Raw genomic sequence first — 106756 nt, forward strand, 5'->3', positions numbered from 1 at the left:
CATTGCACTGGAGTGATGAGAGAGTGACTTGGCACTGAGACTCGGCTTTGTGTGTGTGTGTGTGTGTGTGTGTGTGATATTCACACCTGTATATGTAGGTGCCCACACCCTCACAGGTGTGCAGACCACAGGAGACTATCATTCCCAATGTATTCCCCTGACACGTGGTCTCTTGCTGAAGCCAGAGCTCAGCTGATAGTCAGCAAACCCCAGCAAGCCCCTGCCTCCACCCCTCAGAGGGCTGGTGCTGTGGGTGCATATGACCAAGCCCAGCTTTTTACTTGTGTGTCAGGGATTCTAACTCAGGCAAGAGCCCTCAACCTCTGAGCTGTCTCCCTGGCCACATCATGATGCTGTGTCTTCAAAAAAGTATGTCTCTGTCTCCCTGGTACAGAAAGGCACAGTCATCCCCCCAAATGTGCAGTTAATTTCCCAGGGGGTGAGATGATCTCCAAGTCTCCATTACGTCTCAGCCACCATTCTCCACGGCCCACAAAGCTGGATCTGACATTGGGCCACAGGGACGCTCAATACAGTGGCGCCTTCCTGCTTAATGTACACTCTGAGGTCCTGTCCTATCCCTGTCCGCCCACACTAGCCCTTCTGTTATTTGTGCGTGGTAAGGGTGATCCCCGCCGATGGGAAGAAACCCACACAAATAAGCCGACTTCTGGCTCTTGACTTAGCCTTAAAGTACTGTGGATAAAATCTAACCAGATAGGAACTGCCAAGACCTGGGAGCAGAGGGCAGAGGGTTATGTAGCACAAATGATGAGAAAGTTCTGGAAGGTGGGCATTGGTGCTGGAGGCATGACTATACTTAGCAATGGTTAAAACGCTCAGAATGGCAGAGGTGGTCAAGCTCATGCTCTGTTTAACCACAATCTTAAAAATAAAGTCTATTCAATAGGAAAGCGTCGCCAGGGCATGAATAATATATGTTGAAGAGAAGCGGTCTGATGCCCAGGCCTTTTCTGAAACAGGACCAACAGGGCACAGCTGGAGGGGCTCGTGAGGACCCGCCCCTTGCTGATGCCTGATGGAGTTATCAGTTTGGAGGGGAGGGGCTTGTGAAGCCCCGCCCCTTCCTGGGGTTGATAGACAGCTGGTCTCCAGGAGAAGGATAGCCATTTCTTCAGTGGTGTAGCCACAGCTCAGTGGCCCACACTCCTGTAAACAGCTTCTCATTTCAACCCTGATGGAATTCAGTGTTCCATCAAAAACCAGACCTGAAAGTAGAAGGCAGACCAGGTGGGAAGAGGAGGGGATAGCAGGAGTGGGCGGGGCAAGGAGGATGCTGGAGGATACAATCAAAATGCATCATACACGTAGGGAAATGTCATAACAAAACTCATTGTTCGGTATAAGTAATAGCCCTAATAAGAACATGTAAAAATAAACAGGAACCTGAAGCCAAGGGAACAGACAGACAGACCGACAGACAGGAGAAAATGAGCTACAGTATGAGGTGGTAAAGAGATGGAACCCTGTCCCCACAAGTCCACCCACAACCCAAAGAGGGCACCATGAGAAAAGATGTTCCTCTGGGCTGGGTGAGGATGCAGCCCAGTGGGTAGCGCTCTCCCCAAGATGCAGGAGACCCCTGTTTCAACCCCCAGCATACGATAAACCAGGTGTGGTGACACAGGCCTGTCATCCCAGAAGTTCAAGGTCATCCCCAGCTACATAGTGAGTTCACAGCCAGTGTGAGACTCACGAGACCCTGTCCCCAAAACAAACGATAACAAAATAGATAAAAGAAAGTTAAGTTCCCTTCCACGGGAACAATTTCCTGCCTAGAACTGTGACCCTGGTCAAAAGCTCTCACCTGGGAGGTTATGGCTGAGGAAGGGATGGGAGGTCATGACCCTGGGCTTGGAGTCCTAGCCCACAGCTGGGAGGTCATGACCCAAGGCTGGGAGGTCATGGCCCTGGAGCATCACCGGGCTGCTGTTGTTTTCCTGAACGGTCGTGTCACCAAAGTACCTTCTGAATATTTGTGTGCACACCCACAGACTGGGGCAGCCCTCAGCCTGGGTCGCGGAGCCTGGTCCCTGCAGTGGAAAGTGCTGAGAGCACAAGATGGAGTTCATCCCTAAATGGAACAGCCGTATTAGCCCCACCACCGAGGCTCAGTGAACACCACAGAAGAGGAAGCGGGAAGAACGTCAGAGCAGCGGGGTGGGGAAGAGTCACTGAGACGCTGTCTTCGGGACATGGCATGCCGATGACACACAGGGACAGCAGCGGTGGGCACCTGCGTAAGACCAAGCCAGCCACAGTCCCAGCACAGACTCAGGGTTCTCCAGGCCTCACCCCTCGCCGAGTCGTTCTTTGCTGAGGGTGTGGCCACCTGTAGTTCTACACTCCAGTGGATGGCCACACGGCCCTGCCCATACGGGCAGCAGTAACTGGACTTGGTGGTGGATTGTTTGTTTGTTTGTTTGTTTGTTTGTTTGTTTTGAGACATGAAGTTAAGAGGGGAAAATGTGGAGTGAAGTATGGATGAGCTGGAGGGGAGATGTGGCAGGGTAGCCATGGTCATATCTCATTGTATGCATATATGAAATCCTCAAGAATAAAGAAACATTTTTAAGGCTGGGCAGTAGTGGTGCATGCCTTTAATCCCAGCACTCAGGAGGAAGAGGCCGGGGGATCTCTGTGAGTTTGAGGCCAGCCTGGGCTACAGAGAAAATTCCAGGGCAGCCATGAGTACTCTGTCCCGAAAGAAAAGAAAGAAAGAAGACATTTTTGAAGATTGTTTTATGGGTGTGGGTGCTTTGCCAGTCTGCCTGTGCACGGTGTGTGTTGTACCTGCAGAGGCCAGCAGAGGGCATCAGAGCCCACGAACTGAAGTTACAGGTGGTTGTGAAATGCCGTGTGGGTGTGGGGGGTTAAACCCTGGTCCTTTGCAAGAGCAGCCAGTGCTCTTAAGCGATGACCCAGCTCTCCAGCCCTAGAATAAAGAACTTTTTTGTTGTTTTGAGACAGTGTTTCTCTGTGTAGCTCTGGCTGTTCGGGATCTCGCTCTGCAGTGCTGGGATTAAAGGCATGCACCACCACTGCCCAGCTAAGACCTTTTTAATTTTTTGGAGGAGCTTTGCCATCCCTCATCCTCCCTGCACCAAGAGAAAGCACCAGGGCTGCAGCCCTCCCGCCCACGGCGCCCTCCCGCCCACGGCGCCCTCCCGCCTGGCAGCTTGCTGACAGCATTCCAGACAAGTGAGAGACCCTACCTCAAAGAGACAATGGATGACGCATGAGAAACAACATTCGAGGCTGTCCCCTGGCCTCCACACAGCCATGCACACACCTGCAAGAACAGATACACTCATGTGTGCCCTGGCACACATACGAACGCACACATACGCACACGTGTGCACACACAGACAAAAAGAAAAGGAGGTAGAGTTCATATGGCACCCCCAACTCTATTCTGAAGACACTGTGAAACCTCCCAGAGAAACCTTATAACCCCAAATCCTTATCTTGGAGTCTGACTGCAGATGAGACAGTCTAGGACAGCAAAACCGTGACGGTGACACTGTGGACTTGCCAGGCTCTGGCGTTCTCTGGTCATGCCTGTGAGAGATTGTCTACATTAGGTAAACTGATGTGGAAAGACCCACCCTGAATATGGATGACCCCATCCCAAGGGTTGGGGTGCTAGACTGAGCACCAGCACTCATCTCTCCACTTCCTGGCTGTGAATGCCCTGTGACCTGGCACCTCACACGCTGGCCACCATGCCTTCCTTGCCGTGAAGGACTGTGCCCGGCAACCATGAACCACAACAAACCTCCCTGCCCTAAGCTGCTTTGGCCAGAGTGTTTTATCCCACCAACCAGAAGAGTACGTGCCACGCAAATGTGACACTCTGGAGAGTGGGACAGTGTCCTAGTGAGCTTTGCTGTCCACTGACCACGGCTACTCTCAGGGAGTCTAAACTGAAGGGCTAACCAGATCAGACTGACCCATGGCTGTGTCTGAGAGAGGTCATCTTGATTGGTGGTGTCTGCTACGGGCGGCACCACGCCTCGACAGGAGGTCCCGGGATGTAAGAAAGGCAGCTGAGCCATAAGAGCATCCTCCACGGCCTCTGCTTCAGTTCCTACCTCAACTCCTGCCCTGACTTCACCAGTGATGGACTGTGACCTGGAAGTGTGGCCAAACGCAGACCCTCCCCTCCCCAAGTAGCTTTTGGTCAGGTTGTTTGCCCCAGCAACGAACATCAGGCTTGGACACAGGTCGTGATTAATAACCACACCAGGGCAACAGGAAAACGACCCTGGGTAAACCCGAGTGCAGTTGTTCTATGCGGCAGGCAAAGAAAACTCAGGTCTGGCTTGTGCCAAGGGCTCCAGTGCTACCAATGATGTCTCTGCAGGAAGCAGGGTGACAGAAGAAAGCCAGTTGTCTCCCTGGCACACCTGGGCCAAGGTTTGTAGGATTCAAGCTGGATTTCTGGAGAGTATATATCGAGATTGCTTCCCTTGTTCAGTGTAATGTGGAAGGAGGGAACTCAAATCATTAACTTCTACTACAAGAAAAGCAAATGATGGTGGAAGCCTGTCATTTAGGCCATTCAAAAAGTTGAGGCAGGAGGATGACCAGTTGAAGGCCAGCCTGGGCTAGAATGAGCTCAAGGCCAGTCTGGGCTATAGAGTAAGACCCTGATTTTAAAGTAACTGGAGTTGTGGCACAGCAGTGGAAGCCCTGCCTGGAATCCCCCAAGTGAAGGGCTGGGGGCGTGGTCAGGGTAGAGCCCCACCTAGAATCCCCCAGTGAGGTGCTGGGGGCGTGGTCAGGGTGGAGCCCCACCTAGAATCCCCCAGTGAGGTGCTGGGGGCGTGGTCAGGGTGGAGCCCCGCCTAGAACCCCCTAGTGAGGGGCTGGGGGCGTGGTCAGGGTGGAGCCCCGCCTAGAATCCCCAGTGAGGGGCTGGGGGCGTGGTCAGGGTGGAGCCCCGCCTAGAATCCCCCAGTGAGGGGCTGGGGGCGTGGTCAGGGTGGAACTCCACCTATAATACCCCAGTGAGGGGCTCAGCAGTAGTGTGTCTGCCCACAATACTACCCACCCTCCATAAGGTCCATCTTAAGCACAAAGGACAGAAAAGAAGAGAGGGTGAAGTGTAGACTTGATCTCTAATCCCGGCCCTATAAGCACAGCACCTTCTCCTGCTAGGTAGGAATTCCAGGTCTCCTTCAACCTGCACCATAAAAGGCAGAGAAAGGTGACCTCGTTGTGAGAGGGCAGTGCTGAATGAACTTTTGTCAGTGTGCACCGTTCCTGTGGCTCCCCTTACAGACGGTCTGGAGCACGCCAATTCCTGCTCTCCTCATTTTATTAGAAGCAGTTGCCTCAAGCCCCATCTTCCTTGGGGGACTCGAGACAATCAATGTGTTATAAATTAACCATCTGGGCTTCATCCTGGGAACCCTGCCACACGGCTACCGGCTGTCTGCTCTCCATCCAGACGCTCTGCCATCGAGGACCGCTCAAGGCCCCTCAACCTTGCTGGCGTCCTGGGCTCAGCAGGCATCTGCCTCTCTCTCCTCTCTCTGTCCTGCAGGGCACCAGGCTCAGCAGTATTCAGAATAGTCTTCCTCCACGTAGTTGGAAGGGAACCAGCCAATCTGGAGACAGAAGAAAACTCCATGAGAAAAATCTGTCATCTTCGCCCCTCATCACAGCAGGCTGGACCCCTCCTGCCGTGGGGCCTTCCCACCTGTTGTTACTCCACTGTGCATGCCCAAGGATGGCCCTCTGCTCATGTGTCACCTTGTCAGTAAAGTCTTCTAGTCACCCTGCTTAACAAAGTAAGCCACACCCACTCCACACACATCTAGCCTTGCCCTGATCGTCCTCCACAGAGCTCATTGTCGTCGTGATATAATAATGAATGATTATGTATTCTGCTGATTGACAGGATTAACTGCTAAGCCAACTCCCCTCCCCCATCACAACATGAGGTTGACAAGGCCAGAGAGTTTTGTCTCCTACTCAGCAGACTCCCAAGAGCCTAGAACAGGTCCCAGTGCTCAGTAAACACTTTATTAACATTTCTTGGAATGTTGAGTAGACAGATGGATAGATGGGTGGGTGGGTGAATGATAGATGGATGGATAAATGAGTGGATGGATGGATGGATGGATAAATGAGTAGATGAGTGCATGGATAGATGGATGGTCATAGATACATTAGTGGATGGGATGGATGGGTAATGGATGGATGGGTGGGTGGATGCATGGATGGATGGATGGATAGATGGATGAACTGGTGGATAAGTGGATGGGTGGGTGAATGGCTAGTGCATAAATACATGAGTGGATGGGATAGATGGGTGGGTAGGTGGGTGGGTGGGTGGATGATGAGTGAATGGGTAGGGTGATAGATGAACAAATATATAGGTGATTGATAGATAAATGGGCATAAGGATGGTGGGTAGATGATAGCTTGATGAATACATGGGTGGAAGGACGGGTGGGTAGAGAGACAGACACATAAACAGAGAATGGTTGTACAGAGATGGGTGACTTGCACATGAATGCTTGGATGAACCCTGTCTGCCCCAGACCTGCTTAAACAGTCTAAGTGACTCTCTCAACCCCCAGCTGTGCACCATTACTCACTGAATGTGACAACAAATGTGTTTATCATCTCAGCATTTCTCTAAGTCATGGGAGCTTTGTGACATGTTTCCCCCAATAGAACAGAAGTTCTAACCAGTGTCCTTATCTTCACTCAAAAAATACTGAGAAAACTTTCGAGCAAGGAGGAATGCTAGATGCTCAAATTCATCAGAGGATGACATGGAGAAAGCCTCCATCCATACAGTACAAAGTAGGAACTTAGCCAAAGCAAGCTGGCCTGAAGCACCTTCAGGAGCATCTTTCTCCTTCTAACTAGAACCAGAGTGGGCAAAGACCACTGTGGTCACCCCAAGTCTGCCTCTCCGTGCATTCAGTAGTTACGGAGCACCTACTATGTGCCAAGTCATGTGACACAGCAGTGAGCGAGACAGATTCCTCCTCTGCATCTCCCACATTTGTCGATCACCCTCTCACTCCAGGGCCTTTGCATACACTGGGGAATTTGTCTGATGAATGGATGAACTGATGGATGGGTGGGTTCTATGGAATGAGTGAACTGGTGGGTGGGTGGGTTCTGATGAATGAATGAACTGATGGATGAGTGGGTTCTGTGGAATGGATGAACTGATGGATGAGTGGATTCTGATAAATGAATGAACTGATGGATGAGTGGGTTCTGATAAATGGGTGAACTGGTGGATGGGTGGGTTCTGAGGAATGGGTGAACTGATAGATGAGTGGGTTCTGAGGAATGGGTGAACTGATGGATGGGTGGGTCCTGATAAATGGGTGAACTGATGGATGGGTGGGTTCTGAGGAATGGATGAACTGATGGATGGGTGGGTTCGGGAGACTGAACTCGGTCTTCAGGTTTATAATGCAAGCACTGTACCAGCTTAGAACCTTTCCAGCCCACTGGCAGCCATTTTATCCCTTTAACCTTTTTATTGCTTACCCTCCTAGCCTCTCATCACCCTAACCTCTGGAAGGGTGGGTGAGGAGCTCCCCTGCTTGGGGTCCTCTTTCCCATCACCATCCTGACCACGCCCTGGTGTGACTGCCTTGTTAGAGGTCACATGATCTCACTGTTTCACAAAGATAGTCATTGGACAATGTTCCCTTTGCACTCAGAAAAATCTCTAGCTCATAGTATGTTCTCAATAAATAGATGTGGGTGGGAAAATGTGTTAAATCTGTGTCCTTTTGCCCCTCAGACTAAGGGTGACCTGCATGGGAACCACACTCCATCCCACCACAGCCAAGCCACGCCCCACACATCCACCCAGTTAGCCCTCCCCCTCCTGCCTCACCCGGCCATAGATCTCCCCACGCCACCAGCCCTGCTGTCCCTTCTTGTTGAGGATCTTGATGATGTCACCCTCCTTAAGGGACAGTTCCGATCGGTCCCGGGCACAGAAGTCATAGCGGGCTTTCGCGGTGCCAAAATACTTGGTGCTTCCAGCTGTGAAGAGAAAAATGAGATGCCTAAGCGTCTGAGATAAATATCAGCCATCATCTGGGGACAGTGTAGAGAGGGACACGCTCTCGGGACGGTACCACCTAGCTGAAGGGTCTCTTTGACGGTTAGCTTCAATCGTCAACTTGACCCAACCTAGAATAACCTGGGGAGAGAGTCTCAGAGAGAGAGATGTCTTCATTGTGTTGGCCTGTGGACATGTCTGTGGGAGTTGTCTTAGTGAAGTGAATTGATGTGGGAGATCCAGCCCACCATGAGTGGCACCATTCCCTAGGCAGCGGGGTGGGGGTGGGGGTCTTGGGCTGACTAAGAGTGGACAAAGAGAGCAAGCACACATTCATCTCTCTCTGCTCCTGACTGCTGATGGGATGTGGCCAGCTGCCTCAGGCCCCTGCCTCTGCGACTCCCCCACAGGGATGGACAGTAACCTGGAACTGTGGACTAAAGTAAGTCCTTTCTCCCATGTATTGCTTTCCATCATGACATTTATCACAGCAATAGACATGAAACCAGAGCATCCACTGGGTGACCTCTAGGCTGAAGGGACACAACTCTACTCCCAACACTGTCCTCTCAGGCCAAATTTAGAAAATTTAAATATTTTAAGTAAGGTTTCATGATGTAGTCCAATGTGGTTCCAACTCACTATGTAGCCCACACTGAGCCCAAATTTGTCACCATCCTGCCTCAGCCTCCTGAGTGCTGGGATTATAAGGATGCACATCACACCTGGTGAGATCAGGTTTTCAATCATTTTAATGGTGTTTCATATATAGTCAATTTCTGTACACCTGTACGTCCTTAACCTTCATATTAAACTCAGATACACAGAGAGGGTAGACTATATTTTTAAAAGTCATTAAGGGTGGCTGGAGAGGTGGTTCAGGACTTCAGTTCCCAGCACCCACATGGAGGCTCCAAATCACCTGTAACTCCAGTTCCTGGAAATCTAACACTCTCCTCCAGATTCTGTGGACACTGCACTCAAGTGCACAGAGCAATACACAGACACACATGTATACACATGATTAAAAATTAAAAATAGGGGCTGGAGAGTTGGTTCAGCTATTAAGAACACTTGCTGCTCTTCCAGAGGACCTGAGTTCAGTTCCCAGCACCCACATTGGGCAGCTGTAACTCCAGCTCCAGGGGATGTAGCACCCTTTTCTGGCCTCTACAGACGCCGCACTTGGGGTAGTTTGAATGTAACTGGCCTCCATAAGCTCATAGGGAGTGGCACTATTAGGAGATGTGGCCTTGTTGGAGGAAGTGTGTCACTGTAGGGGAGGGTTTTAAGGTCTCATATATGCCCAAGCAATGTCCAGTGCCTCAGTCCACTTCCTGTTGCCTTCTGATCAAGATGTGGCCAGCACCGTATCTGTCTGCATGCCACCATACTCCCTGACATGATGATAATGGACTGAACCTCTGAAACTGTAAGCGGGTCACCCCAATTAATTGTTTTCCTTGATAGTTGTCATGGTCATGGCGTCTCTTCACAGCAATAGAAACCCTAACTAAGACAGAAGTTGGCACCATGGCCAGAGGTACTGTTGTGATTGTTAGCATTTAGGCACCTGTACTGGCCTGCCCTTAGGGTCCTGACAGGATAGATCCTCAGCTGCAGCCACTAAGAGCACCCCTGTGCACATTTGCTACGTTTCCTTATGAAAGGCAGGCCTTGCCCACCTCCCGTCTCCTTTCTCTTTTCCTTCCTCATCCCCAGGGAACAGTCCCTGCCCCCTTCTCTGCCCCTTCTCTCTCCCCTCCCCTCAATAAACCTCCTATGTGGACGCTGTTATATGGCGTGACTCCTTCCCACCATTTTAAAAGTACAACGGTGATAGGCTGGACCATGGTTTTGTTTGGAGGAGTTTGGACTTGGGGAGTTTGAAGGCAAGTGGAATGCTTTAAGCACTGCTTAACATGCCCTACTAGTAGAAGCATGGAAGATAGTGGTGCTAAGAGTGATTTGAACTGTGAGGGGCATACTCAGCAATTTTCAGAGGAGAAGAATTTTAGCATGTTGCCTAGAGATCATTCTTGTGATATTTTGGTGAAGAATGTGGCTGCTTTTTGCCCTTGTCCAAAGAGTCCACCTGGGGTCAAAGTGAAGAGTTTTGGATTAATTGTGTTAGCAGAAGAAATCTTAAAACAGCCAGCTATAGGGCTGGAGAGATGGCTCAAAGGTTAAGAACACTGGTTGTTTTTCCAGAGGTCCTGAGTTCAATTCCCAGCAACCACATGGTGGTTCACAGCCATCTATAATGAGATCTGGCACCCTCTTCTGACCCGCAGGCATACATGTAGGCAGAACACTGTATACATAATAAAATAAATCTTTTTTTAAAAAAAAACAGCCAGTTATAGATTCTGTCACGTGGTTATTAGTGGTAACTCTAATGAGGATCTATAATGAAAAATAGCAGGCTGAGCAAATAAAAACACAAAGAAAAGGGGCTTGAGAAAAGGGGCACCAGGAAGTGGAATGGAGCTAAGTCCTGTGTTCAATAAGATAAATCAATGAAGAAATTGATTAAAGGGAATGGTGATCCCAGAGCAAGATCCCACCCAGATAAGTTTCCAACTTGTGAAAAGGAATTAAAGAAAAGCTTAGAGCTGGGTGTGGTGGTGCACGCCTTTAATTCCAGCACTCAGAAGGCAGAGGCAGGTGGATCTCTAAGTTTGAGGCCAGCCTGGTCTACAGAGCAAGTTCCAAGACAGCCAAGCTTAGGTAATAAAAGACAGAAAGCTGGTGAAGATGTAGTTGAACAAGGGGGCCATGTTCCAGCCCTGCTGGGGGATGTCTTTCCATACGCTGTAAACATATGTTGTTCCCATTGGTTAATAAATAAGCTGCTTTGGACTATGGCAAGGCAGCTTAGAGACAGGTGGGAAATCGAAGGAGAGAAACAGGAAAGAGAAAGGAGGAGTCTGGAGAGAGAAGCCACCACCACCAGGAGAAGCAAGATGTGAAAGTACCGGTAAGCCACGAAGCCACGTGGCAGCTTACAGATAAATAGAAATGGGTGAAGTTATAAGAGCTGGCTAGCAAGAAGCCTGCCACAGGCCATGCAGTTTGTAAATAATATAAGCCTCTATGTGTTTACTTGGGTCCAAGCAGCTGCAGGACCACGGCTGGGCAGGACCGGAGAAAACTTATGGCTACACAGCCCCAGTAAGCAACAGAACTTGGCAGCTTCTGTCACATGATTCTAGCTTCGGAGTTAAGGATAGAAGAAATGGGTTACGGAATTTGCCTCTATGCCTAAAGAAAGCTAAGGCCAGGCATGTGTTAAGGATGTCCCTGAATGGAGGCCTAGTAGAGAGGCCTGTGTGTGAAGCTGCAAAGTTGAAGCCCGGATTGCCTTGGAGAACCCAAGATACTGGCGATGCCAGAGTCGTGGGATGGCTGCCCAGGAGAGCTGCTAACAGGGAGTGGAACCAGCCCAAGAGAAAGAAGTGTGTTGCAGTCAACAAAGCTGAATGGAGCTGGAGATCTGAAGAGTGCTTTGACATCAGTCATGGAGGCGCAATGTTTGGAGTTTGCCCAGCTGGTTTTCGGTCTTGCTTTGATCCAGTATTTCCTCACTATGTTCCCTTTCCTGTGTTTTGAAATGCTAACATATATCCTGTGCCATTATATGTTTAAGTTTATGATCTGGTTTTTTTTTAAGTTTTATTTTACAGGGAATTACAATTAAGAGAGTGTATGAATCTCAGAAGAGACTTTGAACTTTTGACTTTTCAACATCGTTGAGACTGTGATAGACTATGGGGACTTTTGAAGTTGGACTAAATGCATTTTGCATTATGATATTGTTACAAGCTTATGGGAACCAGAGAGTGGAATGTGGCAGTTTGAATGTAATTGGCCCCCATAAGCTCACAGGGAGTGGCACTATTAGGAGATGTGGTCTTGTTGGAGGAAGTACGTCACTGTAGGGGGTGGGCTTTGAGGTCTCATACATGCCCAAGCCATGCCCAGTGCCTCAGTCTACTTCCTGCTGCCTTCTGATCAAGATGTGGCCAGCACCATGTCTGCCTGCATGTCGCCATGTTCTTCTCCATGATGATAATGGACTTAAACTATAAGCAACCCACCTCAGTTAAATGTTTTCCGTATCAGAGTTGCTGTGGCCATGGTGTTTCTTCACAGAAACCCTAACTAAGGCAGCGCTCGAGTCACACACACACACACACACACACACACACACACACACACACACACAATCAATCAATCAATCTTTAACAAATAAAAGGAGAAATCTCCAATATCACACAATGGCACATAAATAAGCATTTAAAAATTAGTTACAAAAACCAAAAGTAGGGGCAGGCAGGCCCTGGAACCCCTGGCTCTCCCTCCACGGAGAGAAGGTGCTGTGCAGTCCCCCAGCCTGGGGTGTCCCCCTACCTGGCGGCTTGCTAATGGCTCTCCGCTCAGGCTCCTTGTAAGGGAACTGCAAGGTGGTGTCCAGCGACTTGAAGCAATCTTTGAGAGAATTCTGCTGATAAAACTCCACCAACTCCTGGAAGAATAACCACAGAACAGTTGTTACCCAGCTGGTCAGGCCACGGCAGAGCAAAGCCCAGCCCTGTCTGCACTCCAAACAGCTCCTTGGCGGCTGACTATGACGGGGAACTCCTTCCTCTACTGGAACAGCAAGGACCATCCGTGGAAGGGACCCCGCCATGAGCATTATCGACCATCACCCTGAAAGACCTAGACTCACCCTGAGACAAACCTCTGGGCATGGCTGCACTCAGTTAGATGAGGTGGGAAATGCCACCTGAATGTGAGTGGCACCATCCAAGGCTGCTGTCCCGGGGAGAATAAAAAGATGAAAGCAGGCCGGGCAGTAGTGGTACACGCCTTTAATCCCAGCACTCGGGAGGCAGAGGCAGGCGGATCTCTGTGAGTTCGAGGCCAGCCTGGTCTACAGAGGGAGATCCAGGACAGGCACCAAAACTATGCAGAGAAACCCTGTCTCGAAAAACCAAAAAAAAAAAAAAAAAAAAGAAAGAAAGAAAGAAAAATGAAAGCAAGCTGGGCAGCAAACTCCATCGCTCTCTGCTGCCTGACTACGGATGCCTCATGCTCCTGCCCCACACCTCCCTCCAGGACAGTCCCCAGCCTCCAGCTGTGAGCTGGAAAAACCTGCTTTACCATGTGTTCGGTCACAGCAATGAACAAACTCAACAATAGACTACCACAGGCTGAGGCCAGTTCTCCAAGCAGCCAATTCATTTTACTTCCTGCCGAGGTTACCAAAGAGGCTCACCAAACCCAAGGCCTCCCATAGTGCCCATGCCTTTATAATTAATAATCATGTAAGCACCGGCCAGCATGCACACCACACATGACCAAAGCCTCCGGGAACCCTGAGTGTTGAGGATGTTCACAACTCTCCCATTTTACATTTATTTATTTGTTTGTTGTTTATTTATTTATTTATTTGGGGTAGAGGGTGCTACAGAGCGCATGTGAAGGTCAGAGGTCAACTTTCAGGACCCAGTTCTCACCTTCCACCATGTGTGTTCCAGGGGTCACACTCAGGTTCTCAGCGTTGGTGGTAATCACCTTTACCCGCTGAGCCATCCTGCCCGCCCTCTCTCATTCTATAAATAGAGACACTAAGTTCTCCGCCCAGGTCCCACAGTGGGGACAAGACAATCATGGGTGGCAGCTGAGATCAATAGCTCAGATCTGGCCTCTGTGAAAGACTTTAGATTTGATTTCAACTTCCCAGTTTGTTGGGTTTATGGGTATTTCTCCCACAAATGGCTCACGCTGACGACATAGAATCAGTTGGGCCCAAATTCAAGAGTGTTCCACAAAGTGCCCCATTCAAGAACTTCGAGCTAAAAAATGCCATTATCATGAAAAAAAAAAATTGGGGGTGGGGCAGGTAGGATGGTTTAGTGGGTCACGCTCTGTCCACAGCCCCAGACCCACGTAACGGTGGAAGAACCTGACTCAACACTTGCTAAGTTATGAATTTGTCAGTGTCCTCAGTTTCCTCAAAGATCTACTGATCGTGGGTAAGGCCCACGTGACGTACATACACCAATCAGTTTTAAACGCCTAGAGGAAGATAAAAAGCATTAACAGTACACCAAACACTAGCTAAGCGCTCATATATTCTCAACGAGGCAGGCAGTCGCTCAGGTCATGCGGAGCCAGTTTGGAGACCTGTAACCATCTGGGCTCTGGTAGCCTGTGAAACGGGAAGGCAGAGGGTGGGCCGACTCCAGTCAGCGGGGAGGGGGCGGTGGTGAGTGTGCACACATCTGCGTGTGGGTGTGGGCATGCGTGCGGGGACCAGAGGTTGCCTCCAGGTGTCCCGTCTATCACACTCCACCTTATATTTTGAGTCAGGGTCTCTCACCGAGCCTGGGCCCCCTGGTTGCCTAGTCAGGGAGTCACTTGTCATAGTTCACCAGGGCTGGGGTTCCAGGCCACCACCACCACACCTGGCTTTTCTGTGGGTTCTGGGGATCAGACTGAGGCCCTTGGGCACTTTATCTATGAGCCTTCTCCCCAGCTCAGCCTGTTTGACATTAACAGACACCCCGAGAGTGCCCGGCACTATTATGTCATGACTGTCTTTTCCACACCGTTGGTCCTTAGGGAGATGAGCTCATGGTCAGTGTCTCCCTGGGAAGGGCTTCTCTAAGTACAAAGTGAGGACCCTACGACATGGGTGCAGACATGTGCCGCACAGGCTCTGGGCAGCTTCTGTGGGGGTGGGGGCAGCGGCCCTTACCGGAAGACCCCGGAAAGCCTTCTTCTCCGTGATCCGGTATAGCCCCTCTGATGTCATGATTTTAATATGTTTGACCTCGACGTTATACCTGAAGCGAGGGAGAGAAGAATCAGATGGTTGAGTCCCGAATCTAAGGAGCTCTACCATGCCTCCACCCAGGCTGCAAGCCCCAAGGATGGAAGAATCAAGCTGGACTCCTTCAGGGATGGGGAGCCCAACCCATCCTCCTGGGGTCTCTGCCACTCTGAGCCTCCCATTCTTCATCTTATACAGAAGTTTTCTTTCTCCCTGAGGGAGCTCATCCTGGGTGTCAACCTGACAGGATTTAGTGACCTCTGGGTGCATCTGTGAGGGGATTAACTGACAGGGCAAGTTCCTCCTGGATGTGGATGGGAACATCCCTGGGACTGGAGTTCTAAACTAAGTAAGAAAGGAGAAAGCGAGCCGAACACCCAGCACTCATCTCTGTTTTATGTCAACTTGACACAGAGTCATCTTGGAAGAGGGAACCTCATTGCAAAATGCCTCAGTAAGATCTGACTGTAGGGCATTTTCTTAATTAGTGATTGACAGAGAGGGCCCAGCCCACTGTGGGTGGTGCCATCCCTGGGCTGCTGGTCCTGGGTCCTATAAGAAAGCAGGCTGAGCCAGCCATGGGGAGCAAGCCAGTAAGCAGCAACCTCCATGGCCTCTGCCTCAGCTCCTGCCTCCAGGTTCCTGCTGTGACTTCCCTCAGTGATGGAGTGGAACTGTAAGCTGGATTAACCCTTTCCTCCCCAAACTGCTTTTGGTCATGGTGCTTCATCACAGCCGCAGAAACTCTAAGACATTCCGCCCTCTGAGTGTGGATGTGATGTGACCAGCTGCCCCACGCTCCTGCCACGGCACCTTCCCCATGGTTTTCTCCAGTCGTGAGGTGGACAAACCCTTTCTCCATTCAGTGGCTTCTGTCAGGATTTTGTAAATCCCACTACCTCAGGGATGTGTTGAGAAGCCAGGAAGAGCCTGCAAGAAGACAATAGTGTCCTCGAATAGAGAGGGAAGAGTCCACCGTGCAGCGGAAAGATGGTGGAATAGGAAGGATGGGAAGGAAAGGGCTGCGTTAGCCTGGTGATTCACAGAACAACAAAAATGGAAGGGACGCTGGGCATGGCGGCGGCGCTCGCCTTTGATCCCAGCACTCCGGAAGCAGAGGCGGGTGGACCAAGGGGAAAAACAGGCATTTCTGCCAACAGGAGAAGCTAAGTAACACAAAAAACCCTAGAAATGCTTTTTTTGTTTAATCGTTGAGGGGGTCACTGAGATGGCCGGTAAAGGTGCTTGCCACGAAGGCTGACAGTTTGAGCTCAACCCCCGGGCCCCTCACGTTGGAATGGGAGAACAGACTTTCGCAAGCTGTCCTCCGGCCTTCCCAGTGCACCATGGTACACGCACACACAGGAAACAAACTTTCGTTAAATTGCTGAGCTCTCGCAAAAGTACTGGAAAACCCCAAAGCTAAAAATAAAGGTGGAATCAGGGGCGGAGTGACCAGCGCAAATTAACTCCCTAGCTGCTGCGTTGAGTTTGGCACCCAAGGCGGCTGCGCCTGGCGGTCACGTGCACGCGTGGAGTGGGTCCTGGTACTGCGGCCACTCTTCCCATGCTTCATGGGCCCCTCCACAGACATCTGCACTTCGCATGCTCCAGAGACCTGGAGCTCGGGGATTAGGCCAGGCTGGCCAGCGAGGTCCTGGGATCCTCCTGCCTCTCAGTCCCCAGGGCTGGAGTCACGGGCACAGCCAGACCTGGCTTTAAGTGGCTGCTGAGGATCAAACCGAGGCCCACAAGGTGATCTGAAGGGCACTTTTCAAACCAAGCCATCTCGCCAGCTCCTATCATGGGGTACTTTTCTGAAACTATTGTGCAGATGCAAATCAAAACCACACTGACTCCAGTCATTGCTGCTGTCACCAAGACAAGACACAGCCAAAATTCCAAAGAGAATCGAGGCCTGTGCACAGTCTGCTGGGATCATAAACTCACAATAAAAGCTAAGCTAGAAAAACACCACCCCTCAACTCAAGGAGATAAGATATATGTAGGGGCTGGGGAAGTGACTCAGTCAGTAAGGGCTTGTTGCTCAAGCATGAGGACCCAAGTTCGATTCCCAGCACCCACTTAAGAAGACCAAGGTGGGGTAACACTTGTAACCCCAGTCCTAGGTGGGCAGAGAGAGGTGGGTCCCCAGGCTCACTGGCCAGCCCGCATAGCCTATTCTCAGTGAAAAATGATGCTTCAAAACTCAAGGTGGAGCGGGGCCATGGTGGTGCACGACTTTAATCCCAGCACTCGGGAGGCAGAGGCAGGAGGATCTCTGAGTTTGAGGCCAGCCTGGTCTATACAGAGTGAGTTCCAGGACAGCCAGGGCTACACAGAGAAACCTTGTCTGGGGCAGGGTGGGGTGGGGGGAACAAACTCCAGGTGGGGGCTGCTGGTGGTTCAATGCATAAGGAGCTTTCCACAAAGCCTAACAGCGTGAGTTCAATCCCTGAGACCTACATGGCGGAAGGAGAGAACTGACTCCTGCAAGTTGTCACCAGCCACTTCATGCCTGCTGCAGCCTCCACATGTGGACACATGGGTGAACGCCCACAAACAATAAATAATGCAAGTAAAAGTCACAGTTCAATGGCGGGATGTAAGTTAGTGCAGCGTGGAGACCAGGAGATCTGTCCTGGGGCAGCTAGGTTTTATGTCCCAAGGACAAACGGTCAGCATATCCACGTGATCCCAACAAGCCTGTATTCATTGTAGAACTATCAACGACACCCAGGACACGGAATCAACTAAGGTGTCTGTAGACGAAGAATCTGTGACAGACACACACAGTGGAATATTATCCAGCCATGAAAAGGATAACATCCTGTCATTTACAACGTGGAGGAAGTGGAGGATGTTATGTAGTAGAGTAAGCCAGATACAGGAAGACAAATACCACAGCTTCTAATTCACACATCAAAGCTAAAAGTGTTGGCCGCAAGAGTAGAGGCAAAAATTGCAGAGGGGGGAGAAAGGAAGAGGGAACAAGACAAGGGAGAGAGAGGAGGGAAGGAAGTAAAAATCGGTAGAAGGCAGTAGTTCAACAAAAGGTGCATGTGGACAGTGTACACTTTTAGACAGTAAAAGCCTAGACACGCTCCACAAGCCCAGGTCGGAGGGGCGTGGTCAGAGAGGGAGGAGCCCAGGTCGGAGGAGGCATGGTCAGGGAAGGAGGAGCCCAGGTCAGAGGAGGCGTGGTCAGGGAAGGAGGAGCCCAGGTCAGAGGAGGCGTGGTCAGGGAAGGAGGAGCCCAGGTCAGAGGAGGCGTGGTCAGGGAAGGAGGAGCCCAGCTCATAGGAGGCGTGGTCAGGGAGGAAGGAGCCCAGGTCAGAGGGGGCGTAGTCAGGGAGGGAGGAGCCCAGGTCACAGTGGCCTCAGGGAGAGAGAAGTTACTTAATGCTGATGGCAAATTCCGCTGTATCCTTCACCCTCTGCCGCACCAGGTAGGTCCCATCAGAGCGGTTGGTGAGGATGCCCTCGGCTCCTGCTCGCTCCATGGGGCCAGCATACCTGCAGGGACACACCTGAGTCAGTCATGCCAAGGGGTGCAAGGTTGGGGTGCAGCTAAGGCTTTTGGGGGTCCCTGGAATTTGGCCATTTGCTTTGACAGGCATTTTCCTGAGCTCACACTGGACACTCATCTCTGTGAGCACCAGAGTAGAAACCCAGTGAGGTGTCAGCCTTGTATACTAAGGTTAAGGGGAAGGCTATCAAGAGGACTCAGAGGTAAAGGAGCTTGCTGCCAAGCCTCAGGACTTGAGTTCAATCCAGGGGGTCCTCTGGATGAATCGAGAACCAACTCCCACAAGTTGTCCTCTGACCTACACACACGTGCGTGCACACACACACACAGACACATGCACACACATACACACATATACCATGCAAAGTAAGTGTAAAAAGCCACTTAAGTAAAGGGAAGCCTTAAAATAAATTAATAGTATTTAATGCAATGTTTAAAAACCCAGAAAAATGAAGTCAACTGAAAAAGGAATGAAGCCTATGCGTGGCCACAGTGTGGCCTGCACCAGGCTCCATGTAAGAACCAGACACCAAAGAATGCACAGCGTGGGACTCCACGTGGGGAATGGCCACAGCAGGAGAGTCCAGAGGCAGGGAGGGCATTTGTGGGTGTGGGGCTGGTCAGGAGAATCCCTCCTGTAGGAACGGGACTAGGGGGTGGGAAGAAGGTTCTGGAACTAGAGGCGATGGCTGCAGTCCATTCTGAATGCACCCAAACATACCGAATACGCATGTAAATACAAATACACTGTCATGTGATGCACTTATGTCCTTTGAATTCCTTTATTACTGTTACGTTGCATGTGGAGCTTGGCATCAGTCTTCTCCTCCAGCCGTGACACAAAGGCTTGTTTTGTGCCCTGAACTCAGGTCCCCCAGCTCAGCAGCAGCTCTTGTCCTCTGAGCTGTTTTCACGGGCTGTTTTCACGGGCTTATCTGTCTCCTTATACAATACACGCTAAAGTGTCCATATTTATGTGTGTAACTACATGTCGAGTGTATTATGATGATATATGTAGCATGAATAACACAGTTATGTGTAATGTATAACTACACATCTATAACTACACTTTTATATATTGTGGCATATATAAGGCAACCTATTTCTATATAATCAGCATCCTCACCATCACCTTCAGAATCATCATCATCACCATCACTGTCATCACCACTACTGTCACTATCACTCTCACCACAACTGCCATCACCACTATCACATGAACCACAATCACACCTTCCTCTCCACCATCACCATCCTCATCACCACCATCATCACCAGCAACTCCATCCTCATCACCACCAGCAACACCATCCTCATCACCACCAGCAACACCATCCTCATCACCACCAGCAACACCATCCTCATCACCACCAGCAACTCCATCCTCATCACCACCATCATCACCAGCAACACCATCCTCATCACCACCATCATCACCAGCAACACCATCCTCATCACCACCATCATCACCAGCAACTCCATCCTCATCACTACCAGCAACACCATCCTCATCACCACCATCAACATCACCAGCAACACCATCCTCATCACCACCATCAACATCACCAGCAACACTATCCTCATCACCACCAGCAACATCACCAGCAACACCATCCTCATCACCACCGTCAACATCACCAGCAACACCATCCTCATCACCACCATCAACATCGCCAGCAACACCATCCTCATCACCACCATCAACATCACCAGCAACACCATCCTCATCGCCACCATCAACATCACCAGCAACACCATCCTCATCACCACCATCAACATCACCAGCAACACCATCCTCATCACCACCAGCAACATCACCAGCAACACCATCCTCATCACCACCATCAACATCACCAGCAACACCATCGTCATCACCACTAGCAACATCACCAGCAACACCATCCTCATCGCCACCATCAACATCACCAGCAACACCATCCTCATCACCACCAGCAACACCATCCTCATCACCACCAGCAACATCACCAGCAACACCATCCTCATCACCACCAGCAACACCATCCTCATCACCACCAGCAACATCACCAGCAACACCATCCTCATCACCACCGTCAACATCACCAGCAACACTATCCTCATCACCACCATCAACATCACCAGCAACACCATCCTCATCACCACCAGCAACATCACCAGCAACTCCATCCTCATCACCACCAGCAACATCACCAGCAACACTATACTCATCACCACCATCATCACCAGCAACACTATCCTCATCACCACCATCATCACCAGCAACACCATCCTCATCACCACCAGCAACATCACCAGCAACACCATCCTCATCACCACCGTCAACATCACCAGCAACACCATCCTCATCACCACTAGCAACATCACCAGCAACACCATCCTCATCGCCACCATCAACATCACCAGCAACACCATCCTCATCACCACCATCAACATCACTAACAACTCCATCCTCATCACCACCATCAACATCACCAGCAACTCCATCCTCATCACCACCATCACATCACTATCACCATCACCACCATTATCTCCATCATCAACACAATCACCATCTCCACCATCACCATCACCATCATCACCACCATCATTTCCATCATCCCCAACACTACCCATCACTATCATCAGGATCAACATCACCATGCTCATCACCAGCAACCTCCATTACTGTCACTGTGACTTTAATAATTACCCAGAGTCACCTTCCTTCCCCCCCTCAGTCCCTCCCCAGCAGCTCTTGGCTCAGGGTAAACTCAGAAGTGCTTGGGATCCAAATAATAAATTGCTGATTGTCCTGAAAGCTTCCACATTCAGCCTGAGTTCTCCCTTGACACAACACACACACACCATTTTAAAATAAGAAAATGTGATTGTACTCACCAGAGATGCACGGACAAGTCCTGAGGAGGACCCTGGGAACACAGACAAAAACCCAGACTCAGAGAAGCCTTTGCCTGGAAGACTTCAGGGACACCTGCTCATATCCACTCCACTAGCATCTGCTGCTTGGGTACCATGTTCCAGGCACTGTGCCACTCAAGGGAAAATAACACTAGAACCCAGGTGACCTCCCTTGTGTCTATACATCACATACAACACACATACATTAGCCTCAAGCCAAAGGTGCTGGCCACCTTTCCAGCATGACCCAACCTGGGAAGACAGTCTCAAGGAGAGACTGTGTAGATCAAGCTGTCCATGATGTGCCTGTGGGAGATGTTCTTAATTATGTTAACTGATACAGGAAGCCCAGCCCACTGTAGGTGGATCATTCCCCAGGCAGGGATCCTGAACCATATGAAAGAAGACAAACTGAGCAGAGTATAAGCAAGCGAGTAGGTGACCGTGCACCCAGTCGTTTCTCTCTGATCTCGACTGTCAACGTGATGTGACAGCTGTTTGAAGTTCCTGCCTTGACTTCCCTACAATGATGGGCTGTAACCTGGAATCACAGGCTGAAATCGACCCCTTTCTCTTCCAAGTCACTTTCTGTCAGGCATCTTATCACAGCAACAGAAATAAAACTTGGACACCAGGAATGGTGTTCCCTTCCTTCAATGGTGGACGAAAGTCTACACAATATGACAGATGCATAAAGTGGCAGGTCTACAGAGGACATGGAAGGAGGAGGGAGAAGTCCTGGAGGAAAGAGGGGATGCAGGACTGAGGAGGAGGAGGACAGAGGAGAAAGAGAGGGGGGTGAAAACAGTCAAACAACGTGGCACACATGTCTGACAATGGCTTTATGAATCCCGTGGCTGCATGCAGTGAGTACCCCCACTTAAAACTATATTGAAGGAGGATTTTCTGACTTGCGCAGATCATAGAAATCATGCCTTCCAGCAATGATGGGTACGTGGTGGACACGTGGATAGAGAAAAGGGACAGTGCTTCCTAGGCAAGCTGTCCACCACTCAGCTGTATTTTCAAACCTAAATGATGTATATTTGTTATTGTTTAGAATTTGTCGGGAGTGATGGGGATGGATTCAGGGCCTTGTACATAAAAAGCAAGTACTCTAAACCCTAGTTACATCTCAGCCCTTCACTGGGGGGATTGTAGGCGGGGCTCCACCCTGACCACGCCCCCAGCCCCTCACTATGGAATTCTAGAGGAGGACTCCACCCTTGTGCCATGCCCTAGACCTTGAGATGACCAATCAGTATTACCCAATCAGGAAGGAACAACGGAGTTTGAAACTCATAACATAATTTGACATTTCAAAATTTTAAGTTCACACCGAGGGCATATATATGTGGCATGAAAGTAAAAGAGAACTGTTCTGGAAGAAGATCGGGAACAGCAGGAAGGGGAGGAGGGAAGGGAAGGCAGCTGGGGGTAAATGTGAACAAAAGACAATGTTGTAAACAGAAAATCGTCATTAGGAAGCCCATTGTTTTGATGCTAACTGGGAGTTAATTTAGGGCTAGCAAGACGGTCAGTGAGAAAAGATTCTTGCCCACAGGTCTGACCACCAAGTTCAATCCCCAGGATCTGTATAGCAGAAGAGGAGAACCAGCTCCCACGAGTGTCCTTCAACCTTCACACGTAAGCCATGGGAGCCACACCCACACACATACAAAATAAATGACTGTAACATGCACTATTTTAAAAGTGAATCAAAACTACTGAACTTAAGGCTGTGGCCCCTGGTAGATGAGCCAAGCTCCAGTCAATGGCCTCACACCCATGAGTGTATGGGCAGCACAAATTGAACTCTGGGTTAATTTTAAAATAACAAACAAAAAGAACACAAAGTTGGTAGGGATAGGAGTGGATTTGAGAGGAATTAAGGGCATGAATGGTGGGGGAATATGGTGAAAATATATTGTGTGTATGTACAAAATGCTCTAAGAACTGATTTTAAAAATTGTATTTTTAGAAGAAAAAGAAAAAATAACAATGAACATGGAACCACTGAGAAGAAATGACAGCTCTATCCGCCAGGAGAGTGGCCAGAAGAAGGAGGCCATGATGCCTTCACAGGACTCCGTTTAGTGCTTAGGAAATAAGCCAGGGACTGGCCCACCTTCTGGGCCCCTGCCTGCCCCATACAACACCCCAAGAAAAGTGCAAGTTATTTCACAGAAAAAGCAAGAAGCTTCCACAATCAGCAATCATATGCTGACTCTAAGGTGGCTCAGTGGAGTAGACAAAGCCTCGGTTTGGCAAGGTGTGACCTGCCATGACGGACAGGATGGGTAGGGGCATGACAGATGGATACATAGATGATGCATGAGGGATTCTCAAGGTGACCTCCCTGGTTGGTTTCATCCGCCAGGCCTCTATCTGAACCCTTGACCCTCACAATCCCGAATTGAGGCACTCACGTGGACGTAGGGACGCACTCTGTTACAGGGGAACCATCCGACATCATTAGTAGCAGTATTTCTTCCCTAAAAATGCAGGAGACAAAAGCATGAGCAGAATTTATAGGTATCCATTTGCACATGTGTGTGAGACAGTGAGAGACAGACAGACAGACAGAGAGACTATGCACTCACCTGCATGCATACATCCATTTCTCCTCTCAATGGATACCATGTTTATTCATCTCTCACTCACCATGAGGAATCAGGGACATATTTCAGAGGTAGAGGCCCTGCCTAGAATCCCCCAGTGAGGGGCTGGGGACTTGACCAGGGTGGAGCCCCCACCTAGAATCCCCAGTGAGGGGCCAGGAGTATGGTCAGGGATGGAGCTCCCGCCTGGAATCCCCCACTGAGGGGCTAGGGTATGGCTCAGCAGATAGAGGAGTATGGTCAGGGATGGAGCTCCCGCCTGGAATCCCCCACTGAGGGGCTAGGGTATGGCTCAGCAGATAGAGTTGCTTAGCACCCTTGAAGCCCACAAGATCCACCCCAGCACCACAAAAAAAAAATCAAATCCATAGAATTAAAGATATTGTGGTGGCCTTATGCTCCCAGGGAGGTGGTCATCCCTGGATATCTCCACTCATATACCTATCCCACAGGGACCCACTCCAGAAACTCATGAGACTGTGGCCCCACTCCCTCAGGTTCCCTGCACCCATAACCATGACCTCGTCTACACTTGTACTCCTCTGGAAGCAACTCCAGGGGCTGGGCCCTGACCCCTCCATGTCACCTGTACTTATAACTCCATGCCTTGCCCCTCACTCCTGCAGCCACAGTCCATACCTCCCACCAGTTGTGTTCAGCCTCTGCCTTAGTGAGCTCCACAATGTCCCCAGGGTTGAGCCGCAAAAATACTCCAAAGGCTCCAGGTGGGGGAGGGATCCCATAGTACTCCTGAAACACTTCCATCTTAGGCAGGCCTGGAGGTGGAAGGAGACAGAACAACATGGCTAACAGAACACTCACAGCTGTGTCTAAGATGAGAAAGACTGATAGTACCAAGTGGTGGTGAGAGTGTGGGGAAACTGGAACTCAAGCTGAGCAGCATCTACTGAAGTGTATCTGCCCTGGATCCCAGCAATCCCACTGCAGCTTACACACTAGGCAATGCATACACAGCTGCCTAGAAGTAGAGCCCCCGCCTAAAATCCCCAGTGAGGGGCTGGGGGCGTGGTCAGGGGTGGAGCCCTGCCTAGAATCCCCCAGTGACCGGTGGGAGCGTGGTCAGGGTGGAGCCCCGCCTAAAATCCCCAGTGAGGGGCTGGGGACGTGGCCAGGGTAGAGCCCCGCCTAGAATCCCCAGTGAGGGGCTGGGGGCGTGGTCAGAGTGGAGCCCCGCCTAGAATTCCCCCAGTGAGGGGCTGGGGGCGTGGTCAGGGTGGAGCCCCGCCTAGAATTCCCCAGTGAGGGGCTGGGGGCGTGGTCAGGGTGGAGCCCCGCCTAGAATCCCCAGTGAGGGGCTGGGGGCGTGGTCAGGGTGGAGCCCCGCCTAGAATCCCCCAGTGAGGGGCTGGGGGCGTGGTCAGGGTGGAGCCTCCTCCCCCTCCTGGAGTAGCATCCAGTTGCTCCCCTCATCGCACTCTGCACACTCACCCAGTTCATTCCTTTTCTTTTCCTGGGCCCTTCGATGTAGCTTGTCCTAGAAGGAGAGATAAAGAAAGTAGGCACCTATTTCCAGCCAGGCAACTCCTTAGCTCTTCACTGTCCTTGTCCAGCCAAGGACGGTGATGCCCACTTCTAGGGTCTCCTGGTTCCTCTCTCATGAGCCTCTGTAATTTCCCAAGTACAGAATGAAATTGGATCTTACCTTCTTCATAGTGCCTGAGAAATCTACGGAAGGGAAAAGTGCATAGTTCAGAAAGAAAATCCCCCCACAGAGAAGCAAGCCCACCTCCCTCACATTGGCCGAGAAATACCTTGCCCATGGCGGCCACACGGAGGCACTCTCCCCAGACACTCCTTGTGTGCAGGTGCCCTGCACCTATGACAGCGATATCCCTGGTAGAATGTGCCTCTGGAACACAGGAGAGATAAAGGAGAGTCATGGGGCGTTACTGGTACCCTAACCATCAACACATGTCCTTTGGAAGGAAGCAAAGGCCAAGTGTGGTGATGCATACCTGTCATGCCAGCATTGGAAGGATGAAGCAGATAGTATGTCCAAGTCTAGCCTGGGCTACTAAGGCAGACACTATCCGAAAGAAGGATAAGGGAGAAGAGAAGAGGAAGACAGGTGGAGGAGGAGTAATGGATCACAGTAGGGCTTCCCTTCTCTCAAGCAGGTGACCAGTGAAGGATCTCTCTCTACAGAGGAAAGTCTGAGCAAGCCCAAGGCTCAGGATCTCCCACATACCCACCTGAGTAACATCTGGCAGGCCTTGCAGGAAGTGGTCTCCTCAAAGGAGAACATCTGGAAGTCATGCCCATTAGCTGCGGCATTCTCTGGGTAGATGTTGGAGCTGGAGAGAGAATTTGAAAGCAAAGAACCAATATGTCATCCCATACATGGATGAAGAGCATTCTACAGAATAAAGGTATTGCAGTATCCATGCATGGATGTTTGAATTGCATCCACCTTCAGGCTACTGTGAGTCAGGTGCTGTGAGTATCAAAGAGAGAGGAAGCAGGTGGGCAGGTACCATAAGGCTAGAAGGACGGAGAGTGATAGTTTACAGGGTACAGGGTCTCCTTTGAGGTGATGGCAGGGTTATCAGCTAAGAGGTGACAATTACACATTTCTAATGTGTTAAATGGCATGGAATTGTAGCTATAAGATGTTTGGGGTTTTGTTAGACAACTTTCACCTCAACAGAATGAAGAGCAAGTGGAGGGGGGAGGCAGAGGACGAGAAGGAGATGAAAAGAGAGAAACAGATGGAAATGTGGGAAGGGAGTGTGTACACAGAGGCAGAACTGGAGAGGGGAGAAGAAAAACTAGAGAAAGAATGGAAGGTAGAGGAGAAAGAGATGAGAAGGTCTTCGTTTTTTATTTTTGTCCTTTTGTTTTTAGTTTGTTGTTACTGCTGTTTCAGGTTTTTCATTTTTATCTTTTGGGTTTTTGTTTGTTTTTAGTTTATTGTTGCTGGGGTTTGTTTGGTTTGGTTTGGTTTGGTTTGGTTTGGTTTGGTTTGGTGTGGAGAGTGAAGCAACCAACAGGAGAAGGGGACTCACATGGCCATTTCAAACTGTTCCATCCACTTCTTCTTCAGCTCCCGAGTCTTGAAGAACAGCTCATAGCCCTGGGCGCCTTGATCCTCGATGAGAAGGAACATATGGCTCCACTGTATGTGGAGAAATGGGTCTCAGATTGAACCCCCTGCAGAAGGCAGGACCACATCCCACCTTCCCCTCATCCCTCAGGGTAGCAAACCACTCCTGCTGTTGGATATGTGCATGGATGTGTTCACACAGGGCCGTCTAGACCATCCAAACACACATCCATAAGCCCAAAAGCCACACACAGCCTTCCACACAGCAAGCCATTATTTGTGTGTTTATTCTCTAAGGGGTAGAGGGAAGAGAGGAGGAAGGAGACGGAAGAAAGGAAGAGAGAGCTGATCCAAGAGGGAGATGTCCACTCTGTTGTGGAATATGACTGTGTAAAGGTGCGCTACATTTGTTTATGCTGCATTTGTTTAACAATGTAAGGATGTGTGTTTAAGTATGTAAAGATGTGTTTCATTTGTTTAGCCTTGCCTGCCTAAGGCACCTGATTGGCCTAATAAAGAGCTGAACGGCCAATAGCTAAGCAGAGAAAGTATAGGTGGGGCTGGCAGGGAGAGAGAATGAATAGGAGGAGAAATCTAGACTCAAGAGGAACTAGAGAAGAAGAGAGGAGAGAAAGAGGGAGACGCCCAGGGCCAGAAGCCAGGCAGCCATCACCCAGCCAGACACGGAGACAGCAAAAAAGTACGAAAAGGCAAAAAGCCCCGAGGCAAAAAGTAGATAAAGAGAAACAGGTTAAGTTAAAAAAGCCAGCCAAAAAAAACGAGCTAAGCTGGAGCTGAGCATTCAAGACTAATAATAAGTCTCTGTGTCGTGATTTGGGAGCTGGATGGTGGCGCAAAAGAAAAAGCCTGGTATACAACTCAAACATCATGTCCACACTCTGACCAGTGGAATCTTGTAAACAGCCCACATCCCCTCTCCCTCACCCATCACTGTCTGGGATCCTGTGTTACTTTCTTTGTAGAATCCCTTTCCTTTCCATCCTTAGTTCCTATGATGTAAGTGGGATGGCAGAGGGGAAAATGCCTGGGTTTTTGAATTTTTTATTGTTTTTTGTTTTGTCCCTTGAGGTCTGTGTTTCTAGTTTGTACTTGCTATTGTTTTCCCAGTACAGAAACTGAGCCCAGGGCCTCCCACAATCACTCAACAGCTAAGCTCATCCCAGACTGGCTCTGAAGTCACTCTGTAAACCAGGCAGGCCTTGGACTTGAGGTCCTCCAGCCTCAGACTCCCAAGTAGCTCAGATTACAAGTCTGCACCGCCAAGTCCACCACCATGTCTATGCTAGTACCCTCATGAATGATGCAGACATATAAAGGCTCAGCATTGGGCTGGGGCAATGGCTCAGTCAATGAAGTGCTTGGGGACCTGAGTTCGAACCCCAGAACCTACATTAAAAATATCAGGAGTGGCCAGATGGTGGTGGCACACAGTCTTAGTCCCAGCACTCGGGAGGCAGAGGCAGGCGGATCTCTGTGAGTTTGAGGCCAGCCTGGTCTACAGAGCGAGATCCAGGACAGCCAGGGCTGTTACACAGAGAAACCCTGTCTCAAAAAAAACTGTGTGTGTGTGTATGTGTGTGTGTATGTGTGTGTATATGTGTGTGTGTGTATGTGTGTGTGTATGTGTGTGTGTATGTGTATGTGTGTGTATGTGTGTGTATGTGTGTGTATGTGTATGTGTGTGTATGTGTGTGTGTGTAAGTGTGTGTGTATGTGTGTGTGTATGTGTGTGTATGTGTATGTGTGTATGTGTATGTGTGTATGTGTGTATGTGTGTGTGTGTATGTGTGTGTAAGTGTGTGTGTATGTGTGTGTAAGTGTGTATGTGTGTGTATGTGTGTGTGTGTATGTGTGTGTGTGTGTGTGTGTGTGTATTAAGAGTGATGTCTTATGCTTATAATCCCAGAGCTGGGGAAGCAGAGATGAGCAACTCTCTGGGTCATCCTGATCAGCTGGACAGTCTAGCCGCAGGGGCAAGCCCCAGGTTCAGTGAAGAAAAAACGAAACATAACAAGGTGTTGGCTGGCCCCTGAGGAACGGCCCCTGAGCTAGCCTCTGGACTCCAACTTACACACTAAGTAGAATTTTTAAATGAGAAGATTGAAGTTAGAGTCTCTCTCTCTCACACCCACACACAGGCAGCCCCAAGGCCAAGCTGCCCGAGCACCAGCCCTGCCGACAGAGCCCACCTTCTTGTTGTCTCGCTCCCCGGAGGAGTCATCCCGAACTTGGAAGCTGTGCAGGTTCACCGAAGCCTTGAGGTCATAGGAGTCCCCGCGGCGCTTACAGATGAGCAGCGCTTTGTCCAGCAGGAAGGCATACCTGCAAGCCTCCAGGTCAGGGGCCCGGGTCTGACCCCTCACCCTTCCAACTCCCCGACTACCCCGTCTCCCAGGCCTCTCCCCTCCTGCAAGGTGGATTCGCACCCTGACCTTGACCAACTCAGTCAAGCTCACCCACGTGATCCGAGTTGGCGCAGCCCTGTCGGACTTCACTCAACCACACATCCATCAAGACTCCACGTGACAGTTAAAGTGATTCCAACAACCTTTCCATCTATCAATCAGGCCCCATTCCTCTACTTGACCCAGGCTCCTCTCCAAATTTAGGGACTTCGCCCACACGTCTGTTCGGGAAGCTGGCCCCACCAAGAATCCTTCAGATGTATCTTGGCTCCACTCATCTATCTAGGCATCTAGCCACGCCCCCTGGCCAGACTGCATCCCGGATCCATGTTGACTCTACCTACTTGCCTGTCTAAATACCTGGCCTCATATGGGCATGGTGTCTCCTGCCTTTAATTCCAGCACTCAGGAAGCAAAGGCAGGTACATAGATCTCTGTGAATTCAAGGCCAGCCAGAGCTACCTGGTGAGACCCTCTCTCACAAATAAGAGACTCTGACCTTACAGAGGTTCACCTCAAATCTATGTTGACCTGCCCACCTATCTAGAAATCAGGTGCCACTTACTGCCCAAGCCTCACCCCATACTCAAATTGACTCTGTTCCACCTTCCACCAAAGCACTGGCCCTGCCTACGCCCTCTGCTCCTCCCTTGGTTCAAGTTGGCTCCACCCACCTGTCCGTCTTGGACCGACGTTCCACTGAGGCAATCTTGAGCTCACCGTCAATCTTAGGCCGGCCATAGTTGGCCAGAGACTGGTCCTACACAGTAGGCAGAGTGGAGTTTAACCGTGGATCTCCAGAAGGGGATCAGCACCCTGCCCATGGGTCCACACCCTTGGCCCACTGGACTTCACCCCTCACCAGGTTCTCGATGGACAGCTGGAAGTTCGTGATCTGCCGCAGGGTCTCGTTGTCCCTCTTGACCTCATTCACACACTGTGCCAGGTCCTGTGGGCAGGAAACGGTAGGACAGGCTTCCTTGCCTGCGCCCCTGGCCCAACCCCTTCCGTGGGCAGTAGAGGATCAGCCCCCACCAGGAGGCAGAAAGGCTGCTGCCAGCTTGGGTACCCAACCAGCAACACCCACTCCCTCACCCTCATGGCGTCCAAGGCCAACCGCAGGTTCTCCTTTTCCGTGGCATCCTGCGTGTGTTTCACTAGCTCCTGTTTGGACCAAGGAGTCAGGTGTCACCTGGGCCTGTCCCTAGCCCCCAGAAGAACTTCCAACTGATGCTGACCCACCAGGTCCTCCTAGAGGCTGGGACATGACCCAAAAGCTGATGCACCCAACCCCTCCAGCCAGCTCTTCCCTATCCTCTAGGCACAGCTTAGGATGCTGTAATGATTCATTTTAAAGGTCGTGCTGACAGTCGAGAGTCACCTGAGAAGAGAGTCTCAGTGAGGGACTGTCTAGATGGGGTTGGCCTGTGTGTGAGTCTGTAGGGATTGTCTTAATTGTGTTCATAGAGGTGGGAAGACCTGTCCCTTGTGAGTGGCACCACTGCCGGGGTCTGGTTCCTGGACCTGTACAAGTGTAGAGATTGCTCTAAGCCCAAGTGAGGGACCATTCGTTCAGTTGGCTCTGCACTTGATTGTGGGCGTGGTTAGCCGCTTTGACTTCCTGCCTCGACTTCCCAAGATGGTGGACTATAACCTCGAAAGTGAGCTGACTAAGCGCTTCCTCCCTTATGGTTGCCTTTGTCTGGGCGTTTTCATCTCAACAAGAAAAAGGAGACTAGAGCAGCCCCCAGCCACAGCCAGGGAGCCCCCGCCTTGTGACGGCACCTGGAGGAGGAGGTGGTATTTCAGCACCCGCTGCATGGGCACCATCAGCAAATCCCGCAGGGTGAATCGGCCGTTGTTGGCTCTTTGAGAACATTCCTGGCAGGGCAGAAAACAGGAGCATCATGGGAACCAGATGGACGCAGGAGGGACGGAGGGAGGCAAAGGGAGGGGAGGAGGAGGAGGAGAGGCAGGGGAGGACAGACAGACAACAGTACAGATGGTTCAGTCCGTAAAGTGCTTGCCGCATGAGGAACTGACTTCCATCCCCAGAACCCACAGTTAAAACAAACAAAAACTAAAGATAAAATAAACTGGGCGTGTTGGTGCAGGCAGCTGTGAGCTCGCCGCCAGTCAGCCTAACCAAACGAGCAAGCCTCAGGTCCCAGTGAGAGACCCTGTCTGAAAAACAAGGTGCCAGGGCTGGTGAGTCGGCTCAGCAGGAAAAGAGGCTTGCCAACAAACCTGACCGTCTGAGTCCGGTCCCTGGCACCTCCACAGACACACTGTGGCATGTGCACACAGAGAGAGCACATACACAAATAAGATACAAATGTAAGAGAGGGACTGCAGAGACGGCTCGGTGGTCAAAGGCACCGGCTGCTCTTGCACAGGACCCGGGCTGGATTCTCAGCACCGACATGGAGACCCACAACCATCTGTAACGCCAGTTCCAAGAGATGGGATGCCACCTTCAGCATCCACAGGCACGGCCAGCAAGTGGTGCACATGGACATACATGCAGGCGAAACTCACACCACATAAACAACAAAAAAATTTAAAAAGATAGAATGTGAGAGGGGTATACACCCAGTGTTGACTTTGGGCCACTACATGAACATGTGTGCATATGCACACACACACACACACACACACACACACACACACACACACTTTGAATAGATATATATTTGAGTAGCTTTCTATTCCCATGTCTTTCACCACACAACCCACCCAAAGTACAGCATCTCCCAGCAAGGAAATAAGGAAGGGAGGATGTTGTGGGCTAACAGAGGCTTCCTATGAGTGGGGGAAGGGAAGGCGGGGGGGGGGGGGGGGCCGCGTTGGACTTAGCCGGTGCGGGAGGGAGAGGGACCCATGGGCCACACTGGGATCCAATTCAGATGAAGACGAAGTCTTGGCATCAGGGCTTTCCCAGGATCAGGGTCTTAGGGTAAAGTTGGGGCATCATCCCAAAACCAGGGTTCAGTGTGAGGTGAGACCTGGGTTCAGGGTCAAGGCAGGTCATCGCAAGGTCAAGGCTCTACTGGGGTATGGGCTCAGAGTTGTGGACCATATCTTCCCTGATCTATTTTTCTCTGCATGGCCTCTGGAAGCCTCTCCCCTCAATGACCCCAGCTAGGGGCTGGGGAGACGACTCAGTTGGAAAAATGCTTGCCATGCAATTATAAAGAGTTTGAAAGCCCAGCACCCACATGAACAGCCAGGCATGGTCACATATGTCTAACTCTAGCACTGGGAGGCAGGAGTTGGCAGGGGACAGAGACAGACAGATATGAACTGTCTGACCTGCAAGTCTAGCCAATCAGTGAGCTGTGGGCTCAGTGAGAGACCGTGTCTCAAAATATAAGATGAGGAGCTATAATGGAGGACACCAACCTCTGGCTTCCAAATACACACTGCACATACACACACATACACACATGGTGGTGAACACTTGTAATTCCAGCTCTGGGAAACACAGGTCCCTGGGGCTCCCTGGCCAGGCTGGCCAGGCTAGGTGAGTTCAAGAGCAGTGAGAGACCCTGCCTCAAAATTCAAGGTAGGTGGTGAGACCCAAGGCTGTCCTCTGACATCCACAAGCAGGCACACACACGTGCATGGACAGACAGACACATATGCATGTGCACACTTCATGTACAAAAGATTGTAAATTGCAAAGTGGGCCCAACTCCATCTGTCCCGAGCTCCCCAAGACCCATAAAGCAGAGAGGGGAAATCCCTCCAGGGCGGCACAGCCCCACCTCCAGCTTCATCTGCACATCCTCCCTCGCTGTGGCCACTTGATCCAAGCGCTTGCTGGCCGACTCCACCTGACTGCAGTAACGGCCATAAACAAGGAACCTGTGGGCCAGGGTGGGACACCGTGGAAGGGTGATTATGAGGTCAGAGATATCTAAGCACCCATTCTGGCCTCATTCATCCCAAACGCATAACCCCGAGCCACAGTTTCCTCATCTGTAACACAGGCCTGGCAGCAATACCTCCCGGAGGGTTACTTTAACAGTAAACGGTAGCGTGCAGCTGAGGCTCTTACCAAACTGTTGCATACAGTCTGTGCCCAACGGTTGTTGACTTCACAATTATTGTGCACCAACTGTGTGCCAGCCCCTGTTCTAAGTACCTTATACAATGGTTTAGTCAATCCTTATTGTAACCCTGAACAGGATGAGGAAGCAGAAGCTTCCCAGTGACACACAGCAGAAGTAAAAATTAAACAAGAGCTGGGAAAGCCAGCTAGGGGTGTGGCTCAGGGGTGGAGCCATGCCTAGAATCCCCCAGTGAGGGGCTAAGGGCGTGGTCAGGGTGGAGCCCCGCCTAGAATCCCCCAGTGAGGGTCTGGGGCGTGGTCAGTGTGGAGCCCCGCCTAGAATCCCCCAGTGAGGGGCTAAGGGCGTGGTCAGGGTGGAGCCCCGCCTAGAATCCCCCAGTGAGGGGATGGGGGCGTGGTCAGGGGTAGAGGTTCCACCTGGAATCCCCCAAGTCCTGGATTCACTCAGCCTTCATCCCCCATTCAGTGAAGAACCCTGCCCATTGTTCTCTAATGTCTCTTGTGCTCTGGCATGGCTGTGATCTCCAGGGTCTGGTCAGCCACGTCTCACCTCTCCTTATACTTGATGAAGACCTGGTACAGCATGGTTGCTCCTGGGGCAGCCAGGGCATCCTTCAGCTCCTTCAGGAAGTGGGTGTGCACGGAGAGCAGCTCCTACCCCAAGGGGAAAAGGAAGGAAAGATGGGGCTGGAGCCCGGGCACAGACGCAGCAGCAGGAGAGGAGAGAGCCGCACCCGTGGTCCAGGGCAGGTGAGGCTCAGAGATTATCTCCTTGGAAAGAGGCAAAGAGGTCTGGGGATCCGCCGGCTCACCTCGATGTTGACGAAGATGGTCTCCATGTCTTGAGGCTTGAGGAATCGCTGTAAGGGCTTCATGAAGTGCTGAGGAGAGGGGAGGGAGCGTAAGACGAAGAGGATCCTCCATCCAGCTCGCCCAGAGGGACAGAAAAAAAGGATGAGGCAGGGGACACACAAACAGCAAGAAACAGACACAGAGAGACAGCAACAACACAGACAAACAGCAAGGAAGAGACAGACAGACTGACTGACAGACGGAGAAAGAGATGGAGACAAAAACAGAGATAGTACAGAAAGACACAGGCACCTGCATAGTGATAGGAATAGAGGCGCGCGCACACACACACACACACACACACACACACATACACACACACACATATACACACACACATACACACACACACATATACACACACACATACACACACACACATATACACACACACATACACACACACACATATACACACACACATACACACACACATATACACACACACATACACACACACATATACACACACACATACACACACACACACACACACACGCAAGCACGGGGGGGGGCAGTTCAAGAGCAACAAAACATAGAGATGGGCAGAAACAGAACTAGAGACAGGCAGAGAATTAGAGATTGAGACACACACGAATGGGGGAGGGAAGGGTGAGCAAGAAAAACAGAAGAAAGACAGATAAACAGACAGAAAGAGACAAAAGACATGGAGAGCCAGGCATGACACGTGCCTGTCATTCCAATGCTTCTAGGCCAGCTGGGCTACATAGTGATAAAATGAATAAATGTAATTAAAAAATCAAAAGAAAGGGAATGTCCATACTAAAATTGTCTCCAACTGTTCCAAGGCAGAGTTATCACCAATCGCCCCAAAGCGGACACCATCAAAGTCCACCAGCAGGCGACAGACCAAGTATGGTCCTTCCACACGCTAGAATATTACTCAGCAATGAACAGGCTCTGACACGTGTGGAGGGACCCCACAGACATTGTGCTGGGTGAGGGAACCAGACTCAAAAAGGACCACACAGTGTGGGGCTCTCAACAGGAAATGTCCAGAGCAAGGGAATCCAGAGACAGAAAGTGGACTCCTGGATCCTGGGGGTCGGGGAGAATGGAAAACTGAAAGGTGACAGCTGAGGTGTATAGTTTGTCTGTCTAGAGCAGTAGCATGTTCTATAATTAGACAGTGGCATTGGCTGCCCATCCCTGGATTTAACAACTGACTGAGTGGGTTTTTTTGGTGCATTTATCCATCTCTATTAAGCTGGCTTTTTTAACAATGGAGCCAGGGGTGGTGGCACATGCTTCTCATCCCAACACTCAGGAAGCTGAGGCAGGAGTATTGTGAGTTTCAGGGCAGCCTGGGCTACATAGGAAGACCCCCATGAGGAGGCAGGGAGGAGACAGCCCTGGCAGGACCCGTGGGCGCAACGCACCTGATGGATGGAGCCCAACGTGTCTGTATACTTCTCCTCAGTCTGCTGGATCTCCCGCAGACAGCAGCAGCGTTTGTCGTACTCCGTCATCTTGGGCTGTGAACAGGGACCACAGAGGCCGGCTGGTGAAGCACTCTACAACTCTCCCCACCTCCCCACCTGCCCGGCCCTTTCCAGACCCACACACCGGCGTAGGCACCGTCTCTGAACGCATGAGGTCCTCGTAGATCTCATCCCCCTCTGCCTCCTCATTCTCCACGCAGTCATAAAGGTCCTCATCTTCCTCCGCAGTATCACTGGGGGACAGATTCAAGCCATGTCCCCAAGCCAAGGACCCATCAGATCCATTCAGAATCAAGGCTGAATCCACAATACCCCCAGGCCTTTCAATGTGTCCCCCTCAGAGCCCAGGACAGATATATGTCCCCTCAGGCCCTGGGACAGATCCGTGTCCCTCAGACCCCAGGACAGATCTACATCCCTCAGGCCCTGGAACATATCCAGGTCCCCATAGACTTCAAGAAGATCCAGGCCCCCTCAGACCCCAGGAAGATCCATGTCCCCTCAGACCCCAGGAAGATCCAGGTCCCCTCAGACCCCAGGAAGATCCAGGCCCCCTCAGACCCCAGGAAGATCCAGGTCCCCTCAGACCCCAGGAAGATCCAGGTCCCCTCAGACCCCAGGAAGATCCATGCCCCCTCAGACCCCAGGAAGATCCAGGTCCCCTCAGACCCCAGGAAGATCCAGGTCCCCTCAGACTCCAGGAAGATCCATGTCCCCTCAGACCCCAGGAAGATCCAGGTCCCCTCAGACCCCAGGAAGATCCATGCCCCCTCAGACCCCAGGAAGATCCAGGTCCCCTCAGACCCCAGAAAGATCCAGGTCCCCTCAGACTCCAGGAAGATCCAGGTCCCCTCAGACCCCAGGAAGATCCATGTCCCCTCAGACCCCAGGAAGATTCAGGTCCCCTCAGACTCCAGGAAGATCCAGGTCCCCTCAGACTCCAGGAAGATCCAGGTCTCCTCAGACCCCAGGAAGATCCATGCCCCCTCAGACCCCAGGAAGATCCAGGTCCCCTCAGACTCCAGGAAGATCCATGCCCCCTCAGACCCCAGGAAGATCCATGCCCCCTCAGACCCCAGGAAGATCCAGGTCCCCTCAGACTCCAACCTCCACTGTGTCCCACAAACCCTGAACACATCGGACCCCAATACTCACTCAATCTGGTCTGAAAGGCCACTGTAGATGTCTTCGTCTCCCATGGTGGTGTCGTCTGTTGGGAAGGGCCTGGAGGACAGAAAGGCATAAGCAGGGCAGTGGGACAGGGAGCTGGAGCTTCAAGGAGGCCCCAGACCACAGCCCTGACTGCTACTCACATGATTCCTTTGTTCTGGGCAATGGGCGTCCATGACAGAGCAGACAGGGTGTAGATGACCTGCAGTGAGGGTACAGCTGCTCGAAATCCCTTTCCATCCCACCCCTCGGGCTCCCAGCACGGAGGCTATCCCTTCAGACTTCGGGGAGCACAGTTCAGCATCTCCCCTACATCCCTGCACCACAAGCAAAGCCTCCCCACTCTTGGGTCCACATGAGCACTCAGGCAGGGCAAGGCAATAATTTGTTACATGGGAGTGATTGGGGATCAGAGAAGCAGAACTCAGCCGAGGTCACACAGGAAGCGGTTGGGCAGATCCTTGAACTCGTCCCACATGCCCCAAGCCCATGCTACGGGCAGCATCCTGGAAGGCCAACCTGGCTCCACTACCAGCCCCCCAGTGGGCACACACACACACACATGCACACGCACACACATACGCATCAGGTAGTAATGGGAACAAATTGAGGTCCCACCTCTGGGCACTGGGAATCCAGCTCACCTTTCCAAAGTCCTGTACATCAAAGAGGTCGAAAGCCTCGAAGAGTTCGCTGCGCTTGAGGCCGAACTTCTCACAGCAGGTAGACAGGAAGGTTCGGATGTTCTTAAGACAAAGGAACTATAGGGAAGAGAAATGAGGCTGAGGACACACCACGTGTGTGTGCACACAGACAAACAGACACACACACACAGGCAAACCAGGAAATACAGATGTAAAAATAAATACATGTGTAAGTAAAAATGAAATAGCGCCAGCTGTAGTCCGAAGGTTCTCCACTCCACCTGGCCCCGCGGTCCCACATTCCTGGGGTCCCACCCAGCCCCGCGGTCCCTCAGCCACTTATAAAATAATCATTCAGAGGCTTAATATTAATTACCGATTACATGGCCTATGGCAGGCTTCTTGCTAGCCAGCTCTTATAACTTGACCCATTTTTATTTATCTGTAAGTTGCCACATGGCCGTGGGTTACTGACACTTTCACATCTTGCTTCTCCTGGCGGTGCTGACGTCTCTCCAGACTCTGCCTTTCTCCTTCCTTTCTCTCTCCTTCAATTTCCTGCCTGTCTCTAAGCTGCCTTGCCATTGGCCAATACAGTTTTATTTATCAACCAATCAGAGCAACACATGTTCACAACATACAGAGAGACATCCCCCAGCACTTCCCCTTTTCTGTCTAATCAAAAAGCGAGACACAAGGAAAAGCAGCTACTGAACTCTGCCAAGACAGGGTAAGAGGGTCTTTCAAAATTCCTGCTTCTGAAAATGGTCTGTCAGATACTCTAGGCCTGTAGCCAAATTGTATGCCCCAATGATGCTGAGAAACTTTAGTAACTGTCCAGGCTGCCAGCTGTCTCTGTCTATTCTCCCAAGAATTTTGGAAATTGCTTGCTTGCATTTTCCATTTTCTCAGATATTATTATGTTCCTTCTCAGGTCTTTGATGGAGTTGAAGACTAGATAGTTATAATTATAATTTTCCTTGTTTATGATCAAAGATAAATTAAAAATAAAACCTTAGACTCACAAATATAGGATAGATGATAAAATATTTTCTTTAATTTTGCCAAATACAAATAGACTAGATATTGAAACTGTAATTCTTCCTTGGTAACTGTTTGTTATATGTAATTTTACTATGTTAAAGTTAAAACCTTCCTTTTTGATTAGACAGAAAAGGGGAAGTGCTGTGGGATGTCTTTCCATATGCTGTGAATATATGTTGTTCCCATTGGTTAATAAAGAAGCTGCTCTGGCCTGTGGCAGGGCAGGTTATAGCCAGTCAGAAAATCCAAGGAGAGAGACAGGAAGAAGAAAAGCAAAGGAAAAGAGACACCGGCCTGCCGCCCAAGGAACAAGATGCCAGCAGACCAGTAAACCATGGAACACATGTCAAAACACAGATTAATAGAAATGGGTTAATTTAAGACATAAGAGCTAGCTAGAGGCCTGCCATAGACCATACAGTTTGTAAATAACATTAAGCCTCTCAGTGATTATTTTATAAGCAGCTGTGGGACCACGGGGCCAGGAGGGACTGGAGAAACCTTCTGACTACAGCCAGCAGCATGGCTCAGCAGATGAAGGTACTTGGGGGACAATCCTGAGGATCTGAGCTCGAGCTCCAGAACCCACACAAAGACGGAAGGAGAGAACGAATCCACAGTTGTCCTTTGACCTCCACACGTGTACCGTGGCACATGCATGCACCGTGGCACATGCACACACAGCCACACCCACAATGACAATGATAATAATAAACAAAAACTGTGCCGGTCTTGAATTCACTATGTTGCCCCAGATAACGCTGAACGTATATAATCCTCCTGCCCCCAGGAAATGTTATATTTTTATTACGTATATTTGCGTGTGAGCAAATGCACACATGGAAGTCAGAGGATAACTTGTAGGAGTCGGTTCCTTCCTTCCACCACACCGGTCCAGGGGAGCAGTCATCAGGCTTGGTGGCAAGTGCCCTGATTTTTTTTTAAAGATGTATCTATTTACTATTGTATACACACATTTTTAAGATAAGATAATGTTTGCCCAAATCCTAGAGCAAGCACAGGGTGGTGATGAGACTTATCAGCAGTTGCATCAGGCAGCGAGGGTGGGGATTGACTCAGAAAGGCACAAAGGATGGACATGTTCTTTATCTCGGGAAGGATGTGGGCTGCACAAGAGTTTGCAGTAATGAGAAGTGATTGTGTGGAGAACCCAAAGACTTGAGCGTCTTGTAGGAAAATTGGACTGAGAACTCTCTGCGCTGAGAACAAGAGACTGAGTGCTCAGCCCTACATGAGACGTCGATATTAACCCCATCCCAATCAAGGCTCAGGGAATGCCATGGGATGTGAAAAGACCATGAGAGCCGGGGATGGGGAGGAATGCTGTGAGATGCTGTCTGCTGGAAGTGACACCGTCATCGCTTGGGGACTGATAGCAACTGTGGGTGCCCGCGTGGGATCACGCCAGCCTGACCCCAGCACAGACTGTTAGATGGCCTAGGCCCCACCGCTGCTAAGGAGCTCCTGGCATTCTGTGGAGAGAGGATCATTGTTTACTGACGATATGGTCATTGGTGGGGTTCCGGAGCCCCAGTGGATACCTCACACACATGTATACAATGAAATGTGATTGTGTCCACCCTGTCTATCCCCCAAAATCTCCCTCAACATGGTCCTCTCACAACTTCGCGTCCTTTTTGGTTTTCACAGCCCGCAAAACCCAATCTGTGCTACCCGTGTGTTGCACGGGTGTGAGGCATTCACTGGAACATGGGAAACCCACCGGTGGCCACACTCTCAGCAAAGAATGATTCTTCACCCCTAGAAACTGTGTTACCATCAATAGCTCCACCATCAGAGAAGGTGGCGCCTAGAGCCATCTACCCACCAGTCCATGTTGGCTTCATCTTGTGCAGGTACCCACAGCCATGGTCAGTTCATGAGTGGTATGGCTTCATCATGTCCAGAAGACAAACCATTTCACAGCACCCCTCCCCAGTTCATACATTCTTCCCGCCTCCTCTTCTGAGACGTCCCCTGAGCCTTGGACTGGGGGAGGACTGTTTCAACAATGTCCAAGACTGAGCTACAAAGACAATGCAATTTCTACTAAAGTCAGTTTTTAAGTTATTATAGTTGGCACATGACTCAAAAGATTGTGTGGAAAATCATAGAGTTATCAACACTATGCAAGATGTTCTGACAACGGCAAATTCATGTGGGGCTGCTGGCCTTGCAAGAAATTGAAAGTTATCAGAAATGTTGTATGTGTTTGCATGTGTGTGCATGTGTACTGTGTGTACGAGTGGACAGCGGTTTGATGCTGACTGTCTTACTCCATCACTCCCCAGTTTCTTTACTGAAGCAGTCTCTCACTAAGCCACAGCCCTCTGATTAGCCTACGCTGGCCGGCTGACTCCACCTCCCAAGACTGGGGGATTACAGGTATATTCCCAGCTTTCTCTGTGGGTCCTGGGGATTCAAACTCAGGTCCTCACACTTGCATAACAAGCACTTTACCCACCATCTCTCCTGTCCCCAAGAATTATCATCATGCATCTACAGCGATTCCAACAGTGCGATAATGGCCACCAGTCTCCAAGATGGCTGTTGGGCTCCAAGATGGCCACCACGGTGTCCATGCAGAAACTGCAGTCATCTCTCCTGTCACCCCCTCCCATGCTGAAGCAGCTGGCCCTGTGTGGCCGAGAGTATTAGTGAACGTAACGATAAGGGACTCTTCAAAAGTGGGCACGGCGGCCTTGCGGGTTCTCCCTGGCCGCTTGCACCATTGACCACAGCCGTGGTGTAAGGCTACCCAATCAGTGCCGTGGAGGAGATCTGAGGTTCCGCGCAGCTGAACCACCTGGGAAGCGATCACCAAATGAGAGCGCCCCATCCAGCATTCGGCTGTGGTCTCACAGGAAACCTTAAGGGTGAACTGCAGAGCTAAGCCACTGACCCGAAGACCCTATGAGAATCGCACGGTCAGGCCACAGAATCGCTTGCTACACACTGATAAGCAGGTAAGTGGAGATAAGACAAGCGCAGGGAGGGATGTGTCTACTGCATCTTGCGATTCAGTGACAAGGCCATTCAAAGAGCTTGACCTGGTGTGAGCCCTCAGTATCTGGAAACTATTGCCATTGTCATCACAGTCATGAACATCACCACCATTACCACCACCGCCACCACCATCACCACCACCACCATCACCACCACCATCATCACCACCACCACCATCACCACCACTACCATCACCACCACCGCCACCACCATCACCACCACCATCACCACCACTACCACCACCATCACCACCACCACCGTCACCATCACCATCACCATCACCACCACCACCACCACCATCACCACCACTACCAACACCACCACTACCATTACCATCACCATCACCACCACCATCATCACCACCACCATCACCACCACCACCATCACCACCACTACCATCACCACCACCGCCACCACCATCACCACCACCATCACCACCACCACCATCACCACCACCATCACCACCACCACCATCACCACCACCATCACCACCACTACCACCACCATCACCACCACCACCGTCACCATCACCATCACCACCACTACCATCACCATCATCATTGCCACCATTCACATCATCACCACTATCATCATTATCACTATCATCCACATCATCAATCACCATCACCATCATCATTACCACTATCACCATCAAAATCAGTACCATAATCGCCGTCAGCATGATCACCACCATCACCATCAGCACCACCCTCATCATTACCATTGCCATCATCACCATCATCTTTACCATCATCAGTTGCTATCACCAACACCATCACCAACATCATCTCCATCACCATCTCCATCACCATCGTCACAATCATCACTATGATGTGCACAGCTCTCGCACCATCAGCCTACTGCTCCAAAGGCTAAGCCTCTACTAATGGATGCATGGCATTGATCACATCACGTCACCCTCGTCTGTACTGATGGTGGAATCCCAGTGAACTCACCGTTCATCATGAGTGCAGAGATCAGGTCTCAGCAACCATTGCTCCCCAGCTCCTGGACCCAGTGGCATCAGTGTAAAACGGTAGAAGGAATGGGTGGGGCCATCACCTCACTACAAACCTATTGAGTAACTAGTGAAGCTAAGCACATTTGCTCTTTGCCTAGAGAAGTCTTAGCTCTCCTTTGTTTAGGATTTGTATGTGTGCATATATTTGCATGCATGCTTGTGTGTTAGTTCAGGCACACATGTGTGGAAGTTGGAGGGCAACCTCAGTGTTGGCACTTGACTTGTACCTGGCTTGAGCCAGGGCTTCTTTGTTGCTCCGTGCCTGTGAGCCTCCAGAGACTCCGCTGTCTCCACCTGCCATCTCATCCCAGGACCACCTCACGTCCACTCCTGACTTCCCACTGGGTTCTCGGAAGCAACTCCAGTCTGCACACTTCCTTGGCAAGTACTCTCCTCTTGGCGCCCTCTCTCTACAGCCCTCCTCCCTGTTTGTGAGACAGGTTCTCATGTAGCCCAGGATGGCCTCAAATCTGCTGTATAGCCAAGGATGAGGACGCAGTCCCGATCCTCCTGCCTCCACCTCTTGGTATGCTGGGAATGACAGGAGCAAACCCCAGGTTGGGTTTTTGTGGTCCTGTGAATGGTACCCAGGACTCCATGCATGCCAGACACAGCTGAGACACGGCCCCAGCTCTAGACTATTTTTTGAGCTGTTTTAGATTGATGGCCACATGGAGCCTTGTTCTCGCATGCCCAGCCTCCCCACCACCAACACCCCACAGAGGATTGGTCCACTTGCAACAACTGCAACAACCCAACATGGACACTTCACCATCGCCTAAGGTCCACACGTCACTCAAGGGCTCACTCTTAGATATGAAAAGCTATTTAAAGACCTGGGGCTGGGGGTGGGGATCAAGAGAAGTTGTATTGAAGGATAGGGAGGGCCTCATGGGGACTACGTCCCTCTCTGGGGAGCTGTAGGCAGCTAATGGCTTCCCAGGAAGGGAGAGAGGGGTTTTCTTCAGCATGGAAGCCACTGGTACATCATGGCCCCTCACCCCCACTCTCTAGCAATCCCAGCACGGGGGAGGTGGAGACCGAAGGACCCCTGGGGCTCACCGTCTAGCCAGCCTTGCCGAGCTGTTAGAAGTGAGAGCCCCTGCACTGATACGGAATGCAGAGGGGCTGGAGAAATGGCTCAGCGGTTAAGAGCATCTTCACAGAATCCAAGTTTGGTTCCCAGCCCATATCACACCAGAGATGAAAATGGCTGAACAAACGACTTCCGTCTGACAGGTGGGATAACTGAGGCCCACCAAAGGACACACGTGTGAAAAGCGGGAGGGAGCGTGGAGAAACCACGGAGCATGAGAGCCAAGCCCTGCCCCTGCTCCCCCCTGACTCGATGAGCCATACTGAGCCCCTGCACCCCCTTCCTCCAGCCCTCACAGTGACATAGTAGGGGCTGACATATCACAGGAATTATTCATACCACCCAGAATTCCTGTGGGTCCTGGACTAACCCCAGACATCCAGACAGGGCCACCAGAGGTGAGAGGTGTCTGTCTGGCCTAAAACAGGAAACTCCCTCCTAACCTCAGAGGATCGATCAGCTGAGCTTTGCGACTGCCTTCCCTTCAGTCACATGACCCCTCCAAATGGAGTATGATTCATCACGCCTTCCACGGCTTCAGAGTGGCCAGTTAGAGAACAGAGCTCCTTCAGAGAGCAGCAGCGACTGCGGTTAGACCGCTAGAAGAACTTCCCAGTATCATGAGGTATGTTAAAAAGGTGATGAAGGACAGGAAGCCACTTGCTGTAGGAGGCATGTGGAAGAAGAGTTCTTCCTTGTTCTGTGGGGACAGCCCCTCAGCTTCCCTCCTGCTCCAGGATGAAGAGAGCCATGGTGTTGGGCAAGCAACAAGGCAACTTAGGCAAATTAGGAGCCAAGCACTGTGGTCAAGTCAGAAGTTGGCTCTTGGTGCCTCTGCCCAAAATAGAGAGAATTCTGGTCAAGGAAGTAGCACTGGGGGCTAGAGGCCTCCGTTGAGGGCTGGGGAAAAGCCACCCAGACTCAACACAAATTTCGTCTTCTGTGCTTTCCACACCCACAACCCCAACCCAGGAAAACCACCAGAAACAGGAAATGCCTTACCAGGCCTAGCCGGGGAAGATAGAAGAGGGCAGAGGGATGGCATCTTCCAGGCTCTGCCTGGCTCACTGAGGCAGCCACATGGCTGTCCAGAGAGGGTGGTCATGCTGTGCATCCTACCCAGAGCTTTGAAGTGGAGGAGCTGATGACACACTGAGTCCAAAGCATTCTAGGAGTGGGACTGCCTCTCCTCTCCCCTCTCCCCAGAGCCCAGTCTCCCATCCAGTGTGGGGGTGGGGGGGTCAGGTTAATGAAGGTAAGCAGGGGACCTTGGGCAGGTCATCTTAACCTCCATGCTTTGGGTTCCCCAACCGAAAATCAGGAATGAAATTACATTAAAATTAAATTAAATGTGGTGGTATATACCTGTAATCTCAGCATTCAGGAAGCTGAGGCAGGGGGATAGCTATAACTGAGATAAGCTTGAGCTACATAGTGAGTTCTAGGTTGGCCAGGGTTACACATAGAGACCTTGTATCAAAAATGGGGGGAAAACAAGGGGAAGGAAGGGGAGAAGAGGAGAGGGAGAGAGGGTGAAGGAGGAGAGAGGAGGGTGCTGGCTAGCAGTTTCCTCTAAGATGAAACCTTCCACGTTGGAAGGAAGCTCATTAAGACACAGGGTGTGCTAAGAGGAGGTGATACACTGTATCCTCCAGAGAAGCATGTTAACCTCAGGAACTAAACAACAAGAAGTAAACAGGAAGTCCCTGAAACAGACCAGACTCTCTACGCCCCTCCTCAAGCACAAGCTGTAAGGACCGCTGATGGCTGAACTGCCCAGAAGAGGTGCAGACGGGACAAGGCACCTGGAAGAGACTGCCCTGCTTGCAGGCTGTGCAGTGCCCTCCAGGATTCCAGCAAGTGCCGTCCGTGCTGGGCCTCGGTGATGCTGAGGTCGATGAGTCATTTCTGCTCCCAGAAGTGACTCCAGGAACACTCATTGGCTCACCAAGTTGGACTTTGGTGGTGTGCTTGCTTTTCTCTGCTGTCTGGGGTGAGTGCACGTGTGTTCACATCTCTCCCAGAAGAGTGTCACACAACAAAGAGAAGGGAACGGAAAGAAGAGACAGGCGAAGAGGAAGGGATTGGAAGAGCAGAGGAAGGGAAGGAGGAAAAGAAAGGAGAGAGAGAGAAAGGAGAGAGCCACCTCTCCACTCTAGAACCGAGCGTTGACCGACGCCGACCCACAAAAGCCAGTCATTAATTGACCCAGCAAACATACATGAAGTGTTTACTGTTGGCCCAGCACACTGAGACCCACTAGTGGACGAGGAAAATGGGCCCGGATGCCACAGTGCTTGTAACCTGGAGAGAGTGAGTAGATTAACAGGAGGGACTCTCGCAAAAGCAATCCGGATATGGGTTGGTGACAGCGCTGGTGAAGTGTGTGGTAGGAAGTACAGACAGCTGAGGCATGTGGTACAGTCAGCTGAGGCACGAAGTTACAAGGACAGGCAAATGTACCGCTTTGGGGTAGTGAAGGGGAAGGCAGGGCTCAGCCAGCAGCCACAGCAAGACAGAAAGGGACAGACAGTGGGGAAAGAATGCTGGACAGCGTGACCTTCCACGATACAGGTCCATCCACTTTAAAAAGAATCTTCCAGCTTCTACAGCGAGACCCACACAGCTGTGCAACCTATTCCCCTGACAAGCTCTACTCAAAAAATAAGGGTTGGGGTGTGGCTCAGGGATGGAGCCCCCACCTAGGATCCCCCAGTGAGGGTCTGGGGGCGCTGTCAGGGATGGAGCCCCGCCTAGAATCCCCCTGGGAGGGGCTGGAGGCATGGTCAGGGGTGGAGTCCCTGCCTAGATTTCCCCAGTGCTGTGTGTGGATATGTGCACAAGACTGCAGGTACCAGAGAAGGCCAGAAGAAGGCGCTGGATCCCCTGAAGCTGGAGGATACAGGTACAGATGGTTGTGAGCTGCCTAATATGGGTGTTGGAAACTGATCTGACCCAAGCTCTGAGCCATCTCTTCATCCCCCACCTTATTTTAGGGAGACAGTCTCTTTCTCAACCTGGAGCTGGCCTATTAGGCTGAGCTGGCTGGTCAGAGAACCCCAGCAATCCTTTTATTTCAACCTTCCCAATACGACGATTATAGACATGCTCCATCATGCCTGGTCAACTCAGGTCCTCGTGGTTGCGTGGCCAGCACATCATCCCCTGAGCCACCTCCTGGCCCTCACACCCCTGTTTCAGAAAGAACACCTACCACTGGTTCTCTGTATTTGCAAGTGAACTGTTTTCAGGACCGCCTCGTCCCCCCAGGTATGAAAGTACACAGGCATCCCTGTCCCTTCCAGACCCCTCTCTGCATTGAACCTGCACATCCTCCTGAGGTGACTCAGCTCAGCTGACCGAATGACAGTGCTGTGGAGAGAGCTGAGAGACAGCAAGCTAGACATTATGATGAGCAACCCAGGCATGATTCCCATCCTGGCTTCCATCCGGTTTGCTGCACATGAGGGCAGAGGCCAGAGGACAAGCTTGAATGTCCTTCCTCAGGAGCCGTTCACCTGGTGTTTTGAGACAGGGTCTCCCACGGGCTGGACCTCATGGACCCGGTTAGAATTGCTGACCAGTGAACCCCAGGATCACTGTCTTCTTCTCCCCAGTGCTGGGCTGACAGGTAGACACCACACTTGGCATTTTCTCCCTGGGTGCTGGGAATTAAAACTCAGCTCCTAGTGTTTTCAAGGCATTGATGGAGCCATCTCCTCAGCCACACATTTTAAAAGGTGGACATCTCTGAGCCATGGTTAGTTAAGCTCACCGACATAGCACAGTCAGATATGGGGGAAGAAATGAATCATTCATTCATTCACTTTACATTTCATTTGTGTGTGTGGAAGCCATTTCTTCCTCGCACCGTGTGGGATTCAGGCATCAAACTCAGGTGGCCAGACTTGGCAGCAAGTGACTTTACCCACGGAGCCATCTCACTGGCCGTCATACGTTTCTGTCTCTTTCCCTAGCAGCGTCTCCCTCTGGAGGGCACCGGTGAATTCATGTTTTTTCTTCCAGCTGTGTACCCCCCACCCCGACCTGGAAGGCACTCAGTAACGTTTGTTGAATCAGTGATGGGATGGCCGGCTGAGCAGGGGCCTCCTGTGTGCTCTTCCTGCCAGGAGCAGTTTTGAATCCCCATGGCTCTAAGAAAGATCGATTTGCATAGCTGTACATACTTCCCTCTGATTTGGGGTATTTATTAGCAGAGGGACAGAAACACGGACAGACTGTTTTGCATTACTTGCCGATGGTGGCTTCATTTCCTCATGACCCCATACCCACCCCTCGCTCCTGTGAAGCCCTCAGCCTTTTACTAGACTGCTGACTTTAGGCGACAGCAGAGCAGGCTGTAGCTACTTCCTTCCTGCCTTCTTCCTCTCTTCCGCTTTCTTTTTAAATTAAATTTAATTCGGGGTGGGGGGGGTCCAGTGTGTCAGTGTGCGTGTGTGCATGCATTTGCATGCATGTGAGTACAGTATGGTGCATGTGTGCTCGTGAGTGTATGTGCACACATGTGTGCATGTGTGTGTGTGTGTGTGTGTGTGTGTGTGTGTGTGTGTGTGTGCATGCACGGGCGCACACGTGCGTATGTGTAGGCCCAAAGAAGTCAGCATTGGGTTTCTTCTTCCCTTGGTTGCTCTTCATCTTATTTTTATTTTAAAAAACAGTCAGGCATGGTGGTGCACGCCTTTAATTCCAGCACTGGAGAGGCAGAGGCAGACTGATCTCTCCAAGTTCAAGGCCAGCCTGGGCTACAAAGGGAGCTTCAGGACAGCAAGGTCATTTACACAGAGAAAACCTCTCTCAGGGGGAAAAAAAAATTAAATAAATAAAAATTTAAAAAAAAAAAGCATCCTTGGCTGCACAGGGAATTCAAGGGGGTAACCTGGTTTACATGAGAGTCTGTCTCAAGAGTTTTTTGGGGTTTGTTGTTTTTGTTCGTTTTAATAAATTGTGCTGTACTCAGCTCACAGGATGGCTGCTCTCATCAATATTCCCTAAACAACAGAGTGGCTCGTTCCATAGCATATGCATTCTACCAGCTGCGGGGAATCACCTACGGGTATTTAAAAGCCAAAGGAGGGTGCAAGCAGCTTCTACCAAAATGGCAGAGCATTTTCTACGAGAGATCAAACCGTAGGCTGGTTTTGGACTCCTTGAAGCTAGTCTCTCGTGTACCAAGGGCATACATACAGCTTGTCAGCAGATGGTGGGCGGCATCATAGGAGAAAATTAGGGAGTGGGGCTAGGGGAATGACTCAGTGGGTAAAACATTTGCTGTGCAAGCTTGAGGACATGAGTTCGAATCCAAAGCACCAGCATAAGATCTGGGTGTAGTAGGGACGCCTGCAATCCCAGCCCGGAGGTGGTACAGACGGGGATCCGGGGCGATCTCAGGCCAGTCTCAAAAATGATAGCGGGGCTGGAGACATGGCAAAATGATTAAGAGCATGTTTTTTTAGAGGACCCAAGTCCCGCTGCCAGTAACACCAGCCCCAGGGGGACGCAGTGCCTCAGGCGTTGGCTGGCTCCTGCACGCGAACGCACACGTCCTCACAGAGCGCATACTCATGATTGGAAACCTTAAAAAATAGCTTTCAAGGCAGAAGAAGAGCGCTTGAGGAAGACACCATACCTCCACAGGCACGTGTACAAGACCGCACACATATGGGCACACACACAAGCGCACAGACACACAAGGAAAAAGACAACGGGTGCCAGAAAAGGTAGGATTTCGGTGACGTGTCGGAAGCCTTGTTGAGAAACTGACGTTTAAGCAAAGACTTGGAGGAGGTGATGGGGCAGCCAGGTGGACACTAGCATGAACAGTGTCCCAGACAGAGGAAACTGACAACGCCAAAGACCCGAGGCAGGACTGTGCCTGGTGCATTGGAGGAAAGGCTAATTAGGGGCCTGTGGCTGGAGTAGACTGCCAGAGAAGGGTGCAGGGGAGATTGAACCACGTGTCCGAGGAACTAAATCTAGGGTGTGTGAAACAAGCACAATGCTTGTGATTGTCACCACAGCACCCAACCTTGACGTTTGTCCTTAAGAGGAAAGCAACAGTGACTGAATGCCAAAATCCACAGTGAGGGGCTGGGGGCATGGCCAGGGTGGAGCCCCGCCTAGAATCCCCCAGTGAGGGGCTGGGGGCGTGGCCAGGGTGGAGCCCCACCTAGAATCCCCCAGTGAGGGGCTGGGGGCATGGCCAGGGTGGAGCCCCGCCTAGAATCCACCAGTGAGGGGCTGGGGGCGTGGTCAGGGTGGAGCCCCACCTAGAATCCCCCAGTGAGGGGCTGGGGGCGTGGTCAGGGTGGAGCCCCGCCTAGAATCCCCAGTGAGGGGCTGGGGGCGTGGTCGGGGCGGAGCCCCGCCTAGTTTCCCCTCAGTGAGGGGCTGGGGGCGTGGTCAGGGGCGGAGCCCCGCCTAGAATCCCCAGTGAGGGTCTGGGGGCGTGGTCAGGGTGGAGCCCCGCCTAGAATCCCCCAGTGAGGGCCTGGGAGCGTGGTCAGGGGTGGAGTCTCTGCCTAGAATCCCCCAGTGAGGGGCTGGGGACATCTCTCAGAGGTAGAACACTGGTCTAGCTCAGAAAGTCCTAAGTTCCCTTGCAGCCGAGACAAATAAATAAATAGGGAACTGAGTCATGGAGATTTTCAGTAACTTCCTGTAATGTTTAGCGTCATCACCTTGACTGGATATGGGGTCAGGTAGGAGCCAAGCCTCCAAACACACCTCTGTGTCTGCTTGTGGGGGGTTGTCCAGATTGGGTTGTTTTGAGACGGAAAGACACATCGTCACTGTTGAGCCACACCATCCCATGGGCTGGGGGCATGGGCTGAAGGAAAACACCAGCGTTCACGTCTCTGCTTCCAGACTGTAGATGTGATGTGACATCATGCCTTCCCTGCCATAGAGTCTGTACCCTGAGACTCTGAGCCTGGGTAACCCTCCCTCCGCATGATGGTTTGAACGAAAACATGCCCCTCATAGTATGTGGCCTTTGAACAAGTGGTCCCCAGTTGCTGGCATTGTCTGGCAAGGTTTAGAGAAGTGTGTCACCGGAGGTGGCTCCCAGTGCTTGAGCTGTTCTCCCAGCTTTTCCTGCAGCATGACTCCCGCCTCAGTGGTGTGGACTCTTATCCCTCTGAACCATAAGCCCAAATCAATTCTTCCATAAGTGGCCTTGGTGATGATGTTTTGTTTTGTTTTTGGGGGGTTTTTTGTTGTTGTTGTTGTTGTTTGGTTGGTTGGTTGGTTTTGGGGTTTTTGTTTTTTGGTTTTTTGGGGGGTTTTTTGTTGTTGTTTGTTTTTGTTTGTTTGGTTGGTTGGGTGGTTTTTTGGTTTTTGGTTTTTTGTTTTGTTTTGTTTTTTGTTTTGGTTTTTTTGTTTTGTTTTGTTTTGAGACAGGGTTTCTCTGTGTAGCTTTGCGCCTTTCCTGGGACTCACTCTGTAGCCCAGACTGGCCTCGAACTCACAGAGATCCTCCTGGCTCTGCCTCCCAAGTGCTGGGATTAAAGGTGTGCACCACCACCACCATCACCCAGCCCAGTGATGATATTTTATCCCAGCAATAGGAAAGTAACTAAGACATTTTCCCAAGATCCTGCAGCTGGAATTGGAACTCAGGGTGTACCAGACCACCAACCTCGGGGCCGCACACTGCATTCCTCCGTTGAGCCTGCATTGAAATCTGGGAGATGAGATCCCATTCACTGTGGCATACCCACAGCATCCTTGGCTTGTACACTGGACAGCGACAGTTCCCCGGTCTCCCCCCAGCACCACTAAAAAACCCCTCAGAGGAGAACTGTGTCTCCCTCACACCCACACATGCCTGGGGGTTAAGACCACATGCTGCTTCTGGGCCTTGGTGGGTAGGTCTAGCATGCATGAGGCCCTGGGTCCATCCCCAGGACCACATAAACCAGGTGTGGTGGTGCACCTGTCATCCTGGTACACAGAAGGTAGGATGTGGGACAGGACTGTCATCTGAACCAAACTGCACAGTTCTTATGAGCTCAGCTGTTCTCTTACAGACTGCTCCCTCATAGGAGAAGGGCCAGGACAGGCCATGGGACCCTCACCTGCCAGTGCGTGCAACTCTGCCCTGACTGCATGTGGCCTCAGGATCTCCGGATGGACACAGCTGGGAAGGACCAGGAAAAGGGCTCCACCTGCACAGCCATAGCAAAGCCATCATCCACAGACCTTCTCGTACAGCTGCGTTGAGGTCACCCACACTCCTGCCGTAACCACCAGAATTCCTAATTGCTGTTTGCACACATACACTCAAGGAGACTTGATACACGACAGAGGCCATAGCTGAGGGACGCCGTTGGGAGCTCCATTCCCATACATCATTACACTATTTCAATCACACAAATGTATCATTTAGCCAAATGCCTGACTGTCTGGAAGGTCCTGTTGTGCTTGCTGACCTCCAAACCCTGTCTGACACACCAAAGAGAGCACCACACACTGTCCATGCTGCACTGTGTGTGTGTTTCCACACTCCTGTTTCAACAGTGTGTGCACGTGTGCACCTGTGCACCCATCAGAGGACAGATGTCCTGCACTGTCACTATCCACCTGATTGAGTCAGTCTCTACCTGAACCTGGAGCCAGGCTGGCAGCCCTCAAGGCCACAGCACTGGGGCTACAGGAAAGGGCTCATGCCATACCTGGCTTTCTAATGTGTGTGCAGGTTTTCATGTTTGCACAGCAAATGCTGTTACCCAAGCCACTAAATCCGAGCCAATCAACCTGTTAGCTTTTATTTTCAGTTCAGACATGCTACCAAGGCCACCACCAGTGACAACCTCACACCCGCCTGAATGGTTGGCTGAGACAGGAGGCTTGGCAATGTCTTTTACCCCAACTCCTGCTTCTCCCAGGGTTTAATGAGCTTCACATCCTGCTGGCTCTTTCCCCAAACCCACCTCTTTATCTTCAGGCCCTTAGCCTCAAAGTTCCACATGGAAGGACTACACACTCCCACAGAGGAGGGAGGTGCACGTTTGTGATGTCTGGGGCCTCTGTTTCTAACCGTGACATTATCATCCTTTCTGTGTGTCTTAGACCTCATGGGCACTTCCCATGACTTAGAATGCTCCAGTCTGACCTCCAGCAGCAATTCCAGAACAGCCACTACAGCTGCCTGCCCCTACCTCAGGACATTTGCACAGGCAGCACCCCCTGCCAGGCAGGGCCACCATCCCCAATCCACAGGGCTCATCTTTCACTGCCCCCTGGCTTCTGCTCTAGGGAGGTTTTCTCGACTCCCTACTCCAAAGTGCCACCAAGCTCCCTTTCCAAACATAGCTTTCTTCAAAGTATGAGCCACTGCCTAAAAAGTACACCTGTCCTTGTTTTCTCATTGATGCATTTCCCTCCTTCAGAATATATGTGTCCTGCTCCCATAGTTCCCAGCACCAAGGGCAGGGCTTGCCCTGCACGGTAACTGTTTGATGAATGGGTGGAGGGTGGGTGGGTGAATGGGCGAATGAGTGGGAGAACAGGTGAATGAATGAACTGATGGATGGATGGATGGATGGATGGATGGGTGGGTCAGCCTTGGCTATGACACACAGGGGTGGAAGTTCATACATAAGTCCAGCTGGTGAATAGGTGAATGGAAAAATAGGTAGTGCATAAATGGGTGAGTGAATGGAAGGATGAATGGATGGATGATGAATGGATGGATGATAAATGAATGATGGATGGATGATGGATGGATGGATGGATGATGGATGGATGGATGGATGGATGGATGGATGCCATAAAGTGAGATTTTCAGCACCAGATGTATAAAGGGAGTACATGACTTCTCTGAAGTATGGTTGAGGGGGAAGTTTTTATTGTAGATGTGAGGGAAAATTCAGCAAGCAGCATCTGGAAGAGTCCAGAGCAGGAAGAGAAAGTAGTAGCCTGAACATTGCCAGCAGAATGGACTGAGCCACGGGGGGGGGGGGGGGGGGGGGGGGGTGCAGACAAAGGAGAAGAAGAGAGAGCAAAAACAAGAGAGAGCCAAGAGATTGAACCAAGAGCCAAGAGGGCACTTGGCCAAAATGGTGGAATTATGAGAAGCTGGGAAAGGGAAGCCCATAAGCTGGTGAAGTTTAGGGTAGAGAGTGGAGTGAGAAGAGCCTGAGAGGAGCCACAGATACTGAGTGAGCCTGGAGCCCAGCGTGTGCTTTGGTATGCTAACAGGCACCACAGTAAACATTTGTCTGGACTTTCTTTTGGACCTGACAGGATGGATGGATGGATGGATGGATGGATGGATGGATGGATGGATGGGTGGGTGGGTGGATGGGTGGGTGGATGGGTGGATGGACGGGTGGGTGGGTGAGTGGATGGATGGATGGGTGGGTGGGTGGATGGATGGGTGGATGGATGGGTGGGTGGGTGGGTGGATGGATGGGTGGATGGATGGGTGGGTGGGTGGGTGGATGGATGGATGGATGGATGGATGGATGGATGGATGGATGGGTGGGTGGATGGATGGGTGGATGGATGGGTGGGTGGGTGGGTGGATGGATGGGTGGGTGGGTGGATGGATGGATGGGTGGATGGGTGGGTGGATGGATGGATGGATGGATGGATGGATGGATGGATGGATGGGTGGATGGATGGGTGGGTGGATGGATGGATGGATGGATGGGTGGGTGGATGGATGGATGGGTGGATGGGTGGGTGGATGGATGGATGGGTGGGTGGATGGATGGATGGGTGGATGGGTGGGTGGATGGGTGGATGGATGGGTGGGTGGATGGATGGATGGGTGGGTGGATGGATAGATGGGTGGATGGATGGATGGATGGATGGATGGATGGATGGATGGATGGGTGGATGGGTGGGTGGGTGGATGGATAGTTGGGTGGATGGATGGATGGATGGGTGGATGGATGGGTGGATGGGTGGGTGGGTGGATGGGTGGGTGGGTGGATGGATGGATGGTATATATACTATTTCTTCCCTTTTTGCCGGCAAAGGGGAGTGATGAAGAAATGGAGGAACTAAGTAGTCTTCTCATTACAAACTCTACACCTTTATCTCTGTTGTTTCCAGCAGTCGCTCCTTTTCTTTTCCTTTCTGCCTTCCACATCCCATCTCACTCCGTCCCCAGCTTCCTTCTGCTAACAATGGCCCCCAGGCCCAGAGGCAACCTCCCCGAGGCACCTCCCTCTGGCATATTGTGCATAGCCCAATGGTTCTCACACACAACTCCACCAGATACAGAATTTCCAAGGAAGGCAGAAGGAACCGAGGCTGGAAGCCACAGAAAAGACAGATGGGGAGGGTTAGGTGGACCCTAACCCAGCCTGAGGCTTCATACAACGGGGCACAGGGAGCCAGAACAATGGGAAACCTCCTACTGACTCTTCAAAACCCAGCCTAAATATTCCCTCTCTTACATAAGTCCTGATTCTCCCAGGCAGTGTTCTGCCACACACGCAGAGCACACAGGCCTGGGACGTATCTTTTTCTGTTTCCTTAAGTTTAAGAGCTCTTTGGGGGCCAGAGTCAAGATCCCAGCATTGCCTAGTACATATTAGGACTATTGTTGGAACATAGCCGGTCCTCTGGGGATTAACACCATGCACGCTTGCCCTTCAGAAAATCAGCCTTAGCTATGATGCACAGAGGTGGAAGTTCATCCTTAACTCTGTTTTCCCAACAGCTGCGATTGCCACATCGTAGGGCACCCTGAGACCCGCCAGAGCTGGGGCCCAATGTATCCCATGGCTACTTCCTCCAGCCCTTGAAGCTACTGGAGTTCAAGCAAATGTAGGCAAATCTGTGATGGCCTGTAGCCAGCCAGAGGAGCGGTCCATGGAGGACAGTGGGTACTGTGTTTTATGTTCCCTTCAGGAAACTTGTGGTGGCTCCAGGGGCCACTACCTCACCCACTGACAACCCCAGGGGATAACCTAGAGACCCCAGCACGCCATTCTCAAAGTGACTTCCTTCTTCAACTACATGGGACCCCTCACATGAGGGAAGAGACCAGGCCCCAGCCCATCATTTCCAGGGACAACCTCCTGGGATTTGGAGGAACCAGCTGTGGGGGCCTCAAAGACTGAGGCAGGAAAAGGAAGGTGCCCCCTACACCAGGGTTGTATCCTTCAAACCACAGGGCAAGGCTATATTCCCTTCAATACAGCTCGTGTCCCTCAGCTTCCATGGTAAGGTCATGTACCCCTCTGACTTGAACCTATATCTTCCTCTTCTAGGGCTATCAGACCTCCCCCCTCCAAAAAAAATCCAGCATCTGTGGGAAAGCAGGGAAGAGAGGACAAAGCCACCAGTCACCAATGCTCCAGCCACATTCAAATAAGGATTTGAATACATTTCCTAAGCTCACCAGGGCACATCTGAGCATGCCTCCCCTTGAAGGGTGGAGAATGCAGAAATGCCTGGCTCGGGGACACCAAGGACTGTCTTGGGATACCAGGCCTGGGCCCTGCATTCACTGAGCCCTTCATGGGATGGGCAGAGCTAGGAAGCCACAGGGGATAAGAGTGCAGCCCCCCACCCTCCATGACACACAGCCCAGAACCCTGACAGGAAATGGGGGTGAAGGAAGATGTGAGGAGGAAGGAGGGGACCAGAAGAGGCGGAAGAGGAGGAGCCAGAGGTGGGGGAGAAGCGGCTGAAGGCCTCTCTCCTCAACGCCTGAATCTGGTGGCTCCAACCTCATGCACCCCCTTGGCTATCCACAAGGCACACCGGTACCCCTAAGGCCCCTCTAGATGGGTCGTAACAGTTAACTTGGGGTTGGGGGGATTTCCCCCTAGTTTGCCGAGGCAGATGCAAGCCAACCTAGAGTCTGTAAACCCACGCAGAGCCCTGTTCTGCTCAGCACCTCCCCTTAGCCAGATCCAGGCCTAGAGAGGTGCTCCCCCAACCCAGCCCTGCCCTGGCATCACCCAGCAGGCTCACCTGGGACATCTGGGGGCGTAGGTTAACCTCCCGCAGGTTGATGGCTTGGGGCAGCAGGTTGTTAAGCAGTTGACACAAGAGGACACCATCCCGCAGTGCCTGCGCCAGCTCACACACCTGGGCTCCCTCCCAGGTCACACGGTGACTGGGAGGCAGCACCCGACACTGGATTAACCAGTGGGTGCACTGTCGCCAGAGCTCCATGGTGGCTGCCTGCCTCCCCCTCGGGGAGGCCCCGTGCACCCTCGCGCCTCCACCACCGCTGCCGCTGCCTGCCCCAATGGGGACAACTACAACACCACTTCCTCTTCTGTGACTGTAACTGTCGCCCTGGGGGTGGGGGGTGGGGAGGAGCTGTGGGGCGGAGGGGAGCACCTGCAGTTCCGCCCCCACGCCTTCCACGCACTGGTGTGACCTCCCTCGCCTTTCTCCACCCACACTGAGCAGACCTGGGCACCTGCAAAACCAAGCAGTCACTACCTCATAAGCTGTCACCTCCTCTGGCTCCTCCAGGTCCCCTGAGTAAGGCCCTGGTCTCTCACAGTCTGTCCCTGCTGCAGCCCCCCAAAGGGCACCCTTGAGCACTGAGTGAAGTCTCAACCATCCCTCCTCTACCCCATAGCCCTTTATGGCTCCAACTTCCTTCTCCGCAGGGTCAAGACCCAAGTCCTCCCTGAACTCCACAAGGCCCTGCTCACCCTGCCCCCACCCCTCCCAGCCTCCTGGTCCCTCATTCTGTCCCTCCCTGTGCTCAGGCCACACTGACCTCCATCCTGCCCCAGACCCTTTGCACTCATGTCTACCACCTCACATAAGTAAATGACTGACGACATTGCTTCCTCCGTGTTGCTTTTTGACTCGCGAGTGCTCAACCACAGGGGAGACCTCTGTATGGCCACCACCCCAAGGCTCAAGGGAGAAGGGGTGGAAAGCTTGTAAGAGCTGGGGGACGGGGAAGGGAGCTGCGAAATGCTGTCTCCCGGGTGTGGCATGAGGGCTCTGCTCATGAACTCAAGACAGGAAGATGAGCTGACATTCCCACAGGCAACAGTAATGACGAAGTGGGTTATAAAGAGCAAATAAGTGGGGAGAATGTGAAGGGGGTCCCTGGGGGAAGTAAGGGGGAATTGAGGGTGGGTACGACCAAGACAGAGTGCTAACGTGTAGGAAACTGTCGAAGAATATTAATGTAAATATACAGTAGAAAAGATACTCTGCTTTTACAGTTGCTTTTCATTTTTATTACGTTTATTTGCTCACTATATATATACATATATATATATATATATATGTATGTGTGTATGTGCAAAGACACATGTGAGGCACAGTATATGTGCGGAGGTCAGAGGACATGAGGGAGGGAGTCTCTTCTTTCCATCCACCATGTTAGTCCCAGGGATTGAACTCAGATCTTCAGGCTTGGCAGCAATCACCTTAGTCCACTGATCCCTCTCACCACCCATTTTTTTTCTTTTTTTCTTTTAATCTTGTGCTGTGAATACCATGTGTTTGTGCACGTTTGTGTGTGAGTGTTGGTGCACACACACTGTGGCCCATGTGTTGAGGTCACAGGACAACCTTGGTGCCGGTCCTCTCTTCCACACCGCTCAAGGCAGGGTCCTTCTCTCTCTTGCCCCTGGCTAGCTGGTCCCTGAGCTTCCAGGATTGTCTCTGCCTACTATCTCATCCTAGGAGCCCTGAGGATAACGAGCCCAGACTCCCTCCTCCTGCTTTAAGTGTGTCATGGGGATTTGAACTCAGGTCCTCTCATTTGCATAGCACACACTTGACTGAGCCGTCTCCTGGGTCTCCAAATGTCTTTTTTTTTTTCCTGAGATATTCCCAAATTTCAAACCACAGCCCTTCTTCACCCTTCCCTGTCCTTTCCCTTTCTTTGAACTCTGGTACCCAATAAACCTGACAGTTATCATATAGCCCGCCTTCCCTGCTGTGAGTTCCCCTCCGAGCCAAAGCCACCATTGTCCTTGCCTGTCATCATTAATTCATTGTTTAACAAATATTTACTGCCTCCCTGAGCATACTTATTATTTAGCTCCTATTATTAGGAGCTAAAACTACCTTGGCAGGGAAGCCTCTCTCCGATTTAGCCTACCAGATTCAAGGGGCTCCCCTCCAGCTCCGCCTTTTCAGACTTATGGCTACTAGCGCTAGACCGCTTCCCTGGACCAGCCTGAGTCTGATTTACATAGCGGGGAATGGGGAAGAGGTGGGCACAGCCTGGAAACCCTCCCTTTTGCAACTCTGCAGGCGAGGACAGTTTCCGTCCCCTATTTTTGGCATCTGTGACTTCCTACGCGTCCTCTCCCTCTTCTGTAAACTGGGTAACAATTTACTTTCTCTGCACACGGTCAGGGTCGGAGACTAGAGGGGGCGGCCAGGCTGTGAAAAAACGAGGCAGGCTGGAGCGCACCCACTAGGACTCTAAATTCAAATTCCATCCCCACCACTCCCAAGCTGAGGTATATTTGCACTAATGGCTTAGCTGCCCCACCCCATGCCTCAGTTTCTCCACTGGGAGAATGGGGTTGGGTGACTTGAATAGTACCTACCTCATTCCTAGAGGGATGTGAGTGAAAATTAACCCGTTGAGGCAGGGCTAGCAAGCTGAATTGTCTTGGTATACAGTAGGTATTCAATAAGTGCTGCTGCTATTATATAGAATACTTCAAAGAATCTCATATCCCAGACTGGCCTTGAACTTCGCAATGTAGCTAAGGCTGCCTGAACTGATCCTCCTGCCTCCACCTCCGGAGTGCTATAGTGAAAGGTGTGCGCCACTACACCTCGTTTATACAACGCTGGCCTTGGAACGCAGTTCGTGCATGCTGGGTCAGCGCTCTTCCCACTGAACCCCTGCTACAGCCTGACTTACTAGTGAGCTTTGAGTAAACGTGGCCTTTTAACAAACGTACTATTGCCTCTCTTGACGAAGATTTCCAACCCCCAACTTCCTCTACCTCGACTCCAGGCATCAGGATTGAACCCATCCCCAACCTGAGAAACCATCAGAACCCTCGGTCCTCATTCTGGTCCCAAACTCCCGCCCGACTCTATCTTTGATGAAGGCTGTCGCCTTTTCCCACAGGTCTCTCGACTCCAAACCCGGGGTGGAGGACCGGCCTGGAGGAAGCAGTAGGTTTGATGTCACAGCCCAGGGCTGCCCTGAACTGACCTGGATCCCTGGGGATTTGGAGAGACACTCTCAACTCGTCCAGGTCCTAGAAAGACATGGCATGCAGTAAAAGTCATTCTAGAGCTTGAGGCTGGGGCTCAGCGGGTAGAGCGCTCTCCAGCGTGCATGAAGCCAGGGGTTCAGTCCCTGGCACCGCATAAACCAGATATGGCAATGCACAGCTGTCATCCCAGCACTCGGGAGGTGAAGACGGGAGAATCAGGAGTCCAAGGCCGTTCTCGGATACACAGCTAAGTGCTATAAAAGAGAATGGGGGTGGGTGGGTGGCAAGGAAAGGGAGGAAGAATCTCAAACCAAAGTACTAAGTGGGGGTGGCCGTGAGCAGAAGGGGTTACTGTCTAAAGAGCAGAGCAACTTGAGTTGTTAAGGATAAGGAATCTTTAGAGAATAGAGAATAAGACACGCGCGCGCGCACACACACACACACACACACACACACACACACACACACACACAGGGGCGCGGCTACCCGAAAACACAGGTTCCAAGGGGGCGGGGTGAGCGCCTGGGAGGTTCCTTTGAAGGCGGGGCCTGCAGGGGAGGGGCAGGTGGGGCGGGGCCTTCAGGGGCGGGGCCAGGTGCCGGGGCGGGGCTCCAGCCAGGTGCAGCGCCTGCGAGGCTCTGCGCCTGGCTAGGACGTGCACAACGCGCTCCTCAGCTGCTGAGCTCCTAGATTGAGTCCCTTCGGATACCCCAGAGTCTGGCCCAGGTGAGTGAGGGGGTGGTCTTTGTTAGATCCAGGGGTTGCCTACTGATCGGAGTAGGGTCGTCAGCCCTCAGGGAGAACCGGAGGATCCATCTAAGAGAGTCTGCAGGGGGCCGGAAGAAGTCTCCAAGTGAGTGGCTGCGCGTCATGAGTGTCCGGGTACCCGGGTGTGCCTTGGGTGGCCCTCGCGCAGCTCCCAGCGTGTTTCCTGCTCTCTGCGGAAACACTCTCGGCTTCCACTTTCGTGTGCGCCATCGCAAATCCGGATCTGCCCCTCCCTGGCACGCTGGCTCCAAACCCTTCCTAAAGTCGCCTGTGGTCACTGATTTAAAATGGGGTGCGCCCCTTACTGTGAGGTCTCCCTTCCTGATATCCTTGACTTTCTCTCTGGTCCCCCCTCGCTTGCATCAGCACCTTGGTCCTGTGAAAACATCAAAAAGCAGCCCGTCTAACCATCTCACCCTCACCCCACCACACCACACCACCCAGGCATCCCAAAGCTCTGCCTTGCTGCCTCAGCCCAAACCTGGGTCTCAGCTCCCAGGTCCTTGCCTCTTGGAAAGGGCCTTTCGTTCTTACAGAACCGCAGCCCCCTGGGCTGACGAGATGGCCCAGCTGATACAGGCGCTTATCCCTGAAGCCTCCTAGCCTGAGTTCCTTCCTGGAACTCTCGTGAAGACAGAAAGAGAGAACCGTGTCCACTGACTTGTCCTCTGACCTCCACCCTCGAATCTTGGCACTCCCGCACACAATAAAATTTAAATTAAAAAGAATCCTGCCCCTCTATCCTTCCTTACCGACATCTTCCTGTTTCACTGCTTGCGCCCGGGACCCTTAGAAATTATCTTTTTTGTTCATCTGTTGGTTGTTGGTTGTAGCTGAGGATGGAGTCATTGGGGGTCCAGGGTCTAGGATAGGTTAGTACACAGTAGTAGGTCTTAAATCACTCTATCAGCCAGGGTCGAAGGTGAGACCCTCGGAACCCCAACTCCACCTGCGTCTGTGAGGTGTCTGCTGGTGACTGCACCCCTGAACATGTGTGCAGCTGTACACAGACGCACGAGACCCACAGACCTTACTCAAGTTCTCCTGGCCCCTTCCCTGGTTCCCCTCCCCTGCCCAAATGAATTATCCTCCAAAAGACCCAGAGGACAGCTTCCTTGACCTGAGGGCTGACATGTGCCCTCCTTGAGCTCCCCAAACTTGAACCAGAGCTTGGTCCTGCCTCGCCCCCATTTCCGCTGAAGGTTGCTGGAGAAACAGGAATTTGTGACTCCTGAAGTTCACAACCATAGCCTCGGCCCCACCCAGGAGACAAACAGGAAGTGTGCACGTTCCTGAGCACACCTGACTTCAGGTGTGCAGTGCCTGCAGCAGCTCCCTCCCGGCCCCGCCCCGAGTCTCAGCTGACCAAGTAGCTGAGGACACCCCGCCCTCCTTCCAGGAAGCAGTGACTCAGGAGGCAGGAATCTTGCTGCATACCTCTCTCTCCACAGCCTCAGCCACTTTTAGACTACTAGATTCTGAAGATAGGTAGACCGACAGACAGACACATAGATACAAAGATCAATCGTTGGATGGATGGATGGATGGATGGATGGATAGATAGATAGATAGATAGATAGATAGATAGATAGATAGATAGATAGATAGAAAGGAAGGAAGGAAGGAAAGGTAGCCAGCCCTCCTTCTCACCCAAGGTGATTTTCCTAACAGATATTTGAGACACAAGCTGGGACCTGTGGAATAATGTCTGAGATCTAAAATCTCAGATCTAAAACTAACAAAAAAGCTGAGTTTCCAAATACAAGGAGAAACTCAAAATGTAAAATCGCCATTTGCAGATCAGTCTCTAAGACTGACTTTTAAACCATGGTGAAGGCAGGAACTGGGCAGGAGGGTGGGGCTGCTGGTCAGTAGTGGAGCATTCAATTAGCATACATGAAACCCTAGGTCCCATCCACAGCACAGCACCAAATAAACCCAGCCTAGGGGTTCAGGCCTATCACCCCAACACTGGGCAGCTGAAGACAAAAGGATCAGGAGTTCAAAGTCATCCTGGGCTGTATAGTGAGTTCCAGGCCAGCCTGGGCTACATGTGACGATCAAAACAAACCAATATTGTGTTCTGTTGGAGAGTGATATATACGTGACATATCGCACCTTGGCCAAGAGCAAGTGTTCAGTTATGCGAGTGAGGTGACTCTAACTTTACGATTTGATTTTATTTTCACTGTTTGGAAATTTTTTTCAGATTAGATCTCCCTCTGTAGCCCAGGCTAGCCTTGACTCCTGACCCTCCTATCTCAGCCTCCAAAGTGCTGAGTTTATAGACATATGCAGCTGTACCCAAATTAAATAATGGTAACTGAAGTAAACAAGCTACTTATGACCAATTTTATGTACATATTTGTTATTTCTACATACACATTGTTTTCCCTTTCTCTGTGTGTGTGTCAGCCCGCAGTGGGTGGGGCCACCCCTACACAGGTGGACCTGGGCTATACAAAAAAAGAAGCTAACAAAAAGTCAGTGAGCAAGCCAGTAACCAGTGTTCCCATGTGGTTTCTGCTCTAGTTACTCTCTATATAAATTGTATGCGTATGAGAGAAAGAGAAAGTTTGTGTGTGTGTCTGTGTCTGTCTGTGTGTATCTATGTGTGTCTGTGTCTGTCTGTGTGTGTCTATGTGTGTCTGTGTCTGTATGTGTGTGTCTGTGTGTCTGTGTCTGTCTGTGTGTGTCTATGTGTGTCTGTGTCTGTATGTGTGTGTCTATGTGTGTCTGTATGTGTGTGTCTGAATGTGCGCCATATGGGGGGTGTGGATGTGTGTGTCTCTGTGTCTGTGTTTGTGTGTCTGTGTAACTAAGTGTATGTCACATAGGGGTGGGAATGTGGATGTGTGTGAATGTCCGAAGAAGTTGTGGAATCCCCTGGGGCTGAGGTTACAAGCTGTTGTGGGTTGCAATGTGGATGATGGGATCTGAGCTCAGGTCCTCTGCAAAAACACTCTGCACTCTTGACTGCTGGGCCCTCTCTCCCACCCTCTGCCTGAGTTCCTGCCTTGACTTCCCTCGGGGATGGAGTGTGACCCAGAAGTGTAGCCCAAGTAAATCCTCTCCTCCCCCAAGTTGCTTGTGATCAGTGTTTCCTCACAGCAACATAACAGCAAACTAGGGCAAATGTAGATCATTTTGTTTTATGTAATATATATTTACTTATAAGTAAGTGTATTTATTTTTATACAAAAATTTCTCATCTGAGCTGGAAGCTGTAGCTAAGTAGTAGAATTCATGCTTCTCTTGAGCAGGACCCTGGGTCAACCCCCAGTGTGAAATGAGACCTACACTGTTAATGCTGAGATATTTAAGGCTGGGAGGTAGCTCAGTTTCTGTACCTGCTAGGCACCTGTCCCCAGCACCACACATGCACACACACACACACAGACACACACACACACACACACACACACACACACACACACACACACTCTAGCTGTGCATACTGGCACACACCTTTAATCCCAACACTCAGGAGACAGAAGCAGGCAGATCTCTGTAATTTCCAGGCTAGTCTGGAATGCATAGCCAGTTTCAGGCCAGCCAGGACTGCACAGTGTAACCCTGTTCCAATATATATATATACATGCATGAAAATATGGCTGTGAATTGCTTGTTTAATTTATCATATGTGCTCATATTGTATGTATGTATGTATGATGTATGTATGTATATATGTATGTATCTCATCTATAGTGGCATTTGAGCTATGATACAATGCGGACTCTTCACAAGAGCCCAGTGTAGAATTGGCCTAGATGTCCATCAACACATGGATGGGAAAGATATGTGGCCCAGCACTCAAGAAGTGGAGGCAGGAGTTTAAGTCCAGCTGGGCTATATGATCTCCAAAGGGGGGGGGTGGAGAAGAATAAAAGGGGAATGTGATATACGTGTGTGTGTGTGTGTGTGTGTGTGTGTGTGTGTGTGTGTGTGTGCTATGCAGTTATAAAGAAAAAAATGTCATTTGCAGGAAAATTGATGGAACTGGAGATTGTCCTCTTCATTAAAATAAACCAGACCCAGAAAAACAAATACTATGTTTTCTCTCACATGTAAAATACATATAATCAAGTTCTTCTATGTACACACAGACACATATATGACATGAAATTAAAAGGCAAACTCTTTAGAAGTGAAACAGAACCAGCACCATGGGGGTGTGCAGACAGGAGAGGGTAATGGGGAGCTGGAGATTGGATTCCTCGGGAAAGAGTGCTTGCACAAGTGTCCCCTGCCCCAAGTAAAATGCTGACTGTGGCCACACACTGCAGTAAGTCCAGCTTTGGATGGGCAGAGACAGGCAGGTCCAGGGAGCCTGGGAGCCTAGCCAAAATGGCAATCTTCCGGTTCACTGAGGAACCCCGCCTCAGGGAATATGGGAAAGAGCAATAGACACCCAACATCCTCTGGCCTCAACACACGCATGTGCACACACCAAATGTGTGTAAATATTTGAACAATAGAGGGGTGATGGGGTAAGGATGGGCAGAATATATTATAAATAGGTATGAAGATGTCATGGTGAAACTCACTGTTCGTGTGCTGAGTATGTGCTTGTTCTGGCTTTATTCCTGTTGTTCTCTGTTGCTGGGATAAGACACTGACCAAAAAGCAGCTTAGGAGCGGCCAGGGCTTTACTATGGCTTCCAGGTCACAGTCCATCCCTGAAGGAAGTCAGGGCAGGCACACAAGATGGAGGAACACTGTTTGCTGGCTGGCACACAGACCCAGGTTAGCTAGCGTCCTCATAGAGCCCAGCGCCACCTTCCCAGGGGATGAAGTGTGCCACCCACAGGGGGCTGCGCCCTTCCACACAATTAACAATGAAGACAATCCCCAACGCGTAAATCTGATCATGACAAACCCTCATCTGAGACTCCCTTCCAAGGTGACTCTGTGAACTATGACTCTATGACAGTTAAAACCAACTAGAGCAAAGCTAAAATGAATGAATAAATGAATGAATGAATGAATGAATGAATGGGACTGCCACTTTCAAAACTTAAGATAAGGATGAAAGTTTAAGACCCAGCCCCTCAGTGTGCAGGACTTATTGCTCCCATCTTGCAGATGTGAAAGACTGAGGCAGGGTGAATGTGCAGAGCTCAGCCCTGATGCCCTCCACCAAGAGCTCCATGCAGGTGCCACAGGATAAAGACGACCTTGCCTGCCAGCCCTGGTACCACGGTCAGCTGTCTCGACAGGTATGGGCCCTGCAGGCTAGTGGGAAGACTCCCACACTGATGTAGGAAACCCTGGGCCTGTTGGGGACAGGTGGGCTGGAGGACTGGAGACACTCTTGAAGGCTGGCTAAGTGGGGGCTGTCAGATGAGCTGAAATCACCCCCGTTTCCTGGAATACCGCTGAGGATGGTAATGGAGATTGAACAGACCCTCTGTGCCCTCTCCTACCCCTGTCTGTCTCTCACCCTTCCCCGTCTCTCCCCTGGCACTGCCTTTGAAGTGGGGCCACCTTGCCTCCATCTCCTTAGTGTCACACAATCAAGAGACCTGCGACCCTGAAACATACAATAAAATCATGGCAAACAGAAAGCTAAGTGATTGCCCAGGAATCAGACATGCCGAGTCCAGATCCTAGCCCCACAATTTACATTCTATGGGACTATGGACAATGTAGTTGAATCCTCTGAGGCTCAGTTTCCCAATCTATAGAGTGGGAAATCAAAACATTCCTCTCAAGTTTGGTGTGATGGCGCACCCCTGTAAACCCAGCCCTCAGGAGGCAGAGGCAGGCAGATCTCTAGGTTAAGAGCCAGGCTGGGCTACAGAGTGAGTTCCAAACCAGCCAGGGCTGCATAGAGAGACCCCGTCAAAATAAGAAATAAAATACTCCTTAGAGCCTGGTAACATAAACACCTACAACCTCAACACTCCAGAAGCTCTGCAGTTCAAGGTCACCCTGGGTTACATAGAGTTTATCTCAAAAAAGTCAGTAATTCTGGGTTCCTGACCCAGGAGTAGAACACTGACCTGGAATCCCTCAGTTTGGGGCTGTGGGCGTGGTCAGGGGGTAAACACCCCCACAACCCTCACACACACACCCTGCTTAGAATCTCCCAATGAGGGGCTGGGGGCGCGGTCAGGGTGGAGCCCCGCCTAGACTCCCCCAGTGAGGGGCTGGGGGCGTGGTCAGGGTGGAGCCCCGCCTAGAATCCCACAGTGAAGGGCTGGGGGCGTGGTCAGGGCGGAGCCCCGCCTAGAATCCCCAGTGAGGGGCTGGGGGCGTGGTCAGGTGGAGCCCCGCCTAGAATCCCCAGGGAGGGGCTGGGGGCGTGGTCAGGTGGAGCCCCGCCTAGAATTCCCCAGTGAGGGTCTGGGGCGTGGTCAGGGGTGGAGCCCCGCCTAGAATCCCCAGGGAGGGTCTGGGGGCGTGGTCAGGGTGGAGCCCCGCCTAGAATCCCCAGTGAGGGGCTGGGGGCGTGGTCAGGGTGGAGTCCCGCCTAGAATCCCCCAGTGAGGGGTGGGGGCGTGGTCAGGTGGAGCCCCGCCTAGAATCCCCAGTGAGGGGCTGGGGGCGTGGTCAGGCTGGAGCCCCGCCTAGAATCCACAGTGAGGGGCTGGGGGCGTGGTCAGGCTGGAGCCCCGCCTAGAATCCCCAGTGAGCGGCTGGGGGCGTGGTCAGGGTGGAGCCCCGCCTAGAATCCCCAGTGAGGGGCTGGGGGCGTGGTCAGGGTGGAGCCCCGCCTAGAATCCCCAGTGAGGGGCTGGGGGCGTGGTCAGGGTGGAGCCCCGCGTAGAATCCCCCAGTGAGGGGCTGGGGACGTGGTCGGGTGGAGCCCGCCTAGAATCCCCCAGTGAGGGGCTGGGGGCGTGGTCAGGCTGGAGCCCCGCCTAGAATCCACAGTGAGGGGCTGGGGGCGTGGTCAGGCTGGAGCCCCGCCCAGAATCCCCAGGGAGGGGCTGGGGGCGTGGTCAGGTGGAGCCCCTACTCCATGGCGGCCTTTGCCGGCTGGGGCAGGGGAGGGTTCTGGAAGCATGCCACCTATTCTGCATCCTCAGGAAGCTGAAGCCCTTCTGCTACAAGATGGCGACTTCCTCGTTCGTGCCTCCGAGTCCCGAGGGGGCCGCCCCGTGATCTCCTGCCGTTGGCGAGGCAGGACCGTACATTTTGAGGTGTTCCGAGTGGCACTGCGGCCCAGGCCCGGCCGCCCGCAGGCCCTCTTTCAGCTGGAAGATGAGAGGTTTGCCAGCATGTCTGCCCTGCTCCACAGTTACGTGACCCACAGGCGACCACTGTCCCAGGCCACGGGAGCTGTGGCCTCCACGCCTGTGAGTCGTCAGAGGCTGCTGGCGCGAAGCTCCAGTGAGGATGTGCTCACAGACAGCCGAGCCGCCACCAGGCCGCTCAGGTACTCAGTACCGAGCCTTCCGCTACCTGATTATTTCAGGCAGGGAGGGTCTCGCGCAGCCCAGGCTGGGCTCAAACTCACCGTGTAGTGGAGGATGGCCCTGAACTGCTGATCCTCCCGCCTCTGCCTCTGCCAGCCTGGTGGCAGGATTAGGAAGTAAGAAAGTGGCCGGCAGGCTGATGGGACTGGTTGGTGGCATTTTCTGCGCTCTGGCTGGACCCACAGCCCTTTGCGCTTCCGTCTCCTAGGCCTAGGAAGTGGAGTTCCAGCCAGCCTGCCGACTTGGACCGTTCAGGGAGGGGCAGAGATGGCGCCAGGGCAGGTGAGGGGCCCCCAGGGCCACGGTGTCTCGGAGATTGGTTCCGCCGTTCTCCCGAGTGCGCCCAGGCCCTTGATCCACCTCTGGGGACCTTGGCTTCTTGTTCTGGTCAGTTGAGAGCCTCTGGATACTGACACAGGGTCATAAGTGTGCACGCGTGTCTGTGTGTGCGTGGGTGTGGGTGTGGGTGTGTGCATCAGGCCCTGGTCGAGGTCCTAAGTATTACCATGTTTATGCATCAAGCCTGGGTCATAAGTGTGTGTTCATGGGTGTCTATCAGCCCAGCTACGGGAGACGCCAAGACAGAAGGGTCTCCAGTTCAAGGCAACCTACACTGTCTACACCGTCTACACCGTCTACACCGTCTACACTGTCTACACCGTCTACACCGTCCCACACCGCCCTACACCGTCTACACCGTCTACACCGTCTACACTGTCCTACACCGTCTACACCGTCTACACCGTCTACACTGTCCTACACCGTCTACACCGTCTACACCGTCTACACCGTCTACACTGTCCTACACCGTCTACACCGTCTACACCGTCCTACACCGTCTACACTGTCCTACACCGTCTACACTGTCCTACACCGTCTACACCGTCTACACCGTCTACACTGTCCTACACCGTCTACACCGTCCTACACCGTCTACACTGTCCTACACCGTCTACACCGTCTACACCGTCTACACCGTCTACACTGTCCTACACCGTCTACACCGTCCTACACCGTCTACACTGTCCTACACCGTCTACACCGTCTACACCGTCCTACACCGTCTACACCGTCTACACCGTCTACACTGTCCTACACCGTCTACACCGTCTACACCGTCCTACACCATCTACACCGTCTACACTGTCCTACACCGTCTACACCGTCTACACCGTCTACACCGTCTACACTGTCCTACACCGTCTACACCGTCTACACCGTCCTACACCGTCTACACCGTCCTACACCGTCTACACTGTCCTACACCGTCCTACACCATCTACACCGTCTACACTGTCCTACACCGTCTACACCGTCTACACCGTCTACACCGTCTACACTGTCCTACACCGTCTACACCGTCCTACACCGTCTACACTGTCCTACACCGTCTACACCGTCCTACACCGTCTACACTGTCCTACACCGTCTACACCGTCTACACCGTCTACACTGTCCTACACCGTCCCACACCGCCCTACACCGTCTACACCGTCTACACCGTCCTACACCGTCTACACCGTCCTACACCGTCTACACTGTCCTACACCGTCTACACTGTCCTACACCATCTACACCGTCTACACCGTCCCACACCGCCCTACACCGTCTACACCGTCTACACCGTCTACACTGTCCTACACCGTCCCACACCGCCCTACACCGTCTACACCGTCTACACCGTCTACACCGTCTACACTGTCCTACACCGTCTACACCGTCTACACCGTCTACACCGTCTACACCGTCCTACACCGTCTACACTGTCCTACACCGTCTACACTGTCCTACACCGTCTACACCGTCTACACCGTCTACACCGTCCTACACCGTCTACACTGTCCTACACCGTCCTACACCGTCTACACTGTCCTACACCGTCTACACTGTCCTACACCGTCTACACCGTCTACACCGTCTACACCGTCCTACACCGTCTACACCGTCTACACCGTCTACACCGTCCTACACCGTCTACACCGTCTACACCATCCTACACCATCTACACCGTCTACACCGTCTACACTGTCCTACACCGTCCCACACCGTCCTACACCGTCTACACCGTCCTACACCGTCTACACTGTCCTACACCGTCTACACCGTCTACACCGTCTACACCGTCTACACCGTCTACACTGTCCTACACCGTCTACACCGTCTACACCGTCTACACCATCCTACACCATCTACACCGTCTACACTGTCCTACACCGTCTACACCGTCTACACCGTCCTACACCGTCCTACACCGTCTACACCGTCCTACACCGTCTACACTGTCCTACACCGTCTACACCGTCTACACCGTCTACACCGTCTATACCGTCCTACACCGTCTACACCGTCTACACCGTCCTACACCGTCTACACCGTCTACACCGTCCTACACCGTCTACACCGTCTACACTGTCCTATACCGTCCTACAGTAACCGACACTAACCTACCCTACCCCCTGAGACCGTCTCTCAAAAGGAGGTGGGAGGGCATGGTGGGTACAGTGCTTGCCACACAAGCACGAGGACCTGGGTTCGGATCCCCAGAACCCATGTTTTAAAAAGTCAAACATGGTGATGTGTGTTGGGTATCTAGTGCTGGGCAGGTGGAGACAGGAGAATCCCTGGGACTCACTGGGTCACCAGCCGGACATAGTCAGGAATCCCAGGACAGTGACACAAACCCTTATCAAATAAAATGAAGCCAAAGATGCCTGAGGCACAACACCTAAGGTCATCCTCTGACATCCATATGCATGTGCATGCCTACCCACACACACAAGAACGCACACACACACACACACACACACACACACACACACACACACACACACACAAGAACACACAAGAACACACACACACACACACACAAGAACACACACACACACACACACAAGAACGCACACACACACACACACACACACACACAAGAACACACACACACACACAAGAACACACAAGAACACACACACACACACACAAGAACGTACACACACACACACACACACAAGAACGTACACACACACACACACACAAGAACACACACACACACACACACACACAAGAACACACACACACACACACACACACACACACAAGAACACACACACACACACAAGAACACACACACACACACACACACAAGAACACACACACACAAGAACACACACACACACAAGAACACACACACACACACACACACAAGAACACACACACACACACAAGAACACACACACACACACCCACACACACAAGAACACACACACACACACACACAAGAACACACACACACACAAGAACACACACACACACACACACACAAGAACACACACACACACAAGAACACACACACACACACACACACAAGAACACACACACACACACACACAAGAACACACACACAAGAACACACACACACACACATACCCACACACACAAGAACACACACACACACATACCCACACACACAAGAACACACACACACACACATACCCACACACACAAGAACACACACACACACACACACACAAGAACACACACACACACAAGAACACACACACACACACACAAGAACACACACACACACACACACACACACACACACGCACACACACACTCAAATTTAAAATGTAGTATACAGAATTCAGAACATCCCCTAAGCAATGAAGATTTGTTTTCAAGATGGCGAAGGTTGAGAGACTTGGGTCTCACTTGCACCCCACTCTGCCGAGCTGTCTTCTCTAAGCTCACCCACATCCCTCCTTGTCTCAGGAGCGCCCCCTACTTTTGGATCTGCCCTGCACCGGACAGGCAGTGAACCCACATTGCCGAAGGCCCTGCCTCACCTGGGAACTGTGGCAGACAGTCTCCGAGCCTCTGATGGACAGCTCCATGCGAAGGCTCCCTACAAGCCACTCCGGACGCCCTCCTTGGCCTCTGGACACACCCCAACATACTGCGAACTCCTCCCCCGAGTACCCAGTGCTCAGAGAACGACTCCCAGACCCAGCTGTCCAGAGCCGGAGGCCTGGTGGTGGGAAGCCGAGGAGGAAGAGGAAGACGGGGACAGATGCTTTGTAAGACCACACGCTGAGGTCTCATTTTGCACCCCTGACCACCCCTCTTGCCTGCTGGGACCCCAAAATCGGCCCTTGGACCCTACAGTGTTGCGCGCTCTCCGAAGCTTGTTTGTGGCACACCATCCTGGGAGTACTGCTCTACACCTTCTGTTGGTGAATTGCCAGGTGGGTCACCTGCTAGGGTCCTCCATCTGCCAAGGGATAATCTGTGGCTTTTCCTGCGGTGTCCTGAAATGTCTGCTCGCCATAGATAGGGCACCGGCGGCAGAAGGAGATGATTCCACTTGAGTCTAGTTTAGTGAACTGGAGAGTTTATGGGGTTACTTCCTGGAGTACATACAGGTGAGAGGTCACTCACAGGAGCACAGTGACTCAAAGGCGGCATCACCTAAAAAGCCCAATGGGTAACTATTCACAAACGCCGCGTCCCTAGCGCCCCCTACAGGCTGCTCCAGAAATTGTTACCCTTATGAATCTTGTGAACCTTGTAAGCTTCAGAGACTGCTGAGACTTCCAAGTTTCCTTTACTTCCCTGGCCTTGTCAGTTCCCCACCCATCCTAGGAGATAGCTTCCCTGCTCCGTCCAGGAAGGCGTGTTTCCATCAGGAGGAAATGACTTCACCAGAGGAACAGAAGGCAGGCTCCAAGGGCTCATCAGCACCTTAGTCTGTTTCACCTTGCTTTGTGTTCTCTTGTCAAGGCTGTAGGCCTGCTGGGGGTGACCAAGAGTCAGAGGAGTGCCATGGGTGTCGCCTCTGGTCTAGAACTACTCACACTTCCTCATGGTCATCTCCTGAGGTTGGAGGTGCTGGAGAGGTGAGGTGTGGGGTGTGACTTCCTAACCCAGTTTCTGCCTACATTCCCCATGGTGGAGGGGGCTGGGCAACCCACTTCCTACCCCCTCTCCCATTACAAACTCTCCCACTGTCCCCAGACCCTTGCATTCCACCTCTGCAGGATTGAGACCCTGGCGCTGGCCGGGGCCGTGGCTGTGCTGGGTTGCTCGGGGCCCCTGGAGGAGCGCACAGCGGCTCTGAAAGGCCTGGTGGAGCTGGCGTTGGCGCTGAGGCCAGGAGCCACAGGGGACCTGCTGGGACTGGCTGGGGTCATGGGCGCCCTGCTCATGCCCCAGGTGTGTTGGGAACAGGGATGGGGAGGAAGCCTGGCTGCCGGTGACAGGAAAGGGGGGACTAGTTGGGGCTCCCGTCTCTGTGTCCAGGTATCCAGGTTGGAGAGCACTTGGCGTCATCTCCGGCGGAACCACACAGAGACTGCGCTGGTCTTTGAACAAGAGCTAAAGCCTCTGATGCGGGCTCTGGAAGAAAGTAGAGGTGAGAGAGGGCCTGGGCTGTGCCTTGCCTGCCTCAGGCTTTCCTCAGCCCCCGGCTCCTGCACGGCTCCAGGCCCCCCTCCCTGACCTAAATTTCTCCTCTGCCCGTTTTCGGCTCCCTGCTCTAGGCCGCCTCCTACGCCATAAGCTCTTCTTCCCCTGCCCCGGCCTCCTTCCCAGCTCCAGGATCCTCCCCGGCCTCCTTCCCAGCTCCAGGATCCTCCCCTGCCATATGCCTGCTCCATCCTAGGCTTCTCCCTGCTCTAAGCCTAGACTTCTCCCCTGCCTTGTGGTGGGCCCCATCCTAGGCCCCTTCCTGAATCCTAAGCACCTTCCCTACCCTAGGCCCTGGCCTGTCCCTTCACCCTCACCCCCACCCCCGCCGCCTTTGACCACGCCCTTGTTACCACCTAGGCTCTGCTGGAAGCCCCATCCCTCCGTCCCCAGCCCAGATCCTACCCTTCCCACAGGACCCTGCAACCCAGGAGAGGTGGCCCTCCCACACGTGGGACCAGCAGTACGCCTGCTGGAGGGCGAGGAGACCTCTGGGCCGCTGGACGAGTCCTGTGACCGGCTGCTGCGCACCCTGCTTGGGGCGCGACAAGTGGCCCGTGATGCACCCCGGTTCCGCCGGGCGGCAGCCCAGCGCCTACAAGGTGAGCAAGGGCCCCTTGGAGGCCACTAGCCCAAGCTTTTCCAAGTCTCACCCAACTGGGACGCCACACCTCCGGAGGAGGGTCTAGCCCTAATCGTGAGTGGCAAATATTGCTCCCCACAATAAAAGGGACCTCTGAGCCCAGGGGAGCTACACCCAGTGTCCCACCCCAACCTCTGGCCTGTGAAGATCTGGCCCCATTTGGGTCCCCTCCAACATGACTTTCCCCAGTCAAGAGTCACACCTCCCTCACACCTGGGCCCAGCTCAACCTCTAAGACCCTTATCCTAGGGAATTTCTAGGAACTTAGGTGTCCCCACCCTCCAAAGGGGGCAGGCTCAGCCCAAGGTTTGCAGAGCTGGATGGCCATGACCTTCAACCCCACCTCCAGGCATAGCCTCTAAGGCAGGGCTCCCTGAACGGTGCACCTAGACTGGCCACCCTCATGCCCTGACCTCACCCCTGCAGAGATCAAGGGGCCCCCTACCTCTGCTAACCCAGGCACTCCCCACTGGCTCCAGTGGATCAAAGTTCCTAGCACTAAAAGACAGGTATGGGAGAGGCCTGAGCCACACCCCACACCCCATAGGCACCTGACTCTGCCTATAGGATTCAGGCCCAACCCAGAGCTATGGGAGGCACTGACCACCAGCTTCCTGCGCCGCTTACTCTGGGGGAGCAAGGGGGCCCAGGCCGCCAGAGCCCACCGCCTGGAGAAGTTCCAGCACGTCCTCAACATCCTGTCCCAGCAACTAGAGCCTCAGGGCTGAGAGCCCGGCCCCCATTTTATACTTGAGAGACCCCAAAGAGACTGCCCCCAGCTATTCAAGAGGCTATGAAATGAAGTGGCCCACACCCGTAACTCCAGCACTTGGAAATGGAGATGGAAGGCCCAGGAGTTCAAGGCCAGCCTCAGCTACGTAAGTTTGAGGCCAGACTGGGCTACAAGAAAATTATGGGAAAAAAATTAAAAAGAAAAAAAAAAAAAGGTTTACAGCAATCTCTCTCTTAAAATGGACCCCAAGAGATTGGGATATAATAGCTGCCTCCTTTTTACCAAAGTACCTATTCATGTACCCAGAGACCAACCTTCACATTCCCATATGTACCCCTTACTCATCCATGCATACTTTCTGAGATATCCAGAAGGCAACCACATGGTGAATGTGTGACTTTTCTAAATAAAAACACCTTACAGATCTGGTATCAACAAATCTGAATCTACCTCTTAAATGCTGTGTGACTCCCAGCAAACCACCTGACCTCTCTGTGCAATCTAGGGAAATGTGGCCAGAATGAAAGCTTAATGCATGAGTGATGCCTGGTATACAGTAAGTGGGTCACAAGCATCGGTAACACGCACAAGGCTTGCCAGGGTGGTACCTAGGTTCGCCTCCACGTATTCCCTGTGTGGCTCATAAGAAAGGCAGCTTTTATATTTTTGACTTGGGAGGGGCACACACATGTATGACGGCAGTTGCCAGCTGACCAAGGGGGTGCAGCATTGGATGGTTGTGAGATTCAGACGTTCCTGTTCAAAACCAACTAGGGTCCTCTGTGAGAGCAGCCAGCGCCCACTGCCAAGCTGCCTCTCTGCAGAGGTACCTTTTGAGGGCACAGACTCCAAGAGCTTTATGTAATTATATATACTTTTTAATATAAAACAAAACTTGGCCCAAGCCGAGCGGCAGGAAGAACGGTCGTAAATGAGAATATGTACAACCACGCGGGAAGGCACAAGTGGGTCCCCGGAGGGTGACAGGTGGGGTGGAAGAGAGGGGACAGCAGGTTACACAGGTCTCGGCCAAAAGCCACGAGGGCAGGAATAAAGTGCAAGGTCCTGGGGGCCCCCTGTGGCCCAGAAGCAGCAGCTGACAGCCCTGCCCCTCGTCCCCCACTCTGGGGGTGTTCAGTTGAGTGTGACTCGGAGGTAAGAGGTGGGCACATAGCCCTCGCCATCTCCCTGTTTCCGCCTGACCCGTGTCCATCCATCACCCTTGTCTTCTTCCATCAGACTGAGGTCTTCCCCCTCCGACATGGAGATGGTTCCCTCACTGGATCCTGTTGGGGAGTGAGGGTGGGGACAGGTCAGATTTGGTGAATTCGATCGGAAGTTACAGCAACACTGTCCACTTCAGCATCAAGGATCTCTCCCACCCTGGAGACAAGCCTATGGGAGGCCTGTGAGGGAGTTTCTAGATGGGCAGTTAGATGGGAAGCCGGACTGAATGTGGACAGTCTAGCCCACAGGCTGGGGTCCTGGACTGAATAAAACGGAGACATCGAGAGCCTGTGGGCAGCTCAGGGGGTGAAGTCGCTAGCCGCTGTGTCTGGAGTGGGCTCCTGGAGGTTGTCCTCCGACCTCTCTGACACAAAAAATAAATGAAAATGTTTTAAAATAAAAGATAAAATAACCCTTCCTTAAGTTGACTCCCCAGGTCCCTCCTTTGGCCAGTACTGCGGACTGAACCTCGGCCTCCTGAACACTAACTAGTCAGGCACCCTACCACTCGAGCTACAGCCTTCACGCGAATTTCTCTTTGTCAAAACAAAAGGTAACTCATGCACTAGGCCCACCTTCAAAGTGGTAGATAGCTACACACTGGCCGATAGGGGAGGCAGGCTCTTCAAAGTCCTCATCGAACTCAGTGTAGATGGGGGTGTCCTGGCCTTCTTCTGAAGGGGGTTCTTCTGAGCTGCTTGAAGAAGGAAGAAAGAAGAGAGCCTGACCCTCCAGGAGATTCCAGGTGAGAGCTCCACCCCTGACCACGCCTATAGCCCCTCACTGGGGGATTCCAGGCGGGGCTCCACCCTTGACCACGCCCACAACCCTTCACTGGGAGATTCTAGGCGGGGCTCCACCCTGACCACGCCCCCAGCCCGTCACTGGGGGATTCTAGGCGGGGCTCCACTCCTGACCACACCCCCAGCCCCTCACTGGGGGATTCTAGGTGGAGCTCCACCTCTGACCATGCCCCCATCCCCTCACTGGGGAATTCTAGGCGGGGCTCCACCCTGACCACGCCCCCATCCCCTCACTGGGGGATTCTAGGAGGGGGCTCCACCCTGACCACGCCCCCATCCCCTCACTGGGGGATTCTAGGCAGGGCTCCACCCTGACCACACCCCCAGCCCCTCCCTGGGGATTCCAGTTGGGGCTCCGCCCCGACCACGCCCCCAGCCCCTCACTGGGGGATTACAGACCAGTGCAATACCAAACTCACACCTCATACCAGCTCTTGGTTTCCCTACTCACCTCTCTTTATTATCCTGGGATCCACTGTTGTTGCTGCTACTGCTGCTATCAGGTGGGGCGGTAGCCGGGGGGTCAGGGGGCCTGGAGTGACGGCTTAGGCTGTCCCCCCGGTTACTGAGGACCCGGCTTTCAGCTTCTGCCAACCAAGCCTAGGGTTGGTTGGGATCACAGCATGAGTTCCAGGGCAAGGTACTGAGGTCAGCCCACTCTTGGACTAGGGACATTTCCTGGCATCACCCATGCACACCCAAAACTTAGACGAGAGGCAGTTAGGTTCTATCCCCCGTCCCCGCCCCGCAGTGACTCACGCTGCTCGGCCTGCCCCCGCCCCGCCCCTCCCCAGAGCATCCTCTGACCTCATACTTCTGCACTTCTAGCTTCAGCCTCTCGATGTTGCCCAGGGTTTCTGCAATGCGGGGCTCTAAGCTGGCAGGGTCTCCCATCTGCGGTGTTTTCTCATACACATCTTTCATCTTCTTCAGGGCCTCCCTAAGACCAGACAGACAGACAAGACAGACAGACACACGGGAAGGAAAACACACTCCTGTGACTTAACAAGTAAAAAACAGGCTCAACGAGAAGCAAGATGCTGGTGATGACTCAAATGTGCCTGTGCATAACGGCACATGCTGAGGCCAGAGACTAGCAGGTTCAAGGCTAGCCTTGGCTAACCTGGACAACTATCTCAAAAACATCAAAATGGGAGGGTAGAGATTACTCAGTGGGTGATGTGCTTGCTGTCTCAGTGTGAGGACATGGGTTCAATCCCCAGAGTCCAGGTAAAGAGCCAGGCACCGTGGCGAGCATGCTTGTAATCCCAGCACTCAGGAGGCAGACAGGAAGACCCCTGGGGCTCCAGCCAGGCTAGCTGAATCTGAGCTGCAGGGCAGTTGAAGACCCTGCCTCAAGAAACAGGGTAGACAGAGGAGATGGCTCAGTGGGTAAGAGCACCAGCCTACGGACATGAGTCTGAATCTCCAGCACCCATGTAGAACAGTAAAGATCCAGGCCAACCTGGAAAACTTAGCAGAACCCAGTCTCAAGATAAAACATAAAAATAAGGGCCAGCGAGAGAGCTCAGCACATCAAGGCGCTTGCCACCAAGCCTAACAACCTGAGTTCGATCCCTGGGACCCATGTGGTTAAAGGAGAGAACCAACTATGGCGAGATGTCCTCTAGCCTCTACATAGAAACTGTGGCATGTGTAAGTAAGCCCATACACAAAATAAATGAACGAATAAAAACAAAATAAAAAAATAAAGTAAACAAACTGAAAAGCCAGCCTTTTTGACTCTAGGCACTCCAGGCAGGCAGACGCTTCATGCCACTAGAAACGCCCAGGCTGCATGCAGCTCCAAGCATGGCTTCTGTCCCATGATTTCCACATGCGAACAGCCAAAGAGAATCTGGCCGGCCACCTGCTAACAAGTGGCCGGCGTCACCCTTATTATGTAACGGGGCTGTGGAGAAGATTCTATTGCTTGGAAAGAATGACTAAAGATTTTCTTGTCTGGCAGATTTTTTCAAGTTAATATTTTGCATTACAGCCTTAGATAACTCAGCTCTCCTTTCCTCCTATCACGATGGTGACTCAAGACTGACAGAGTTGAGGGTGAGCTGTCCTGGTATTAATGAGGTAAGACTCCACAGACTGGACTTTTTGTTTTGTTTTCCTGTCTACTAAAATCTTTGAAACTGAGCCTAGGTGCCGGTTTTGTAATTCCAGCTACTTGGGAGACAGGCATGAGAACTGAAAGTTCCAGAGCAGCCCGGGCAACTTAGCCAAACATAGTCTCAAAATAAGAAGTAAAAAGAGAGGGATGGGGGCATGATCAGGAGTGGAGCCCCGCCTAGAATCCCCCAGTGAAGGTCTGGGGGCGTGGTCAGGGTGGAGCCCCGCCTAGAATCCCCAGTGAGGGGATGGGGGCGTGGTTGGGTTGGAGCTCTACCTAGAATCCCCCAGTGCTTCTGGGGGTAGTTCCTAGCCTACAGAGGACAATCCTGTCTCAGAAACTATAATAAACAGTTTGTTTTAGCAAAGTATATATTAACCTAAGCTGACAATGTAGCTATTCTTTAATTTATCTAGTTATTTATTTCTTATAACACCTGCCTATGTGTGCATTTACATGCCGTCACACCTGTTTGGAGGTCAGCAGACAGCTTGTGGGAGTGGGTTCTCTCCTTCTACCACCTGAGATCGAAGTAAAATCTTCCAGCCTGGGGGGCAAGTGCTTTTAGCCATTGAGAGTATTTTTGAGAGGAGAAATGGAGTATAATGAGCCAGTGATTTTCTTGCCTTTTGCTCAATGATGTGAGGAGGGAGACGGCACAAACATTCACATCTCCATCGGCCACAGGGACTAACAGGAAACAGAAAGTAATGGATTCTTTCCTGCTTTTACATTTCAGTTCCTCACCATTGTTTTGAGACAGAGTCTCAAGAAGCCCAGGGTGACTTTGAACATGATCCTCCTGCCTCAGCCGCCTAAATGCTGAGATTACAGACAGGGGCCACCACACCCAACTCTGTGACAGGAATCTCTAAAACCATCAGATGTGGCCGGGGAGATGGCTCAGTCAACAGTGGTCACCTGCAGGCCTCGATCCCCAGCTCCCTGGACAAAGCCCAGCATGAGACCTCACGTCGGTAATCTCAGCATTGGGGTGGCAGAGATAGGAGACCCCCAGGTCTCACTGGCTGGGCAGCATAGGTCACTCAGCAAGCCCAAGTTCCCGTGAGACCCTGTCTCATGTGAAGTCAGTGTAGTGATACACGCCTTTAATACCATCACTTGAGATCTCTGATTTCAAGACCTGGTCTTCATAGCGTTCCAGGCCAGCCAGGTCCACATAGTGAGACCTTGTCTCAAAAAACAAAAACAGCAAAGGAAAAGGACAAGGTAGGGGGCCGGAGAGACTGCTCGGTGGTCAAGAGCAATTACTGAGCAACCTTGAGGACCCCAGTGCTGATTCCCGCACCCATACAGCACGCTGGGTACACCTACACACCACCTGCAACCTCGGTAGGCATAGACAGGGCAGCCAGGGATGGTTGGCTGCCAGCCAGGCCAACAAGACACCAAGTCCCAGTTTGAGGAGAGACCCTGTCTCACAAAGAGAGTGCAGAGGACGCTGACCTCCTCCTCTGGTCCAGCACAGCTCTGAACACCAGTGTGCACACCCACAAGACAGAAACGAAGCAGAGACCTTCAGAGCCCAGAGTGGGTTGGGAAATCTTAGTGTACAACTGAGACATGGTAGCAGCAGATAGGACCCAGGAAGGACTTCAGGTACCCAGGCAAGTGCTCCACCGTGGAGTACATATCCAGCCCTGGAATAGCCCTGCTTAGTTCCGCACTCATCGCCTGCCTCCTCCAACGCGCATGCTCACCTCTGGTCCTCCTCTTTCTGCAACTCCCGGTTCCTCTCTTCCAACTGTTGCTGGAGTCGCTTTCTCTGCTGCTCCGGGGGCAGGTGACTGAAATCTTCGGTGACCACGGTCTGCATGGTGAAGCAAGGGATGAGGTTTGGGATTTGGGACCCTAAACTTCCCAAGCGCCTCTCTCGCTCCTGAAACACCAGGTCCACCTTCCTCCCTTGGCAAGGCTTTTGGGGAGCGAGGCCATGCATACAGCAAAGCTGGAATCTGGGGGGACCCAGCAGGCGGCAGGAAAGAGCCCAGGGTCCCACCATCCGGCCTCAACTTACCCCACGGCCACCTCGGAGGCTGCGGAAGGATGCTAGCCGCGGTTTGACCGACTTACTGATCTCGCTCAGTATGGCCAAGGGGTCGCGGCCAGAACGAGGGGACGGGGGTCCATCAGACAATGTGGAGGGCAGGTGACCCCCCAGGAGGGACAAGGATGGGGGACGCGGCTACCGGTAGGGGCCAGGGAAGTGGGGGGATGGGTCAGGGATGGAGGCGCGAGGATGTAGTCGGAGGATGGATGGACGCAAGGAAGGATGGACGGACGGGACACAGGAAACAGGAAACAGGAAAAAACAAAATGGAGAAAGAGGGAAAAATAATGATAAGAAAAATCACAACTGAATTGTAAGATCACACAGAAAACACCTGTAAAAGCAACAACGAAAGACCTGGGAGGTGCCAGGGGAGACAGGAGATGGGGAGCCGGGGCCAGGCAGAGGGCTCAGCAGGGAAAGGTGTCTGCCGCCAAGCCCTGAGTTCCGTCCCAGGACCCACAGGATGGAAGGAGAGAACCGATTCCCATGAGCTATTCTCCGACCTCCACATGTCCCAAAACATACACAGATAAAAATCTGAAAAGCGTCACACCCACTTCCCAAGCCCTCTCTGTCCCTTGAGTCTTAGGGACTCATGCAGCACCCCAGGAGGTCAGACGCCCGTCTCCTCTCTGGCGTGCTTTCTGGGCTTACAGTCCATAAGGTAGGGTGCAAGCCCACAGCAAAGGCTGGGGACAGAGAGATGACTCAGCGTGTAAAAATTGCTTGCCACCACCAAGCACGACGACTCTTGAGTTTGGTCCCTGGGACCCAGGAGAGACCTGAGTCCTGAAAGTCCTCCCGTGACCGCTACATGTGCACAAACACACAAACACACATGATACACAAATTAAAAACTGTAAGAGCCAGGGTGGTCAGGACACATAGGCTGAAGGGGACGGACAGGGGGATGAGAGGTTGGGGATACTCAGTGCTTGCCTACCACTGGGAAGTCCAGGCTTGGGAGGAGGGGTGTCAGGTAAAAGGGGTCTCAGAGCCTCAGTGGGTCAGAAAGAAAAAACCAACCGGAAGGGATCGCTCAAAGAAAGAACGGCCGTGAAAGGGTAAGCCAAGGTGTGTCCAGGTGTACACTGGACCCTAAAGTCAAACTCCCAAGGAGAGAACACACAGAGGTGGAGGGTCCCCAGAAATGTAGAGAATGGAGACGGAGAAGGGACTCCCGGGGCTTGGGAGGCAATGTCACACCCGTCAGGCCGACGTGAGCTCTTCAAGGGTCTCAGGATGCGGCAGAAGATGCCACAGGCCCCCTACCCTGTCCCCTCTCATCCTCAGAGGGACTCCCAGGCCAGTCAGCGGGCTAGCGGGCCCGCCTTCCTCCCTTCCCTTCCCTCCAGCCTGGGCCCACAGCCAAGAGGAAAATTCCTGCCCCAGGACTCGGCGTTCCGTGTGGCTGGAGCCGACTCGGTGAGGACCTCGGCTGTCTGTGCCCCCTCCCCACCCACTCCTCACCCCAAGAGCTACGGACCCCACCTTGTTCTTTTTCCCAAAAGGCCAGCGCTTGGCACGGCTTCGGCTGGAGGCCGCGCGGAGCTCGGGCCTGCCGTCCGGGGTGCCCAGGCTGCTGTCCGAAGGCACTCGGTTCATGACTTGGCTGAAGTCTTCGAATTCCAAGTCACCCGGGCGGGCGAACCCTGACTTGTGTAGTTCAATGAGGACTTGTGAGTCCTGTGGGAAGGGACAGGGAGTGAGGGACAACCAGAGGTTACTTCAAGGAGCTACTTTTGGGGAGGCACCCTCCCCCAGCCCACACTTCATCCCACTGGGCCCACGCCGAGCACCCACATTCTTAGCGTCCACCGACTCCGCGGCCACCTTCATACCCTCCAAGCATTTGCCAATGATGGGGACCACCTGCAGTTCAGCCTCTGATAAGAGCCCGTACCCGGCCCCCAGGCGGGTGGCCCGGCGTTCATCCATGTCCTGCAGCTTCTGGAGAGCCGAGAAGAGCACGGGGTGAGTCAACCCTGCAAACACCCACAGGCTGAAGGCATCAGCCCCCAAGCCCAGGCTTAAGAGCGAGGACAGAATCAGATCTGTCCTCATGACCCCACGGGCAGGAGTGAGCGAGAGACACAGGGCTGGGAGCTCAGAAAAGTCTTCTCAAAAGAGATTACAAGGAGTCAGCTTTGGATAAAAAGTACATGCAACACAGACAATCCTAACACCAAGGTTGGGGCAGAGAGTGGGGAAGAAGACTGGGGAAATTTTGAGACCTGGAGCTTGTTAGAGCTGGGGCTTAGAAGGATGAATAGGAGTTTTAAAACCAAAGAATGGTATCTCTTCCTCGAGTCCTTCTTTTGTCTCTCCATCCCTTCCCCATTCCTTCCTCCTTCCCTCCCTTCTGAGACAGGCTCTCCTGGAACTTGCTCTATAGACCAGGCTGGCTTTGAAACCTCTACCATCCTCCTGCCTCTGCCTCCAGAGTGCCGGAGCTACAGGCGTTCTCCAATCTCTCGTTCTAGGAGTAGGGACATGGCAGCCGGGGTGCCGGCACCAGTGTGGGAGTTGACTAACCCCGAGGGATTTTGACCACAAGCTTAAAGCGCTCACGTCGAATATCTGGGGCATCTGTGAGAAGTAGAAGTGGGCCTGGTCTCGGTTGAAGCGCTGCAGCTGGGCTGCATACTCGTTCTTGCTCTCTTCGGCCATGTGGTTCCGAAGGTGGGCTTGCTGCTTGGCCTGGGCAGTGGGACCGCAAGGTGGAGGTCACGGTTAGGGACCGGCTTTACCCGACCCCGATGGCACCAGCCCGTCACAGACTCTGCCCCATACACACCTTCTCCACATCTGCCTTGGTGGCATTAATGTCCTGGTCCAGCCGCTCGGCGGTGTGAGCCGCTTTCTCAGCCTCCCGGCAGTCTCTCTCAAACTTCCGCTTACTCTGCACCAGAGACACAGTGGAGTGAGGGGCCGGCCTCCCCCGGGGAGCCGAGTGAGGAGGCAAAGGTTCACAGGGAGCTGTGCACCGGCCAACTGTTGGGGTGGCACACACCACTCACCCCAACACTAGGGAGGTGAAGGCAGGAGGATCAGAATTCAAGGCCAGCCTGGACCTCCCCACATGAGACCGTGTCTAAAACCCAAACCAGAACCAGAAAGATGGCTCGGCAGGCAGAGGTGCTTGTCAGAAAGCCCGGCTGCCTTGAGTTCAGTTCCCCAGAACCCCCCCAGAGGTGGAAAGAGAGAACGGACCTCCAGAGACTTGTCCTGGAGTCACACACACACACACACACACACACACACACACACCATGGCATGCACATGGCCCCCCCACACCATGACATGCACATGCCCATACACACACATACACACACACACACACACACACACACACACACCATGGCATGCACATGGCCCCCCCCACACCATGACATGCACATGCCCATACACACACACACACACACACACACACACACACACACACACACACACACACAAAATGGCATACACATGGCCCCCCCACACCATGACATGCACATGCCCATACACACACATACACACACACACACACACACACACACACAAAATGGCATACACATGGCCCCCCCACACCATGACATGCACATGCCCATACACACACATACACACATACACACATACACACACACACACACACACACACACACACAAAATGGCATACACATGGCCCCCCCACACCATGACATGCACATGCCCATACACACACATACACACATACACACCATGGCATGCACATGCCCCCCCCCACACACACACCATGACATGCACATGCCCATACACACACATACACACATACACACCATGGCATGCACATGGCCCCCCACACACACACACACCATGACATGCACATGACCATACACACACACACACACACACACACACACACACACACACACACACACAAATAGAGTTCAAGGCCAGGCCAGCGCGCCAGACCCCACCTCAAAATAAGAGGTGTAGGCACAGAGGTGTGCTGGTACCCCTGAGGGAAAGGGGGGCCTGGTCACACATGGGCAGCCACCAGCCACCAGCCACCCCCAGCTCTTCTGGGCCTGAGCCACCAGCTGCCCCCATGCACACTCACAGTCTCCAGCTGTTTTAAGCCATTCTCCAGCTGCTGCTGGGCCCGCCGGCCTTCCTGGAAGTGCTACACAGACAAATGGAGACCCTCAGCGAGGTTCCCACGGGACCCTCAGCAAGCACGGGTGAGGGGAGGGACTCACCATCTTCCTCTCCTGCTTCATCTCCTGCGAGTACTTGGCCAGCTCCAGACACACCCGGATGCCCAGACTCTCGGCCACCAGCTCTCGCTGGCCGGCGAAATCATTGACCTCCTGGAGAAGCTGGATGAATGACTGTTGCTGGCTGAACCTGGTGGAGGGGACAAGCAGGGCTCAGGACCAGAGACGGGCAAGCGTGAACCTGCCTGCCACAGTGACATAGGCCTGTCATCCCAGGGCAGGGCAGGAGGAGGGAGAGTTTGAGGCCAGCCTTGGCTATGTGAGACCCTAGGAAGAGAGGAATGGAGGGTGGAGGGAGGGAAAAGAGACCAAGGAGAGAAGAAAGGAAAAGAAAAAAATGGAAATCTTGAGCTACAACATTCATTCCCAAGAAGCGTTATGTCTGTCCCTAACCTATAGATGTTCTTAATTCAGATGCATTTTGCAATCAAATTTTTGGATGCACAATGCTTACAACATCTTTGTTGTTGTTTGAGACAGGATCTCACTGTGTAGCCCTGGCTGGCCTGTAACTCACAGAGATCTGCCAGCTTCTGCCTCCTGAGTGCTGGGATTAAAGTTGTACACCACCATGCTCAGCCCTGATAACATCTTTTAGTCACTCCCCCCAGGGCTGGTAGCAGAATCCTAGAATCAAATTTTTGTTTGTTTTTGTTTTGTTTGTTTAGGTTTTGAGGCAGGGTCTGGCTACATAGCCCAGGCTAGCCCAGAACTCTTGCTTTTCCTGCCTCAGCCTCCTGACTGCAGAATCGCAGAGCTGAGCATGCCTAGCACCCCTCATCAAATTTTACAGTGAAAGGTATGAATACAGTAATCCTTCAGTAGCCTCGGCAACCATTTCTAGGTCTCCTAGAGGGTACCAAAGTAAAGGATGCTCAAGGTCTTCTATGCAACAGCAGGGTTTGCATAGACTCTCCCTAGATGACTCAAAAGACATCTCATACAATGTAAACACAATGGCAAAAGAAAGTCTGCCTGTGTTCCAGAATGGAATAATTTTGTTTTACTAGATCATTTTCAATCCTCAGGGGCTGGTGTCAGAGGCATTGAGTGAGTAGAGAGCCCCCCCAGCATGCATGAGGCCCTAGCTCCACCGCAGCATAAACCAGGTACGATGGCACACATCTGCCACCCAAGCACTCTGGAGGTTGAGGCAGGGAGATCAGTCCTGAGCTAGTGAGTTTGAGGCCAGCTTGGGGTACATGAGACCCCCCCCACACACACACACACATTTTCCAAACCTCGAAAACCCTGATCACGCTAAGTGGAATATCATTCACACCAAGCCAATGTAACCAGCTACCACAAACAACTATCTTAATTTTTAGATTCAGAGCTTTCTGGATTAAGACTTTTATTTATGTATTTACTGAAAATATAGTCTCACTATAGCCCAGGCTGGCCTGGAACTCACAATCTCGCAGTCTAGGCCTCCAGAGTGCTAGGATAACAGTATTTGCCATCATACCCAGCTCACCTTTTAGATTTTAAAGAGAAGGGTTCAGAATGCAGTTAAAAGTTCCTGGAAATGACTACAGACTGGCTCCCTGTTTGTTTGTTTAGAAATTTGAGACAGGGTATCATGTAGGCCAGGCTAGCCTCAAACTCACTACACAGCGGAGGCTAGCCTAGAACCCAAAGGATCTAGGATCACAGGTGTGCACCAACATGCCCAGTTTTGGCCACTGCTTTTAGACACATAAACTCAGTTCATCCTCACACACACCAGCTAGAGTAGGGATCACTGCCATCAAACCCATTTTGCAGATTAGAACAGAGGCAATAAAGGTTACTGGCCCAAGTCTGGATGAGTGACACATGCTAGTCAATCCAGGCACAAGGACTGCCTCCTTAGAGATCAGTCCTGGCTAAGGGAGTAACAGAAAAACCAAAACCATATCTCAAAGACAAAAACAAGGGCCAGCGAGATGGCCTAACAGGTAAAAGGTGCTTGTGGCTAAGCACGAGGACCTGAGTTTGATCCCTGGGACCCACATGGTGAGGAGAGAACCGACTCCTGCAAGCTGTCCTCTGACTGGCATACGCGGGTGCATCTCAATCTCAAAACTAGATAAAGAGTAAAAAGTCACTTGCCCCGAAAGAACTCCTAAGCTGAGAATTCACAAAACCAAAAGGCATTCTGCTGGAAGGGAGTAAATTCCACCCCAGGTCACCCAGACCTTTAGTGGGAGGTGGGACGGGAGGTGTGAAAGTGGAGTGGCCCCTGGGAAGGAGAGAAACCCATGCATGCCCTGCTCCCCACCCCCACCCCCCACGGAGTCTTAGTCCATTCTTACTTGACTTCGGGGTCATCTTTGGTAGGTCTCTTGGGAAGGTACTTTTTCACCAGGCTCCTAAGGGTGGGAACAGAGGCAGGGAGGCTGAGAACCTGGCACTCCTGCCGGCTGCCCGTGAGTCCCAGCGCGGCGAGCACCCACCCTCGCGCTCACCGGAGTTGCTTGGCGTAAGCCTGCTCCACCTCGGCGCGTTCTTTCACGAACTTCACGTATTTGTCCAACAGATCCAGTCCCCACTGCGTGTGGCGTTCCAGCACCTCAAACTGATCCTGATTGCAGGGGCGTGATTGGGGAGGGTCAGGGTCACCTGGGTGGGGGGCACCAGGCCCCAGCGACCCGATGCACAGGGGGGTGGAGGTGGGGCGGAGGCGGGACACGGCACAACCTCGTGGCTCAGCGGTTCCAGCAAGGACTGGCTGGCTTCCCCAGGCGCCGCCCCGGCGTGGCGCAGAGGGAGGCAGGAAGCTGGCGGGAACCCCCATCTCCTCCTCCCGGGAAGGGCCTGGACAACAGGGCCAGGGCCCCAAACCGGACGGCTGGGTCTCTCGGAGTCGGGGTGGCCAGCAAGGGTGTGGAAGGAGGCTAAGCCACTCCAGCTCGCCCCGAATCCTCTAACCCCACCCCCCAAATTCCGGAAAATTAAGCAGGCTTGCACATAAGACAGGCACAGAGGGAAAGGGTTTGTGCAGCTCAAAGTGCGTGGAAAGAGGGAACTTCAAAGGCCAGATTTCCCCATTCGCCATGATCCCCCGTAGAGTGACTCAGTTTCCCCCGCTTCTGTGATGCCTTCACTACAGTGGCTCATCCCCACTACACCCAAAGACTACACCGCCTCCAGAAAGAGGAGGGGTCAATAGTCCGACAAGGATTCAGGGAAACTTCTAGGGCTTCCTGGGTGAGGTTAAGTGGCGGGTAAGGGGTGGCTCCGCCCAGCGCCCGGGGCTGAGTCTTGCAGCCCCCTTCCCCTCCCCCTCAGCGTCCCAAGCCCTTTAGGGCAATTGCAAGCGGGGAAGCCACCGGGTGAGGCCCCACGTGGGAATGAAGGTGACCAAAGGGTCCCCTCCCCCTCCCAGCCGGACAGGCGGGCGACGGGCAGGGACCCAGGGGCCGTAAGATTAGCCTCCAAGCAGGCCAGGGCGCTCAAAATAGGTGACCTCGCCCAGCTGTCCCCCCTTCCTGGCCTGGTCCAGGGACTTCTTGTGATGGCCTCACTCTCAACTCTGTGCCTCAGTTTCCCTATGCCGGTCCTAGGCAAAGTATCCCTAGGGCCCTCTGGATGTCTAGAAAGTCCCAAAGGAACTTTTGAGGGAGTGCTAAGGGCAGAGGGCGGGGACCCGCGGGATCAGCTGCGAGGGAAACCGCAAAGTCCCAGCAAAGGTACAGAGCGGACAAAGAGCAGAGAGGCCAGGACCCCAGCAAGTGGGAACCCGGGGAGCTGGGGGAAAAGGACTCACCCACAGCTCGGTGCCCCAATCCATGCTGGTCCTGCCGCCAAGGACGCCACCGCCTCCTTCCCCGGTCCCCGCCGCCCTCCACCGGAGACTCAGCCCCAGAGCGTTGTGCCCAGGCCCGCCCCGCCCGCGGCCACGCCCACTCGCCTAGGCCGCCACGCCCCTTTGCGCTTTGCCACGCCCCTGCCCCGCCGAGTCCCCAGCGGGGTGCCCTAAGGGCGGAGCCCAATGAGGAGGAGCTCAACGGATGCTCCGCCCTCTCCTAAAGGGCCATGGTCCTCCTTCAAGAACTCCCAGATTTATTTTCCAACTGTACCCCCATATTACTCTCCTCTGCCATCCCACACTATTCAGCCTTTCCCTTTAACTTCGCATTTTTTTAAAAAAAGATAAAAATATCAAAACCCCAAACCCAAGGAGTCTCTCCCACTTCTCCACTCCACGGCAGGGAAAACCTGCGGTCGGTCACTAGGCTCTTGCGGGGACCAACTGGGCTCCAGAAATCTCCATTTCGTCCCACTAATGGTCTGGTTCCCTCCGGCCACAGAGCAGATGGGATGATTTCGATCCAGCCCAGGACGCACCTCCAGCCAAGGCCAGGTCCATTAGCGCACCCCCACCGCATCCTCCTGACTTCCCTTCCTCCCCGCCAGAGCCTCCTCTGGGAAACTGAGGACAGGCTGCCCTTGGGGCCCCAGTTCTGGACTACACACACACACACACACACACACACACACACACACACACACACACCAGGTCGCGCTTGCACCTGACTGCCCATTTTCCAGCCTCATTCACTGAGGCCCAATCAGTACTACGCATGAGATTCCCATGTAGTGTTTTACACACACACACACACACACACACACACACACACACACACACACACAGAGCTTAGACACTCTGGGGCCCTGAGGCTCAGAAGTTCGGGTCCTCCTAATCATAAAAGTCCTCTCACACCTCGTAAATCCCCTTGAGACTCCCAGATGAAAAGGAAGAGGCCCTGGTGGCTCCCACCCCCACTCTCCCCGGCCGTAGGTGCTTTCTCTGCTACTGCAGAAATGCCAAAATATCTTTCTGGTGCTTTAGCTGGAAGTGAAAGGGGCAGTCCGGACTTCTGAGGAAAGATGCCCTGGAGACCCCGCTGGAACCGAGGCTCCGGTGAGCCTTGGCCCCACCTGCTGGCGGCTTGAGGGCTAAGCTCCCGGAGGCAAAGCCCAGTGGGGGAGTGGGGGAGGAGGTGGAGGAGGAGTCAGAGGCCGGATGGGAATAAGGTATCCGACTGGGGTGGGAAGCTTAGCGCCAGGGTCAGCAGTCTAGTTAAGAGTTGAAGACTACAACAGGGGTCCAGAAGTTGGGACTCTTGCAGATCTGGGGGCTCGGTAGAAGATGAGGACGCGGTGTGTAAAGTGGAGTTGAGGTGCCTAGGATCGGAATGAAATGAGCAGAGATCAGGGTTTCAGTTTGAATTCAGGGCCCAGCTGGTGCTAGGGGTTAAGCCTAGGGCGGAGTCTGCAGGTGGGGACGGACCTACAGTGGCACTCAGCCTGGGATCAGAGGTCAGCACAGGGTCAAGAATTTTAGGCTTCTCGGTGGCCCAGGGAAGTTGGAACAGGGCAAGCCTCAACAGATGCTTATGTTTACCAAAAGCTCTACTTCTGGCCGGGAGTCACGGCCCGGGCTGGGGGGGGGGGGGGGGGGGGGAAGTGCGTCCCTGGGCATACTGGGAAATGTAGTTTATGCGTGCCTTGTTGCGCGGATCTGCTTCCTCTGCATTCTGGGTAATGTAGTCTTGGACCGTTAAGAGTGGAAGAAGATAGTCTGCTTTAAGGAACGGATATGGGTTCCTAGATCATTGGTGAATCGTCCTGTTCATCAAACTGTATCCGGGACGATTTGTCTAGGGATTGGAGAGTATGAAAGTGGGGCTGAAAAGACTCAGCACGCCCATTTGGAAGGTCTTCTGTCCATCAAAAGCATCCCAGTTGATAATTGGGTGACCCGGCTACGTCGTGCGACGATTGGCTGAGATGTAGGCGGGCCTTACCAGGCGTCAGAGGCGGTGTCGTGGGGCAGTCGCAGCCCCAGAGATGGCAGTGAGCGAGAGGAGGGGGCTCGGCGGCGGGAGCCCCGCGCAGTGCGGATGGGGATGCTGGTCGCTGCTGGTGCTGATGCTGGGCGGCTGCTCAGGCCGCATTCACCGGCTGGCGCTCACAGTGAGCCCCGCGGGCTTTGCCTCGCCGTCCCCCTCCCCAAAGCTCCTTCGAATTGAGCGGCTGCACCTCCCACTGCAGGCCGCGAGTGGTCTCGTCCCGGTCCCCCCTCACCGGGTGCTCGCAATGGGTTGGCCTGGCTTAGGGGGCGGGGCTCCATCTCCCGCGACCCCTGACTCCTGGCCCTTTAAATTCCCGGGGACCCTTGGTAACAACCATAGGACATCCTGGGAGGAGGGGGTACCTGGTAGGATCTTCCTGGAATTCATTTCGATGGGAGATGTGTGGCGGGGGGGGGGGGGGGGGGGGGGGGGGGGACTACTTTGAAAATTCAGCCCAGATAGAATCGTCAAGTTTCCTATGAAGTCGGAGCTGGTCACACCAGCATGTGTAGAACACCCTTCGGGTGGTGGGCATCGATATGGGGCCTTCCATGGGGGTGCCAGGATTTCACCACCTGGGCACTCAGACCCTGTAGCTGCCTGGGACTGAAGCAGGGAAATGCCACTACCGCCACCACTACCCTGCACCCAGGAAGGCTTTCTCACATGCTTGTGCCCTAAATAAAAATGTCCAGAGGCTCTCGGGGAAGTGGGCTGGACTGGGGGAAAGTGCCCTTGCCGCCACTGTCTGTCTTGTTTCCTGCAGGGGGAGAAGCGAGCTGACATCCAGCTGAACAGTTTCGGATTCTACACCAATGGGTCCCTGGAAGTGGAGCTGAGCCTACTTCGCCTTGGCCTCCAAGAGACAGAAGAGAAGCCAAGGGTGAGGAGGCTCACGGGAGGGCTCGGTGCACAGGTTCTGGAATTCCATCCTAGATCTGTCCCTTACCCGTGTGATCTATGGCAAGTCCCATAGCCTTCTTGAGCCTCAGTTTCTCCACCTGTCACTTGGGAATGAATACAGTGTGTCATGCAGTTGGATGTTTGAGGTTCAGATCAAGTCACTTCACCATCCCTGCCGGCTGAGGCAGGAGGATCAAGTTACCCAGCCCCAGACTGGGAGATCCCCACAGGTGCTCTACTGCTGAGCGCCCCCCCCAGCCCCTTTAGAGTGTAACATTTTATACATGTACATAATGTATTTTGATCATACGCCTCCACTTCTCTCCCTAACTCCTCCAAGATCCATCCCCACCTTCCCAAACTCCTCCCAATTTCATGTCTTCTGTGTTCTTAAGACATGGTCTCACTATGTAGTCCCAGCTGGCCCAGAACTATGTAGACCAGGCTGGCCACAGACTCAGAGATCTGCCAGCCTCTGCTGTGCCACTGTGCCCAGACTTTTTTTTTTTTCAATCTGGGGCCATCCCCTTAAAGAAAACTGGCTCTCCCTCCCCCAGCATCAGTCAGCAGTCCATAGCTCCTCAAGCACCCCTCTTCCCTCCCTGCTGAAATGCTGACTGCTTGCTTGATCCTGTGCAGACAACCACAGCTGCTGTGAGTTCATAAGCAGCAGTCTACTGCATCCAGAAGACGTTGTTTCTCTCTGGTCCTCCCCAGCCTCTGGCTTTTACACTTTTCTCCCCCCATCTTCAGCGATGTTCTCTTGGTAGAAGAGGTGTGATATACCTGCCCAGTTAAACTGGCTTTCTTTTTTTTTTTTTTTGGAGGGGCGGAGTTTGAGACAGGATCTCAACTATGTAGCTCTGGCTGTCCTAGAACTCACTGTGTAGACCAGACTGGCCACAAACTCACAGAGGTCCACCTGCCAAGCGCTGGGACTAAAGGGGTGCCCAGGCAGGCTTGTTTTGACAGTTTGTTTTGAGACAGGGTCTCATGTAGTCCGGGTTCGCCTAAAATTCAATCCCCTCCTGCCTCAGTCTTCATAGCCCATGAAATGGCATGCTCCACCCTGCCCATTAACATTGTAGGTGGGTAAAACCAATCGGACTATGCAAAGTCTGTTCAGAGGAAGTGTGTTCTGTATGAGCATTGGGAGTCAGGGGTGGGACAGGTCACTGAGCATCTAGCACACGATGGGTGTTCAGTACCTCAGATGAGCCACAGGTGGTGGTACATGCTGAGACAGTGGGATTGACGCAAGTCCAACCCCGACCTGGGCAATGTGGTGAGTACCCTACCAGCCAGGGGTGCCTGTGAGTCCCCGTCTCGAAGCAGAACAGAGCTAGGCTGCATCCCTTCTGCCGCCAAGGGTGTCTTGGAAGCCCTCACTGTTTTCTCTTTCCCATCAGGTGGGGTTCAGCTTGAGTCGGGTTCGATCTGGCAGCATTCACTCCTACTCGGTGAGTGGAGAGCATCAGAGGGGATGAGAGAGGACTGATATGGTGTTGAGGGTCTGTCTTCTTCGTATAAAGCCTACAGCCCTGAGATGGGGCAGGGAGAGGCCCCGGGTGAATGGATAGCACATTGAACAAGGCTAAATCCACGGGCAGCTGTAACCCAGGTCCTTTCTGTCCACTCCCCAGAGCCGGAACTCCCATGGATGCCCTCTGGAGAGAAACAGCAGCAACTTCCTGGTCCTTTTCCTCATTGATATCAAGGACCTGCAGTGAGTGGGGACAGGGGACCCCAAAGATCCACAGCCCTAGGGAGAAAGCCAGTCACTTTTGCTCCATGGTACATCATGTGTTTGTGTGTGTATGTATATATGTGCACCCACACGCATGCTCCTGGAAATTGAAACTACAGCCTTACAAATTGTAGGCAAGTGCTATAACCCTGACCACGCCCCTGGACCCTCACTGGGGGTTTGTGGGCGGGGCTCCACCCTGACCACACCCCTAGCCCCTCACTGGGGGATTCTAGGCGGGGCTCCACCCTGACTACGCCCCCAGCCCCTCACTGGGATTCTAGGCGGGGCTCCACCCCACCACACCCCCAGCCCCTCATTGGGGGATTCTAGACAGGGCTCCACCCCGACCACACCCCCAGCCCCTCACTGGGGGATTCTAGGCAGGGCTCCACCCCTGAGCCATGACCCCAGCCTTATTTGTACCTTTTATTTGTTTTTATTTATTTATTTATTTATTTTTGGTTTTTCGAGACAAGGTTTCTCTGTGTAGCTTTGTGCCTTTCCTGGAACTCACTCTGTAGACCAGGCATGCCAGGCAGTGGTGGCACACGTCTTTAATCCCAGCATTCGGGAGGCAGAGCCAGGCGGATCTCTGTGTATCTTTTATTTTAAGACAAGGATTCAGTAAGTTTTGCAACTTTGAGCCTTGAACTCACTCTGTAATCCAGGCTGACACTGAACTTACAATCCTCCTGCCTCTGCCTCCCAAGTACCTTGGATCACAGGCCTTTTGTCCTCAGACCAGGCCATGTTGTCTTCTGATTTGGTGGCCCTTCCCAGTAGACAACCATAAGTGTGGGAGCTACCTTGACGGGTGGTAGCCAGATGCTATCTGGTGAGCAGTGGCTCAGAGAGATTCTCCAGCCCCTTAGGGAGGGCATCCACACACATTGTATACCTGACCACAGACTTCACCCTCCCCTCTTCCTATTCCTTCCTCACCCAAGGGTCCAAGTCCGAAAATATGGGGAGCAGAGGAAGTTGTTCATCTCCCCTGGCCTCCTTCCTGATGCCCCGGCCCCATCAGGCATCCCGAAGCCAGAGCCGGCAGGCACCCCTAAGGAGAACAATGGTAAGTCCAGGAGGCTGGACAGAGCTGCCCTGGACATACTCCAGATTTCTGCCCATCTGTCTTTTAACAGTCACTCACCCATCTCCTACAGAGACCTCTGCAGTCAAGGAGGATCAGGCAAAGCCCGGAGCACCCCCGGTTTCAGGAGGGAAAACTATCCCGGGGGTACACGGACACTCGACAGAGGGCCAGCCACAGAGGCAGCTGCCCACATGGGACCCCGGCAGGAAGGAGGAGGACCTGGTGTTGGGGCTGGGCCACCTTAACGACTCATATAACTTCAGTGTGAGTGCATGCTTTGCCCAGATGTCCCCGCCTCCCCCGAACCCTGCCGCAGCTGGGGAACCCTACTGAGACACCCCTCCTTGTGACTAGTTCCATGTGGTGATCGGCTCCAGGGCAGAGGAAGGCCAGTACAGCCTCAACTTCCACAACTGTCACAACTCCATTCCCGGCCATGAGCAGCCGTTTGACCTCACTGTGAGTGTCCAGGGACAGGCACACCCACCCGGCTGAACGGCTCTGTCTTCGTCCTGTGGTTGTCTTTGTCTTTTTATCACACTTTATTTATTCGGGGGAGGGTTGGGGACATGCACCACAGCATGTGTGTGGAGGTCAGAGGACAACTCTGAGGAGTCAGTTGTCTCCTCCCACCTGGGGGCCCCAGGGATCGAACTCAGGTCGTCAGACTTGGCAGCAAGCTTATTTACCCACTGAGCCATCTTGCAAGCCCCTGAATGAACCTAAAGTCTTCCACTGGGCTTTGGTGAGACATGCAAGCTAGGGTATCCAACTGTCCTCGAATCGGAAGTTTTTAAGGGAAGACAAAATTTTATCTATTTCAGTTGTGTGCAGAATGTGTGTGTGTGTGTGTGTTCATTCATATGTGCAAGGAATCTTGTATGGTGTACAAAGGAAGTCACAGTCAGCTCTCACTGGTGTTCCTCCGGATGCTGTCCGTCTTGATATTTGCTTTTTGTTTGTTTTGTTTTGAGACAGGGTCTCACTTGGTAGCCCAGGCTGGCCCAGAACTCACTATGAAGACCAGGCTGGCCTCAAACTCACAGAGATCCCCCTGCCTCTGCCCCCAAATGCTGCTAGTGAAGGTGTGCGCCACCACCGCCCAGCTCACCTTGTTTTTTGGACAGGGTCACAGATTCAGGCAGGCTGGCTGGCTAGCACTGTCTCCACTTCCATGCTGGGGTACCAAGCAAAGGCCACCATCCCAGGCTTTCTTTATGTGCATTCTGGGGATCTGAACTCGGCTCCTCATGACAGTGCTGCCTCCCCAGCCGAATCCTGAGCAACCTATAGCCTCGTTTTACATTTATTTTGAATGTGAGTGTGTGAAGTGTGTGTGCGGCGCATGCGGAGGTCAAAGGGCAAGTTGCAGGCATCAGTTCTCCCCTACCCTCGCGTGTGTTCCAAGGATAGCCACCTGAAGTTGTCCTTGGCCTCCACACGTATAAACAGAACCACACAGTGTGCCCTAAGTCAGTGGTGCTCAACCTGTGGGTATCGACCCCTTTGGGGGCTGCATACCAGATGACCTGTGTATCAGATATTTACATTACAGTTCATAACCATAGCAAATTTACAGTGATGAAGTCACAGCAAGATAGTTCTGTGGGGGTGGGGGGGTCACCACAACAGCACACCTCAGAGCCGTGTTAAAGGGTCACAGCATCAGGAAGGCTGAGAACCACTGGACTAAGTGATCCGGTCACAACGTAGGGATGTTGTATTGGATACTGTGAATCACTTTTCTCCTGGGAGGCCCCTAACCAACACCACGTAACACCTCTGTATCCCTGGTTTTCTGGAAATGTGGCAGGCCCTATGCACTTCATACAAAGACTGGGTCATCCCTGGGTGTTGGTTCTGCTGTGGTCCTGGTGCCAGTCCTCTGTGGCTTATATGGCTGTGTACCCATTTGAGAGACAGGACCAACTGAGGCTCTAGCTAGGAAGTAGAAGAGCTAGAGACTGGAACTCTCTGAAACCCAGAGCTAGAGCTATAGGAGCAAGGCCGCCTGCCCCCCCCCATCACAGGTGATGATCCGAGAGAAGAATCCAGACGGCTTCCTGTCAGCAGCAGAGATCCCCCTCTTCAAGCTCTACCTGACCATGTCTGCCTGCTTCCTGGCTGCAGGCATTTTCTGGGTTTCCCTACTCTGCAAGAACACGTAAAGCCCCTCCCCACGCTCCCCACCCTCCCCTCCCTCCCCTCCCCACCTCTCCTCTGAGGGCCTCACATCCTGATCTCAAAGGTGCTCTCTCCACCCTGTTCTCCCTCTGGCAGATACAGTGTCTTTAAGATCCACTGGCTCATGGCAGCCCTGGCGTTCACCAAGAGTGTCTCCCTGCTTTTCCACAGCGTGAGCACCCTGGGCCCGGTGGCGACACAAGGGTGGGATGGTGAGACGGGACATCTGTCCACCTGTGCGCCTTGTCCATCCCATCTCTTCACACTCAGCCCGGCTCTCACCACCTACCCTCCAGGACCGTCCATTGGTCCAGCGCTGACTGTCCGCCATATTGTCTAACCATCCCCCCACCCAACTGTGACCACCCCCCGTCATTGTGGAGGGGGTCCATGGTGACTGTTTTCATTTCCCTCCCCAATCACCCGCTCATCCGTCCTAATTCTCTGTTCCTAACTGTCCCCCGGCCATCCGTCCTTCTCCCTGACTGTCCATCCGTCTGTCTGCCTCTCCAGATCAACTACTACTTCATCAACAGCCAAGGCCACCCCATCGAAGGCCTCGCCGTCATGCACTATATCACACACCTGTGAGTCCCCCGGCACACAGGTGGGGGAGGCGGGCAGGAGGGGCTGGGCCCCACCGCATCGTCAGACCTCCCCGACCCTGCTTCCCCAGGTTGAAAGGTGCCCTTCTCTTCATCACCATCGCCTTGATCGGCTCGGGCTGGGCCTTTGTGAAGTACATGCTGTCAGACAAGGAGAAGAAGATTTTTGGAATTGTGATCCCCCTGCAGGTGTGTGTGGGGGTTCCATGGGGGTCTAGGAAGGTACGGGGGGGCGGGGCTCGGGAGACAGTGGAGACAGGGAGAGATTCAGAGAGGAAAGCTGGAGTGGGATAGAGGAGGGATGCTGGGGTGGCATAGAGGAGGGATGCTGGATGGGGTACAGGGAGGGATGCTGGGGTAGGATACAGGGAAAGATGCTGGGATGAGACAGGGATACTCGGGGTTGGGTAGGAGATAGAGGGGGGCTGCTGGGATGAGATACAGGGTGAGATATGGGGTGGGATACAGGAAGGGATGTCCAGGTGGGGAATGGAGGGGTGCTCCGTGAGGTACAGAGGGGAAAGTCCATGGTGGTAGGGGATTGGGAAGTGGTTCATTTTCAGTGGACAGGGATAAGAGGATGGGAATAAAATCAGGTGGCAACCTACCACCCCACAGGTCCTGTCTAATGTGGCATACATTGTCATCGAGTCCCGTGAGGAGAGTGCCAGTGACTATGGGCTCTGGAAGGAGGTCTTGTTCCTGGTAGATCTCATCTGCTGTGGTGCCATCCTCTTCCCAGTTGTGTGGTGAGAACCCGGCCCTGCCCCTCGGCCCCTCCGAGGCCCTGCACCCTTCCTCCCCTGGCTGAGCCCTGCCCCTCTGCTACCCTACCCCACAGAAGACTCCTGTGCACTGGGTTGGGGTCATGATCATTTCCCACATCCCTCCACCTGCTGCAGGTCCATCCGGCATCTGCAGGACGCATCTGGCACTGATGGGAAGGGTGAGGATCCCTCCTCTAGTTTTTCCTGCCCTGCTTTCTCTCTGACACCAGGTGCCAGGGCCCTGTGTCTGCCGGGCTCTGTTTTGGTCTCCCTCGTCTGCCCCCTCCGTCACCTCTCCCCCTTACCAGTTGTTCTTGCAGCAGTTCATCCTGTTGCCCTGGAACTGCCCCCCCAGGCCCTGCCCCCTTCTCTGTTACCCTCCCCTTCTGCCACTTCCAGTGACCCCACCCCACCCCCATTCTGTGCCCACCCACAGTGGCGGTGAACCTGGCCAAGCTGAAGCTGTTCCGGCATTACTACGTCATGGTAGGAGTCCTGCCCTCCCCCAGGCCCGAGTCCCTCCCTGCTGCCCTCTGCCCCGACCCCCAAGCCTCACTCGTCCTCTGTCCTCGTGCCCCGTGTGCCCCCAGGTCATCTGCTACATCTACTTCACCCGCATCATCGCCATCCTGCTGCGTGTGGCCGTGCCCTTCCAGTGGCAGTGGCTGTACCAGGTGAGTGGAGCCCAACAGGGTCCCTAGTAGTGGGTGGGTCAGGAGTGTGAGTGGCCAGGGAGCGCCCCCTGAGCCCACGCTCCGGCCCCCAGCTCTTGGTGGAGAGTTCCACGCTGGCCTTCTTCGTGCTCACCGGCTACAAGTTCCAGCCAGCTGGGGACAACCCTTACCTGCAGCTACCGCAGGAGGATGAGGAAGATGTGCAGATGGAGCAAGTGTGAGCAAACTGGGGGGATGGGGGGGGGCTGGGGCAACAGGGCAGGATGGGATAAGGCCTTAGGCTGCTTCTGGGGGTGTGCCTAGGTAGGATTGTGGGTGTGTGGAACCACAAAGGACTAAAGGTGGGGTGGGGGTGGCCTTGGAGTAGGGCAGAACTGGCTCTGGGGTGGGCTGAGGAGGATGAGGGACGGGATCCAGGTGGTCCACCGGCATCAGATTGGTGTGGGCAGCTTGGAGGGCTGGCAGGGCTGGCTTCACTCTAGGGGCGGGATTAGAACAAGGAAAGGATGGGCTGTGACACCCGGGCCTGGGGGCCTCAGAGGCAAGCTGGGCCAGGACCAGGCCACTCTGGAGTGGTGGGAGCCAGGCTGACTTGACAGCATATTGACTGCTGAGCTAGGTCTGGGGACGGAGGGGTGGGATGGGAGCGGGCCGGGCCTGCTGTCCTTCAGCTGCTGGACCCCGCTTCTGCCATGTGCCTCTCAGGATGACGGACTCTGGGTTTCGGGAAGGCCTGTCCAAAGTCAACAAGACAGCCAGTGGCCGGGAGCTCTCGTGACTTCCCTGCGTCCAGCCAGCCACCCTCGGTCCTCCTGCACCCCGCACACCTACACTCATCTCCAGGGTGCAGGGAGCCCTAGAGGCCCACACCAACAAGGCACCCAGGACGCGGGTCCCCAAGGAGCCTTTCAGAAACAGGCCTGTCCTCACCAGGGGACGCCTCGGCCTCCTTCAGTACAATAAGGACCAACCTTTTCTTTCACTTCTTGAGTTTCTTGACGTTGAGGGCTTTGAGTGCCTAAGGCAAGCTGCATTTATGATCTAGAACCCTGAATTCTCAGTCCACGTGGTGGCACATGTCTGTCATACTGTTGCTCTGGAGATCCTCATGAAGCCTTGGGCCGAACTATAAACAAAAATAAAGAGAAAGCAGAGTTCACAGTGAGGAGAGGATGGTCTGCCGATGCTGTGCTGGGCCCTGGGTTGGCTGCTGGGGACAGTGTGACCAAAGTCTCCCCCCCCACCCCCACCCCCACCCCGGGCCCCCATCCCAACCTTCAGGGGTCTTTCAAGCCACCAGACCCAGGATGAGGGTCACACAGGGACTCTGCCCCAGCCACAGAAGTCTGGAAGGTAAAGGAAAGGCGAGGATGAACCGGTGTCCCCTGAAGACAGGCTGGGGATGTAAAGCACTGACTGTGCCTGTGCCAGGACTGAATGCAGATCCCAAAGCCTCCCAAAGATACCCCTGAGCTTGTGATCCTAGCGCCAGGGAGCGGGGAGGGGCGGATCCCTGGGCCCGGCTGCCCAGCCAGCCTAGCCTACTTCTTGCAGCCCAGGCCCTTGAGACACCCTGTTTCAGAACTAAGGCAGGCGGCACCCAAGCAACAGCAGCGAGGCTGACCTGTAGCTGTCCCACCTGAGGACACAGTGTGGAGAGGGTGGTTAATGACTACCTTAGGCCACAGACACTCATACCAAGGCATGGCGGTGCAAGCCTCTAACTCCAATATTCAAGAAGCCGTGGCAGGAGACATACTATGGTTTGAGGCTAGCCTGGGCAAAGAGTGAGATCCTGTTCATGTAGAAATGGATAGACATGGCCATAAGGGTCCAGCAACAGCCTTGGCCTGGCCCCTTGGGGACACCCTTAGACTTCACTCTCTTCTCGGTCCTCCCCTGAGGATACCCAGGAATGTCTCGTAGAGCACAGAGACACCATGGCGGTGGGGGAGGTGGGGTAAGGAGAGGGAGGGGTGAGGGGCCGGATTAAGGCTTCCACAGTAAGGAAGTTAGGCCAGCTGCAGCCCAGATGAACAAATAGCCCAGCCAGCCAGCGGAAGCATGGGAGGGTGTGAAATCAGGAGGTGGAAGGCAGTGTCACGACTGGCCGGGGCAGCAGCAGACTGTCCTAAAAACAGACTGAGGCTTTGTGCCAGGGCCCACGAGAGCTGTGGAAGAATGAAGAGGAAGGTCAGGGCCCCGTGTGCCTGTACACGAGGAAGTAGACAGAGATAAACTCCCACTCCAAAGATGGGCACACCCTGATCCTCCCCAGATGTGAATATGTCCCTAACAGCAAAAGGGAAGATCTGAAGGATGAAACCAATGTGAGGGCACCCTGGTGGGGCCAGCATCCTCACAGGGTTCACAAGGTAGAGGGCTGGGTCTGGTGGTGCACACCTTTAAACCCAGGAGGCAGAGGCAGACAGATCTCTGAGTTCCAGGCCACCTGATCTCCATAGAGTTCCAGGACAGCCAGGGCTACACAAAGAAACCCTGTCTCCAAATAAACAGAAAAAAAAAAAAAAATTCTGGACTGTAGAGGTGGCTCAGTGGTTAAGAGCACTGGCTGCTCTTCCAGAGGACCTGGGCTTAACTTTTATCATCCATGTGGCAGCTCAAGACTATAACTCCATTTCCAGGAGTTCTAACCCCCTCAGACATACACACAGCCAAAACACCAAAGCACTTAAAGAAAAAAATAAGTAAATGGTTAGAGGTGAGCTTGAGCAGAGGGTAGGAACCGCATAGTGCTCACACCTGTCCTCGTAGAAAGTCTGGTTTATATAGTGAGAATGTCTAAAAAAGAAAAGAAAAAAAAAATGAGAAGGAAGAAAATGGAGGGGATGGGTGTCAGCACCTACCTGAGTGTTCTATGTGCAAGGTGCATTTCACTGTCTCTGGAGACCAGGCTCAGACTCAGTACCTACAGGGGTGAGGAGGTGGGGGTGCTGCCCTGTGGCTGGACTCTGACCCCATCCCTTTCCTTTTGTGTCACCTGGGGTGCTGCAAGCACCCCACAGAGCTCAGGGAGGAAGCACTGGATGGTGCAGAGGTCAAGGTCCCTGAGAGTTAATGAGTTACTGGGTAGGAAGAGAGGTCACCCAGCCTGGACAGGAGTTCCAGGAAAGCGATGCAGTGGGGGTCCTGGAAGTGGGGAAGCAGACAGGAGCCTGGGCTTTCCAGCACAGAGGGGATCCTGTGCAGGAAGCTGGGAGGAGTGCCACACCCCTACAGTCAGAGTGGAGGGGTCCTGCCACCCAGAAATCAAATCTGCCCCTTTCTGTCATTCTGACACCAGAGCTCAGCACTGATAGAAGAGTCTGCGGCTCCCTCATTTTGTGAGACAAGGTCTCTATATAGACCAGGCTGGCCTGGAACTCACAGAGATCTGCCTTCCTCTGCCTCCCTGAATGCGTGCACCACCACGCCGGGCATTTCTCTCCGTTTTTAAGTATGTTTGCTCAAAGAGCATTTATTTGAATTATTTTATTATTTTTAGACAGTGTCTCATGTAGCTTAGGCTGGCCTTAAATTCCTCATCTCCTGGGTCCTGAGGTGTCAGGCCTGCTCCACCACACCTGACTCATGTGGAGTTTTGAGACAAGCTCTCACTATGTAGCCCAGGCTGGCTTGGAACTCCTGCAATCCTCCAGCCTCAGTTTCTCAAGAAGAATGGCAGGCATGTGCCACCATGCCTGGCACTAGTCCCCACTCTGTGTGTGTGTGTGTGTGTGTGTGTAGGCCCAAAGTTGATGTCCACTGTCTCCACTAGTCACTTTGCACTTCTGTGTATTTACCAAGGCCTCTCACTGAACCCAGAGCTCACTGGCTCCCGGTCCAGCAAGCCAGATTGCCCAGGGAATCCCTGCCTGTGCCTCTGCTGGGTTATCAGAGGATGGTGCCCAAATGGCAAAGCCATCTCTCCAGGGCTTGCTATGCACTCCAGGTTGGTCTCAAATGACAGTCCTCCTTCCTCAGCTTCCCAAGGGTTGGAATGACGGGCGGGAATGCACCCCCTTACCTGCCATGACTCTACGTTTTCATTGTTTGTGTGTGAGGGGCAGTTTGTTGTTGTTGTTTTGTTTTAAGCCATGTATACATGATCTTATAAAAAGTCTTGAGGCCAGAACCCTGGGCTCGTGGCTGCCTCCCTGGGAATCCCCTCACATGCTCCCCACCATGCTGGGTCAGCAGGCCCACTCTCCCCTCCCGATGTTCTGACACAAGTTCTTCTTTCCCCAGAGGACAGTCACAGGATTCAAGAATTCCTCATCTCTCTCTTCTCTGACTTTCTCCCTCCCAGTGGGCCCTGATCCAATCCTGGCTTCCTGGTTACCTCCCAGCACTAAATGCTGCAGTCCAGTGACTTCCCAGATCAGGATGGGGGCCCAGACCCTTCCCACATTCCCAGCCAGAGCAGGAGCAGGAATGACTGTTAACCATCAAGTTGAGAATTGGTCTTTCTCCCCCACCTCAGCCACGGGCAGACCTGCCAGTCACCCACCTCCACCCAACAGGGTAAACAAGTCCACAAAGGCAAACCAAATCCGGTAGCCAGAAAGAAGTCTCCACTGGCAAATCACAAAACCCTCCTATTTCAGGCTAGAGCGAAATAATGGGGCCAGAAAAAAGGCTGGGGGTGGGGGACACTTGCTGGCAACTTCCACCCCAGGGACATATCATAGTGGAAAGACAGAAGGGACACCCACACGTTGTCCTCTGACCTCCACACACGCATGAGTATACACAATCATAAATAAGATGCCATTTTTAAAATATGTGTTAAATAGAACAGAACCAAGAAACTGAGTGCCTGGGCTAGGGCAGAGGCAGAAGCAGAGGAAGTAAAGGGGGAACACTTGGAGATCCAGTTTCAAAAGTTGGGCCCCAGTTTTGGAGGCAAGCTAATGTGTGCACCTCCCCTCCTCCCCTCCTCCCCTCCTCCCCTCCTCCCCTCCTCCCTTCTCTGTCCTCCCTCCCCCCTCCCTTTCTGCCTTCCACAGAAGAGATGTTGCAATCCTAGCTAAAAGACAAGCCAGGTTTGTTCTAACTCCCAGCCACCCCTGTGCCCAAGAGGCCAGAAAAACTAAGTGGTTTACAGGAAATCATGGCAAACTGTCCCCTTAACTCCCTCAGGACACAAATACCTGTTCTTGGATTGGGCATCACCACCTTGGTTCACAGTGTTCCCTCACAGTCGTTCACAGCCCAGTCTCCCAGGACAGGGCGGTGGTGGTGGTGGTGGTGGTGGTGGTGGTGGTGGTGGTCGTGGTGGTGGTGGTGGGTGCCAGGGAGAGGCAGATAGATAACTCCAGATAGATCCCAGTTACTCTCCAAGATTCTCAAAAGGTTCCCAGGCAAGTGGATGTGACCACCGATCCCCTCAGCATTCCAGAACCGAGGCTCCAGAGACTGGGGCACAGGTTTACAGGTTGCAGGGCCAGCTTGGGCTAAGGAAACAACAAACATTGGGGCTCAAGTGGGTATGGTCCCACGTCACCTCAGCACCCCAGAGCTGGAGGCACTGTGAATGCACTGCGCGCCTAGAATACATGAAGTGCTGGGTTCCACCCCAGAACCACATAAACCAGGCCTGGTAACAACCGCCTGTCACCCCAGCACTCAGGAGGTGAGGCAGCAGAAGCAGGGGTTGAAGGTCATCTTTCTTTACATGGAGACTTGGAAGCCAGCCCAGGCTACAGAAGACGCTATCATAAAAGAGAAAAACAACAACAAAAAACCAGCCAGATTTGGTGGCCACCCCTTTAATCCCACCCAGCACTTTGCAGGCAAAGGCAGGAGGACCTCTGAGTTCTTAGGCAGTCAATGCTACCTGGGACCCTATCTCAAAAGCTCTGAAATTCAGCAAGGGTGGCCCAGTAGCCAGGCTGGAAGGGAAACTGGCAATTCATTTCCTGGAATTTACGACCCAGCCAGCAGGTGTCTAAATCTACAGAACCCTCACAGAGAATGAGCTGGCAAGTTCTAGCAAGATTCCCGACAGCAACCGGGGAGACACCAGCTGTGTGGACAGTGTGCTTTGCAGGAGGACATGGAGCCCCGAGGCTCACCCCTGGCTGGTGAGTGGCAGGTCACAGAGGAAGTGGTTGCCAGGAAGTCGGGCCTCTGAGGTGGCTGGTGACCAGGGAAGTCTACCACCAGCATAGACGATTGTTTTCACACAGGGGCAGGGAGGAGGAGGAAGTTCGGTGAGCACCGACCTGGAATAATCTTTGAGGCAAACCTTTCCCACACAGAAAACCTTCCCCACTCCGAGGAGCAGGGAGAACAACAGAGGGGCTAAGGGGTACTGTGCGACCCGTGGGGCTGGCAAGATGGCTCCCTGGTTCCCACCCGGCACTGGTTGTCCATCCGAAGGATTCGTGTTTGATTCCCAGCACCCATATGCGGTTCATCCAAACATCTGCAATTGCAGTTCCAGGGGACCCGACGTCTTCTAACCGCCATAGGCATCAGGCATGCACATGGTGCCCAGACATACATGCAGGCAAAACACTCAGACACATACCTATACACGGAGAAACTCTGTCTCCAAAAATCTAAATAAATAAATAGACAAATACAGATTTTTAAAAAAGAAAGAAAGAAACCTGGAGGTGGCGGCACACGACTTTAATCCCAGCACTCAGGAGGTTAATCTCAGCACTCGGGAGGTTTCATCCCTCTACTTAGGAGGCAGAGACAGGCAGATCTCTGTGAGTTCGAGGCCTGCCTGGTCCACAGAGTGAATTCCAGGACAGCCAGTGCTGCTTAGTGAAACCCTGTCTCAAAAACAAAAGGAAAGAAATGTTGTCATGTAGCCCAGACAGGCCTCTAATTTGCTGAGGCTGACCTTGAACTCCTGATCCCCTTGCCTCCACCGCCTAGTACTGGGATGACAGACAGGTCTATGCCACCAGAATTGAATTCTGTGCTACTGAGGAAGAAACCCAGCCCTTCATGTGTGCTGGGCAAGCGCTGTTCCCCAGCAGGCCTCCTGGAGAGTGAACTCCCAGGCAGCCTTCACAGCCAAGCTGAACGGTCCTCACCTCCAAGAACCCTTTCTGGATCCTCTAAGAAACAGAATTCTTTCCCACTGCAGAAAATGCTCCACAGAGCTGGGACTGTGTGTGAGGAGCTGCCCACACTCCTGATCCTCCTCATAGGAAAGGTTTTGTCTGTAAATGTGTAAGTAGAGCTTAGTGATGCCCAGCAACTGGGGAGGTGGAGGCAGGAGGATTGCTTGAAGGCAGGAGTTCAGGACTATTTAGCACAATGAGTCTCAACCTTCCTGATGCTGTGACCCTTTAATACAGCTCCTCATGTTGTGGTGACCCCCCCGCCCCCCACACACACCATAGAATTATTTTCATTGCTGCTTCATAGCTGTAATTTTGCTACTGATATGAATCATAATGTAAATATCTGATATGC

At 52.8% G+C, this 106756-nt stretch overlaps 4 protein-coding genes across 9 annotated transcripts; 2 read left to right on the forward strand and 2 right to left on the reverse strand.

Annotated features, from left to right (window-relative positions):
- Positions 1–5332: 5332 nt before the first annotated feature.
- On the reverse strand, positions 5333–57071 carry Vav1 (vav guanine nucleotide exchange factor 1). Its single transcript, XM_052746785.1, has 27 exons — positions 56803–57071; positions 37658–37774; positions 37157–37215; positions 36999–37067; positions 35968–36076; positions 35781–35876; positions 34341–34409; positions 34079–34182; positions 33221–33320; positions 31239–31334; positions 30549–30617; positions 30316–30402; positions 30128–30213; positions 29238–29370; positions 26990–27099; positions 26177–26278; positions 25736–25833; positions 25627–25649; positions 25413–25458; positions 24603–24739; positions 23772–23837; positions 21322–21353; positions 18315–18431; positions 14841–14928; positions 12488–12602; positions 7904–8055; positions 5333–5636 (listed from the first exon to the last, which is right to left on the reverse strand). The coding sequence occupies exons 1-27, from the start codon at positions 57004–57006 to the stop codon at positions 5583–5585; spliced, it is 2538 nt and encodes an 845-aa protein (XP_052602745.1). The 5' UTR covers positions 57007–57071; the 3' UTR covers positions 5333–5582.
- Positions 57072–60609: 3538 nt separating this feature from the next.
- Positions 60610–75451, forward strand: Sh2d3a (SH2 domain containing 3A). Its single transcript, XM_052745694.1, has 10 exons — positions 60610–60725; positions 65853–65986; positions 67802–68151; positions 68400–68473; positions 71960–72432; positions 72968–73083; positions 73225–73399; positions 73487–73598; positions 74068–74253; positions 74862–75451. The coding sequence occupies exons 2-10, from the start codon at positions 65897–65899 to the stop codon at positions 75020–75022; spliced, it is 1737 nt and encodes a 578-aa protein (XP_052601654.1). The 5' UTR covers positions 60610–60725; positions 65853–65896; the 3' UTR covers positions 75023–75451.
- A 432-nt stretch (positions 75452–75883) lies between these two features.
- On the reverse strand, positions 75884–89348 carry Trip10 (thyroid hormone receptor interactor 10). Of its 5 annotated transcripts, none has more exons than XM_052746787.1 (15): positions 89249–89348; positions 87948–88063; positions 87795–87851; positions 85480–85627; positions 85341–85403; positions 84054–84158; positions 83828–83956; positions 83060–83206; positions 82748–82942; positions 81221–81388; positions 80904–81013; positions 77865–77997; positions 77509–77657; positions 76830–76948; positions 75884–76313 (listed from the first exon to the last, which is right to left on the reverse strand). In XM_052746787.1, the coding sequence occupies exons 1-15, from the start codon at positions 89270–89272 to the stop codon at positions 76162–76164; spliced, it is 1815 nt and encodes a 604-aa protein (XP_052602747.1). In that variant the 5' UTR covers positions 89273–89348; the 3' UTR covers positions 75884–76161. The 5 variants fall into 5 exon arrangements, with proteins under 5 accessions (XP_052602747.1, XP_052602746.1, XP_052602748.1 ...); XM_052746786.1 differs by having other exon boundaries at positions 76830–76951; XM_052746788.1 differs by lacking the exon at positions 85341–85403 and having other exon boundaries at positions 76830–76951.
- A 1830-nt stretch (positions 89349–91178) lies between these two features.
- Positions 91179–100481, forward strand: Gpr108 (G protein-coupled receptor 108). 2 transcript variants are annotated; one of them, XM_052746791.1, is made up of 17 exons: positions 91179–91461; positions 92107–92223; positions 93653–93703; positions 93887–93969; positions 94941–95065; positions 95157–95350; positions 95441–95545; positions 97117–97250; positions 97367–97442; positions 97784–97857; positions 97947–98064; positions 98494–98624; positions 98778–98821; positions 99079–99128; positions 99233–99316; positions 99409–99533; positions 100022–100481. In XM_052746791.1, exons 1-17 carry the CDS (start codon positions 91336–91338, stop codon positions 100092–100094), a joined length of 1710 nt encoding a protein of 569 aa, XP_052602751.1. In that variant the 5' UTR covers positions 91179–91335; the 3' UTR covers positions 100095–100481. The 2 variants fall into 2 exon arrangements, with proteins under 2 accessions (XP_052602751.1, XP_052602752.1); XM_052746792.1 differs by lacking the exon at positions 91179–91461 and adding an exon at positions 91613–91705.
- The last annotated feature ends 6275 nt before the right edge of the window (positions 100482–106756 follow it).

This window comes from Peromyscus californicus, unplaced genomic scaffold (assembly GCF_007827085.1).
Source record: "Peromyscus californicus insignis strain IS unplaced genomic scaffold, ASM782708v3 Scaffold_1__1_contigs__length_55948999, whole genome shotgun sequence".
NCBI lineage: Eukaryota > Metazoa > Chordata > Mammalia > Rodentia > Cricetidae > Peromyscus > Peromyscus californicus.

What these genes read in the sequence shown, in the direction of transcription:
- Gpr108 (XM_052746791.1), top strand. Translation starts at nt 91,336, where the DNA reads ATGGCAGTGAGCGAGAGGAGGGGGCTCGGCGGCGGGAGCCCCGCGCAG. An exon ending in TTCACCGGCTGGCGCTCACA is followed by an intron (nt 91,462 to 92,106) that starts GTGAGCCCCGCG and finishes TGTTTCCTGCAG; the next exon opens with GGGGAGAAGCGAGCTGACAT. An exon ending in AGCAGCCGTTTGACCTCACT is followed by an intron (nt 95,546 to 97,116) that starts GTGAGTGTCCAG and finishes CCCCCATCACAG; the next exon opens with GTGATGATCCGAGAGAAGAA.
- Sh2d3a (XM_052745694.1), top strand. Translation starts at nt 65,897, where the DNA reads ATGCCCTCCACCAAGAGCTCCATGCAGGTGCCACAGGATAAAGACGAC. An exon ending in GCCGCCACCAGGCCGCTCAG is followed by an intron (nt 68,152 to 68,399) that starts GTACTCAGTACC and finishes TCCGTCTCCTAG; the next exon opens with GCCTAGGAAGTGGAGTTCCA. An exon ending in TTCTGTTGGTGAATTGCCAG is followed by an intron (nt 72,433 to 72,967) that starts GTGGGTCACCTG and finishes TCTCTTGTCAAG; the next exon opens with GCTGTAGGCCTGCTGGGGGT.
- Trip10 (XM_052746786.1), bottom strand. Translation starts at nt 89,272, where the DNA reads ATGGATTGGGGCACCGAGCTGTGG. An exon ending in AAAGATGACCCCGAAGTCAA is followed by an intron (nt 85,628 to 87,794) that starts GTAAGAATGGAC and finishes CCCCTCCACCAG; the next exon opens with GTTCAGCCAGCAACAGTCAT. An exon ending in AGATGCCCCAGATATTCGAC is followed by an intron (nt 83,207 to 83,827) that starts GTGAGCGCTTTA and finishes TCGGCTCTCCAG; the next exon opens with AAGCTGCAGGACATGGATGA.
- Vav1 (XM_052746785.1), bottom strand. Translation starts at nt 57,006, where the DNA reads ATGGAGCTCTGGCGACAGTGCACCCACTGGTTAATCCAGTGTCGGGTG. An exon ending in AGCTGTCCATCGAGAACCTG is followed by an intron (nt 30,214 to 30,315) that starts GTGAGGGGTGAA and finishes CCTACTGTGTAG; the next exon opens with GACCAGTCTCTGGCCAACTA. An exon ending in AGGCTTTCCGGGGTCTTCCG is followed by an intron (nt 12,603 to 14,840) that starts GTAAGGGCCGCT and finishes TTATTCTTCCAG; the next exon opens with GAGTTGGTGGAGTTTTATCA.